The sequence below is a fragment of the Dermacentor silvarum genome, chromosome 9 (genome assembly GCF_013339745.2).
Source record: "Dermacentor silvarum isolate Dsil-2018 chromosome 9, BIME_Dsil_1.4, whole genome shotgun sequence".
Taxonomy (NCBI): domain Eukaryota; kingdom Metazoa; phylum Arthropoda; class Arachnida; order Ixodida; family Ixodidae; genus Dermacentor; species Dermacentor silvarum.
In genome coordinates this window covers 46,656,615-46,800,793 of record NC_051162.1, presented here as the reverse complement: position 1 = coordinate 46,800,793, position 144,179 = coordinate 46,656,615, and the positions used below count along the sequence as shown (strand labels likewise).

At 46.5% G+C, this 144,179-nt stretch overlaps 1 protein-coding gene across 1 annotated transcript; it reads right to left on the bottom strand.

The window, feature by feature from the left end:
- Positions 1–30,023: 30,023 nt before the first annotated feature.
- LOC125940173 (uncharacterized) lies at positions 30,024–109,966 on the bottom strand. Its single transcript, XM_049655959.1, has 7 exons — positions 109,899–109,966; positions 109,716–109,846; positions 99,799–99,842; positions 89,806–89,914; positions 47,202–47,334; positions 39,646–39,747; positions 30,024–30,208 (listed from the first exon to the last, which is right to left on the bottom strand). The coding sequence occupies exons 2-7, from the start codon at positions 109,823–109,825 to the stop codon at positions 30,035–30,037; spliced, it is 672 nt and encodes a 223-aa protein (XP_049511916.1). The 5' UTR covers positions 109,826–109,846; positions 109,899–109,966; the 3' UTR covers positions 30,024–30,034.
- Between the last annotated feature and the right edge of the window lie 34,213 nt (positions 109,967–144,179).

The following is a 144,179-nucleotide window of genomic DNA, read 5'->3' as shown; positions in this document are numbered from 1 at the left end:
ACTCGCGAGAGCACGGGCAATATCCTTCGGCTTAGGCTTTCGGCAAGTGCGGCTCGGCGGGGTACGACCTCGCGCGAGCACTAATGGCACCGCTCGTCGGCTTAGCGTCGGGAAAGGATCAGCACAAAGTACGCGCTCCCCGCACGGGCAAAGGCACCGTGCGCGAGCTCCAGTCCTAGTCACAAAGGTGTCGGCGGACGCGAGGAAAGCATGAACGTACCGTGCGCTGGTCCCGGAGAGAAGTCCCGAGGCCCGCTCCGCCGCTAGCAGCCGACAACCGGCCGCGTAGTGACGTCAGCGCCCCGCCCTCACCGCAAACCGCCTAGAGTCACTGGAAAATTTTTAGAGTATCGCATTTGTTTTCCGCGCGCCGCCGCCTGCCGCGGCCACCGGTGATTGGGGCGCTCGTGTCACGTGACCTTTTGCCGCCATATTTCTTCCAAGCCCTTCCAGTTGCCACGTCGAACCCGTCACGTACGCACCGCGCACGGAGAGCACTTCGCCGTTTCGTTCAACGCTTGCGTTGCGCTTGCGAACACAGGCGTCAGAAATAACCCATCATCATGCCTGGTTGCTGCGCCTTCGGGTGTAGCAAGCGAACGGAGTCCGGGATAGCATTTTTTCTGTATTCCGTGCGGGAAGGACGACGGTGAACGACGGTCTGCGTGGCTCCACAGAATTGGCCGCAAAAACTTCGCGCCCTCGAAGAACACCCGCTTGTGCGAGGTAAGTTTCTTGAATAACTAGTTTGCTGGACAGTTATTGCTTTCAAGTGACTGTACTTGCGTGTGACCGCTAAACTTTACCTGTCCGGTTCACGCTCATCGCTCTGGGTGCGGCTATTGAACACTATGTAGCTAGCACACGTGGTTTTGAGTGAGCTGTTCTGTTCGCGTGGCTCGCTTTGCTTCACGCTATTGAAAATCGCCCAGTACCTATCTTTCAAGTAGGGTCTCTGGTTCGGGCGACCCGCTCTGCTTTGTGCTATTGATTCCAGTAAACTGTTCGGTTTGCGCGGCTCGCTTTGTTTTGCGCTATTGAAAATCGCCCAGTACCTATGTTTCAAGTAAGCTCCTCTACTTAGTGCTGTTGAAAACATCGCAGTATGAACTTCCTAGCAAGCTCTCCACTGTTTCATTCGGTTTGCGCGCCGCGTTTGAAGAAAACGTACATACATGTCAAGCAAGCTGCAGTGCTTGATTCGCGCGGCTCGATGGAAACAACAAACATGCATTTCAAGTGAGCGTGTTGTGCTACAGAGTAAAAGGAGGCGGTTCCCATGAATAACGTGTTTTGAACAAGCACCAGGTCTATACAGAAAATGTTGCTTCAAAATGTCTTCTATAGCTTTCCTGACTCTGTTTTTTGCGACTATTTACAGTTTAGATATTTTAAGCACTGTCACAGGGTAGGGTTATTAACATTCCTATTTTTCTTTGTTTTCTCCATGGACAAACTATAGGACCATTTCATTCCTGATGATTTTGAGAAACCAAGAGTTGAATCGGAAGACCGGTATGCTGTTGTCATGCTTGACGAAATAAATTGTTGTTGTGACTATTGTGAAATAAATATGTTGCTTGCCTCCACATCTTACTTTGTGACTGCATGCTGTTCTGAAAATGCGAATTTTGCTGACAGCATGAAGCAATTCGGGGACAAATGGTATGGTGTCCCTTATACAGGGAGGCTGTAAAATAGTAAGTTTTATTGCAAACCGGCTACAGCATGATTACGAATGCTTGTCAACTGGCACAGCACCTCTATAAACACTGGCACCGCTACAGCGCGTCAGCAGTCTGGAAGGAATATGGCCGCCGCCACCCAATGTTGCCAGCATGCCGCGTACCTTTGCGGTACTCTGTTTTTCCAGTGACTCTACAACCGCCGCGTGCGCAGCGCCACCGCGGGAACCGGTTAGGCGGCGCGGACGGGGAAGGAGGCCAGCGGGGAACGATAGCGAGGGATGGCAGAGCCCGCGCAATGGCACCGGCGCCTCCCTCAATCCCCACAAAATATACGTACAGTAATTCAGACATGTCACGGCAGTGGGTGTCGGCTAAACTGGCGAAGTGCGTCTCGTCCAAAAAACACCAACGTTTGCACTCCTCGCACTGCACCAGCTCGCCATCACCCCTGTCCTTCCTAGCCTGCCGCACCATCGTCCGCGCGACCACCTAACGAGAAAGCCCACCAAAATACCTGAACAAAGCCCCACGGTAAGCCGAACGGCAATCTCGCTATCCGGCTACCTCCGCTAGCTTCCCTAACACGGTTTAAAACTGCCGCTTTACACTGCTTTCACCATGCAACCCCGTGCGCCACAACCCGCTTCCAAAAAATACACGGCGCTGTATGCGGCGCCCCCGCGTACAGCGCCCCTTGCGGCACCGGCGTGCTTTGGGGACCGGTTTCCGCGGCCGCTTTTCACACCTCTCAATTCTAGCCACCCTAACAAAGAACCCGATTTCTCCCCGACTACCAGCTTGAAAAATAGCACCCGATTTTTACCCCCCGAATTAAAAAAAAATATAAAACCTAAAAACGAACAACCCTACTGAATATTTCGCGGCGCCTGTTCGAAAAAATGTCGCAGTTTCGCCCGAAAGGCAAAGCATCAATTGCGATAGCAAATTAGTAGAGAGCTATTCGGAGTAGGGATAGTAGTTTTATGGGCTGCATAAACTTGGACACATTCGCTTACTAACTGAATTAACAAGCGTGGTGTCAGCGCGCACAAGCAAACATGAACAGATCACACTTAATGACCGCAGACAACGACTGTCAAAATGCTGGCAGCAAGCGCAGCCGCCGCAGCGAGCGAATTTTTTTTGCCTGGGAGTGAAAAAAAATTGTCGCGCATACGGCGCGCGGCGACAATTTTATCGCCCTTCGACTTTATACGGAACCTCACGGCGACGGCGACGGCAGATATCTGGTTGAAGTGTCCATATACTTGCTATCGCAATAAAACTACATCGCTCTCATCTGGACTCCAGCACATCAAGAACTACCAGGCAACGAAATGGCTCATGCCCGTGCTCGAGGATTCACGGACCGAGTGGACGGAAATGAGGACCTTACTCTAGAACCCAATGACTCCCAACAACACAATACCAGGAATTAGGGGCATTTCGTACAGTTTCCTTTTTTCGCCACCACGTGGCGTATCGACCTTAAATAATTCGAAATTCCCGCTATGACGTATGCTATGACGCACAACTAAAGAAAGCGCAATAAAAAGAAACACACCCTGAAGCTGTGGCTTCACCTCGCTGCTTGGAAACGAGCGCGCTTGTGTATCAGCGTTATCTCGAAGACGGCCAGCTACTTGCTCTACTGACAATGAATCGACGGTTTTGCTAGACACTTCGCCAGAAAGCTCGTCCGCATTCTGGAGAGATGTCTGATCGAGATAACGGCTCCCGCGAAGCTTCCGATGAATATATGTTTTTTTCCTTGAGCAGACTTTTTATTTGTACACCACTGTGACCACGGTCTTGCGTATACGTCAGGGTTCTGTTTCATGGATTTCCTATAAAACGGGCGTGATCCATTGTTTAAGAGGAAGCTTTAGCTCGGGCCTATCTTCGATGCCGGATTATCAAATACATGTAAAATGCAGGAATCCCTTTCGGAAATCACTACACTTCAACTTTTATTTTTCTAAATTCATTATAACTCATCAAATTTGGTGCATTGGTTGCTCTGAGAAACTACTTCCGATTTCCCATGTATTTCGATAGGAGCCCCCAAGCTTAATGTTACCCCTAAGTTCGAGCTTGAATAATATACTTGTTGGCAAGATACGTTTGTAAACGTGTGATCGTGAGCTAATGAGCTAGAGCACTGGCTTACTGAGCTCAACGGCAGAGGATATGTTTACAAAGCGTCTTGGGAAGGAATAGGAGAAAAGAAAGGGAGCAGGCTGGTAAGTTATTCAGAAGCGTGTCTGGTTGGCTAAAAATTACTAAATGCGTTGGTCGTCATACCACCTTCCGTTCCATCAGCATAATTTCTATTTCATTCCGCTAGTATTGTGCTATTATAGTCAGTCAATCGAGATTAGAACACCGGTGTCATGGCATTGTATTCCGTCGCAATTCTTTATCGCCGTCACTTCAGAATCCTCTCATCGTCGTCATGCAGTCGTCCTTATATGCCCTCGTCGTTCTATCGACATCATTCCTACCTCGTAATTCCATCGTCGTCACTGCATACACCGTCGGCCTGCGGTCCTTGTTCTACCATCGTGAGTTAACATTGGCGAGCGATGGTCATAACAAATCGGGTCAATCAAGGAGACAGTGTATGGCCGCATATAGCCGAATCACTTGAAAATGAGGAGAAACACTACGGATTCTAAACAAAGATGTCTTAGCTAACACGGTGTGTCGCTTCTTGTTCGCTAGATTGTGTAAATGCTAATCGCATTAACTTCGATAATCATCTTAACATGGGTTCTGCAGGAATTCTTTCGTCTTCGCGACACTAACGAACTCTTGTCCACATTGTTCCCAGCCTATTAACACCTCGAATTCCTAGAGGTGATCGTGCTCAGGCATGTGACGGACGACCCGAAGTTTGATGGAGGTAGCTGTATGATTTCGACAGCGGCGCCGCCTATCGACCAGGAGAAACACATTTGGGTGGGTGGGAATAGCGGCGAAAGGCACACTTCATGAGTTGCTAGACATCACAGATTTGAATCAACCTGACAAAGAGTTAGAAATATATATGCATAGCAGTCGCGCTAAAGAAATTGAAAATTATTGGATTGGTGCGAGACTCGCTGCAAAAACATTCATTAGACTGTGTCAGGTATCCGAGCTATCCTTAACGGGAATTAATGAGATGAGTTTCGATAGAGCTCGTTAGATTTTTCAAGAGCGGAAGACGTGCCTAGAGGCAGAGTCGACTGCAATATTTTCTTGCTGCACAAAATTATCTAGATTTTCGGCATGATCATTTTAACGGAAAAACAAAAATTAAAGAAATTTTGAAGAAGTACTTAGAGTACATTGATAAAATTGTAGCAAACAAATTCTGAAAAATTAATTTGCAACTTTTTTGTGTCCTAAGGCACAGGGCAACTTACTACTGGTTTCCATTAATTTCCTTCGTTATATTTTCAAGCGAGTTGAATATTCTGCCGTAGGTTAATTCACAATTAGCCCAACTAATTAAACTGAGACTTTCAAGTGTATATTGTTCTTGGACAAATGCTTTAAGACTACGCGGATGCTGCAAAATTTATCAACATTGCTGAGGGGAATATGAAAAACAAAATAGAAATGTAAAGCACTTTATTGCCTCGTAAATTTTTATTTTGAATGCTATTTCCACTCGTTAAGTGGCGCGACCCTCGTGTTCGCAGCCTTGTATATGTTTTTGTAGCACTAGGTGCGTTATCTGCGAATTTACGTGTATAAGCAAGCAGATCATACTTTAATCTGGCGGAGAAAAAAAAAAAAAAACAAGGGAAGCCTACGTTGTAGATGCACTGTACTGAAACACAATTAGACAGAGTCTAAATTTGCATATATTTCTAAACAAGGGTGCCTAAATTGTCGATTGAAAAATTGACATCATTATAATGAAGTCGAATAAAGCAATAAGAATGGCATGTTCCGCGTGAAAATATGATGAGTTTTAGCCTTGTGGGTCAACAATTTCTGTTTAATGAAAAAAAAAAAAAGCTTCTAGTGGCCGTGTATTATCGTATTTCTGAAAACCAGTAACCAGCGTATCTAAATTTACATTCGCGCCAAAATTAGTGGCTCGAGTTCTATCACTGTAGGTACATCCGAATGACTCTATGAGATTAAAAAGTGAGATTAAATGGCGGGCGGCGGCGTGTATGGTAGTGTTCACCTATGCCTTCGCTATAGTATGTTGCCGCACACTTTAAAGCACGAGCATGGTGATCAACCGATGTGCTTTTTTACATTGTACTTCACCCCTAAATGTAAGCCGGGGTTCTCCTACTCTCTGTGGTTGTTGCCAGCCTGATCCCTCCCTATTTTCCTAACTGTCCATTGCATGGTTTGTTTTTATACCAAATATTCACATAATAATCTGTGGGTGTTCGGCTAGTAATGAAATGTTTATTTCTCTCGCAGTTAAATTATCAAGTAACCATAAAGAAGGGATGCAGGGCAAAAACTTGCTATGATGCAGCTTGAAGACCGCCCGGCGGCCGTTGATCACATGACAGTATCTTCACAATAATCGAGAACGCGAGCTAGCTTCGTAAAGGCAAAAGGGCTAATGGGTGGAACAGAACCGCGCCGGCCAAAGAATGGTACTTTCGGGCTCGGGCCAGGCCCGGACCTAAAAAACCGGCCCATGCAGTGCTCTACTTCAGATAGACTGATCAGCAGATTCCCATACTGTCACGTAGTAGTGACGCTGAAGTAAACAGTCGTAAAACTGTGTATGACGAAACTGATTCTTTATTGGGCGAACATGTGCCCACAAAAGCAAGCTACACTCAAAGCACAACGAAAGCGGTGAACACAGTCAGCGATCGTCGAAATCTGATCAGCGGCGAAACGCGTCGGCTTTTATACATGAGTCATCGAAGGCCCCAGAATAACCCCTGGTACCTAAAGTCTTATATACGGACTTTACTGGTACCCGCATCTCTTCCAGAAAGATCTAGATAACTCGCGTCTCTCATAAAATCAGATTACATGAGCGTCGGTGACAAAAGACAACGGATAGAAGCATCGATAACGTTCGAGAAACTTCCCATACATGCAGGCGCGTCCTGTGCCTAGCGATAACGTTTAACATTTTTAGCCGGTGAAAAGAGGTTACCGGTGAAAGATAAACATGTATACGTGTCAATATGATTATGAAAGATTGAGTAAAACAATTTAAGACGTAACCTGCTTCCCTGTTCAAGCAAAAGGATCCAGTCAAGTTATTTTTTCCTCTTACACTTAGAAAGTGGTTGTATATCCCCAGGTCGAACAGTGTCGCGACGAATTGGACTTTTTCTAGAGCATTAATATGCAAAAAATTTATTGTTGGGCTTTGCGTACCAAAACCACAATCTGATTATGAGGCACGCCATGGTGGGGGACTCCGGATTACTTTAGTCCACCTGGGGTTCTTTAACGTTCACCCAATGCTGCATTGATATGCACATCAGAAACTGCATTCAACACAGGGCATGCCTACACCAACATTGGTAAAATTTGTTTTTTACGCTGCTCTTTTACGTTAATACTTATGTGTTTTAAACTTTGTTGCAAGTGAAGGGCATGCCCGGCATTTCTAACTACGGTATTGAGATGTTATGACCAAGAGCCATTCTCTGACAGCATAAGACCTAAATATTTCACAGGTGAATTATTTTTTTATTTCAACTGGCCACTTAACAAATACTTATATCTGATTTTGTAACATTTTTGTAGTGAAGCTAATGTCTACATAATCATTTATGTTTAGGGCCTTGCTATTAGTGACACACCATTTTTATACGTGCTTCAAGTCGGCCGCCAATAAAAACAATGACTTATTAGATGCCCTTGCACACAGTACACAATCATCCACAAAAATTGTATCCCGGTTCAATAATATCACACATATTGCTAATAAAAAACCTTGCACTCGGCCGCGCAACGCTTGAAACAGCGAAGCTGTGTGATCGTAGCCCAGCATTTTCCTGAAGTGCGCGCGAACTTTTCATCTTATTACTCATGTAGACGATAATTTCTTTTCGCGCGTCTCGGACTTACGGCCGACACTGCGCGTTGCACAGCGCAGATTGCAACACCGACACCGCGTTCCAGGAGACCCGCTTCGTGAATGCGTTGCTCTCTCTCTCTCTCTCGCTCTCATAGCACGCAAAACCTCTTCACCTCGCAGAGCACGAGCGTACAAACGCGCCAGCTGTGGAGGAATACGACGACGCTCGAACGCAATCATATGGTTAGCATAAATGCATGTTCTGGCAGCGTGGCTGTATATAATTGAATGTCTGCACAAGAAACCGCATCGAAAGGAACAATACTTAGGCGTTTAATGAATGCTGATCCAATATTGCAGTATGAGCGGAAAAAGAAACGTCCAGAATAGATGTTCTTAATTTAAGTAAAGACCCTTGTTTGAACTCGGCAAGAGTTACATCTCGATGTTAGTGTCCGACAGGCCGCCATGGCGGAAAGAAACTACAGAAGGGAGCGTCACGTGGCAATCTTGAAGCCTAGTCATTAAAAAAATGTCACAGTTTCGCCCTAAGGGCGAAGCAATGAATGCGATAGCAACACAGCAATGTCATACGAAGTAAGGTGAGCGGCTTTGGTAGCAACAACACGCAGAACTGTTGTCGACGCCATCGGCGTTTTGCCCGCGTTAGCTCAAAATGCGTGCGGCGTTGGTGACTGTTGCTGGAGCCTCTGATATAAATAGGCACTTAATTGGTGCCGCAGCTAAACGTCGCCTCCCTTCCCTCCCCCTCCCCCACGGCCTCTCGCGCGTCCGAAGAAGGCGCGTTTGCTCTACATATATGGTGATTGTAAAGGAGAAAAGAGACGCCTACTTCTGCAGCCCTTAAGCGAGCACGGCGCAGAACGCGCGTTTGTGCTCCGCCGTGCGTTCACTCCCCGTGAAAGACGCGCCCCTCGCGCCCTTTCACTCGCACATACAGCGTTCGGCGCGCGGCGACGATTTCATCTCCAAATGACGTCATACGGAACCTCACGGCGACGGCGACGGCGACGGCGACGGCGACGCCGACGGCGACGGCGACGCCGACGGCAGAAATCTGCTTTTGAGTGTCCATATAATTGCTATCGCAATAAAAATATAATGCAGAACTCGGGGAAAAAATGCACTATAGTCACGTGACAGACAAGCGGTAGTTCTTTGCGCCTTGCATGATGTGCTGCATACGTGCGTGCGTTCGTGCGCCTGTTTAGTGCCGTGGAACGTTTACAGAAGGAACGCCGTTCCCTCTGCCGTCCCTTTGTAAAAATAACGAGTTACCGTTACACTTCCACCGAGCCTTAAAGGAATGGTGGCATTCCTCCGTTCCTCCCAAAAGGAACTTGTTCCTGAAACGCCGTTCCGTACAAAACTGCACCAAAGGGAATATATCGCTTTCGCATAGCCACACGTAAGCAGTTTGAAATGTCTCTGCCGAATTTCTTCTTTTTTAACAGCGAAGCTGTTTAAGCCAGCCGTAATTTGTGGTGCGTATCAAGAAACTACCAAAAAAAGAAATTAATAAACATTCTTGCAGAGGTGGGTTTCGAGGCCGCGTACCTCCGGTCCCAAAGCGAGCGTCGGAACCACTAGGCTATTACCCATAGCGAGAAATGTATCCACAAATTACACCTCATTATCCCGATGTGTTTATGAGCCGCACTCTGGGCCTGTATTCCGTGTTATGACAAAAAATATAGTTTGTGCAGTGTCAGTAGCCTAAACATAAAACAGCAAATTGAAGTCATCACATCAACTATCATATATCATAAGTTGAAAGAAATAAAACTGAAACTGTACTTCATAATACTCGCACTGCAAGCTTTTATGCATGTGATTCATTTCAATTTCCTATCTGTTCCAGGGTAGAAATATGCTGTTCAGTTGGTAAACACAAATTATTTTGCAAAATTTGCTAAAACTTTTTGCCTCTAACATATGTTCCTATTGGTCATGCACATTTCTATCTATCAAATATATGGTCGAAACATCAGAAATTTGAATTGTGAATCATTTAAAAGTTAAACTGGCTTCTCCACATAGGGGAAATGCCGTAGGAATTTGAGAATGTAATAATACACAATCATTTGGTTGCATAATCTTCCTGGCTATAGGCATGTAATGAAAAGCTCAAATGTATTACACGGCTTTGTCTTTTCGCAGCAATTTCATTCACTGCATTTATGAAGCAATGTACGTTTTTTTTTTATTTTAGCGCGTGAGTCTAAAAACACATAGCAACTTATTTACCAAAGCAATATAAGTTTCAAAAGCTTGTTAATTAGGTTGTCATTTGAGCAAATAAAACGAGAGACTTTCATGCACAGACAAAATAAGCGGCTAAGAGGAACAACTGACTAGTTATTTCAGAAGAATAACTGAGTTTAGCTACGTAGTGTTAAACTATGTAACTTTAAATAATGCGCATATTTTATACATCACCGGATAGGGGTCATTGGAGATCGCTGGGCGAGGCCTTCGTCCTGCCATGGACGTAAATATAGTCTGATGATGATGATGAAACATTGCCGGAGGTGACCACCTCTCATCCAAGAAATATTTTTTACAGTTTAATAATTTATTTATTTGCGCCGTCAGCACTCGAAGGCATTACGGAAGGAAGTGGGTTGAGCAGGCTAAACAAATAATGCAATGATTAAAAAGTAAGTTTCTAATCATGTAATTTTAGCTGGTGGTACGTGGAAAAAAGTTCAGTGCGCACGACGAAGGCAGCTTTACAATTATACCATATTACCTGACCTTAAAAAGAATTTAAAAGGAACATAGTAAGTAATTAACAAATTCAGATTACACAACGTACGGTAGTTGATGTTGCATGAAACTTGCGTTTATTTGTACTCTTTATGATTTCTTTGGGGAGGCGATACCATTCAAGGGCTGTGTGAGGCCAGAAAGAGCTGAAGGAAGTTAATGTGACTAAATCTGATACGTATTTTCTACAGCTGATAAATACGATGCCATATATATGGTGACGGAGATACAGTCGTACGCGGATATATCAAGCCAACTTATAACGAATTATTCTGTATGTCGAACAGCTGTAAAATCCCCTTGAAAATTCCATGCAAATGTATCGGGCTGGTGCACGCGTATAAAGAACGTTCGTTCACCAGCACATTCGATATATCGAGCGCGGCGCCACGCAGAAAACCTCATAGTGCACTCCTTTGTACACTTTGAGGTATTCTGGCACCTGGAGGTGGAGAAGAGATAGTGCAGTCAGTTGAGCCCCGTCAGGCTGTTCAGCTAGCCCTCATGCTACCTCGGACGTCAACATTCCTTCTATCCGATTTTGGAGGCGTCGTATAGTGTGGGTTGAGTGCCTATTCACGAGTTTATTTTCCGCAAGCGATGGCCGCTACAAGTGTAAAGAAAGAATCAGCTTGGACTTTTCAATGAAGTTGAAAGTGGTCCAGCATTTTTTTTTTTTTTTTGCGGGTAAATAAAGTGTGCTTGCTTTTTTTCTCCCATGTTGCGTGCAGTAAGTTAGCGGCTCTCAGATGCACTAACCGGTAAGCCGCCGCTTACCTGAGGGCCTATTATTTTATATACCGAATTACCTATATAACGAACTTCTTGTGATCCCCTTCAGATTCGATATATCCGGGTTCGACTGTATCAGTTTACGGGTTACAAATTCAACTTTAGCTTTATTTGGGGTTAGAGTAGCTATTCGATCATAAGTTGAACATATAAAACGAGTGGAGTAAATTTGAGTTATAATTAGGTAATAAATACAATGGAATTTCACACATTGGATGTATACTCAAATTTTGTTCCTATTAGTGTTTTCTATAGTAGCATGAGAGAGGATGGTGGCATTATAAGTGTACAGGAGCCAATAACCCAACGTTCGATCCGCAGTGTTACTAATGTCGATATGCCAGGTAAGATTAGCGGTAACAGGTTGACCAGGTAAGATTAGCGGTACTATGAACACGTGAATACTTTTATGAATATACAGGCTGTAACTCCATGTTGTTAAGTAAGTAATACCCGTGTCACACGGGCGTTTGGAAGGCCTTCCAATCAATAGTCAGTTGACTCAAAGGTCAAGTTCGAGCTGCTGCACGTGCGGTTTCGAAGGCCGCCGAGTCAATAGTCTATCGAGTCAACGGAGCACCCTACAACTCTATTGAAATCTGGATGGCCTTTGACAACGGAAGCGGAAACAGCGCGAACATGCCGTCTCCTTCACAGTGTGCTCGTACTCACGGTTAGAAAGAACAAATCCAACCAAAATTCTCTAAAAATACTATACATGAGTGTTATTAATTATTCAATAAACTATTTTCGCCACTTCATATTTGCGAACTGCACATACTCTCGACAACAGCGACGTGCTTGTGTTCATTCCTTCTTCCATGTTGTCTAGTACACTCTCCCTCTACTCCATGTGTTGCCGGATTCCGTCATATCACCGCCATTTCGCAACATAAAATAAATAATAGCGTTTTTAAGTGGTTTTAATGTTCTTTACCTTTTAGTTACATGAAAACGAAAATAAAGATCCGCAGTGCCACACAATTTTGCGAGAAAAGCCTGAACCACTCAACGGCCTTTCAAAAGTGCCGTGTAGCAGCGCGACAACTCCTTCGAGTCGATAGAGTTGTGGCGTTTCGAAGGCCGTCGACTGGAAGGCCTTCCAAATGTACCTGTGTGACACAGGTATAAGTCGAAGAGTTGTTTTGAATGGGAGTTGCTCAGATGATGTTGCTGCTACGTCTGGTGTGCCGCAAGGCTCCATGTTGGGGCCGATTCCTTTCCACTTTTTTAATGCGAAAGCATTATATGCCCCATTACGCGAAAACCCGTAGTTGTAGTCGGCGGCGTGACCGAATGACGCTACCAAAAATGGCCGACGGCAAAGACTAAAAACGCGTAAAAATGGTCGAATTGATGACAAATTTTGCAGCCAGGTTCATGTAAACAAAGTAAACTAATCCCTTTGAAAAGAAAAAATAGGTAAATTTTGATGTGGGCGGGAATCGAAACCAGGCCTGCGGGGCGCGGAGGAGACCAGACTTTGTCCCCTACGACCGGATAAACTCATCCTAGCCAACTCATCCTAGCTCGACTCGCAACTCCCGCTCCACCGCTACTCCGCATTCCGTCGCTGCCGAGAAATGTATGCAGCCATCTACGCCTCAAGCTCTGGCGAGGAGCCGGCCCCGGCCGCCCCAACTCTGCCCTACGCCACCCCAAGCTACCCATCAACGATCATAAAATCATCCTCCGTCCCCGTGGCGACCTCAACCTTCGGACCGTGAACGGCGTTGCGCTTCGCGATGGGATTCTTCAAGCAGCCCGCCTCGGACACCAAGAGGCCAAGCCAGACGCCGTAATCAACACCCTCCAACACGTCGTCCTCATCAACACTCCCGACCCACAACGCCGACACCACTACCTCGAACAAGACTTTTCGAACAATACTGGGTGCCCAAGCACCTCTACTACTCCTCTGTACTATATAGGTGCTACATCTGAAACAGCCTGAAACCGTAGCCATCTCCTGAAACAGCCCTCCAACCGTACCAAGCCTATCCCACTCCTGGACCGGACTCAGGCAACCCCCACTTCCAGTCCCCCAAAAACCACCTGCACAGGAACCCGGCCGCCACACCACTGAGGTGAGCTGGGCAGACGAAGTTTGCCAGGACTCCGCCAACCCCCTCTAGAAAATGTTGCATGTCCGCGCACAGCTCGCCTCCCTCCACAACACCAACCAACGCCTTCAGTCGCAGCTGCATGCCTTCCTGCAGGTCCTCACCCCTACCCCGGCGACAATGATCTCGGCCGCTCATAAACTCCCTACCCTACTACCTTCTCCTCCTACTCGCGGTCAGCCGGCCAAGAAGAGGGCTGCAACTCCCACTACCTCCTCGGCCACACCAACATCGGCCGCGGCAACCCCGGCCCTATCCCCACAATTCGAACAACTCGTGGAGGCCAAAATTCAGGCCGTGGTGCAGACGGCCATCCAAGCCTTCACCCAACAATTCTCCAACCTCACTAGCCGTCTAGACGAATTTGCTCGCCAAATTGACGAGCGATTTAAGGAGCAAGATGCCCTCCACGCGACAGCGGCCTAAAAGAAGGCCAAGCTCCACACCCTCTCCACTTCTCCTCTGCAAACTAGACCCTTTAGCTGTGGCACCAAATGTGTACTTATATAAAAACGTTGCGAGACGAAAAGGTGGTAAAGACTTCCGACGCTGCTCGACGAGTTTCCCGTTCTGATCTCGTCGAAAACCTCCGAGCCGCCCCCAGAGGCCCTGGCAACAGTCACCAACGCCGCGCGCGTTCGGTGCGAACGCGGGCAAAACGGCGACGGCGTCGACAACAGTACTGCGCGTTGCGGGTGCTGCTGCATCTCCAAGTTTATACAGCTGATAAAACTACTATACTTACTCCGTATAGCTCTCTACTAAGTTGCTATCGCCATTGGTGCTTCGCCTTTCGGATGTCTCCTTGCCTGACCCCTTGTATTTATGTCCAATTGAACGCCGCGGAGCGCTCCTTCGAGTTACGAACTCGTGGGCAAGCGAGTGCGTTCAGACGTTTAGCGCGTTTTCATTTGGCCTCGCCGAAGCGCCGTTAGAACGCAGGGGTGAACTTGCACGGAGGCGGAACGTGCGGAAAAAACATTTCACCAAAGCAGCGTTGTACACGTTCCTCTAAAACAGGAACGAAAGCTCGTTCGTCGTTCCTTCCCAATCTTGGAACGAATTTCCGTTACAAGTTCCATTAATGCGAATGGAACGCGTTCCAGTTACATTTCTAACATTGTAACGTGTCGTTACATTAACGTTACCTTTGATTTTTTAAATTAAAATGTGGTGTCGGATAATCTTGCGACGAAATAAAGTGTGCAATTTAAATCTCACATCAAACTAAGTATATTATAAGAATTTGAACATTGCCGGCGGCACATTATCTGGAGATAAAAAGAATCCAAAGCAACGCTCCTAGCCGAATTTTTTTCAAGCAGCACCGGACATACTCCAGACATGTTTAGCTGCCACTTTGGTGCTCGTCTATTACAAGTGCAACACATACGGCGCTTTCCACTTCGGTCTTCGAATGCGCAGTCAGGATACTGCGCTTCAGATCTGCAAATAGAAAGTTACTCGCATGCACCAATATAGGAGCCCCTTTCTCGCAAATATGTCTTGGTTGAGAGCGCGTGTGCTGAAAGTAGACTGATTGTCCGCGCTTTCCGTGCAGCTACCGAAGCGACTGTGACAGCCTTTCGCTGTTTAAAGGTTTAAGCCTTTCGATGCCAAGCGCCTGAAATATACAACAACGCGCTTGTCCAGAACCAGAAAGGTAGCAAGCATCATGCGAAGGGAGGGATTACCCTTGTACGGGTTAGTTGCATCCTTGAGCAAAAAAGAAAAACCAGGGAGTGACAAGTCATTTTTAACGACGGGCTGTCGCTCTTATCGTTATCACAAATGACGACTTGCGGCAACGTACTGCGCTTTGTCGGCAAGCTGTTATGGTCCATTCTTTAGAAAGGGTGCTTATTTTTTTCCGCAACGTAACTTACGTCATCGGGGCAGATTTTAAAACATAAAGGTCTTGGGTCAGGCGGTGGTACCTAGGTGACATGCACGCCCGAGAAAAATGGACTTGTACAGTCACTTTCTTTTGGAAGCGCTGATAACGTTGTAATTTTAACCACAATAGCACTTCGTACATGTCATTTTTCCTAACAGCTTAACAGAAGGCTAATCAGTCCTCATAATAATAAACTTATAACTTTTTACCAGAGACACTCTCAGATGGCTTCAATATATTTACAATAAAGGGCTCCATAATTTCCACCATGGCTTTACGTAGGTACGTTGGCGCACTTCATGTAATAATCCCAGTCAGCCTACTCACATATAGCGCATTACTAATCACATCTACCATGGCCTCGGCTACATCCCAAGAAGCAATTTCCTACCTATTTTGATTACTTAAGACTCGGTAGGCTTAAGACAGGCCAAAATTGGAATAGGAATGCCTAGTATGGAATTAGTATGGAACCTACAGTGATCTAGAACGTATGCATTACACTCGAGTCTCCAGAATTAGACAGTAACATTCATTTACTCTGACTATTCATCTATCATCAGTGTTAAAAACTAAACGCATGCTGTGCCGATCTTTCCCCCCACCTCACCCCAAATTCAGCTGGGCGCAGGCTACCACCCTGCGTCTGCTGCAAACAAATACGTACCCTTCACTCGCCCGCCTCCACCTTATATTCCCTGAAGTCTACAGCAGACCCAACTGCCGGTGCTGTGGCACTCACCCGGCTACGCTTCCGCACGTGCTGTGGGAGAGCCCAGCACTGTACACATACATTAACACCACGACCCCCTCGTCGAGGTTGCGTGAGGCTCTGCGGAGCTCCGCCCTCGACGACCAAACCTGGGCGACCCAGCACGCCCGTGAGGCGGCGGCGAGGCAAGCCCTCGACGTCCCCTCATGGGAAGCTTAGGCCCGGCCATCATAAAGTGCTGGCTCTACAATAAATGTTTATTCCTCCTTCTGAGCTTCTATCGCTAGGTTTGCGTCGTGAAGTCGCCTGAGCTTGCACAAGTTCTACAATTCTACGCTCCAATATCCCATCACCAAGAGCTCGGCGCTTGTCATCACGAATAAGCTAAAAAGCAACCTCGCCTTCAGAACGTATAGTCAGCGTCACAAGCTTTCGTACCCCGGAAGGTGAAAAAATATTTATATTTCTACGCCTTAGTCACGCATCGTAGTATTCGGATTTACAGCGTATACTGGTCTAGAGTAAACAAAACAAAAGTTTTGCATAGTTTTACTGGCTGCGGGGTAGCTGCGTTGAAAATGAACTTATTCGCAGAACCTCGGCCGCGTAAATTTTTGGCGGCGACTGTGCGATTGAACACCTGCATCTTCTTTATTCTGCACACAATTTTTTTTAATGAATGGCCTTCCAGCCAACGTCATGCAGTGCTTACACCTGGTTAATTTTCAGGACAACAGACTCAGATATGACTTATTTAGTAGAAGAACTGAACTATTATGTAGTACGTCATTATTATCACCAATCCGGTGTAATAAATATGTAAACAAATAAAGGATAATAACATTGCCTGTGGAATTTTACTAAAATCTCAGGACTACTTCAAAACTTCGAATGTTCGTCTTGCGTACGTCCCTATACTTTTTAGGAAACTGAAAGGGAGAAATTCAAGGGTGAAATTGACATCTCTTGTGGCACCATGGCAGAAAAGGGAAGGTGTGGCTTAGTGGGCCCATATGAAAGGATCAGCTGCGATTGTGCTACTCACGCACAAGGAACGACACTTTTGTATTTTATTTACAGGCAGTAAAGTGATAAATGGTGTCAGTGGACGCTGGCGTGATCATAACAATACCATTGGGGAACATTTCTGCAAACCCTCACGGTCCTTTCTCATGTTTCTTCAATTGTTCAAACACGTTAAATTTAGGGTAGGAGAATATTCTTACAGAATTACCGAAGAATTGTACCAGTAATTATATCGTGGTGCTGCGATCTGATTCAGCAATAGAGTTAGTTAAGAACAGAACAGCAGAATGCCATAGCAACTTTGGTGATTCTAGCCGAAAAAAAAGTCTTCTTGCAACGCTTTGTGGGCATAACTCAAAAAGTGTGTGGTCTGTAATTGGAATAGTTCTCTATGTTTACACGACAAACTACATTAACACGCCTCGGTGTCTTTTCGCATTATTTCCAATACTCCTCTGCGTACGTCGTGGTAAAAGGATATGAAGACCTTTAGTATTTCGGGAATTTCGTGAAGGTATATGGGAATGGTTCAAATGATAAGACACGTGCGCTGCATATTGAGGATAGAATGTTTATGTTTCGAGGTATTGGTTTGTACTAAGCAAAAACGCTTGTGAAATAATTTGGACAGCCTTCATTTGCACCGAAGATTCGGTACGCAAAAATTCTGCTTTGATATAATGCAAATATACTCAGTCAAATAGCTTCTGCATTCCTTTGTAAGAATACTACGTCTGGGGCTGCAGCCAAGTTTTCTACTTCTGCGCCTTTTAATTGCACTCACGAGAATCTATTTATTTTTGTGGTACGTTTCAGGCTGAACAAAAGTCGCACAAACAGGCCTTTCCGTGACATAGCTGAATAGGCAAAAATATTTCTTAGTAATGTCTTCATAAATGTTTGCCTTAAGAAAGAAATCAGCTTTGAAAACACAAAGTTGGGTTTATTGTCTAAAATACATTACACCTAAAGTGCAAAAGAAGTTTGGAAGCAGGTTCGCATGTTCACGAAACCAGCCAGCTATTTTTTTAGGAAGAGTACAGTAGAAATAAACGAAACAAGAACCGCAACTAAATGACCTGCGTTTCGGAATATGCCATCTGGCGGGAAACGGCCAAATTGAGCAGCGACAAAGTGATAAAAAAAATGGCGGCGCCGCTGGCTTTGAACCTGCGAACTGCCAATCGTGGTATCAGCGATCCTAATCGGCGGTCGCGCAGAACGCTCGGCTATCGGTTTGAGTGCTGCCGGAGGCAAAAACTAGGTTTATATGCGTACCACAATAAATTCTGTGACCTTGTTATGAAAACTGCGATTTTGGAACGACTTTTTTGCCATTTCAAGAGTTGCTGCTGCAACTAGCTGAAAGCCAAGTCATTGAAGTTGATAAATCCCCAATAATACGTCGATCAATGCAATAGGCTCATCGCAAATTGCTTTTTACTGGCCAAAATAGCCTCCAAAATTTGGCCTTTTCCATAGACTCCCATACTTCGAACTTCGCCCGCGATTTGGAACGGGTTTTCTGTCGTAAGTAATGGTACCGCTTGCATGAGATGTCGGGCTAAGCTCCTAGAGCCTATTTGCACGGTAATATTTTGAAAGATGACTTCTATGATTAGTTATTTGAGAAAAACGACACTCTCCCATAGAAAATGCGCATGTTTTCAGAGGCGGCCGCTAGAGGCGCTGTTCGGCGATGTCCCAGATTCCTGGTATTGTCTCCGCACTCCCAAGTAAAGGTGACACATATGTAGCAGACAGTGACATGCTCGTTGCACCACTGCAAGTATGGTATCCTAACTGGATTCTTATGTGATATGTTTTTGCGTTTATGTATTTATTAGTCACGTGCTATTTATGCTTTTTCATTAGTCCCTCAATCTGCAAAGTCTAGATCCGCGCATGAAAAACGCGCAATGGGCTGGTCTGAGCTCCTTCGGCTGGCATTGCAGCGTTGCCCTTGAGAAATAAATTGTCGTCTAAAAAATAAGCTCTTTGAATAAGTTTGCGCGAATAAAGACGTCGTAAAAATGTATTTGCGATGACCGTCATAAGTATACAAGCACAGAGAACGACAGCGAACAAACGGAAACACTGCAGCAGGCGCCCGGACAGTGCCCGAAAGGCAGCAGACGACAGGCGCGAGTCCGTGCCCTGACGTCACGCGAGCGGCGCTCGCAGCGCCCCTGTAGGTTGTTCTCGGGGCTAATAGCTGTCAGCCCTCGTCTATTCAACACATACAGAACCAGGCCATTCGCATAATCACCAACTGTTCCTTTTACTCAGATGCTCTCCCGCTTCTTAAGGCTAACTCTATTCTACCGGTATATGGCTTGTTTAAGTATCATTTAAGTATTCTCTTCTTTAAGTGGCTTAACAAACAGTTTGCTTACGAATTTGTAGACTTCAACGTACTTTCTAATACCAATTCCACTAGGTTTGCTTATAATAACAACTTTCTCCTACCTTAATGTAGCACCAACTATGGAAAAATGACGTCCTCGTTTTCAGCGATAAAAATATGAAATGACCTACCACATTCTCTTAAAAAACATCATCATTGAATACATTCAAACATGAATTGAGCTGTTTTATTCTTTGTAAATAGTTTCATGCCCGATATTATGTTCTGTATAATTACGCCTGTTGATATAAGCATTTTCGTGTTTTTTGTATCTTACCATTGCATTGTATTTTGCGCGTTCTTTTGTCTTCCTTCAACGTTGTTAATTTTGCTGCTTTAACCCATGCCTTGTATACATTTTTTTTAAATTTGAACCGAGGGTCCCGTTGCAGTCTTTGAATTTGGTACCTTCGTCTGTATAGTATCGTTTACATAATCATTGTATTGAATGGATAATAAACTGAAACTGGAACTGAGATACTAATATTTATCCCGTAAGCCCAGTCAAATTTTCGTAGCCCATGCTTAAAAAAGGCCGGCGTAGTAGCTTAATTAGCCATTATAGTGGCTATAGCGTTGCACACGTAAACTGAAAATCGCGAGTTCAATCCAGCCCGTGGTATATGATAACGGCGAAAGGGAAACACACTCGTGTGCTGATATTTAGATGCACGTTAAACAAACCCAGCTGCTAAATACTAAAGGGAGTGTCTCGTAATCATGTCGTGGTTTTGCGGCGTAAAACCGCAGAATTTCAAAAATATAAATAACAAGGTACCTTTGTCCTTCGGCATTTTTCTAGAGGTGTAAACAAAATTAGGTTGTTCTCCAGTATGATTCCCCAGAAAGACAGGTGAACTGTTAAGAGGTCAAAATTGCCGCTTCTATCGCTATTGCCGTTCCTACCGTTCTTAAGGCACTTCATATATAAACCAATGAATATCTGCGTATGTATGTATCCTTCACCTCGTAGTCCACAGTGGTATGTGTCATTGGACTTGTACGTATTCTGCACCCTGACCAGGATCGGCCCACATTGTTGGTCTATGTCACCGGATACGATCCGCTAGATCCTAGCCAAACGGAGCTTCGCTGTAAAAAAATGTTGGCTCTCTCGTACTCGAGAGCAGATGTAAGAATGAAATGACTACGATATGGCGTCTTTTACTGCCTGTGGTACCGCCGTCTTCTACCGCCTTTCTTCTTGCGACAGTGCAGCGCGCTCAGCGTCTCTCGCTACTGTTTCTTCGTTAATAACTTTAAGTCGCTTTCACAGGAAGGCATGGATGACGGCTGCTATCTTGCTTAATTTCTATATGCATGCATGATGCCTGACACCTTTCAGTGGTAGCAATATAATGATTTCTGGGAATTAGAAGAGAATATTTTCGAAAGCATTTTTTAAAAGCTAAATATTTTTCAAGCAGCCGCTGGCAAATATTCCGATTGGAACTATGCCTCTTACTGCCTTCTTCGATTACGTCTTGTGAAACATTTCATAAAATTCATGGTCTAGAAGGGAGTGACCAGAGATGATTTCTATACAAAAACTGGCCCTGTATGACATATGAAATGCAACCTATTATTCTGTGCATCAGTACTTTCTTCTGTTGTCTTTATGATACAGTTTCGGGACCTTCTGTACGTGTGGCAGTGTGAGGTGTACGGTGCCTGTTCGCAAGCGAGCACATAAAAATGCAAGAAACATTAGGTAATAAACATGATAAGGCAACCTTCACAGTGTTTTACAGTAATTGCAAAACACTATTTCCCAGTATTACCATCCACGATGTTACCCTTTAATCATTACCTGAATGTTTAAGTGATTTACGTACATTTAGGAGCTCATGGCAAGGTTAAGCTGTAATATGCGAGTTCATTGTGGGCAGTGCGAGAAAAGTGGATACTGCAAAGCTCATGCTAATCAACAGAAATTGACATTGAGTTTTAACATCTTCCAATAAACGATGACGCTAGCCTGCGGTGTGAAAAATTTTTCCCAGGAAGTAAGTAGTAATAACAGTGCCACAGTTTGGACAGGTTCGGACGTACTTCTGCAAAAAACAGTATTTGAAAAAGGCGTGTCTGCCATATCCTCTTGTCCCGTTCAGAAACACTTTCTCAACCAAAATCAGCGGTAAGGATTCAATTATAAGAAACACCATTTCAATTGCTTTCGAAAGGAATAAATCAACCAACTGGTTTTGACAGACGCAAAAGTACGCTCGCCGCATTGCACTTAACTTTTGTCGAATGTATTAGCATGAGTCCACGACTGACTGTCATTGCAACGCACGCCTCTGCAGGTCCACCTACATTTGCGCATATTCATACTCCCACACTGGCACGCAATGCAGCGACGGATCGCCTGTTGCACTATCTCGAAAATATTTCCAACCAATGAAGACAGTCGCATTACTAATAATTTCCTATCATATTTAAACTGAGATCTTGAAGTTACAGCCCAAAGAAAATCGCGGGCTATAGAGGTGCATTAGTGAACGGTTCTAGATTAATTTCAAACAGGTGTGTTTTTACTAACCTGCTCTGAAAGCACACTACATAAGCAGTTTTTACATTCTGTCCCCATCACAATGCAGCCACTGTGGCAAGAAACCAAACCCACATCTTCGCTTTCAGCAGCAGAAGACCATAGCTATCGTGGCGAGTAAGTTACAGAAATTCTTTTGCTCGTTGGTATGTTTCATTACAGCTCTCATAGAATAAAACTGGTTAGCGTGTGCTGTGAATACTAACAAGCAGATTCAAGGTTCTGCAATATAAACAGGAAATACTTCTAGGAAATTAGGAAATCCACATAATTGAACACGAACAGTCCTTCCTTCAATCATTCATTGTCTGCTATTTTCAAAATGATTAAATGTTGTGCATATTGCATTACTTGCTTGATAACAATATTATCGAAATAAGAAAAGCGCTATGAGCAATTCCATATTGACACATGCACTTGTTTTTTTCTCAGGTGACCGCTTTTCGCCGGAAAACAAATGTTAAACGTTTTCGCTGAGGGCAGGACGCGCGTGCATGTATCCGAAGTTTGTCGAGTGTTGTCGATGGTTCTGTCCATTGCCACTAAGCTTTTTGTAATCTGATTGAATGCGCGACGCGAATTGTGTAGCACTTTGTGGAAGAAACGCAGGCACGAGCGATTACTCTGCAACGTGCGATGACTCGTGTATAAAAGCCGACAGGCTTGACCCGTAGGTCATATTTACGACGATCGCTGACTTTGTTTGCCGCTGTTGTGGTGATTGGAGTGTAGCCTGTTTTTCTAGGCACAGATTCCCCAGTAGTTAGTTTCGCATGAACAGTTTTGCTACTGTGTTCTTGACCATCACTGCCATGTGGCGTCTGGTGGAAGTTCGATGGATTCAAGGGATACAGCTTACCCTAGGGATTCTGCAACACAGCGAGACAGACCATAGGTTCACAACTGCCTACCACACGCAGACGAATGGTCTTGAGGAGCGGCTGAACTAGACTTTCACCGATATGCTAGGAACGTACGTCGACGTTGAGCACAAGACGGGGGGTGCCTTCATACTGTACGTAAGCTACGCATACAACACCGCAGTCCAAGAAACAACGCAGACCCTGCCGTAAAAGCTCGTGTATGGAAAGAACCCAATCGATGACTCTCGATGTCATGCTACCACACGTTGCCGAGAAATACAGCCTCAATATCGGTGCCTATCTCCAATGCACCGAAGAAGCCTGACATCGTCTGCGTGCGCATCAATAACCAGTGAAGAACCAGCAGCCAGCATTATAATCTTCAACGATGTTAAGTGGAATACCAGCCTGGCGACCCTGATTCGGTTTGGACCCCAATATGCCGACGAGGACTCAGTGAGGAGCTTTTATGCCGCTATTTTGAACCCTACAAAATTATTCGACGACATGACGCACTGGACCATACGCTCGTGCTAGACAGCATTTTGCAATCACAGTGGCGTAGCGACGCTGACGATCTGAAATAGCTCATGTTGTGCACCTTAAACCATCCTACCAGCACTAATGAACTTTTGTACTTTGTTGTTTTGTTACTTCTTTACTCGGTGTGATTTTGTTTTTGGCTCTGCTCTTATGTTTGTAGAATCGGGACGATCCCATTTGAAAGGTCCGCATTGACGTAGAGACGGTTTTCAACAGCGGCGCACAAGCGCAGCCTTGTTTGATCACGTGATCGCGCCGGCATGACGAACCCTGCGTAGAAGGCCAACAAAGCAGCCGTACAGCTGTATGCGCATAGGCGACGGTGCGGCAAGCTGTCCAGCGGCTGTCCACCGATGGAGTGCAAAAAGACTTGAGGAAGGAAGCAGCCGCAAAAATGTTGAAGCTTTGCGAGGCCAACCTTGTTGACCTTTTTGAAAGCATAACCATGGATAAGTGTTGGGTGCACAATTATGACCCTGAAACTAAACTTCAAAGCAAACAATGGAAGCACGAAAACTCGCCCTCGCCAAAAAAATTACACCATCTTCCCCTAGGGGAACCCTGAGTAGTATGCGAAATATCCATGGGGGCGATTCAAGTTCTCATTAGCTTTCAGATCGGCCTGTCGCCGCTGCCGTTTCATGGCAGCGGCTCGAGACCTCTTCTCCGCGGCGCTGTCCACGGCGCTGACACTGGCGTTGACGCTGGCGCTGTCCATGGCACTCATCGCGGCGTTGCGGGAGGAGAATGAGAAGACAAAGTGAATGATGATGAGTGGGCGCAACACCTGGGGATCATTCGGGCAAAACGCCGGAAGCGTTCTCCGGAAGCCGGAAGCTGGCTTCAGGAACCTGGAGCGGAACCAGAAGCGGAACCGGAAGTGGAACCGGAAGTGGACGCCGCACGGCGGAGGGAGGGAGGGAATGACATAGCCCCGAGCATAAGATGCTTCGCATCTAAAAAGGCCAAGGTTGTGCCGTCATCAAGGTCGTCGAGGTTCCTCTCGCAAAGCTTCACCATTTTTGCGGCTGCTTCCTTCCTCAAGTATTTTTGCAGTGGCTTGAGCAAGCGCGAAAACCAGCGCACGGTAACTTTCGTCATAAGCAGGTTGTTGTGAAGTATGTTGTGCACAGAGCCTGCACTCATGTTAACCTGTCGTACCAGTTCTCCAACAGTTATGCTCCGGCGAGCGAGTGCGAGAGCCTCCACTTGCGCAGCAATTTGTGGTTCACCTTCGAGCGAAGCGCAGTCACTTCGTTCTGCGTCGTCCAGGCTTGTTTGACCGCACTGAAATCGTCTGCGCCATTTGACAACAGTTTCATAGGCTGGCGCATTGTCACCGTACACCACCACCAGCTCGGCGCGAATCGTCTTGGCATCTTGTCCCTTCAAATACAAAAAGAGGATCACTGCACGTACTTGGACTTCCAAGATGGGTGCTGCGATGTTTGTTTTGGCCCCCTAGCGGTGTTGCGTGGTATTATATAGATCATTAGTTTTATACTACGCTAAAACTATACAGACGCACACGCATTTTGATGCATATTGTGCGCGCATTTTCCAAATTTGTCGCACTGATAATACGAACTTTATGAACGCCCCTCGTATACCGCACTGGGCACATACACGCACAAAAAATTTATGACTCATTCCACTATGTGAAGCTGGATGAATAGCGATGCTATTTAGCACACGACAAAGGTCTGACACAGAATTTTGAACAAATGTACCGTGATCGCCGGTAATCGTGTTGCGATAGGTACGCACACACTTTCGCATATCACCTCTGTTTTTAATTCTGCCCGTCACGTAAGACAATAAATGACTCATATACCCTTAAGCAATGGCTCATATCGCCTCTTCATTACGACGACAGAAGAGACGTGAACTTCTACGCTGGAATGATGAGCGAAAATGGAGCCAGCTGTGGAAGAAGACTACGACGACGAAGGCTTGAGCAGTGACACGAGCGCGTTCGCGCGGTTGCGCTGAGGGGCGTCAACAAGCTAGCTTTGGAAGGAGATGACGACGCTCGAGCTATTGTTGATAATGATAGCTTTCCCGCGCGGAAGCCACACACCTCTATCTCCTAGCCATAGACAGCTTCTCTGTAAAAACTAATCGACGAGCGAACAGGCGTGAACGGCGCACAAGAAGCCTTCATGAGCTTGAATCGCTCGGCGCGACGGAGGGGCGCGCATGTGAGATGATCGAATGCTAGAGCGCCACAGCGCGATCACATACGACGTTAAAATTACAAACAATGATTAACTTAAATGTTCATTGAACCATGGGCCAGAGCTTTGTGTCGTCGATCCAGCTGCTGTCCATCGGTGGACAGCAGCTGGACAGCTTGCCGGACCGTCGCCTATGCGCATACAGCTCTACGGCTGCTTCGTTGGCCTTCTACGCAGGGCCAGTCATGCCGGCGCGATCACGTGATCAAACAAGGCCGCGCTTGTGCGCCGCTGTTGAAAACCATCTCTACGTCAATGCGGACCTTTCAAATGGGATCGTCTCGATTCTACAAACATAGGAGCAGAGCCAAAAACAAAATCACACCGAGTAAAGAAGTAACAAAACAACAAAGTCCAAAAGTTCATTAGTGCTGGTAGGATGGCTTAAGGTGCACATGAGCTATATCAGATCGTCAGCTTCGCTGCGCCGCTGTGATTGCAAAATGCTGTCTAGCACGATCTTATGGTCCAGTGCGTCATGTCGTCGAATGATGTTGTAGGGGCCGAAATAGCAGCATAAAAGCTTCTCACTGAGTCCTCGTCGGCATATCGGGGTCCAAACCGAATCAGGGTCGCCAGGCTGGTATTCCACTGAACGTCGTCGAAGATTGTAATGCTGGCTGTCGGTTCTTTGCTGGTTCTTGATGCGCACGCAGGCGATGTCAGGCTTCTTCGGTGTATTGGAGATAGGCAGCGATATTGAGGTTGTCTTTCTCGGTGACATGTGGTAGCACGACGTCGAGAGTCGTCGGTTGGGTTCTTTACATACACGAGCTTTTACGGTAGGGTCTGCGTTGTTTCTTGGACTGCGATGTTGTATGCGTAGTTTACATACAGTAGGAAGGCACCCCACGTCTTGTGCTCAACGTCGACGCACTTTTCTAGCATATCGATGAAGGTCTAGTTCAGCCGCTCCGCAAGACCTTTCGTCTGCGTGTGGTAGGCAGTTGTCCACCTATGGTCTGTCTCGCTGTGTTGCAGAATCCATAGGGTAAGCGGTATCCCTTGAATCCCTCGAACTTCCGACAGGCGCCACATGGCAGTTACGGTGAAGAACACAGTAGCAAAACTGTTCATGCGAAACTGACTACTGGGGAATCTGTGTCCAGAAAAACAGGCTACACTCAAATCACAACAACAGTGGCAAACACAGTCAGCGATCGTTGAAAAAATGACCTACGGGTCAAGCATGTCGGCTTTTATACACGAGTCATCGCAAGTTGCACAGTAATCGCTCGCGCCTGCGTTTCTTCCACAAAGTACTACACAATTCGCGTCGCGCATACAATCAGATTACAAAAAGCTTAGTGGCAATGGACAGACCCATCGACAACATTCGACAAACTTCGGATACATGCAGGCGCGTCCTGCCCTCAGCGAAAACGTTTAACATTTGTTTTCCGGCGAAAAGCGGTCACCTGAGAAAAAAACAAGTGCATGTGTCAGTATGGAATTGCTCATAGCGCTTTTCTTATTTCGATAATATTGTTATCAAGCAAGTAATGCAATCTGTACAACATTTAATCATTTTGAAAATAGCAGACAATGAATGATTGAAGGAAGGACTGTTCGTGTTCAATTATGTGGATTTCCTAATTTCCTAGCAGTATTTCCTGTTTATATTGCAGAACCTTGAATCTGCTTGTTAGTATTCACAGCACACGCTAAGCAGTTTTATTCTGTGAGAGCTGTAATGAAACATACCAACGAGCAAAAGAATTTCTGTAACTTACTCGCCACGGTCTTCTGCTACGGGTAGTGTCCGCCACGGGTAGTGGCGGGTAGTGTCCACGGGTAGTGTCTACGCCACGGGTAGTGTCCTATGGTCTTCTGCTGCTGAAAGCGAATATGTGGGTTTGGTTTCTGGCCACAGTGGCTGCATTGTGATGGGGACAGAATGCAAAATATGCCAATGTACTATGCTTTCAGAGCAGGTTAGAAAAAAACACACCTGTTTGAAATTAATTCAGAACCGTTCACTAATGCACCTCTCTAGCCCGCGATTTCCTTAGGGCTGTAACTTCAAGGTCTCAGTTTAAATATGATTAGAAATAATTAGTAATGCGACTGTCTTCATTCGTAGGAAATGTTTTCGAGTTAGTGCAACAGGCGGTCGGTCGCTGCATTGCGTGCCAGTGTGGGAGTGTGAATATGCGCAAATGTAGGTGGACCTGCAGAGGCGTGCGCTTCAAGGACAGTCAGTGGTGGATTCATGCTAATACATTCGACAAAAGTTAAGTGAAATGCGGCGAGCGTAATTTTGCGTGTGTCAAACCAGTTGGTTTATTTATTCCTTTCGAAGGCAACTGAAATGATGTTTCATTTAATTTAATCCTTACCGCTAATTTTGGTTCAGAAAGTGTTTCTGAACGGGACAAGAGGAAATGGCTGACAGGAACATTCTTGTCTGCGTTTTTAAAGTGCCGTTTTTTTGCAGTAGTACGTCAGAACCTTTCCAAACTGTGGCACTGTTTTGCTAATAACTTCCTGGGAAAAGTTTTTCACACCGCAGGCTAGCGTCACCGTTTATTGAAAAATGTTAAAACTCAATGTCATTTTTTGTTGCTTAGCTTGAGTTTTGCAGTAGCCACTCTTCTCGCACTGCCCACAATGAAGTCGCATATTGCAGCTGAACCTTGCCATGAGCTCCTAAATGTATGTAAATCACTTAAACATTCAAGTAATGAATAAATGGTAACATCGTGGATGGTAATACTGGGAAATAGGGCTTTGCAATTGCTGTAAAACATTGTGAAGGATGCCTTATCATGTTTATTAGCTAATGTTTCTTGCATTTTTATGTTCTCGCTTGCGAACAGGTACCGTGCACCTCACAGTGCCACAATTACAGAAGGTGCCGAAACTTTATCATAAAGACAACAGAAGAAAGTACTGATGCAAAGATTAATAGATTGGATTTCATATGTCATACAGGGCCAGTTTTTTGTATAAAAATCATCTCTGGGTAATCCCTTCTAGACCATGAATTTGATGAAATGTTTCACAAGTCGTAATCGAAGAAGGCAGTAAGAGGCATAGTTCCAATCGGAATATTTGCCAGCGGGTGCTTCAAAAATATTTACCTTTTAAAAAATGCTTTCGAAAAAATTATCTTGTAATTCACAGAAATCATTATTTTGCTACCACTGAAGGGTGTCAGGCATGATGCATGCATATAGAAATTCAGCAAGATAGCAGCCGTCATCCATGCCTTCCTGTGAAAGCGACTTAAAGTTATTAACGAAGAAACAGTAGCGAGAGACGCTGAGCGCGCTGCACTGTCGCAAGAAGAAAAGCGGTTGAAGACGGTGGCACCACAGGCAGTAAAAGACGCCATATCGTAGTCATTTCATTCTTAGATCTGCTCTCGAGTACGTGAGAGCCAGCATTTTTTACAGCGAAGCTCCATATGGCTAGGATCTAGCGGATCGTATCCGTTGACATAGACCAACAATGTGGGCCGATCCTGGTCAGAGTGCAGAATACGTACAAGTCTAATTGCACATGCCACTGTGGACTACGGGTGATGGATATATACATACGCAGATATTCATTGGTTTATATATGAAGTGCCTTAAGAACGGTAGGAACGGCAATAGCGATAGAAGCGGCAATTTTGACCTCTTAACAGTTCACCTGTCTTTCTGGGGAATCATACTCGAGAACAACCTAATTTTGTTTACACCTCTAGAAAAATGCCGAAGGACAAAGGTACCTTGTTATTTATATTTTTGAAATTCTGCGGTTTTACGCCGCAAAACCACGACATGATTACGAGACACTCCCTTTAGTATTTAGGAGCTCGGTTTTTTTAACGTGCAGCTAAATATCAGCACACGAGTGTGTTTCCCTTTCGGCGTAATCGAATACCGCGGCCTGTTGAACTCGCGATCTTCAGTTTACGTGTGCAACGCTATAGCCACTATAATCGCTAATTAAGCTACCACGCCGGATTTTTTTAAGCATGGGCTACGAAAATTTGACAGGGCTTACGGGATAAATATTAGTATTTGGAATTGCTAAATGCTGTTGTTTTTTGGAGCCCAAGGCTGACCTCAAAAAGACCCCGTACCAGTTGTACCGCATTCTGTTAGGCGAGGAAGGTGCGAACATGAACGGAATGTTGCGGTACGTTTCTTTTCTGGTAGAACACTCCATGTTGAACTGAGAATATGGAGCCAGATCTGCCAGATATTCTTCTAAAAATTATAACTCAATAAATCCTCATTCTGAGTCAAAGGAGCGTAATATTTATTGTTGCGCTTCGTAGAAAATAAAGATGCGGTTGTGTACGTGGCATTTCGATAAACTGGTAAGCAAGGCAGCACTCAGAAATGAATGCTATAAGGCTTTTTTGTATCACTTATTAGCGCACAACTACACAGCACACGTGTGTTAGCGCTGCACAAACCCGCAAGTATCCAAAAATTTCATGCAAGATGAGAGGTTAGTCAATGGGCTGTTCGTCTGATTTTCTTCCTTCTGATCATTTCCCTTCTGGTCTTTTTCCTTGTGATTTGTTTCCGTTGGTGGCAGTTCCTCTTTCACGCAGGCCCCGTTCCGGCATTTCTGGAAAGGACAAAAAGTTGATTTGTGTAAGCGAGTATATTGCTTGAACATATTGGCCGGCTACCTCATTAAAGTGCCGAGTCATTCGACATTTAAATATTACTTATTCATGCCAAGGAAATTCTGTTGCAATGACGAATTTCGTTCTGATTGCCATTGTACTTTTATTCGAGTTTGCCAACCAATGATTGCACCATTTGTCATTCCAGCAGAATTGTTCTTTCCAAAATAAAATTGTGAGCAATATTATAAAACGGCAGCTGACTTGACTTTGTCAAGTAGCGCAGCTCGAGGCCGAATTTTCGATAACATATTATCAAAGTGAGCCTTGCGCACCTGCGTGAGGTTTGCGGTTTCCGAGCAGAAAACAAAAAGACTAAGAACCGTAAGTGTAGTCACAGTTTTCTAAATCTTAGTGGGTTTGTTGTTTTCTCACTTCTAAGCACCCAACATACTTTTTCTCCGCAAAGGCCTGAAATTCACTTGTCTAACTTTGCAATTTCTATTTTTGCATGGTTGTGCAGCTTCAACTAAGGCTTCAGCTAGGCGCGAAATAAATAAACTTTTTTGCGCAAAGGGTATTGCCGTTTGTATGCTCACAGCAACTCATCAATGCTTTATTTGCTTATGTGTGCATCCGTGGTACATTTGTCTTACAGCACTGCACTGGCTGAGCTATTTAAGAACATTTTGATGCAGGTCCCGAACACTGACTCGGGCTTTCATTGCGCTCGCAATGAGCCTGGCTGTGACCTTTGAGTCTGTTCATTAAACATTGCCGTCCTTGCAGAATTTTGGGCCTGTGCCACCTGTCGGTCTACAGCAAAGCAGGAGTAGACAAACTACTAAAGAGTGGTGGTAGTCTTAACCGATTAGTGCATGTTATACGGCACCTCTCTGTCTATGGGAACACGGTGCCTATGGCAAGCCGCCCCACATATGCGCCAGGTTTTCTGTCTTCTCGACACTGTGAAAGTCTGGTCAACATAGTTGCCAGTGTATAAGGACTTCGTTTATTAAGACACCTACCTGCGGGACAGCTAATTGCATAATCAATGGGTGGGGAGAGGTGTCAAATTAATTGCAAGGCTGGTCAGTCATCGCAATGCCAGAGAAAAAAGATAACAGGGATGGTTATTTAACAGACTAACTGATGCTACATATCTTATTGTAACGACAATGAAGTGATGGATCAAAGCAGGCTTAAAAATGTGTCATGGGTGTTCTCATATTTCTAAGCATGTCTTGTGATAGAAATCACTTGTAATAGAAACCAGCCGTAATTGGTGGCTCCCACCAAGAAAGTACCAAAGAAATAAAAGAAAATAAACTTTCTTGCCGAGGCGCGATTACAATCCGCGCACCCCCATTATCAAGGCGAACGTCGTAACCATTAGGCTATGCAGTCACGCTTTCAAAGCATGCGTTTATGCGAACCATATCATTGCGTTCGAGCGTCGTCGTTTTCATCTGCAGCTGGCGCGGCGCCCGCTCGTGCGCTTTGCGGGGAAGGGGCTTTGTGCGCTATGAGAGCGAGAGAGAGAGAAAGACGCATTCACGGAGCGGGTCTGCTGGAACGCGTTGTCAGCACTGCAACGAGGTGACGGTATTGCTAGCTGCGCTATGCAACGCGTAGTGACGGCCGTAAGTCCGACATGCGCGAAAAGAAATGATCATCATCATGAGTAATAAGATGAAAGTTCGCGCGCACTTCCGCAAAAGCTGGGCTAAGGTCGCCCAGCTACGCTGTTTCAATAGTTGTACGTCCAAGTGGAAGGTTCAGCGTTGTTTTTGTTCTTGCACAGAAACTATATAGTCTTCAGCCACATTTAGTAAAATACTACCCTGCATTGCCTTAACAGTGTACACATATAGCAAGACCAAATAACCGACACATATGAAAGGCTGCAATAACGTAATTTATTCTAGCAACACCAAATGAGCTCCAGAAAACATGTTTGCAAGAGTAAGGCGTAGGCTAAGGGAAGTAAAACTCGCCATTGCTTCCACTTATTTCCTTCATGCATTTTAAAAGCAGTATGAATAATCTGCCACAGGCTCTCGCATCATTAGTTCGGCATATCATTTCAGAAATTAAACATATTTTTTATCTATACTACCAACTAATGCGGACGCTTCCGAACGTTGCAGCGATAAATATTTTAATACGGAATATAAAAAGTCGCCGTTCACCTGAAAGGCGAAGCATCAATTGCGATGGCAAATTAGTAGAGAACTATACGTAATAAAGGTAGTATTTTTGTCGGCTGCATAAACTTGGACTCATTCGCTTACTAAGTAAATTAACAAGCATGGTGTCAGCGCGCAAGCAAACATGAATAGATCGCACTCGATGGCCGCAAGCAATCGCTGTCGAAACACTGGCGTGAACAAGCGCGGCGGCAACAGCGAGCGAAGGTTCGTGCGGTCTATCGCTTCACCGGAAACTGAGCGGCGAAAGCACATCGCATACAAAGGTAACAGCCGTCTGGAGATCACTTTCGAGATATGGCCCGGAGCCGCGCCAAGTACAATTACGCAGTTGCTGACAGAGTAGAAGCCGCAACACCTCCCTCCCGCGGTGCCTTCCCGCTTTCCCCCTTTCGCGTGGGAGATTGAGTCGCCAGTTTCCCTAGCGCCCGGTCGCAAGATACGCGTTTGATGCTGCAACTGAACATCTCCTCCTCTACCTCCCTCCCTCCCTCCCTCCCTCCCTCCCTCCCGTGCCCCCACAGCCTGTCACACGGATGAAAAAGTCGCGTTTGCTCTCCGCCGTGCATTCGCTCTCGGTGAAAGCGCACGTCCCTCTTGCGCTATACAGCATACGATGTGCGGCGACGATTTTACCTCTTGGGCTTTATATTGAACCTCGTGGCGACGGCGAGGACGACGCCGATGGCAGAAATCCGCTTGGAGTCTCCGCATAATTGCTATCGCAATAACAGGAAACGCCGAAGCAATTATTTACTCGAGACATTTTCGTTCCAGCATATAACAAAATTCAGGTGTATAAATGGCACTATCCTTGTAGTCATTGCTATGTATTTTTTTTCCTAACATCCCGCGGGCTTGATGAGAATCCTAGTGAATGAAAAACTACGACATCTTAAACTGCAAAGAATAAAAATAATAACAGTAGCTACCCTGTCTTCGCAGTACCTACACGGTTCTTAAACCCACATTTTCAATCCAGCTATACAGCGGATAAATTTCCCGAATTACGAAAGAAGAAGAATTAAATGTCGGACTAAATATTGACAATCAAAAAGTTTGTTTGAAGGATGCTACACAATTTTCTTCTTCCATGTCATGATCACCCATGTATGTGTCGCTCGACTATTACCTATTGTTATACAGTACACCTAGAAAAGCTTATAGCATTCTTGTAGTACGTCATTCTGAAACCATATAGACCAGCGCGTGTATATGGCTATCCCCGCTACATTTATTAGCATGAATATGAGCATTGTACAATTCAATGTTTCCGAGATTCAACATTAGGATGCACTGACTAGGGGTGTGTACAACATGTAGTCGTCAATGGCTTTGCCCTATTTACCTCCACAGCAATTTCTCACAGAACAGTAGCGGCGCTTGTATCAAACATTTAGGCATGATCATAAAGAACAGTTGATCTTCTCGGTCCTTCTTGATCGCTTTATATGTCCGGAACAATTCAAGTGGAATTCATGACAATTAAATCTTGCTCTGGCAAACCATCTGCGTTCGACTGCGATCTTCACAATAATGAACTACTTCACCAAGCTTCATTTGACCTGAAGCGCTAAAAGGCCAATCCAGGCCGGGCTTGTTAGAGACCCGAAAAATGGGATCCATGTCAGGTACGGCACAGTTTTAAGAACACTGTGCCAGGCGCCTGAAAGCAAGAGCAAAGCACTACTACGCTTCGGCACGCCCCGAGCCTGAAAAAATGGCCATTGTCATGCTCGAACTTGCCTCTATTCATTAGAAAATCGTTAACTGTGTGTACGAGGTGCTATTCAAAAATTCCAGGAATTCAGTCGTATTAAAATGTTCACCATAACACCTAATCAGCACTGCGTCATTCGAAGTAGTCCTCTTGAGCATGTATACACCGATCCCAGCACCGATCCACAGCAATTTCTCACAGTACAGTAGCGGCGCTTCTATCACACATTTAGGCATGATCATAAAGAACAGTTGATCTTTTCGGTTCTCCTTGATCGCTTCATATGTCGGCGACAATTCAAGTGGACTACATGACACTCAAATCTTTCTCTAGTAAACCATCTGTGTGCAGCTAGTATCTTCAGAATAAGGAAAAACTACATCCAGGCTTCATTTGACCTGAGGCGCTAAAAGGCCACACCAGGCAAGGGTCCTGAAAGCAATGGTATAGCACTACTAAGCTCCGGCACGCACCGAGCCTGAAAAAATGGCGTTTGCGTGCTATAACTTGCTTCTATTCATTAAAACATTGTTAAATGTGTGTAGCAGAACCTTGACAGAGTCAACAACCTATTCAGGATAAGTCTAAGGGAAAGAGTACAGTGACACCCACTACGTGATGCGAAGTGATGTTTACTACGCACAAATATTGCTATTACAGCAATGAGCTTTTTGCTTCTCTGGCCAAGTATTCAGATGCTGAATGTTTAATTTTGGCAGCATCACCTTGAAAATGTTCCTGGCTTTATAAATTGTTATTGTATTCTCAAACTGCCTTAGCCAGATGGTAAATAGATTATTGCATGAGATAAAAAATGCTTGGCGCTCCGTGTCTTGACATTATATTTGTTAGGACTAACAGGATTGATTCAGTACTCTGGCTTGGAATTCGTACAAGATGAACAGCCCACTGTATTGCACGTTTTATAACAAAATACATTGTATAAAAGTGGGTTCACGTGAATGCAATGCTTCTGCGAAGTCAACGGCAATGCCGTGTAAGGGCGATCTTTCTGCAGATAGCATGCTCAGCGGCTGTGTCTATCTAAGTTTTACGTGCTGCGTAGATGTCAAAAATCGCTTAGTTCAAGCTTATGGCTTTACCCAACAGACGTGTTCATGAACTCTAGCAGTGTTCTCTGAGGTGACGAAAACACATCGCATACTCTTCCATGCAACAGCTGTCGATGCGTTGCGCGCATAATCTTATCAACCAAGTGACTGAGTACTTGCCGCAATAGAGGATGCTTTCTCGTACGAAAGTGCGACAAGTGTAACACGAGTGCGAATCAAATGATGCCGACTTCCGGGCTGAATTATTCAAGAAACGCAATGCGGCATTTTACTCAAAGCTGTATTCTTCATTATTCATTAGATTGTAGCAACCGAACGTTTCTTTCTCGTTGTGCACCCAAACTTTTCTCCTTTTGGCGCCTCTTCAGCTGATTATGGGCGTCCTGAGATATCGCGTTGCTTAAAACTGAACTGCAGTATATTGACGTAACCCAAAACAGCTTACAAAATATAAAAAGTTGACGAGATCTATCTAGTCACTGCTGTGTGCACAACGAGCGCCGTTCAACACTATTGACGTTAGTTACTCTTATTTCATAAGGTACTCATTGTTAGGCCATATATGCGGGTAATGTACCAACCACTTGAGCTGTGTCTACCACGCCCGTGTCAACATATCTAACAAGGCTGCGCACCTGAGAAGTGTGCACTCCTTGAATTTACTTGCAAGGCGATGGCCTCTAGCTTTAAGAATTAATGTCCAAAATGTACCTTACAGCCGAACGCAAGGATTTCTTGGCGCCATCATTGATAAAGACCTGTCTTGGAGCCCTCACGTCCTGTACATGAAAAAGCGTTTGGATGCCGTTGTGAAGATTCTAGTGTTTCTCGGTGGGAAATCCTGGGGCGCAACAGTACCATCAATGCTGCAACTGTATAAAGCGCTATTCTGGGACTTCCTGCGGTACAGCTTACATGTATTAGGAAATACTAGCACTACAAATATCCGCAGACTTCAGAGTGTGCACGTCAGCGATTCCGACGGTGGCCATTGCTTGACACTCCCCTTTGACAGTCTAGTTGCTACAGATGTCCTGAGGGCACACATCAAACATATGACTCGGATTCCCTCACACCATCGTGCTAGCTTACCAGCGCATAGGTCACATTGAACATTTCCCAAAAGTGTTATAAGATTTCAGCACTTCTTTCCTTCACAATTCACGCCTGCTACACGATTATCAGCCCCATCGTTGTGCCTTCACCGACCGCAAGTACAGTTGATAACTCCGGCCATCAAAAAGAAAGCTGCAGTGCCGTTGCAAGAGTTGAAGCAAACAACATTGGAACACATTTACAACGTCCATAGATTGTGGCAACATGTCCACAAAGATAGTTCGGTAAAACTGAAAAGCTTTGCTGCTACAGCCATCATCCTGGCAAAATGTGAAGAAGTGAAGATAAAAAATACATTTTTACCATTTCGACGGGTGCAGAAGTTGCGGTACTCCGTGCTGCAATTCATTTCGTTATTCATAAACCACCCACAGTGATTAGTGATTCAGTGCATACAAAGCCGAATGCGCCACAGACCCAATTGAGAACTGGCCTCAGAAATACAGCCATGACAAGGACGCAACATAAGCTTTCAATGGCTTCCAGGGCATTTAAACTTCAGCTGGAATGACCACGCCGACGAAGCCGCTCGATCTGCACAGTAAAGTGGTCAATGCGTCTTCATTCCACTTTCGCGAACAGTCGCTGGGGCTGGACTGCGACTGATATCCCGTGAATGTGTTTTGCCCTTGTGAGACTCGAACTCTTTCACCATGTAACGTTTGCATTCTTTCCATTCGGATATACGGGTGCATCTACCGCCTGAATTGCCATGACGTGAACCAACCATGCTGTACCGGCTGTGGCTAGGCGTCGCATTTACAAACTCATATGCCTTCCTTATTGGAATGGCCAACAACCCAATTTGTTACATGTGCAACAGTGATGAGAAGCTCACACGGATTATTTGTGTCTGCCCGAGCTATAATGCCGAAAGACAAGTGCTCTGCAGAGTGTTGGACCATTTGGACAATCGTCCAATAACGCAACTAAAAGCTCTAGGTCAGTGCTCCGACAGAACATCCACGCTGAAGGTTTTACTCGCGTTACTAAGGTTCGTGCGGTCTACGGGCCTTCACGATAGACTTTAAAAACGCCGCCCCCTTCCGCTCTACAGAGTACGTGGTTCATTTTTGCTCGTTTCTCTTTCTGTCTCTCCCACCTTCCACACTCTCTTTTTATCCCCCTAACCATCCCCCCGTGCAGGGTAGCCAACCGGAATGACATCTGGTTAACCTCCCTGCCTTTCTATGCATCCTTTCTCTCTCTTGGGCCAATAAGTTATGCCAACTTTTCGAGTAAACAGGTAAGCTGGACGAGTTGAACTCCGAGCCGGTCACCACTGACATCGAACAAAAAAATATGTAGAGTAAGAATAACACACACACACGCACACATACACGAGCGCAGTATGTGTGTCTTATCCCTCTACGTCTCATTAAGTTCGAAGCCGTTCCATCAAAAATGTCCAATCAACGAGCCCGCCATTTCCTTATGAGCTAGAAAAAAGCAAGATTAGTTCAATACCTAAAGAAGTGGTTCCAAATTCCTGACATAGCCGATACGTGGAAGCAGATTTGATAAGTACGTACGAAATTACATACATTTCAAGGCAGGCGATCCTTTAAATTGTGAGTCTACGCTTTACTTATTTTCAGATGAAATAAAGCGCCACCATATGAGTCAGTGTACATGCCTGAAACAGTGGGGAGCTCAAACGTTTTACTGATACCTGGTTTATTGATGAACATCGTTCTATCTTTTTTCTGTACCTGGACTTCAGATACGGTGCTTTGAACGCCGGGTTATTCTCCTCCTCCACCTCATTGATAGGAGGCGCGAAAGATCTACCCGTACTATCGACCAAAAACATTTACGGACCACGGGATCTTAGAAGAGGCTAAATATCCTAGCAGCCTTTAAAAGTAGCCAGTAAAACCGTGCATCACAACTTTTTTCGAATATACCAGTAGAGATTGGGAATGATACCAGGCTGCGTTTTGAGGCTGCGGAGATAATCAGCTTTCTGTCAAATTTCTTGATCCGTAAGTTTTGGTCAGTACTACATACATGAAATTACTGCTAAAGAAAGCAGTTGCTGGCCTGAAGAGCACACGTTTTCTTGTGCGAGTGGGGCTCCAGTGACGTTCTTCTGCCACTTTTCATCACAACCATGAGGAAACTTTTTTCTGCCCACTGTTAATACACTATGACGTTTCCAGAACAAAACATATTGTTTGATGAACCCTCAATGATCTCTAGACATATTTTGGAAGAAGAATATCCTTTCAATAAATCTTCTCGCAAGAACTTCCAATGCATGCATTTTTAACTGAATTTGGTTCTTACAGCTTTGGTATGATCGTAGAGAATAGATTACGTATGGCGAAATTGTACCTAAAAATCGCAGCTTCACTTTTTTGTGCCCTTTGATAAAAACGTCCCAACTATGTCAGTACTTCGGCTTTATTATTCTCCACGCGATCCGCCTTCCCAGTGTCTTGCTGTAACTCAATTTGATACTATCGGTGTCATCTTAGGAAGCTGGATTCTGAATGTACACAGCATGGTAGTGTTAATCTCACTTTTGTTTGCTGCTCTAAAAGTGGCGCTTGCCCCTTCCGAGAACACATTGCGCACTTTCATATTTTTTCTATCAATATTTGCTATTTTGCGTGCAGGAGACGCATCATGCTGGTAGAGTTCAAATACTTCTTGTTGGATGGTCTCTGAGGTGTCTATTCAAAATGATTTCAATCGCAGCAATTATTGGATCCGTGCACCTGAAGCGCGTGACGTCGCGGTTAGCTCTTTATAATTCCATTCCTTTGTTTCCGGCTAGGTGGGTGTAGCGAACCGAGCGCCGGAGGAGGAAGGCGCCTGGATGTGGACCAGAGAATCGCCGTGAATCGCGCCCTTTCCGTGTGTGCTTCGGCGCCGCGGTGCTCTCTGTTCATGCTCGCAGAATATATAGGCTTGCCCGCAATCGGCGTTCGGGAAATGAAACATGCCTGCAACTTTTACTTTTGGCGGAATTCTAGGTACTACGCACTCCATCTTTGTACATTGCTCAACTTAATTTTTTCTCGCGTTGCCCCTTGCATACAGGTGGTATATACGCAAATAAAAATGTAACAAGAAATAAAGGCAATTACAAAGAGGCTAGGAAAACACATTTTACTGAAATGCTGGTGGTAGCAGTCAGCCGGTGCTTCAATTCGCACAAAGACTCAAAGAGTGCTATCTTTACGTGGCGTACGCTTCGTTCAGCATTATGGTGCATGGAAAAGGTAGCAATAACAGCAATTTCACTTGCTTTGTGCTTAGGCTAAAAAGTTTGCGAGGGAGATGGGACGTCAGATAAAAGCAATGATTACCATTGAGGGATCTCCTTCGTTGCAGGGGGTACCGTCCGTTTCGCCAAGGACAAAAGAGTACAATTGGTCACTGTAGCAAGAAAACGAGCACAATCCGTACGTCTGTTGGGAAAAATGTTGAAATAAGAAATCAAAATGTTTCATCATTTAAGTTAGCAACAGTTAGCTCCAGATACATTATTGCCTTAATTTATTATAAACGTAAAACAATTAAAACGATATATTAAAGGTGTAGTATACAGGATTACTCACTGCCTTCGGCACAGCTTTTTTTTTACAGAATAATTCATTCAAACAAAGTGCTTCATGTTGGGAGGAAAACCGAAAAGTCACAGGGTAGCGGCTTGAGCTGCTTGGTGTCTTGTTCTTTCTTTAATAAAAACCGTCATATCGCGCACAATCCACTAAGGAGAAAACTCGACAGACGAGAGCGCGGAATACAATTATCCAGTGTAATTGATCGCACTGAAATATATAATCTCATGCTAAAGGAGGAAAAAGTGAATTGTACAAATATGTTGCTACCACAACGACAAAGGCAAATGACAAAGTTAGCTTGATACTTGCGTTTCATTTACAATGAATCAGTCGCACTATTTTATATTACAATGGATAGAGAGATAACCAACGTAATATCCATCACCCTGTATGTCGAAGGCATTTCTAATTTAGCGCCTGGTTGCCAGTGAGCAAAGCAATCAACAGCTTAATTGGGCAACCGGTTGTGGCCCTTGGTGGTAGCAGCGCCCGTCGTGGAGTTTCGCAGGTCCTGAAGCTTGGTCCCAAGTTTTGCACGCATCCCACACTTGATATGACGCCGATGCTAAGCCTTATTAAACAGCAGCTGCCGACAAAAACTCAAGGCTATGACTTGTTACACTTAACCCGTAGTTGAGAGCCTACCCAAGAAAGTCAATCTGTGCAAGACGGTACATCTGCGGCCAGTTGTGTCAGAGCTCAAAGGGGCGAACTTTAAGCTTCCTCAGTCGGACCAGAAGGATGTGTGTCTGTTTTTTTTTGTGCCCTAGCAGCTGTACAAAAAAGAGGCCATTCCAGTGACAGAAGGACATTTTAAAGAGCTCTAGGATGTTGCACCGACGAGGCTGAAGAACAAAGCACCAAAATATGTCAAGTAGCTGGACTTACAAAGTTGGCCCCTGCATTGAGGACTTGTAAATGCGCCAATCTACCCTTATTTTTCACAGCGAAGACACACAAGGATATATGCTATTTAAGGTTATTTTAATACGCAGCAATCGGCTAAGGCTACGAGGCAGGCATTTGCAGACGCATGTGTCGGTAATGGAGGTCGACAATCTGTTGCTCGTTAAGAAACAACGGCTCATGTTGGAATTCATTAAGAGAGATGTCCTTACACGACTTTAGATAGACTACCTTTTAGGAGTCATCATCATAGCCTTCGTCACATTTTTAGACTGCACAACCATCAACATCCGCCCACAAAAGGGGCAAGAAGCAGAAACAGGTGACCAGGAAAAATAGCGGTAACTTGCCAAGGACGACGTAATCCTTCAAGAACGAGAAGGGCGCATTGAATCATGGTTTGCTACAGTTGTTAGTAACATTTCATAAGCTCGATTTGACAGGTTACCGTTACTGTGACCATTGCTGTAAAGTTCAGATACGTTCACGACTGCATGGATATTTATGACGATTACGACGAGTGGGAAAGTGTCGCTTAAATTTTTAATTTCTTCTTACCATGGATGGTGGAGCTCGAATTGAACTCGGAGGCTCCGGAGAGAAGCAAATAACTTGAGATGTATAAAAAGTTTTTATTTCATAGGCTACAATTCATAAAGCGCCATATGAACGCTAAATTATTTATTCGCAAGGTAAATTAGTGACCTTTCTTGATTGGTTGATTACGCATTTCAATTTCAGGAGCGAATATTGTCTGCTGTTGGAATAATCCAGCTAAGATACAATTACGCTAGGCGCCCAAGACGGTTTATCAAAATTATATATTGTGTAAGAAAAACACAAAATAAATTTCTTCGACAACGAAAAGCTTTGATAGAGTTTCACTTATTCTTTAAATTGAAAAAGTACGTGACAAATATATTCACGTCTCTTTTAAGTTTCACGCATGCTACTGGTGAAATTTACTGTCACGTAATTCAAGAGCAATGTGGTGACTACAGTTGGGCTGTAACGCAATAAATGTTGTTATAAAGGGATGCTGCGTCATATCCTGAAAATCGCGCGGTCGGTGATTGAGTGTTTGTTTTCCATTTTTGGTATTCCTTATCTTCTCTGTTTGCAGCACCCACAACAGCGGTTGAGATGCACTCTGCCTCACAAATATTTTCTTACAGAAGGAGCTGCTTGCGTCCGCTTCAGTAAATGGCTCAATATTTTCACTTCACTCCAGAGGATACTTAGCACAAGCTGCGGGCAGGTATTAAAACAACGCTACGATTTTGTGAATGTCTCAGTCTTTCGTGAATCGTAGGAAGGCTGCTGCTCCTCATCTTGTTAAGGGAAATAAGTAAACAGAGTTCGTGGCAGATTTCAGAGAAACGTACACTCGAGAAACGATACGTCGATAGGCGCAGTGAGTGTAAGAATATGATAAAGGTGACAAGGACCAGCAGCGAACCGTGAAAAAAAAAAACCAATGCGATTGTTTAGACTACTCAGAAGGCACTTTGCCGCGGTTTCACCTTCACACATTTTTAAAATTTTATTTTTTCAAATACTGTTGGCCATCTTGGCCGTAACAGGGTGGCTACAGCGAGCTTGTACATAATTTAAATATTGTAAACTCCTCACAAACGTAAATAGGACATAAAGCAATGAATGTTGAAAATACAATGCAATAACCACTAAAACAAATAACCAAATACAAATACAATACTTTGGCTAAGAAATACATGTTTGTAGCATTGCGACCGTGATATCGCAAGCAATATAAAATAAAGACTACAGTAAGCATTCTAGAGCAGTGTTACAACGTTTGCACGACACCACTAAGATTTCATTTCATAAAAGGTTTTTAACGCGTTCCTCAAAGTCTTCAATGCTACTCGACTGCACAACAGACGCCGGCAAACTGTTCCATTCGTTAATCGTTCGCGGAAAAAAATTAACAAGCGTACATGTCCAGATATGCTTTTGGAATTGAGAACATGCAATGATCGCTTGACCTGACGTTTCTAGACTGCCTGGAAGCAAGAAAGAGTGTGGTTTCAATATTAGAGTGGCCCTTTCATAACAAAAAAGAAATTCAAGTCTAGCCAACTTCCGTAGTTGAGCCAGTGGAGGCAAATAAAGCAACCGAAGCATTATAACAGAGTGAGTATGATGATACCGGGAAAGAATAAACCTTGCGCATTTTCTCTGTATCTTCTCAGTGCGGTTCATTATGCCTTATTGAAACGGATCCCATATGACACTGGCATACTATAACGTCGGTCTAACGTGAGGAAATACGCTAGTAGCTTGACGGGTGTTGTTGCTAGCTTTAATTGCTATGCGCAAAGCTGAATTGCTACAGTCGACGCTTCACGTTTGCTAGAAGGTTTTTAGGAAAGTTGTGTTTGTGTACGGCAAACACTCTTCCAAATATTTATGAGCGCAGCAATACGGTGCTCTTCGTGTTCCTTCCAATTTGCGAGTGCATGCTCGAAGACTCTTTTCTTTTACAAGTCGAGCACCTTCTCCGCTTTGTACTGACTGCAGATATTCTTTCAAAGCAGCGACATTTCAGAGGTTAACTTTTCGAACAAAGTGACGACAGCGGGAACGTAATGGCGAGTAGGGTGCTTCTGTAAGAGACACCATGTTGGTTTCTGTGAAAATATTGTGTGTGCGGAGTGACAAGGACCTTTGTTTTCTAGCAGCAACAATATTCTCATGCACTGCAGATTAGACAGTTTTCGCAGAACATTCTGCTTCCCTTTTATAGCTAAGATGAAGCTTGACTATAAATTCAGTGCAGGTTGTCTAGCCAGTCTGGACAAGTTTTCGATGCCTAATCCAGTGATTATCGGGAAATACTATTGTTACAACCTCAGCAAGAATTGAGACGCACAACCATACTGCTGGCGTGGCGGAGAAGCTCTGAGGGGCCCGCCTCGGCCCTACATCTCTTTATTGTGTGTACAAGGCTCGCGCTATAGGGGGCACCACCAATCGGCGTCCTATATGTAACACTTCCCCACCCCAGACAGTCTCTAGGGCGAGTAACGAGACACTGGCTTCCTCACACGTCGGAATCTGCGTAGCAACGGCGAAGAAGCAGTGGCTTGAGGAGTGTCAGGTGAAGTTCGTGCATTGGGTACCGGCGCCGCTTCAAAATTCGTTGGTGATCCTTCACTGCTCACTTGTTCAGTCTGTGTATCAGGCGATGGCTACGTTGGTAGCATACTGCTTGGTGAGCTAGAGTAACGAGGATGAGAACGGTCATCTGGTCGGAGCTGGTCACCATGCCGATCACTGCTTGATCCATTTTCGAGTTCCACCTGAACGGAAGACGAACTTGTTGGCCTAATAACAGGCTGGCAACCAAGAAGGGCCTGGTCTGAAATTCTTGACGAGGGCGTGCGAACCAGGCTGTGGCAACTGAGCGTGACGTGCTCCTTTGTCCTGGTGTAATTTCTGCTTTAGTTGCTTCAACACGACATCACCTCGATGATCTGGGCACAGGGCCTTAAGTGGTGTTCGTAGTGTCCTGCCCATAAGTAGTTCTGCTGGGGTTCTGCCAGTCAGGCTGTGAGGTGTTGTCCTGTACTGAAATAGCATTCAGTGAATCTGGGTCTGAAAGTCGCCAGATGCCGACTTTTTCAGCTTCTTCTTGACCAATTGAACAACGCGCTCGGCAGCACCGTTTGATGTAGGATGATAAGGTGGCCCTCTGATTCCTCTGATTTGGTTTCTCTGCAAAAATTTCTGGAATGTGACACTAGTGATGCTGTGCCATTGCCTGACACAATAATGTCAGGGATGCCATGAGTGGCAAAAACTGCTCGTAAACAGCTGATTGTGGCATCAGAAGGTGGTGATGTCACTGGAATTACCTCAACCCATTTTGAGTAGGCGTCTACAATGACTAAGAAGTAACGTCCCTTGAATGGGCCTCCGAAATCGACATGAAGACGTGACCATGGTCTATCAGGAAACGGCCAGGGTGTAGACTGCACTGGTCGGCGCACATGCTGATCAATCTCTAAGTCTTACTCTAAGTCTTGATATTCCTGGCACACCGCACATGATTTCACTTTGTCTGTCATGTCATCGTCGACACCAGGCCACCATACATGGCTTCGGGCAAGAGCTTTCATTTTTTCCATGCCAGGGTGACCCTCATGAAGGAGTTCAAGTACTTCTCGTCTAAGGGACGGGGGAACGACCACCCTCATTCCCCAAAGAATGGAACCGTCCTGCAGGCTGAGCTCATTTTCATGACTCTTGTAATGTCTCCATTCCGGCTCATGGGGCAGCTCGCCACCATACAGCAAATTGTCACGAATCCTTGACAAAACGGGATCTTTGCTTGATGCCTGGGCAATGGCTGTGGAAGACAAAACGCGGGGAAATTTGCCTTCCAGCATAAATACATCCGCAGTAGCTTCCACCGGAAAAATTCTTTGCTTTCCAAGGGCAACCGGCTCAGTCCGTCCGCATGACATATGGTCTCTCCTGGGTGATAAACCAGGGTGTAGTCATAGGCAGACAACATGAGGGCCCACCGTATAATTCTTGGAGAGCTGCGATCTGGAATGGCCTTGTCATGGCCGAACAGTCCGAGTAACGGCTTGTGGTCAGTGACAGCTTCAGAGTGCCTTCCCCAAAGGTACTGCCGGAACCTAGTGACACCAAAAATGAGTGCCAGTGCTTCTCTGTCCAGTTGACAATAGTTTTTTTTCGGCTCTTCTAGCAGGCGCGTCTGCATCTGCGTGTCCTTTATGCCGCATACGATACGGTCACGAAGCAGGTCCTTCAGACATGTGCCGAACTCGCAGTGTTCTGAGAGATTTTGAGGGCGGCAACGAACTCGCTCACTGATTCACCCTCTTCCCGAACGCGACTATTGAACTTGAATCGACTCACCACTATCGACAACTTTGGCGAGAAATGGTCGCTCAGCGTCTTCAGGCAGTTTTCAAGCGTAGTCTCAGTCGGCTTATTCAGTGCAAGAAGGCTTCGCAGAATCGAGTAGGTGCGTGACCCGCAGCAACTGAGGAACACCGCGCGTTTCTTGGCGTCCGGCACCTCGTTCGCCGCGAAGAATTGCTGCATGCGTTCCAGATACTCTTGCCAGGGACAACTAGCTGGATCGAATGGGTCAAGGGAACCGTACTTTGGCATCTTGTAATTATGGAGTTTTACCCTCGTCGCCAAATCTGTTACAATCTCAGCAAGAAATGAGACGCACAACCATACTGCTGGCGTGGCGGAGCTCTGAGGGGCCCGCCTCGGCCCTACATCTTTATTGTGTGTACAAGGCTCGCGCTATAGGGGGCGCCACCAATGGGCGTCCTATATGTAACATCTATTAACATGTTTTTATCGGGCAATCGACTTGCGTCGCCTATTTTGGGTAGTGGAGACAGTGTGACATACGGACAAACAAGTATCGTACCCAGAAGTGACTACCGACGTGAATTACGGGGCACTTGCCAGATTTGCTTCCCGCTAATTTTAGTCCCTCTCTTGCAATATAAACACAATAAAATGTCGTGGTTTCGACACGATTGCTGAAGTGAAGCACTTACGGCGTATGGTACTTATTTGTAAAGGAAGAAATTCCAGGATACATTCGCAAACATGTAGGAACATAGCAAGCGCTGTTTTTAGGCGCGTGACAGCGTTTGAATGTATATACAATGTTTCTTGAAAACCGAGCCACTTTCTAAAATGTTTGATACAACTTCATATCACGCGTAACTGTATCACTACAAATCGCAGGCGTGATGACCTAATGTCGTCACAAAAGTTTTTACAGTTGTTTGCTTTCATACTGCTCTAAAGGCACCAATTTATGCCACATTCTATGCAACACAGGGACTCTTTATTAAAATATTAAAACTTTGAGTCCCCCATATGCGTTCACATTGAGAATATCTTCAGAACGCGGTATTGTCAATAGCACAGGCAAATGTACAATTTTAAATTGAGCTGCAGTTGTGCTGTTTACATTAACCTGTGCGCCAGTCATTATAAAGTTTCACATGATAATAGAATAATCCCAGAGTTATAAACTTCCTTTCCTTCGAATTAGTGCTAATAATGACGCCGTTGTCATTCATGCAAACAGCTTTTACAAGCACATTATTATTTATCAGGATATCGAAAATGTACACACGCGTATTGTGCTCAAACTGCGAACAAGAGACAAAGCACAGTATGTGTAGCTAGCTCGTCCTGTTCCTTTTTCACAATCAGTAGCACTGAAACCTGATTTTGTCAAAACTGTATCGCGCATTATCGCCTGTGTATGTCATGAACTGGATATATATCTGTTCATTGTCAAAAAGCACTGTGGAACGTAAAATACTGGACATAAGGATTGATTCAACAAGTTATCTCACCTCAGTACCCAGGAGTTTCTCGCCCCCAGGCAAGAGTCTGGTACACTTTGCAGCTCTTTCTTCTTCACGTTTTGGATCGGTCGTTATGGCCGGTACGTAGTCATCTTGGAACAAGCACTTAGCCTGCGGGGTGCTGTGCAAATGTAACAAATAAGGTATGTCAAAACTTCTGAAACTACTTTTTTCTGAAAAAAAACACACACCATGTGTGATTGCAATATGTGGATTCCTCCTTCCTCAGTTTTAGGTGTTGTTATAACGTGTTGCACTTTATTATCATCGTTATATAAACCATCAGCAGGGCAGTGCAGAATTTGACCATCGCAACAACCGGAGATGGCTATAAATGAAGCAGTTCCTCAGAAATGATGAATATAGTCGTCATTCTTCAAGTCCCGCTCACCGTATCTCTCGGGAACTTCACTCCTTTGCGTGCACGCACCTATCGTTTGTTGCCATATCCAATGAAGACTACCGCATCATAGTCCCATTCTGCCTTTACTGACTGGCGCCAACAGCTCGGTATTTGCTTCTTCAAACGAACATGCTACCTGCACAGTGCCTCTGCAATTGGAATCTATTTCGGAACAATGGGCGGCTGCAAAGCTCCCTACCATAAGCGCGGAGGCATGCTCATCTACTTACCCGGCTGGACGACAAGAGCGAGCCGCCGCTAGCGACACGTTTAGCACGTGAACAATGGCATTTGCAGTAAAATCGTGCTTAAATGGTATCCATCGGGACAAGCGACGATCACCGTGAAATATCTAGCATGAACGTGAGCTATGCCAGAGAACTTACTTCGACCCTGCGCATTGCAAGACGGCATTGCCCATAGCTTAGCCTCGCCACCTAAACAAGGCGAATGTCTGTTTTTTAAAGCGAAGATTCATATGACTAGGCGAAATCGTACATGGCTAGGCGAAATCGCCTCTGTACAGAAAACTATCATCGTCAGATTGGCTCGAGCACCGTCATCTTCTTCTACAGCTGGCTCGCTGGTGCCCCTCGGGTGGCGCTCGTACTCGTGCTCGGCACGCGCTCGTCGGCGTCTTCTGGTACTACAGCTTGCGCTGCCAATCATAGTTAAAGCATAGAATTTCACTTCTCTTCTGTCGCCGTAATAGGGTGGCCGCGTTTGCAGGGTATGAGCCATTGCCTAACGGGGTATGATCCATTCATTCTCTTACGTAACGGGCATATTTAATTTTGAAGCAATTTATTTTCAAAGAATCGCAAGCGGCAATGATGGGCGAATGCTGCTAACCACGCCGCCGAGCAAACTCGAGACATCGAACGCAAGCGACAACGGTAGACTGCGGGCATACCTTCAGTGACGTCGTTCTCTCCAATTGCAGTCGTACGTGTGTGTAAGCTCATAATTGATAAATACTTTAATGAACCCTCAGGATTAACCCACTCATAAACACCATGGCCGCAAGTGTATGTTTTGCTGGTTGACCATCTTCACGGAGTGCAAGGACCGACGAATGTGTTCCTCTGTTCCTGTTTATAATACTATGACTGGAAAGTTAGTGATATCCGAAATGTTTAATTTGCGTCTGCTATATATATATATATATATATATATTGGAGTGGGGAAGAGAGTCCGCAGCCATTGAGGGAGGCGGACGAAGCCCAGCAGCCCGGAGAGCGCGAGACAGCGACCGCCGCTCTTGAGCCAAGGCTGTTGCGTAGCCCTAACTGATTTGAGAATATATATACACTACACTATATATATATATATATATATATATATATATATATATATATATATATTGTAACGGAATGAGAGACACAGAGACAGCACCCGTTCCTGGGCCAGCTGTTCTATTATCTGCCAACTTCCTCTTCTTCCACCTCGCTCTTCACCCAAGCAGCCTAGACACGGTGCCATACTTCCACATCACACTCGGCCACGCTGCGGACCTCGCAAACAAAAAAGAACCGACAGTTCAGTCCACTCGGCGTAATCTTTTCTTGAGGCACGACACGTGCACGGCGAAGTTATTTCTTTTCCGCCGGTCAAGTCCAAAGCTTCGATCCGAGGTGCTAACGCGCCATGTATTATGTCCTATGCGCTCGGTGATGGTGAAGGTCCCCTAAAACTTTGCTAGTAGCTTCTTGCCTGGACAGTTGCCACCTCTTTGCACCCACACCTCGTCTCCGATGTTGTACGCAGGGGCAGGTCGACGGCGGCGGTCATAATAGCGCTTCTGTTTTTCTTGCGCTTGTGTGGCTTTTTCTTTCGCCGCAGGTCTGAACTTCTGGCAGGCGACTGTCCGACTGTCAAGGCGTGTGACGCTAACAGGAGCATCTAGCCTGAGGACCGCTTTCAGCTGGGGAAGCTTTCCATATACGATTTCATACGGCATCAGACCAGTAGAGGTCTGCAGCGCTGTATTGACCGCATAGACAGCTGCCGGAAGGTGGACGTCCCAATCGGCCTCTCCTGTCCGTTCTACTTTTGTATATGGTACAAGCCTTGCCTGAATGCTCTGGTTTGTTCGCTCAGTGAGGTCGTTTGCCTGGGGATGAAACGCGGATGTATAATGATGCTGCACTCCCGTCGTGGAAAGGTACTTTCGTAGTTCCCGACTGCGAAATGTTGTGGCACGATCTGATACCAATTTTTTTGGCAAGCCATGTCTCCATTCAAACCTGTGTTGCAGAAAATCGACTAAATGAGTGGATGCCAGGGATGGTGCGGCAGTCACTTCCAAGTATTTGGACAGATAGTCCACAGCTAAAATGATGTAGCAGTTGCCAGCACTGGAGGTGGGTAGCGGCCCTATGTAGTCGATGCCAACCGTATTGAAGATGTCTTCGGGTATCTCCACAGGTGTTAACAGCCCAGGCTGGCGCCCCGGCAGTCGCTTAAACTGTTGACACGCTTCGCAGCTAGCAACGTAGGAGCGCACATTGCTTTGCATCTTCGGCCACCAGAAGCGTTCTTGTAGCTTGCGGAGCGTGGCTCGTTCACCAATGTGCCCTCCTTCGGGGGTGTCATGAATGGCTCGCAGTATCTCTGTGCGAAAACATTTCGGAACGGCCAGCAGGTAACATTCTTCCAAGCGGTCCTTTTCGCCACCAACGACGGTACAATACACCATTGCGTATTGCAAACATCGAGTTTGTTTTTGTGCCAGTTACGGAAGCAATAATTGTCGCGAAGCCTTTGTCCTCTTGTTGCGCTTTGGGCAAGTCTACTTGGGCAAAAAAGATGTGATTTTGCCTGTTTCGTTCCAAACGTTCGAGGGGATTGCGGGATAAGGCATCGGCGATGTTATTCAAAACCCCGGCACGATGACGCACGTCGAAATCATATTCTTGAAGCGTGATAATCCACCGGGCGAATTTGTGCTTTAGTTGTTGCTTAGAAAACATCCACTTTAACGCAGAATTATCAGTTACCACGGTAAATCTGCGCCCGAACAGATAGTGTCGGAATTTGTCATCCACGCTCCACACCACTGCCAGACATTCCAGATCATTCGAGTGATAGTGGCGCTCGGTGTCGGAGAGTTTTCGGCTGGCATAAGCAACGATGTGTTCCACGCCATCAGGATCGCGTTGCACAAGCACTGCCCCTAGACCGATTTGGCTAGCATCGGTGTGCACTTCAGTGGTCCAGTCATCATTGAGGTGGCTTAATACTGGACAGTGAGATTTTGCTTTATCGTCCGGAAAGCATTTTCTTGCGCGGCGCCCGACTTAAACTGTGCGTCCTTTTTAAGAAGATCACTCAAGCGAGCTGCGATCAAAGCGAAGTGTGGAATAAACCTCCGCAAATACGAGGCCATACCCATAAATGACTGAACCTGTTTCAAGCAGGTTGGTGTGGGATATTCCGACACTGCCGCTATGCGCTCCGGGAGTGGCTGAATACCGTCAGGGGAAATATTATGTCCAAGGTACGCTATCTTAGACAGACCAAACTGGCACTTCTCGCAGTTTGAGCGACACCCCGCCTCGTAATGTCTGTACAGCACTTCATCTAAATTGTGAAGGTGTTCATTCTCGGTGGTTACAACAACCAGGATGTCATCTAAGTAGACCACGCAGGCTCGGTTCTTCAGAGACCCTAGAACTGAATTCATCGCGCGCTGAAATGTACTAGGGGCCGTTTGCAGCCCAAACGGCATGCGATTGAATTCATACAAGCCCGATGGAGTGCGAAAGGCTGTCTTGCACTTATCTTCTTCAGCGAAGTTGATCTGCCAATACCCTGCACATAAGTCGAGCGACGAAAAGAACCTGCAGTGGCGGACTGTGTCAATAGCGTCGTCAATGCGGGATAAGGGATACGAGTCGGGTGTCTTACACTTGTTTAGTGGCCGGTAATTCACGCAGAAACGCAAGGAAGCGTTTTCCTTCCGCACGAGCACGACGGGCACTGCCCAGGGACTTGATGAAGGCCTAATTATGCCTGCGGCGAGCATTTCGCGTACTTGATCTTCGATCACGGAGCGCTCCCTCTCAGTCTATCTTCTCAATGGTACGCATATCGGAGAATGGTTCCCTGTCGGTATTCGATGCAGGAACATCTTTGTGCCTGGGAGATCGGCGGTAGTGTCAGCGAACACCGCTTCATGGCGAGCCAGTATCGAATTTAATGTAAGCGAACGAAGCGGCTCACCTCTCGGCGTTGGCTGGGACATTGCAGTAGTCTCAGTTAACGCAGGCCGGAGCTGGACATGGCCGCGATCGATGGCGAGTTGAATGTCGTCGGACAGTAGGAAATCTGAACCGAGAGTCATGTCGGTAGGCAGTTCCTCGAAGACGGGAATTGCAGGGAGAAACTTCGTCCCTGCTGTTGTCCGGACATAAAACGTCGAGCATGCCAACTGGCATCACACTACCTCGTAGCCCGTGGATTGGAGGCTGCGTCCACGGGGAAATGGTGTCGGGAGCATGACGCTGGTGCAGTGCCGTCCGCTCGGCGCCGGAATGAATGAGTACGGACAAGTCGCCTATTCCTTCGACATGTACTGGGAACAGTGGAGTTGGGTAGGCCTGGTACTGAATTAGGGACGGCGGCGATTGGCGGAATTCCTTGGCGTGGTGTCGAAGACGTTCGCAAGCAGCCCCGGTGCGCTGAGAGGGGTGCTGACTGTCCGGCCTGCGGCACGCCGAGAGTGAGAAGGCGTCGAGTACACTGCTGCAGTTCCGCTGCCTTGTGAGCGAAAACCAGGGATGTTATCTCAGGAGACTGACAAGACAGGATGGCAGCATGAGTAGGGTCGCACAGTTCGTCAATCACGTACTGGCGCGCAGCTGGAGACGGCCATGTGAGGCCACAGTCGTTGCGGAGTCGGATCTTATCGTAGACGTAATTGCTGACGTCTTCAGTGTGAGCTTGTCGGCGCGACCGCATACGCATGAACTGGTCATCGTATGTGGATGAGAGCGGGCTTAAGGCAAGTACTAAAGCTGCACTCCATTCGGCCCAAGTTTGGTGATTCCAGCTATCGTATTGATGCCAGGCTTTGGCGGAATCGCGAAGTCGACTCTCAGCAATAGACATTTTGACGTCGTCAGGCGAAGAGTGCCGACTGGCCAGAGAATTGATGTTTTGCAGCCAGAGAGTCGGGTTATCGGGAAACCCACGAAATTCCGGAATTTCTGCGAGAGATGGCGGAGGCAGCGCGGTACGTGCCAACGCTGCGACGACGGAGATGTTGGCGTCGTCGATGTACCTGGTAATAGCAGCGATTGCCTGTGTGAATACGGCGGGGTCGCTGGAAACCACATTCGAGGTAGGAGTTATGAACTCTGGCGTCGATGCTGAGGTCGCTTTCGGCGCGGTACGGGAAGCAAAGCCCAAGGGAGCGTGTACGGCGTCCCTTGGCACCGAGGTAGTTTCCATATCCACGGCAGTTGAGTCGCTGACCTGAGCTATGTTGACGGTTGCAGACAGCGTGCTGGCTTGGACAGGAGCGGTAATGAGCTCGGTTGCAGAAGCCAGAGTAGGAGAAGCAGCGGCACGCCGTAGTGTGCGTCCGCTCAGCAACACGCTGTCCGACTGCAGGTCGTCCAGCAGAGGATCGTTGGTCGACTGCGCCATTCTAACGGAATGAGAGACACAGAGACAGCACCCGTTCCTGGGCCAGCTGTTGTTGTTGTTGTTGTTGACCTGAGAGGTTGTGGCGCATACCCACAGTGGGAGATTGGCCATGAATCGGGTGGTTATATTTGGTGCATAAATACAAGGGAATTACCGAATGGAATACTGGAGTTTATAAAGGAAGATTTTGTGAGACGAGAAGAAGAAAAAACAAACTAAATAATTATAGGTTTCAAAAATGAATAAAAGAAAACTATGGTGGGAAAGGTGACAATAAGTTTAGCATGGTAATCGATTTGATTCTATGAGATAATTTTGGATTGCCAAGCAAGCATTTCTGTGGCTGAACCCAATAATGGAGGCTCCAAAAGATAGAATTACAGGTTCCGATAAATCTAGGCCAATATTGCGAAGCGGGATTTCCAGTAGTCTTTTCCTTATGGCAGAAAAACGCCGACAAGACAACAAGAAATGGTCTATTGTCTCCGCTTCGCCACAGAGACAGAGGGGCCAGACAAGACTGTAAGTAAATTAACGTGGATACACGCACCTCGTGAGGCACTTCAATTTCCGGCTTTGCAAATCTGCCAAGGACGAAGTCTATCCCACTTGGTTTCACTGCCGGCTCCTTCTAGCCAGTGCAAGCAGTCTACAGAATGGCCGTATCGATGCCTTGCTAGTGAATCGCTATTTCATTTATAAAAGTCCTATTATCTGCCAACTTCCTCTTCTTCCACCTCGCTCTTCGCCCAAGCAGCCTAGACACGGTGCCGTACTTCCACATCACAATATATATATATATATATATATATATATATATATATATATGAAGCGTGCCGCATTTAGGCCACGAAAGCAGGGGAAGAACAAGGGGGACGAAGGAAGAGGAGGACGAGGAGAGCAGCTTAGGTTGCAGGGCTGGTCCGGCGATATCGCCGCTGTGTGAATTCTGACTAACAATAGAAACAGTACAACAGAATTTTTTATTATTTCGTCGGTATAAATTACAAAATAAAGGATTTCTTGAAACACCGCTTGCTAAATTAGGGTAAATTTAACATCAGAATCAGTACTCACTTTCGGTGCCTCGGTATTTGGCTTTAGCCACAGCGACGTATTGGATGCCGTTTGTGGTTTCACTCAGTCAACAAAACGAATCAAATTTTAAATCCCTAGTTTTACACTTCTCTGAGAGATAATTCAGTTTTAATGCATGACATTAATATTATAAATTATGCAGTTTAGTAAAATTATTCAGTCTGTTCTGATTACTAAATTGCACAGTAACTGTAATTTCAGAATCCATATCTAAAAGGTAAGGTGTGCAATTCTTGGCCAATCCCCCGAAGTGGGTACGAGCCATGTGCTCATGGACATCATCATCATCATTATCCAGGTAGAATAAAATGGCAGACACCATCTGTCAGTATTACGCTATGAGTTTCCTTTAGTTGCGTTTACTAGGAACGCTACACAGGACGTGGACTACATTCTTCGTCGACCAGACCTCGGCGCAGCGCATTATCTTCACTGACTACCAAATGCGAGATGAGCCGTCAACAAGTCTTCCGCGCCACGTCAGCTCCCCTGGCCTCGTCGACGCAGTGCTCAAAGAAGCGTCCATATGCCGTGAGGAACTTTTGCAAACAGGATCGGTCAAGGTGAACCTGCAGCTGGAGACAATAGAAGAGCTTGTTTTGGCACCCATGCGCCGTGGTTCTCCGATAGAGGATATTTCAACGGAGAAGGTGAGCCACGTGTTGCAGGTTTTTTGAAGTGCAACAGCGACAGATGATGCAACAAAGTCAGCTTATGGCAGCACTAGCCGAGTCTCTGAGGAATGGAAAACGAGCGCCGGATATGGTTGAACCTGATGTTTTATTTCGATAGCAATTATATGGACACTCAAAAGCAGATTTCTGCCGTCGGCGTCGCCGTCGCCGTCGCCGTGAGGTTCCGCATGACGTCAATGGAGATGAAATCGTAGCCGCGCGCCGAACGCTGTATGTGCGAGTGAAAGGGCTTTCACGGGGAGTGAACGCACGGCGGAGAACAAACGCGCGTTCTGCGCCGTGCTCGCTTAAGGGTTGCAGAAGTAGGCGTCTCTTTCCTCCTTTACAATCCCCATATATGTAGAGCAAACGCGCCTTCTTCCGACCCGTGAGAGGCTGTGGGGGAGGGGGGAGGGAAGGGAGGCGACCTTTAGCTGCAGCACCAAGTGCCTATTTAAATCAGAGGCTCCGGCAACAGTCACCAATGCCACACGCATTTTGAGCGAACGGGGGCAAAACGCCGACGGCGTCGACAACAGTTCTGCGTGCTGCCGGTGCTGCTGCATGTCCAAGTTTATACAGCTGATAAAGCTAATATCATTACTCCGTATAGCTCTCTACAAATTTGCTATCGCAATTGATGCTTCGCCTTTCAGGTGAAACTGCGACAACTTTTTAAGGTGGCTCCGAAGAGCCGCAACATTGGTTATGGTATTATGAGTATGCTTCTGACAATAACGGGTGGCTATCCGACGATGAGAAAGCACAGAACATGCGACGTTACCTTGGTGTCACTGCCAGAAAGTGGTACTATCTGCAGATCCTGGATCAAAAGCCAGCATATTGGGAGAAGTGGAAACACAGCTTCCTGGTGGCGTTCCAATGCAATCCATTGGAGAGATGGGAGTTGGCGCTACGCTTCAGAGACACGCGTGGCTCCCTACTACAGTACTGCCTTGAGAAGCATCGTCTATTGCGTATGGCAGAAGTTGAACTCTCATCACTCGCAGTTATAGCTTTGGTAACGCTGGGTCTCTCTCTCAGTATTCCAAAGCAGGTCCAGCTGAAAGGCCCCGATACAATAGACGACCTCATGTGGTGTCTGAAAAATTTGTCCGTGGAGCCAGCACAGGACAGTGCTTGCGGAGAATCACTCCTGGACAGCAATGAGCTCGCAGAACCTTAGTCGCATATACGATCCTTCAAATTCGCAGGAAGCCTTCAGAACAACGTATTGAAGTCCTCGAATTGCTGCTAAAATATTCCTGGTAGCACTGTACGCATTCCGACTGTCGGCGAACCCCACACAGAACTGGGTAAAGACGATCAGCCTCTCTTGAAAGACTGCCACGAAACTCTGTACTTGGCATCTTCTAACCTACTTCATGTCCCTGTCAAGATTGACGGTATTGAAATGAACGCACTCGTGGACAGTGGATCGTCTGTGTCCACCATCAATCAGAAAAGAATAGACAGCAGCCGTCTCCAGAGTGGGAGGACCCTACGTGTCCAGGGCTACGATGGGGCACTAAGCTCCTGCAATGATTGGGCGTCTGTGGTGATTGAATTTCAAGGACATTGCGCATAGAGCGACGTGCTGGCAATACCTGACGTCACCTGTGACTTCCTTTTATCTCGTCCTGACATGAAAAAGCTCAAGATAAACCTGTATTGGGATGACAGGGTTTTGGTTGAAGAAAATGATAAACTGACGAAATTCGGAGAGACACCAAGCCCTCTAAGGCTGGTTGACTGTGAAAAATACATCAGAGCAAAGTATCCAGAGCTCGTATGCATAGAAAACTATCCTCCGCCGATGATGTCACATGCAGTTACATTTGAGCTCGCAGACAAAACAGTGGTTCGGAAAGCCCCATATAATATGTCAAGAGAGAAAAAGGCTTGGTTGAAAAATGAGCTGTAAGCAATGTTAGACGCCGACATCATCCGACCATCAGTTTCACCGTTTGCTTCGCCTATAACAGTCGCTCCTATAGACGATGGCACTATCGTATTTGTATCGATTATAGGAATGTAAACCGCCAGAAAGACTTAATACCTTCGCCGATGCCAAAAATTGATGCTATTACCGATAAAACTGGTGGTTGCCACTGGTTTTCACGGATCGACCTCTGCAAAGGCTTTTGGCAGATTCCCTTGACGGAGGAGACCAAAAAGTGCACCGCATTTGTTATGCCGTTCGACTTGTTCGAATACAATCGATTGCCTTTCAGATGGAATAATTCCCCATTATAGTTTCAAAAGATCGATTATGACATTCTGAAACCATACTTGGGCACCTTTTGCAATGCTTATATAGACGACATAATCGTTTTCTTGAGTACAAAAGAGGATCACAAAAGTCACATTTCCCTAGTTCTCGATGCCCTCAGCCTCGCACATCTGAAAGTAAACTTTAAGAAAAGTGCATTCTTCCAAGAAAAAGTGCTATTTCTAGGCAGGGAATTTCACGGCTGTACCAAAAGCACAAAGCACGAGTCCGTTGAAAGCATCTTTAAGTTGGTGAAGCCTTACGACGTACATTCCCTTCGTGTCTTCCTGGGCCTCTCTGGACACTTTAGGGCCTTTATGAGAGACTATGCAATCGAGACACGATGCCTCACACGACTGATGAAAAAACACGTACCATTCCTATGGAATAGCGAGTGTGAACAGCTCTCGTAGGCACGAAGTCAGCGAGATGGGACGTAGGGCGTCGATCGCGGGCGTCTTGCCTGGTTTGGGAATGGTCACGACTTCCGCGTGTTTCCACTCTTTCTGTACGTGGCCCTTGCTCCAGAGTAGCTCGTTTAGGTATTCGGTCAAGTCCAGGATGTGCTTCGGGCTCAGGTTTCTAATCATGGCATAGCTGATTTTGTCAGACCCGGGAGCAGTGTTGCGCTGTGAGGCTCGTGCCGCGGCATACACCTCATCCTCCGTGATCGGAGCGTCCAGTTCTGGTCTTGGTGCCCCTTCGTATTTTAGGAGGCAGGGTCGTATGGGGTCGCTACCCAGGTATCTGGTTTTTAGGGTGTCAATCAGATCCTGGTCATTCCCGGGAGATTTGTGAGCAATTCCTTGAAGCGCCCGACTGGTTGTCGATTTGGCCTTGTCGGGCTCGATCAGGCAACGCAGGATGGCCCACGTCTTCGCCGTACTCAGGGTACCCTTGATCGAGGTGCAAAACTGGACCCAATTTTGCCACGTCAGCTCGGTCGCGAAATTCTGGCTTCTTCTGTTATATGCGCGCTTCGTAGACGGACTTTCCGGTTTAACCGCTGTCGCTTTCACCCTTTGAGGAGGCCCTCACGGGCTTCCCACAGGTGTAAGAGCCGGCGGTCGACTTCGGGCGTCGCGACCGTGCGCTGGATGGTTTTGGTGGTTTGGATGTGGGCGTCTCGGAGGTGCTGCATCCATTCCGCTATATCCGTTATACCGCTTTCGGGTGGGGAGTACTGCCTGTGCGCCTCCCAGTCCGTGAGCCTAATTACTCCAATTGTTCTCTTGAGTTTCGGGGTGGACACCGAGATGCTGAGGATGTAGGGATCGCTGCCCAATGTTTCGCCCAGGTGCGTCTATGAGTATTCCCTTACGTTTATGACAAATGACAGGTCCGGAAACGTGTCCCGACTAACACTGTTGCCTAGTCGGGTTGGTTGGAGGAGGTTGGTTATCAATTCGAGGCCCGTTTGTTCAACCGCATCGATAAGCGACCTCCCCTTCTGCGTGTCTTGTTGATAGCCCCAAGCCGTGTGTCTAGCGTTCATATCTCCCACTCCGGTATACATTTGCGCCGCTTCCCTTCAGGTGCCGGTTAGGCCGCGCTCTCTCGCGCGCGAAACGTCTCTTGTTGGCGATTGCGCCCCCCTATTGCAAAAACCAGCGTCTTCCAGTGCATTCCAGTGTGAAACCGGCGCATTTTTTGACACTGGGGACGCTGGCACACGCTGGGAGTCACTGGGAGTCACTGCGACACTGGTGAGATCGCTGGATAAGTGCTGGGTCCCACTGGACGAGACGCTGGTTTCACTGCTATGACGCTGGGGCGCACTGGTGTGCGCTGTACACACGCTGGAGTTCGCTGGCTCGTACTGGAGACTGCGCTGGTTTCGTTTGTGCCACACTGCCGGAGTGTAGGCGCTGTTGATTATTAAATGCTTGATACCACTTTATGGGTATCTCCTGTCCAAAAAAACAGACTCCTGTCCTAAATATAGCGCGAATGGTTGGGATCATAAATGCCTATTTCGTGTCGGCGGTGTTGCAGCTTGGAATAAAGGTCCGTGATGCTAGCCCATGCATATGCGACACTTGAGATCACTTTCGCTTTGTACATTTCCCTTTTGACTTTTCGGATAGCTGTATTCGTGAACGAAATTACGCAAACGTAGATAGCGCCGCGTTTTCTAGTAGTTTGTACGCAATCGATGACTGCGAGTTGTCGCAGTGTTGTACAGTCGACAGGAAACCGAGCAGCCGTTCAGACGCGTTCGAACGGACCTCAGAAAGCCTGCCGCTGATTGATATTATCGCGCTGACAACAAAGCTGCGGTGATTCGTGCGCTTCCCCTTTCCCTGCTGTACTAAAAATAATAGTTAAAAGGTTCTGAAGCTCAAATACAAATATTTTCGCATCCGCCCGGTACCCACACCGAGATCGTTCGCTTCAACCGAAGGTTAAGCCCACCGTACGTACCCGCCGAGTTCGTCTACACTCTATCGGCCCGTCTGGGCTGAGGAATCAACAAGTCTAACGAGGATAAATCAGTGTGTAGTTCACCTTTCCCATCGGTGTTTTTAAACAGACCATTCTTTCGTGTGTACAGTGTCAGCATAACAAGCGATGAGCGCCGATGTGACGTTATAAACATACCTATATGTGCTGTCGCCGAAGGCTGTCCGCCGCATTAACCGACCGCTTCTCTTACGGAGATATGTGCCTAAAGTGTCGATTGAAAAGCATTGTCGAACTATGGAAACGTTGCATTGCCGTTGCGCGAAGAATAAGAAACGGGTGTCAAAATCGGCAGTAACGGCCTGTACAACATTCCGGGTCGGCGGTTCATTTAAGGCTTTTTTCGTTGTTAATATGCGAATCGCAAAAGAAAATCAGTGTTGCAGCACTTCCAGGCATACTATGCAATACGGACAACAACTTTTCGTTCTGATAGAGGCGTAAGGGCCCATTCACACTTGCGACTAGGCGAGGTCGCGCGACCAAGTTGGTCGCAAAGCGACCAGTCGCAAGTAGTCGCAAATGGTCGCTTTTCTCGAAATGCGACCGTTTAGGGCCAGTCACTCACTGCTCCATTTTTTAGTCGCGCGACCGCAGTCGCAGAACAGCTGAACCAATCAGATGCGAAGGAACAGGACGTCCGTATACGCAGACGCTTATTTTAAGCGGCGATGACATTTCAAGCAGACGTGAACGGCATATCGTGATACATTTCGGTTTAGCGACTAGTCGGTCGCATTTGTAAGTGTGAACATCGTTCGTCTTGAGTAGTTTTCTGGTCGCCAGTCGCAATTGGTCGTGCGACCTCGCCTAGTCGCAAGTGTGAATTGGCCCTGAGTCTTAGTTGAAGGCGATATCGCATCTACCATGTCTGAGCGTGGCGTCTGTGCAAAGCTATAACTGTGTCTGCGCGTTGGCATGGCAAAATATGAACTGCGAATCATGTATCGGCGTGGCGTAGGTCGGGATTTTTCTAATTCTAGCGCTCGTTTAGATGGCGCTTCACCTGCAGCTGTGTCATGTGCCCTTGCGCTCACTAGCGGTCCCCGATAACGTTGTTCATCAATGTGCTCAATCTTTTGTTTAACTTTTCTAATGTCTTCCATCCATTTTCCCGGGGCTCGGCTTTCCTGCTTGAGCAGCTCATGAAGTAGTGCTTCTAAGTCAGTCTTTCTTTGTTTTTTCTCGTAGCGAATACACGTAGCCCTGTCTATTGCTTTTATTTTTGAAGTTTCTTTAGATAGTTTCCACTGTTGCCATACCTGGAGGTTTTTACTAGGGTCTATTTTGCTTATTTCTTCTTTTACTGCTCGATTGTAAAATTCGTCCTGAAGAAGCATGTTATTTAATTTCCACGTTTCCCATGAGAAAGCATTGCCTCTCTTAAAATTCCTATGCAGCATTGAACTAAACAATGGTCTGAAAACGACACTGGAAATACCTCATAGCTGTTACATTTTGGAAGGACGTCAACTGAAGCATAAATGCGGTCAAGGCGCGCGTGACTTGAGCCTTCTAACCGTGAATACTTCACCGCACGCGCTCCTTCGAGACTCTCTGCCACATCTTCAAGGTCCCAGTTCTCAAGCATTCGTGACAACACTTCAGTGCTTTTATCTCTAAACCCCAGAACGCTTGTTTTATCTCTCGCACTCAGGACACAGTAGAAATCGCCCATTAATATGGGCTGTCTTCCCGTGCAAAGGCGCTCTTGGATGTCATGGAAAAAAGGGCCCTGTCATGCACCTTATTGGGCGCGTACAAATACACAATACGCCGCTCAATGTTGTTGAATGAAAAGTCAAGTACAGCACACCGGCCCGACGCACACGAATAATGTGCATCCACCTCAAGCCCCGGCAACTTCTTTACAAAAAGTACGCATCCAGCCGATGTGCACACAGCATGACTGACCATGGCAAAAAACCTAGACGTGAAACGCCGCACCATGCTGCCAGTCTCGTCTTCACCGTCGACTTTGGTCTCCTGCACGGCCAGCACATCTATGTCGCGCTCCGTTATAAGCCGGTACAACTGGCCTTGTTTTCTCTTCCCTGCCAGTCCTCTAACATTTAAGGTAGCGACTTTCAACGGACTACCAAGAGCCATTTTTACACAATGAGAAGAGACCGACAGCACGGTGCTTACCTCCCTCGTCTAGCGCGTGGCTAGACGCCGCCGTCATCGTCCGGCGCAAGCACCAGAACGTGATCTAGGTGCTCCTTAGTGCCGGAACGTTTGTCCGCCGAAACGTGAAGGCGCGGCAGAAGAGACGACCGCCGGACTTGAGCCGTCTTTGCTGGGGGTTCCTCGACGCCAGACGTCATTGCCTAGACACCATCAGTGCTGGTCTGGGCGCGGGGACGCTGTTCGGCGTGTGAGCGCCGCTCTTGTCCTGATGCGGCTTGGTCGGGTCCTTAGGCTCGTCAATCTTAGGCACTGGTGCACTCTCCTCCTCGTTTCTCGTCATTTCGCTTGTCCCAGGGGAGTCTCCGGATGGCTGTTGGCTCACTGGACCATCACCAGTACGGGCGTTGCTGCCAGAGGATGCTGACGCGTCCAGCGTCCCGGCCTGCTTGCCCGCCACGTCGGTTCCCCTCGCCGCATCCTCCGCTTCAGCGACGTCCATTAGTTCAGCCATAGCCTCCTCTATACTTTATGTTGGTCCTCAGGGTCAAAAAAAAACACCGCATATCCACGGAGTGAATGATGATGAGTGGGCGAAGCCCCGGAGGGAATCATCGGTAAACCGTGAATCTTCCGTGTAATTCGCCCAGTCTCGCCGCACTAAATCGAACGATTGACTTCCACCAATGACACGCGCCATATGTGACGTCATTTCTATTTTATAGCAGCGCCCTTCATTATAATTGCACCATTCCCCGCTTAAGGGGACGCTAGCACAAACGCGTTAGAAACGTGCAGTACTCTCTAGTAAGGGGGAGAGGCCACAGCGTCTTACGCAGCCGTTTACACATGCCGGAACGTGCACCGCGTTTGCCGTCGCCATCACATGACTGCTGAGAGATTATAACCCCCGTATTCATAAACGCTCCTCGTCTTGAACTTGACTTGCCCCCGCCTTCAACGCGTTTCGAACGCGCTGCCCAAGGCGGTGGCAAGTCAAGTTCAAGTCGAGGAGCGTTTATGAATACGGGGGTAAGGCGGAGAGGCCACAGCGTCTTACACCAGCTTCTTACACGGGCCGTAACACGCTAGCAGAAACGCGTTAGAAACGCGCAGTCTTTCGTTAATGCTGGGTATTTATTGTCATCGTGGTTGGTGCGTGTGTCCATGTGCGCTTCGTGCTGTAGTGGTTAGCGCCGCGCGTTCGGTAGCGAGGGGTCCCTGGTTCGATTCCGCGCTACGGACACAACTTTCGGAATTTCTTTTTTCTCATAAAAGTAGACGTGGCTACCTACTACGACTACTACTACTACTACTACTACAACATACTAGAGAGGAGGGACAGACCCACACCCTAAGGAGCTTCGCCCCTAAAACAATGCAACGGCGACCTTTCACTTGCAGTTCCTTGAAGTCGGCCAGTTTCCTTGCAGCTTCCACACTGTTGAAGATCACCGCCCACACATGGTTAATCTGGTATGCCCCCAACGCCACAACGTCGGGGAGCACATCAGCGTCCGCGAGGGCGTCCCTGAAATCTTCGACCGTATAGGGCCTCACCCTCACAACGCCGTGCAAAAACAACGTGTTTAGAACAACACGACCGGTGGGCAGAGCAGGCAGCACAATCTCGTAATCCTTGTCTTCTTCAGACGTGAACCTGTTTCCGCGGCCAGCAAGGGCCGCTATCGTCGCTCCGTTGGAGCACATGATTCTGCGTACGTTCGCTCGCGCGTCAGGAAGTAGCCCTGGGGAAATGTATAGAAGACATTATAAAAGTTAAACAAAAGATGGAGAAAACTGATGAACAACGTTATCGAGGAGCGCTGATGAGGGCAAGGGTAGAGGACACAGCTACATGTGAAGCGCCATCAAAACCAGCGCTAGGTTTAGAAAAATCGCCAGCTCAAAGGAACCACGTTGAAGGAATAGAATGGCGCGGGACCTTATCGACAGACATAGACGACATCAAAGCCGCTTTTAATGAGCACTATCAGGCGCTGTTCGCGTTTCATACAGTAGATGTGACTGCATTTAAGAATCAGTTTCTGAAGGTTCTACCTCGACTGGAGGATGAAAGAAAAGAGAGACTGGAACTGGTGATAACGGAAACCGAAGTTGAGCACGCAATAGATAACTTAAACCCCGGAAAATCGCCTGGACCAGATGGCTTTAGCGCCTCATTTTACACAGAGTTCAAGAACAAAATTAGGCCTGTTTTGACTGTAATCTTTAACGAGGCCTACAAATTAAACACGTTGCCTCCATCCTATGGGTTGTCCCACACGGTCCAGATTCCCAAAACTGATGATAACGAGAAATTAGGACAGGTTACAGCATACCGTCCCATAGCACTCACCAATGTCGAGTATAAAATCTTTATGAAGATATTGGCCCGAAGATTGCAGACGGTGATACATGACATAGGCGGGCCTCACCAGACATGTGGGATAAAGGGGCGCTCCATCGTTACAAATATTCACAAAGCACGTAGTATACTTGAATGCTGTGATGATACCAGTGGTCGGGTCGCCATTCTACAGATCGACCTCGAAAAGGCTTTCGATTGCGTGGCTCATGAAATTCTGTTTGCCGTCTTAGACCACGCTAATGTCGGTTATGTTATCTGCGAGGGAGTGGCCCTGGCGTACCGAAACTGCACGACGAGATTGATCGTAAAAAAGAGCCTGGGGGCCCCCATAAGCGTGCACCGTTCGGTGCGCCAGGGCTGCCCCCTCAGCCCGCTATTATTTGGTATATACATTGAAACCCTGTGCATGAAAATATTGGAAAGCAACAGCATTAGAGGATTTAAGTTACAAGGAGCCGAAGTGAAACTGCTGGCATATGCTGATGATGTTGCAGTTATCACGGATGATCAGGGCAGTTGAATCGAGGCTGTCAAATGTGTCCGTAAATTCAGCCATGTCACCGGTAGTGGAGTTAACTGGTCCAAGTGTCTTGGGCTCTGGCACGGAGCGTGGCCGGAGAAACCAGACCTCTTCGCCAACATGCCTTGGGTGACGACCCCGGGCAAGTACTTGGGCGTACCGCTCAACGCTTATAGCGATAGTGAGCAGGATTGGAAAGAGCAGACTAAAATGATTCGGGAGAGAGCGGAGAAGTGGAAAGGAGCCAACCTATCGCCAGAGCCACCGTTTGCAACATTTTCTTCATTAGCAAGCTGTGGTATGTAATGCAGGTATTGCATTGTTCACGGTTAAACGTTCAGAAGCTACACAGGGTCTTCGCTGTCTTTGTCTGGGCGTCTGAATGGGAGCGCTGCAGCCATACCAACTTGTTCCGGCGGGTAAAAGATGGTGGTCTGGGACTGGGTCACCTCTTTTTGCGGCAGTTGGTCAACCGTTTCTTGTTTTTTCGGGACGCAACAGATCCATTTCTGCGTACTGTATGCCAAATGAAGCTAAGCCGACGGCTTCCTGAGTATGTTGTTTCAATCGAAGAGCTTTCGGGAGGGATTCGTTGTTTCTACAAAGAAATCGTATCGAGTGTAAGATTTCTAACAGCGCGATTTTCGAATGATTACATATTCAGTGTGAAACGGAAAAACTGTATTGTGCTTTGTGTGACATTGTTTTCCCAGTGCCCTTGTACAGGTCCGTGTACAGTGGAGGCCCAGGTAGTGATGTATTAAAGAGTATAAAAAAATGCAGGTGCCACCAGGAACGAAAACTTCCTTTTTTAAATTACACACCGGAACATTACCAGTTAAAAAGTTTTTGGAGGGAAAGGAATTGTTTTTACCGTGGGGAACAAACACACTGTTTAATTTGCAAACAGCCGGAGACAATCGATCATGTTTGTTTACACTGTTGGGAAGGCGTATATTTTTGGGATGTCTTACAGAGAACAGTACGGAAAGAATTTCCACTTGACCCGTATGGCATTCGGTACTTAAGCGTAGATAACGAGGATGGGGTGCCTTTTGATTTAATTATGCTTATGGGCCTCCACTGTATCTGGCGGTCCAGAATGGCAGGATATTACGTTGATAAGGGTGCACGGCCTGCACGAATTTATTTTCGTGAGAGCATGCACTGGTTTGTTGAAATTAATAAGGCATTAGCGGAACCCCCCGAGTGGCTCTCAAGAGTAGAGCCGCTTGTGGATCTGCGCGAATTCTAAATAGACTCCGCCAGCACGATGGTGGTTGAATACGCCTTCCCCTACTTTGTATTGTAATTGTATATTGTACAGTTCCTTGTGTGAAATTTTGTGTGTCAAAGCCAGGCAATAAAGAAAAAGAATCGGCGTGGCGTAGTGGTAAGATACTGGAATTGGGATCGGGAGGGCGGAGGTTCGAATCCTCGCGGATTTTTTTGTTTTACTTTTTTTCATTTTTTATTACTTTACAACGTTCTCTGTTTCTTTCTGTATTCGAAAAAATATATAAGGTAGCCAGGCACCACGTATTTCTCGCTCTAGAGCTGCATTTCGCACCAGTACCCGGCGCCCAGCGCCTCCCAGTATGCCGCGCCTTGCCAGCGCTCCAGTATCCAGCGCGCGACACTGGGCCCATAATCAGGCATGGCACTGGGCACTGGATACTGGGTTTTGCAACAGGGGCACTACCAGCTGGTTGCAGCCAGCGGCTCTCGCGCTGTCGTGAATGATGTTGCGGAAGTCGTCCTTTTGAGCCCTCGGCGGACTATACAAATTCAAAATGAATGTGCTACGTCTACCCCTCTTCTGCGGGAGGACTTCCACTAGCACGTGATTAATGTCATGATGTTGATAATGTTGTCCCAGGGCCGTCACCGTTTTGTGAACTAAAACAGCAACCTTTGGTGATCCCACGTGTTTAATTACGTAGTAGCCCCGTAGCTTGATGGGCTGGTTCCCGCCGTCTTGAAGGCAGATGACGTCGGGGGGGGGGGGGGGGTGATTTTGGATGAAGAGCTGGAGCGAACTGGCCTTCTTGTTAAAAGCGCGACAATTCCACTGCCAGATCGCGAGGTGTTTGTGGGCGCTGCGTGTGGTGTTAGCCATTGCTGACCTTCATGCCGCCGCCGTCGCAGTTGTCGGCGTCGCTGACGTCACCCGTATTGTTTATGCGCCTGTACGCCTTGATGCGTGTGTTGTGGTTCTCGTCGTCAACCCGCTTGCGCGAGCCAAACTCAACCTTGCGTATTCTTCTTTCAAGGTCTTCACTGCTTAGTGTGTTCTCCTTGACCTTATTGTTTACTTCGCCCATCTGCTAAAGCATCTGTTGCATCGTAGCATAAATGCTTTCAAGGGTCCCAAGTTACCTTTACCAATACGGCATGCCTTATATTTACATCGTCGTTTTGGTACCTAAAACCCTATAATCTATTCTTGCAATTCGAAGGAAAGAATGCGCCCGACTAAAGAAACAAAGAGCAACCGGGAAACGCTTTTGACAGCGCAAGCAGCTAAGTAGTTATAGCGGAACTAAAGACAAAATTGTGTCTGGCAGTATTGGCAAATTACTCCTTTACAATACCAAATTCGCAACTTATACTGAGAGAATTGGCCCGCTATCACCGAAAAGGCCCAAAAGACAAACAGGGTTGTCGCTTCCACCTTGAATTTCCCGCAGATGCCCGCCAGGACGTGATTGGGTTTTACGGCGTCTGCTGGGACATAGATAATTGCGTATCAGTTAAGACAGACTGTATAGTGTCTTAATTGAGGTACATATTGCACACATCAACTCCGAAAAAAAACAAACTGACGCACCACACGGAGCTGAAGTACAAAGAAATACGTTTAAATCCTTGATTTCCCACTGGTGTGGCACTACTTCGGTTTAAAGGCAAATTTAAAACATTGCAAGAATTTTCACCGCTATTTTCTTTGTTCATATACGGTCTATAATTATCTGCCAATATTCAATGTAGTTCTGAAAAATTAACGAAGTTAGAGTTTTCGAGGAATTCTTTACCAATATAAACACTCAATGCGACGTGTAGGGATGGTTGCTGGATCTCGCATTCATGTTTGGAGCGTGCATTTGAAAAGCACTTACACGTGTAAGGTTTCTTTTTCCAAATCCACGCTGTAGACTTTAATGCGGCCTTGTAAGCAGATTTATTTTTTCTCTTGAGTGTCTCTTTGAGCTCAAGCAGTACGGAAAGACCACAAACATGGATATGTGTACAGTCGCACAGAATCATAACAGGCCCCTATGATGCATTTTGCGAAAGACATTGTTGAGAAAGTGGGTCGAAGAAGTAGCTCTCAAAAACTGATGACCTGCAGCTTGTGTCATCTAAGAAAAATAACAACATAGCAACATCGCTGTCCAGTTGTTTTCTAATTCATATTTCAGAATTACTGCAACGCAAGAAAGCAAACAGCCTGACAAAAAAAAATAAATGTGTGTGTTGTTTTGTTTAGTACTCACATCCAGAATAAAGGAATATAACTGCTTTATACATACTGCAAGGCTCTGCTAGGTGTCATAGTTGCGAAGATTAAACAAGAAAAACATAATTTCTGTGTTTTACAACAAAGTTGTAGGTAAAAAGCAGAAAGCTCTAGAGTTCTGTACAGTGCCATATAAGCATATTCGGTAAACATGTGTCGGCACCCAGGATTTCAAGTTTTATAAACGGATGCCACATTATCATAGATATCGTACTGGCTACCATTGAGGTCGATCCTAATGCAAATAGGCCAAGCTTGTTGCTGTGCGAAGCCGAATGGGTAATTAAGCCTGCAACACACTTCAGGCACGGAAATCAGCTCTCTGTTTTTAGTATTCTCTCACAACGCTTTCCGAAAATTGGCCTAAAGAAAAGTTTTCAAATACTTCAATTTATAGGTCTGTTTCCCTTTGCGATGTATCCATTTCTATGAAGGGGAGCGGGGGCATTGCATTTTATGCTTGCGGAAGCCAGTTATACTTAGCTACACTGATTACTCAACGAAACAGTGGTGAATGGTAATGCAGTTTATTCAACCGGTCTAAAAATATGCCTCTCCCATTGATTGAGAACAATAAAGTTATTTGTTAGTTTAATTCTTGGTGCCTTTGTCCGCTTGCTGGCATGAGCAAAGCCCAAAAGCCAAAGTAAAGGGTAAGTGAATCATGACAACAATTAATTTAAATTTGGTACCTGCTTCCACGTAGCCGTCGTGTCGTGTGAGTACAACCTGTCATTTATAGATTGTTTATCGTATTTCAACTTGAATTTTGATGACTCTGGCTAAGATTTCGAGACATCTGTTAGCTTTTGTGCGGGATCCGTGAGCAACTGAGAAGTCTTCTTTTAGTGTGATGTGCTTTGATTTCTGCTCACTGTGAAATGAAAGCACTTTATCTCTCATTTTAAAATTAGTAAACTTCGCTACAACGGGACATCTGTTAGGCGCAAAATTGTCCAAGCAATAGACTCGTTGACAGGAATCAACGGGAAAAGATTCAGAACCAGCCTTGGTCTCATTTGTTAGTTTTTCTTCTCTTTGGAGCCAAGTTTCGTGAGAATAGGGAATACCATAAAAATTTTGGTTATCCAGACTAAGTCTGCCTTCCAGCTCGCTCCGGCGCTAAGCGGTGTTTAAAGCTTTCAATTCGTCTAATGACTCCTTAGTTGATGTTAATTCTTCTGAGATGTGTTCGAAAAAAATGTTTCTGGATCGCCTAGCCTGTCGCGAATATTGGTGATGTCACACTGGTTCTCTTTTGGCCGGATTTTATGGCCAATTCAGCGGGGAATTCTGCCTGAAATTTCGCGCTTTGTGGCGAATGGCTGTGCTAATCTTTCAGTAGCTGGAACAAACTCGTCATTTGTTTGGCAGAGTCATCAGGTAAGTTAATAAGTTCAGACAGAGCGGGTGGGCACTTAGGGGGGCCAGGGTTAGTTTGAGGGTCTCCACAGCATAATGAAAGAAATAACATTGAGAAGCACTCATACAACGCTTGCGCACAACGTTCCGGGGATCGGGAACACTATAAATCATCTGTAATCAGATTTCTTTGCATAGAGTGCAAATTTTGTACACAGCTTCATGACGAAAGAACGCTGCATAAAGACGATGTCTCTAGCAGTGTCCCCGTACCCAATGAATGTTCGATAGACGGGGTGGATGTTTAAATAGCACGCGTGTAACAATGTTGTTGCCGATGACGCCGGATGAAAATCAGCGAGCTGCGCCGAAGTTATGAGGTCAAGGTAGGAAGGGAGCAAGAGAGCAATCGTAGTCATCAGGCGGTGGAGTAGATACCGGGAACGGCGCCAGGGGCACTGGCTGGTTGAACAGCTGCAGCTGATAGCGGCGATACGAGTAAAGCGAGAGAGGACTGCATGTCTAAAGAGCACTGCTTTAAGATATAAGAAAAGTAACTTTTATAATAATTGAGAACTATGTTTTGAAAGGTACGTTGTTGGAAGGGCAACACAGGGGCGCTGCCGGAGGTTTTTAGCATTTCCCACCAAACACGCCGTCACGCACCGACCTTCTCCAACGTGTCATCGGCGGTTTGTGGCACTTCAAAATTATTGCTGCATTTCTGTATTAGTGTGATTTGACCGACTTGCGGACACTCGGTGCCAGATCAATGTGAAGCTTGCTGCAAGAGTGCTTGGACACAAACCTTACCGGACAGAATTGGCCAAATACCGACAGCATTATGCACATGTGCAGCGGCAGCTGTGGTTGCCGGTAAGGCAGCCCAAACATATATATTCAAAGTTGCTAAGCGTTATGTCGAATATAATGCGCTCATAGCCGCGCAAACAGACCAGAGAAAATATATATTGTCTATTAGTAGAGATTTGCCTGCAGCTGTTCTAATCAATTGAATACGGACTGTTGATAGAAGATTTCAGCTCGCACAACCAAACTTGGAATTTCTAAGAATTCAGCCCTTTTACATAGCAATATAAAAAATGTGATTTAGAGACTCGTAGTACTACGGGACTCAGGAATGGTTTCAAGAACTCTTTACCATGCGCGTAAACCTAAGTAGAGTAAAGTTTTTGCATTTCGCCCTCACGGAGTCGCAGCCGCCGCAGCCGGGGTCGAAGCCGCAGCCTCGAGATCAGCAGCAAAATGCCAAAGCCACAAAGCTACCATGGCGGGAGCAAAGCAAAAATAGGTTAGGCATTTGATGTGATGCCAGAGACATGTCCGTTTCTATTAAGAACATTTTTTTGTTTAAAATCATTGCGTGGTCTCCTAAAACGTTCACACGCCCTAAAATAAGTTATTCTACACTCTAAAAACTAGGGAGAGTATCGCAGGAGCGAAGGGGCTGATTTACTCTTCAAGGCATTGTTTTACTCTCGCAAAATGACGGGGAGCGTGAAATGCATTGTTCACTTTATCCGCGGCGAGATAGTGAAATGTTATTTATACTCCGCCCATCTGAGAGAGAGCGGAATGCCCGTTCCACTCTTGCGGCGACAGAGAGCAAAACGTAGCATATACTGCTGCTCAAACAGCATGAGGCTGGTCGGGGAACATGGCGATGTGTCGCTCGCGCAGGCAGAGCAAAGAGCGCATAGTTTTTCTTGTAAGAGAACTAGCATCCAGAGCGCAAACTGGTGCGGAGATGAGCGCACTACTTTTTGTTTCGGAATCGCCCCACCGCGCGCCCGCACAATATCGCGGAACAGCGCAGAGCCGCAGGCGATCCGCTGGCGCCCCGCTGCGCCGCTCGCGCGTACCGCGTTTCTAGATGGTTGCTTTCGCCGAGGGCGCTCGAACGCAATCATATGGTTCGCATGAATACGAATCCTGGAAGCGTGGCTGAGTGGTACGGCGCTCGCCTAAGGATTATTCGTATGCGGGTTCGATTCCCGCTATGGCTGGAATTTTTCTTTTTTAATAGTCACGCTTTTTCTTTTTTTTCCTCTCTGTTTGCCAGCACGGTCAGTTGAGCCCCGGTGCCACGGCGGAAGCCGTGGTGCCGGGCGCCGACGCGAAGCGGCGGTCGTTGGGGTGTTGCGGAGCGCAGTGTAGCAACACCCCAAATAAAAAAATACTGCTCCAGTCAGGTAGACTGCTCCCTCCCTGATAGTGAGATTATATTTGGATTATCAAAACAGTGATGCGTTTATTTAGGAATACCACCGATCCCCTAACAGCAGGCTAGTCACCACCAGCCCAGCGTGTTCTCCGTCAACGCCTCCTCCGTTCCAACGGCGGCGGCTAGAAACATGGTACGCGCGAGTGGCGCAGTGGGGCGCCAGCGGTCGAGCGCTGTACGAAGGCGCAAATAGAAATATGGCCCGGGCAGGCGGCGGGCGCCAAGGCCATCCAAGAAAACTCTTGTGTCAGCCACGTTTCACCGCCGCGAAAAGATGACAGTAGTTCATCGTTCGTTCGATTCAACAGCAAATACTCCACGGTAAGTGATTTCTAACTTACGTGGCACATTCTTGCTATATGACATGCTATCGCCAGGCAGTGAACGCGAAGTTAAGCCTGTTAAACCGCCGCGATTGCCAACGGACTAGGTATGCGTACTGCGTCATTCATGTCAATAGAAAAAGCCGGTCGTCGCGATGACTGCATTTGATTTTCTCACTTGCCGCTATCCGTAAGAGCTTTCAAAATCGCAGACGCTGAGTGAAGCACGGTGTGTTCAATACTAAGTGAGGCGCGGCGTCGTATAAAAAGGTTTCCTCACCAGCCCATGATTCCGTGCCAATGCGGAGTGTGCTTACCGTGTGTTTTGTGTGTTTGAATTTATTCAGTTTCTTAGTCTACGGTGTGCGGAGCGCTGTTTAACTAAGGAGTTACATAACAAAAGGCGTGAGCTTGTTGGCGGCGTGCTTTCGGTATATTGAGGCACACGCTTGACAGTGTGTATCCCATGGGTTATATATATGTCTGCAGCAAGTTAGAAACTTGCCGCAGGCATATAGCTGCACGCTGCGTGAGGTCAGTTTGGCGCGTAATGTTAAACTGCCCGAACACGCATTGGGAATTCTTGTTTTGGGCTGAATAAAGACCCACCTTTTTTGCCAATGTAATAAATTGGTGTGAATTTATGTCTGATTTTGTGTCTCGTGTTGCGGTTTCCGAGCAAGATACGAACGTGAACAGGCGCTTTGTGTATGGACTCGGTGACTGGCCGAACGGCTAGTTATGCACTGGAATCGAATATAATGGCTGTTGTTGTAGGATTACAGTGGCAGGGAAGTTCTACATTGTTGCTATTGACTCCGCCTCCACGTTTACTGTTGTCGATTTGGCTGTGCATTTGCAAGTATGAGTTGGCACTTAAAAGTTATGTCGCATGAACGGCTAAATCAACCTTCCTCTGTAGGTTTCAAGCGTAAGTTGTGCTCGTTGCTATTGCAGGGCAGATTGAAATCTATTTACCATCTTGATATTTTTCCTGGAGAAATAAAGTATCAAAGTAAAATGTTGCCTTGTAGTTTACCAATCGTTTGTCATGCACAAACTATGAATTGTTCTAATAAACTAATAACGTTGGTCTAACTCAAGCTTTTACGTGCCTTCAAGAATGGAAAATGCTAGATTTCAAACTGCAGCAAGAGTCGAGTCCGTCAAACATGAACCCCACTGCGTACCCCATAAATGAATATAAGTTCATGCATTTAGAAAGCTTAAATGCAGGCCGCAGTGAACTGTTTCTTGTCATTCTTAAAATTATTCATTGAACTGGATGACCATATTGTCATGCCTACTGCAAATATGAACCTCAAGTTATGCCTTGAGCAGTGTCATAACCAGAGGGGGGGAGGGGGCACAGTGGGCACGTGCCTAGGATGTGTCACGAGCGGTGTTTGTGACACATCTGAATTCGTCATGCAGCTTTGCGCTCGTTGCTTTTTGGTAGGTTACATAAAAACTATATGCTTCACTGTTTGGTTAAATGACTGCAGATTTGAGCACTTCATATTGTAATCAGCTTCAAGGGCAGCATAAGCAGAGCGTACAGAATTCGGTGTCATAAGTTTGATGGGTTTCTTTGAAGGTGCTTTAACTCCTTTTTATGTCATGTGCCCTCATTCTTCTAGCACCACATTTGCGTTATTGTTGGCCACTTGTGTACGCCGAGTGTAGTCTTTATACCTTTCTTAACTCCGCTAGCTATGTTCACTTTACATTGGCGGCTGATTTCTTGTGTTTTAGGTAAGCCAAAGAGGCCGAATTATCTTCAGGAATTATATTTGTTGATAATGTCAGAAATTAGATGCAGACAATACCACCACTGCTCTCTCCCCTAGAGGAGGGGATGCGTTTACGAAGTGCCAAGAGTGACTAATATTTTATTTTTCAGAAGTTTTGTAACACTGGTGCTGGACTGAGGCCTAACGGCCAGTTTTCTTTTTTTTCCTTAAGTCTAGAAATTGAAATTGCTTTGGAAGCTGACTAATACAGTCATTTACATGTTTTCACATGCATTACAGTAGAAATACTTAGTGCTAAGGCTTCTTAGTGTCACGACCTTTTTCCTTGACTGTCTTTACATGGTTTCACTATATTTCCTCGTGTTCATTTCCACGCACAATATTTTTCAGGCACCCGTTTTACAAAACTCAACAGCTGAAAGGACAAAATGGTGTCAAGGAGCCAGCTCAGCACGACTCCACGTGGTGCAGAGGAGCGCACTCCAAGGCATCAAAATGCGTTGCCATGCAATTTGGACAAGAAAACTAAAATGTGGGTATACTGGGCGTACCATATACCTAAATGGCATGAAAACTTTCAAAAGACAGTATGTTACATGCTCTTGGCAATAACCTTCACATAGCAATTTCTGTAACATCTCTGATGGGCAAGTCAAGATAATGTAGGCTCTCTGGAGACAGGCACATAGGAGTAAGTGTCATTGAAAAGTTAGAAATATGTTTTGAAAAACAGCTGATTAGTTTTGTGACAAGTGACTTCTTTTTGTCTGGCCTCTTAACAGATTTATGCACGTGACAAGAAAGAGTGGTACAATGAGATTGCAGATGCGCTTAGTGAAATTATACTTTCACTAAACAGGGTACCTGTGTTGGTTATACAAGCAAAAGCTCATGCTTTGTTTGCTGCTAGCATAATTTAACGCCACGTAAATATAAGGGAGTAAAAACAAATTACAGTCATTCTGAATTTTAAGAGATGTCATGAACCAGGCACATTTTCATGTCTTACCTTTTATCTATTTTGTATGCCAAATTTTATATGTATGGCTTCCCTAATAGGGTTGAAGAAAGCGGGAGCATTAGGACAGAGCACTTTAGGTTTGAGGCGTTGTTGTTTACACACGTGCTCAAGGGACCAGTTCATTAATACCGCTTGGACCTCTGGAAGCAGGAGCGAGGCCTTTGACGGTTGCATACACCGTGTTGCGCACGTTAACTCTTAATTATAAGGCACATAGTCACTTTCAAATGAAAAATTGACACAATGTAAAATTGGTGTATCGCCTTCTATGACACTCAACCGTGTGGTGTTAGCGGATATTTGATATTTTGATGATGGTGACTAAATCTACTTGCCAGCCAAGTTTGCAAGTGGAAGCAGGGATGTGTTCAATGGAAAAAACTGTGACAGCACCAGCAGGGAACACTTCTTGAGCGATTGGCCGATGTGAACATATAATCGAGCAAAAAGAAACCTCCTTAGATTGATGGCTTTTGCAGGCAAAAGTTTTGTATGAGATTAGTGCATTTTTGTACATAGTAAATTTCTGTACTTAGGATTGAGTGCGCAGTCACGTGAGAAATAATGCAAGGGGTGTTCTCAGTGGGTTAGAGAGCAGTGGCGCCTATGTTTTTATCCAATTCATTGCGAAGAATTAGGCACTCCAACTAGCATGGCTGTCAACACCAGTCATGCGCTCGTGACTTCTTAAGCTTACATTTCCATTATCCAACCAAACACACACTTGATGAGCATTTTAGAAATCTTTAGTGACCACTGGAAGAACTGATTATGCCATTACAGAGTAGCTATTTGCCCACTGAACACTTCCTGTGTTGCCTTGAAGCTGTGCAAGGCTTACAACTTGTGCTCGTAGTATCCCACGAAAGCGAAATATATGAGCTGAAGGAATAAACTGGAATACCTGCTTGATGCTCTTGTTCAAAAAAAAAATAAAGAGGTGTCTAATACACAAGTTGAAAGTCGGTGCTGTCCCCATTCTGACCTTAGTTATAGTTGAAATAGCCCAGAGATGAATGTTATTAACATGTGTAAAATCTCAGTGGATACGGAATGAAGCTCCAATTTCTCTGTACCTGAATAATTAAATTTCATAGTGTGACAAAGTAAAATTCGTTCATATTGACGCGTGACACACCACAGGCGTCGACTTCGCTGGTCCAGTGTTTGTGAAGAGAAACGCCTCTGTGAAAACATTCATTGTAGTATTTTCCGGTGCTGTAGGCGAGCTGTTCACTGAGAACTTTCCAGTGACATGACTGTTAATTCCTTTTTATTGGCCCTTCGTCAATTTATTTCGTGCCATGGTTTGCCATGTGTAATTTATTTTGACAATGCTTTAACGTTTAAGGCAGCCAGTCGCGAACTTAAGCTGACATATGGACTTCTACGTGATGTCCAGGTACACAACTTCTGCGTCACGCGTGACAATATCTGCACACATGGTGACACGGTTTCGAATGGGACGGTGTTATTTGCACCACCAAAATTCTTTGTGATTGTCATACAGGTTTGTCATACAATAGTAATGTCATAAACCAACACCATGAACCAGAAATATGGAAATTGGTCAGCGCAGTTCTGTGGACACATTTATTTTTCATTTATTCATGTTACCGATAAATGCCCTCACGGGGAGTGCATTTATGGGGGGCGGTCACTTACCGACCATGGTAGCATAGTCACTTAAAGGATGAAGTGACCATGCTACCTAAACTGCATTGAGCATTTAAGACAATACATAGAGAATGCGAGAAAGGCTTTCTTTGTTACGCGATAAATGCCACAGGGGGTCTGGTTTCTTGCTTGTAAAAGGAAGTAAATTGCACATTGTACAACGAAGAACTGATTTGCCAGTGCACACCCATCTTTTGACAACAGTTATAAGTGGCTTCAGGCACTGTATAAGTATGCCCAATCACAAATATACCTCTTTTAAGGGAACGACAAGATTCCGCCGCCATAATTTTTTTGCATTAGTGTGCTTTTACCAGTTCAGTAGGAAAAACAAAACTGTGGTTTCAGGTAGTTGGTTCATTTCGCAAGCACAGGCATAGCCGCATGCAAAACCATGGGCACAGAACCTATTTCTAAAACATGATGGTGCGCTTCCCGATTGATGATTCACCTATTTGTCTTTGTGCACTCTCCTGCCTGTGCTTATGCTTCATTAGTCTTTGATGATGAATTCATCACATCCAATTTTTGTTTCACGTCTGAAGCCATGCCACACTTCAGTTACAATGCATTTTTAACTGCTCACAATAAATGGTCATCTAATTATGCTAGCTGCTCTTGAGAAGCACAGCTGTCATATATACGAAATAAGGCAGGAAATGTGATGGGCAAGATTTTAATGCTAGTGCTCCTTGAAATTTTATATTCCTTTTGCGATGCACAAGTTAATATTGTAAGCATAATTTTAGTTATTTGTACGGTCAAGGTATAACATTAAAGAGGAGAGTGGGTCAACAATCCAAAGACTTGTATGACTGATGACATCTGAATACGAAAAATAGGTTCCGAAGAATAGTAAACTTGGATAGTTAGTACTGGTTTATAGTTAACAACAGGGCAATAAAGGGGAATGTGAAAGGCACAACAACAGGAACATGGCACTGACTATCAACTGACGAATTAATTTGTGTTGCTGTCCACTTTTATAGTTGACATGCTACTTCATGGTGAACGTTTGTTGTCAAAAAGAAGGAACTCTCAAGATAATCTGTAAAAAAATACATTCAAACAAGCAAGAAACCACTTCTTCAGACAGCTGTCTTCATCTCAGCAGAACCATACTTAAATCAATTAGAACAAGGTTTAGCTGTATGTTTCAGCTTGATTCTTCTTTATTAAGAATGCTCCCATAATTTCTCCTGGCACCCGGTCACGATGCTAGTACAGGACCTGCATCTTCTTAATCTGTGGCTGGAATTTACAGGCCCAGCAGTGCACTGCCAACTACGAGCACATTACTGCCTTGATATTATGTTGTTGTTTGCTAAGGCACTTTTTAAAATGCCTCACAGTCTGCCTGATGTAGATATAGCTGCTGGAGAAATGAATATCAGAGATAGCGGAGCATATGCATGTAACAAACATGGTGGCAATCCTTGTGCGATGTCTTGTGAAATACCTTTACTCTGAATGTCCCTCTCAATACCTGCAAAGTGCGAGCCTAGTCATTCCATGCTGAGCACATCAAGGCTTTCCTGTACCTTGCACGCACGACATTCTTAGAAAAATTAGGAGAAGCCATGGACAATGCACCACTGTCTTCCTAGTAACATAGTGTTGGACTGAGTCTCACATGTCACACTTTCAACCTTTCTACTTCAATTTCTACTTTAACAGTATCTCCAAACTTTCACCTGTAAATAACAAGACTTGCATGAACGCCATGACAACAAATGATAAACTGTATGAGTCGGAAGGAGAAATGCACAGAAAAAACTCCTGAAGTACTGCTCAACATGCACTAAACTAGGGAAAAGTGAAACTGCCAAGCCATGAGTAGCAGCAACCTTGATTAGATATCATGGCCAGCTGATCGAATTCAGTGCCGTGGCGCAGAACAGGAAACCTAAGAAATCAACATATCCAGAGTAGCTAATAAGTACAAGTTTGGAGATTCTGGTAAACATTTGAAAGTGGTATGTGCCAGTACTCATCCCAACATTATGGTTTCCATATTAAAAGAAGGAAATGGTGTAAAAAGAAGAAAATGGTGTTCTACATTCACGGCCTATCTAATTATTTGAAGATAGTTGTGACAAGGTACCGAAGGAATTTGATGTTCTTAGCTAGAACAAATATCGTTCTTAGCAAGCACGAAAACATTGCCCAACGAGGCAGGGCACCATGTTTTTTTACATGCGCATGTAAATTTGTCAGTGAGATTCCTTTCTCATCTGCATTGGGCAGACCAGAAGATGTTTTAACAAGAGCCGCAATGAACACCAATGAGTTATTAGGGTAGCAATGTACTCGCATTTGACAGTGCACTAATGTAGCAGGAGATGGTGCATACGCTTTAGCCTGCATCACGACCAAGTAGCACACAGAATTATGGAAGCATTCAGCAGACAAAAAAAAAATGTTGTCGCAGTTTCACCTGAAAGGCGAAGCATCAATTGCGATAGCAAATTTGTAGAGAGCTATACGGAGTAATGATATTAGCTTTATCAGCTGCATAAACTTGGACATGCAGCAGCACCGGCAACACGCAGAACTGTTGTCGACGCCGTCGGCGTTTTGCCCGCGTTCGCTCAAAATGCGTGCGGCGTTGGTGACTGTTGCCGGAGCCTCTGATATAAATAGGCACTTGGTGCCGCAGCTAAACGTCGCCTCCCTTCCCTCCCCCTCCCCCCTCCCCCACGGCCTCTCGCACGTCGGAAGAAGGCGCGTTTGCCCTACATATATGGTGATTGTAAAGGAGGAAAGAGACGCCTACTTCTGCAGTTCTTAAGGGAGCACGGCGCAGAAACCGCGTTTGTTCTCCGCCGTGCGTTCACTCCCCGTGAAAGCGCGCGCCCCTCGCGCCCTTTCACTCGCACATACAGCGTTCGGCGCGCGGCGACGATTTCATCTCCATTGACGTCATACGGAACCTCACGACGACGGCGACGACGACGGCGACGCCGACGGCAGAAACCTGCTTTTGAGTGTCCATATAATTGCTATCGCAATAAAAATCGCAAAGCAAGATGTACCAGCCAGCCTCCATTGTCATCATTGATACCAAAATGGCGCTGCTAGAATGAAGATAAATGTGTGAAGTGGTGTTCTTTGCTGGTGTGGCCTTTTCCTTTTCTTTGCTTCCTTGCGTTGCTCCTTTGTGTTTGGCTACGAACATGTGCCATTAAACGGAAAAGATTCTTTTACAAGCAAAAATCCCCACTTCCGAGATCTGATCATTACAATATGCATCTGTACGAAATGAACAAACTATCATGTGATGTCTTATGAGAAAGATAATTATACAATAGAGAACAAGGAATACCACAACAGTTGTGAAATGCGTCAGTGCGCTGTGGCAATAGCTGTCTACGAAATACAGTGCCTGAGAAAGCGCGATGGCACGATCCCGACAGCACCAGGAAATTACTTGCATGAGGACGCCAACAGTGAAGCCAAGCTTTCTGCCAAGATACTATCAGCTTTGGATCCAACCGAATGGGAGCTATGATACGCCGCTGTTCTGCATTGACACCGAGCGGAGATAGTGTTGGACAACCACGGCAAGATGTGCGTTTAGGTAAAAGGGGGTGCAGCCCATGCATGAATAATTGTGTGAAATATTATAAGCAAAACTAGATGGTGTGACTTTACACAAAATATACAACATATTTCTAAATATACCCTATACTCTCATTCAGGAGCATCCATACGCTTCATAGGATGTTATCAAACGAGCTGCTGTCTTACAATATGGCATGAAAAAACTTTTCCTGTGCAAATTACTTTACCAGCCTCATGCTTAGCAGCTCATCTGGTAACCTAAGATATATAAGTACACAAGTTTAGTGCTTGAAATTCGTTTTCTGACCAGTAATGTGGTGCGTCTTTCTCTTCAAGCGGAGTGCCAATACTTCGCGAGTTTGCGCGTTTGTTATTTGTTTGATTTTACATTGTATACTTTCATTTTTTTAATGTTGCCAATTGAACATAAAGCATAATTATCACTGCATTAGCGATGAAATGTTAAAAAAATGTTCATGTATTATTGCAAGATGTGTTGTAAAGTAGATGAAAATCCTTGTAATCGGATTTTATGTGTATCTCTATGTTTTTCGAAATTTTACTCAGTTTGCCTTATGACTGTTTGATCAATAAAAATGTTGACCTTTTAAGAAAAATATGTTTCATTCGAGTGACTCGGCGACTAAACATCAAATCTAATTCACCAAGCATAAGTGCAGGAGCTCTCTATGAAGGAATCAAATATCCCCGACATGCTAGTGTTGTGAATCGCCTCTGATGTGACTATGGCACTGCATAGCGGCTGCTTTCATACAACTCGGAGGAGTACCAGCACTCTGTCTGAAGGAGTACAAACTCTCTGTTAGGTGGAGTACAAGCACTCTATTTGGGGGAGTACAAGCACTCTGTTTGGGGAGTAGAAGCACTCGGTTCGAGGGAGTACTAATACTCTTGTGGGGTGGAGTATTTGTACTCTGGAAGGAGTTCTAGCACTGTTTAGGAGGAGTACTAATACTCTGTCCGGGGGAGTTGCTGTACTCTCTCCGATATGGAGGCGTTTTACTCCTGAAACGGAGTGAAATATGGGACAGCCCGATACTCCCTCAAAAGGAGTTCCCGGAACTCTTTGTTTTTAGAGTGTACAGTGGTAAGAACGGAAGCGCTAAAGTTCCTTTTAAGCGACTTCCGGCGCACGCACTAACGAACACACGCGCGACGACCTTTGCACGACCATCGGTCAATATGCACCACGCGACCCCGTTCTCGGTGAACTTGCACATGAGAAAACATTGCATTCTCCCAGGATGGCGGCAGAATTTCCGCGAGATTTGTAAAGCATTTCAAATGCTCTGTAAGTCCCGCGCCAACAGTTTTCGTACAATATCTCTAAATATCCACACTAATACTTTTCTCGCAGATCGCACATACTATGCGTCGCTTTTCCGCAATTTACGTGGCCGTTGACATATTCTTCAAGCATCCGAGAACACCAGGAAAGTTCTGTATGAGCTAGGTATAATAGCTCGAACGACGGGAAAACGAGTATGCAAATCCTGATATTACGCACTAGTTTCACGGTTCGCTCAGCTTTGCAGCAGCAATGGCACCGACGTTACGCAAATAGAAACTCGGTGCTCCATTCACTTCTTTCATTAAGCTTGGAAACGCTGCCTAGAGAAACAGTATAAAGCTCTCGGACGCTTCTATATGCAACTTTCTAGAAGTACTGTCGTGAGTCTACACTGCCTTAATTTTGATCGTACATTACCCACACATAAATTTTATTTCGGTTCTTCATTTAGACCTCTACCACGCTTTATAACATAATTATACAGGAGAAGCAAGCGATTACTTTGAAGTTCTTTTCCCAGGTGCCAATTATTCTACAAGTTTTAAAAAATATAAGTCTATCACTTATAATACTATCGTCATCCTCTAAAACAATCTGGCTGCCACAATTAGTTCCCCATGACAAAAGAAAATCTGCTACAAGTTTTACGTATACCGCTTCTAATGAGACACAAAATACATGTTTATCAATTTTCATTTTGCCCCCCAATTACTGCGTATGCTTTAATTTCTGCTCGCACATCGCTGCTGCGACCTTACCCAGGCAATTAAATTCCGAAATCCTGACATTATTTGCTTCTTCCTGGAAGCCAAGAATACCTCCATATAATTTATTTCAAGTTTATCTATAGCTGCAATAACAGCGTTACTGTAATACGTGTGATGTGAAAGGCGACTGCACCATCATTTTCCCCACTGGTGCTTGTTGTGGCTCAGATGAGTAACGCCATCATACTGGCACGAGTACGTCTGTGTAATGTTGCATCACAAAAAATATGAACAGAGAAATTAGAAAACTTACCGCAAAAATTCATTAATAGCAACCTCGGAACAGTAAGAGTATAAAGGCACCGCGTATGTAAAATCGGTGCCCATTACATAAGCATTCCACTGGCAGCCCTCTGATGGTTTTACACCGTCATGTTGTGATCCGAGTCTAAAAAAAATGGCGATGCATTCGCGAGTCTGCTCAACATAGAACACGCTTAGTGTCGCGCACAAACTCTAACTTCCGATGCCGAGAGCAATGGCGCCTGTAAATCTAGTAACTTACATAATGCTGCCCTCAGAAAAGCCCGAAAACAATGCCTTAGTGATGGGGCAGCTTCTACGTCATGTGCTGCTAAAGACCAACCTTCCTAAAGGTTTCGTGAAGCAGAGCAAGCAACAATATTTCGCTCAAAAGATCTGGTAAGTTTCCTTGAACAAACATGATTCTAGATCAAACTAACTTCTCGCATTCTTTCTTTATAAAATAATTATGTATCTTCAGCATGGATGGTTTTCGTGTGGTGCAATGTTATGAGCTGAAAACGGACTATTTTTCTAATGTCACGCTCGAAAAAAATTAGCAATAGCAATCAAATAAAAATGTCATCAATTGATTAGTTTGACCGAAGAACACTTTCGAGTGTTGTACAGATATACTTACACTACTCTAGAAACGCACTTCATTGTACGCAATATTGACGCGTGCACTTATCTTTTTCTCGGCGACTGCGTTTCACCCACTAACAACTTAACGTGAACGCTCAGCGCAAGACGCGCCTGCATCATAGGAACTATCTCGAATATTATGCATGGTTCGATCCGTTGTCTGTTGTTACCGGAGCTTGTTTATTATGAATGTATCCAGTGATTCTATTATTATAATGTAACAATTACTCTGCGACCCCCTATGATTCATGCTAAAAACCAGACACGCTTGACCGGCAGTTCAAATATTGCTGATCGGTGCTGTTGTTGCGTTTCGAGTGTGACTTTTTTTGCGGGCACAAGTTCTTCCAATAAAAGTTAGTTTGGTCATTCACAGTTGTGGTACTGCGTTCTTGATGGTTCTTACAACCTGACACCTGGTGCAGGTGCTTTTGCGTTTATGTAGCGGACGCCGCCGAAAAGCCATGATCCAAGCCCGACTTGACGAAGGTCCTCCTCTGCCGACGAAGACGTTGAAAAGACTATCTTGATCACATATCAACGAAACGCCAACGTCCCGACAAAGCCTGGAAGCAAATAATAGGCCTACAAAATAAGAGTTCACGCTGCGACCCTCCAGCCACCAGTCAACACGGCGGAGTCGTGATCTGACTTCCAGACCAAACTGCAACACAAAAGAAAGAATAACTGACCCGGTCGTCCTTCTCGACGGCCACGCAGTCACCGCTTCAGTCGCTACTCCGTCATGAGTGTACCCATTGCCGCTTAGTGGAAAAAATGAAGACTGCATGGGAAGGCCCTCAAATTCGGACCGCTGGAGGACGCCTGATAACCCCGAGTGGTATCTAAACGGCAAGAATTACCGGCCATGGCCGCATATACCCTGCCACCTTCGATATCCTCAAACAGTGTCCACACGACGTCATTCTCAACACGGACGTCCTGAACTGACACGGTGCAATCATTCACCCGCAGTCGAAGTCAATAACGCTAGCTGAAGATAAATCAATACCGCCGGTAAGCAATCAACCTCAAGCCACCATGCCTTGAGGTTGCTCGAAGATCAGGTAAGGATTTCCACTTTTCCTGCTCATGTCATCCAGATGAAGCTTTCCGTCCCTCGAGAAACCTCTACTGAACTCCTGTCTTACTCCTGTGCGAACTCGAGGATAGACGGGGCGGCGAATGTAGTGGTAACGCAGAACGCCACAAGTAAACGAAAAGGAAGAGAATGGCAAGCAGAAGTATAGAGTAGCAGTGGGTCAGGGGAATAGTTGTTGGTTGGGGCGGCAAATATTGGGATGTGTCGTGCAACACTTGGAACCCGTGCCAGGCACCGGGCTCCTGTTACAATATATATATATATATATATATATATATATATATTGACACGTCAATTCAGTACATTTCCGTGTGCTGTGCAGTTGTAGTTCTTAGCCGATAGAGCCAATTCATCTCTTGAGAATCTCGAATCCATTGGCTCAGTCAGAGTGCATATGCGCGTCACTGACTTCCAACGCTGGATTGAGAGTTCGAGTAGACCAACGGTAGTTAAAAGCGAAACTCAAGCTGCCGGCCATCTCATACAACACCTTTTGAAAAATCAGGAACAGCAAGCACAGCGACAGCGGGAGCTTCTGACCTTATTGTCATCAACACTACTATCAATAAAGCAGGCGGTGAAAGCACTTATCAAGCCAGAACCTTTTGATGGTACATCGTTAAGCCCGTCAACATGGCTTCACTTTTATGAATATGCATGTTCGCAGAACAATTGGACCACGGACTGTGACCGCATCTATAATATGCGCCATTTCCTTTTAGGAAATGCGAAGAAGTGGTTCGAATTGCGCGTACCCATCAACACAGATGTACCATGGGTTGAATGGCGAGCTAGCTTTCTGCGAGACTTCGCTTTGAACCCAGTAGAATGCTGGGAAAAGGCCATTGCATACAAGCAGCGAGAAGGATCGGTTATCGACTACTTTTACGAGAAACGTTTGCTTCTGCAACGCGCCGACCCCGAGCTGCTGGAATCATCAATCGTGCCACTGGTTATTCTGGGCATGACAAAGGATTATCAGCGTCTAATCATGATGAGACGACCTGCCACATTGGATGAACTCCTACAGACACTGAAAGACGTCCCCAGCGACCAAGAGAGCAACATCAGTAGCCGAAGCTCCACCATCGGATCCCCGGAAGACCAGGCGTCCTATGGCCAAAGCACTGAAGTGAATTGTGCTGAAATTGACTCAGCCAAAGAGAGGACTCCATACCCGAAACGAGTAAAAGAACTGGTAAGCCCGGATTTTTCCTTCTCTTTGGAGACACCGAAAGAAAGCGTCTACTTGGCGAAATCTGCGGCAGGCCTACTGTACGCACAAATGAGCGTCAATGGAAACATGATTGAAGTATTAATTGACACTGGAGCATCAGTTAGTATAGTTAATTCGCTACTGATTCCACAAGATCAAATATTCAGTGGAAAGGTTGTCAAAGTGCACAGTTACGATGGTAGTTCTCGAGTGCTAGACAAGTGGGCACGCATGTGTGTGGAGTTTAAAACAAACAAATCAACTGTAGAAGCACTGCTTGTTCATGACGCCGCATTTAGTTTTATACTGGCACGCCCTGACATGAAGAAATTAAAGATAAACATCTCATGGCGCGATGAAGTCGTTGTTGATATTGCGGTTGAGACATCCCAGCTCAATGTGCGTGCAGACACTGAAACACGTCTCAAATTGGTCAGAGAAGGTCCGGATGTACCGACACAGTTCCCGGAGCTGATATGCATCGGAGTTTACCCTCCTGCAGCAAAAATAACTGAAGTTCCATTCAAGCTCAGCGACACGACACCTGTTAAAATAAAGCCCTATGGGATGTCCTATGAAAAAAAGAAATGGCTAAAAGAAGAGTTGCAAGGCTTGCTAGATGCTGAAATTATTCGACCATCAACATCTACCTTTGCATCTCCGATTACAATTGTGCCCAAAGATGATGGCAGTTTCAGGATGTGCACTGATTACAGACTTGTAAACCGTCAGACTGATTTATTCCCATACCCGATGCCAGGGATCGACGATATTATTGACGAGACAGGCGGATGTACATGGTTTTCCCGCATCGACCTTTTTAAAGGATATTGGCAGATTCGGCTGCAAGAAGACCACAAACCATTCACGGAATTTGTTACTCATTTCAACATTTTTGAATACAACCGACTGCCTTTCCGTTGGAAAAATTCTGGTGCATGGTTTCAGAAGATCATGAACAGCGTGCTTAGCCAATTCACTGGAATTGTCTGCAACATGTATGTGGATGACATCATCATTTATTCGAAGACCCGTGATGACCACTGCTCGCATCTATCCCGGGTACTAGGAGCACTTAGCAAAGCTGGGCTAAAGATTAACTTGAAGAAGAGCGAATGCTTTAAGAACACCGTTGTCTTCCTAGGGAGAATATTTGACGGACAAACAAAACGTACGAAAGAAGAGTCCGTCAAGCGCATCTCCCAGCTGACAAAACCGTACGATTTGCACTCTCTTCGAGTGTTCCTGGGTCTCGCTGGACATTTCAGGGCTTTTATAAAAGACTACGCCCTAAAGACCAAATGCCTAACGTTGCTGACTCAAAAAGATACGCCATTTGTGTGGACTAATGAATGCGAAGAGAAATATCAGCAGCTTGTAAAAATTATATCATCGGACCCCGTGCTGACAATATCGTATTTCTCGAAGCCGTTCGAGCTAAACACCGACGCTTCCCATTATGGTAGTGGCGCTGTACTATACCAGAGGGATGAGAGTGAGCATCCGAAGCGACAGCTCAAAGTGATCGGCTATTATTCATACACATTCACCAAGGCAGAAGTTAACTACCCAAAGACGGAAAAAGAAGCATTGGCAGTGGTAATGGCCTTTCGTTATTTCAGGATGTACCTGGAAGGCAAACACTTCAGCCTATTCACCGAAAACCAAGCACTGACATACATTCTTAATCTCTCACAACCTAAAGGAAGATTGGCGAGATGGGTGAGCGAAATACAACAGTTTTCCTTTGATGTCGCTCACAGGCCAGGAGAAAAATTACCAGATGCAGACGCCTTGTCAAGACTGCTAATTAGGAACCAAGATGACGACAAGTATGTCACCCTTATGTTGTGGGACGGCACGGAAGAGATGACTCTCAAAAATGGTAGGCTACACGTGCCTGCAACGAGTGTAGGAAAAATATTAGGCCTGTATCATGATTCTCCGGAATCCGGTGGCCACGACGGTTTTTGGAGGACCTACTGGAAGATTAAACAAAGATTTTACTGGAAGACGATGAAACAAGATATTTCGGAATATGTGAAGACGTGCCATTCAATGCCAGCTCTACAAAGCGAAGTTCAGGCCCCGTGGAAGCGCAATGGTTATCCAAAAACATTCAGAAAAGCCATTCGAGACTATACACCTTGACTTCGCGTAGCTCAGAAAAAAGGGGGAGGGAGTACGAATACGCAAGCTTTTCTACTGGCCACACGCATGGTGGCATGCAAGCCCGGAAAAGAAGATTCCAAGAGCGTTATCTCACTGCTTAATCGAGATATGTTCAAACACACCAAAGTAATCATCACTGACAATGGTCCAGCTTTTAGAAGTGATCGCTTGAAACGTTGGGCTGACGAGAGGAACATAGAGCTTCGTTTCGCTGCACCATACCATCCAGAAGCAAATGGACTCGCCGAGAGAGCGATACGGGACGTCAAACAGTTCATCGCGCTCTACCCAGGATTTCCAGGCAGTTGGAAATGTGCCCTTGAAGCTGCTGTGAACCACCACAACCACACACACGGCTGGCTTGGGGTGTACACCGTACTTCGCGTACCATGGTAAATCGGAATGGCTTTCCGCAGACAACCTGTTGGGGATCACGAATCTTTTGGTGCTGCAAGAACGAAAGAAGTCAGAAGATCAACGTGCTCTATACAAGACCGCAATGAAAAGAAATTACGACCGCCGACATTCAGTCCAATCTCCGGACATACAAGTGGGAGATTACGTGCTTGTTGCAAGGATCAAAGACTCCTTTTACAGGACCCTACAAGGTTGTGAAGACCGCCCATCAGCAAGGAATTTTAAAGACTCTGTGCTACAGTGGACCACAAGGTGTTATTGAAACATCATCTGTGAACAACGTGGTACCATATCAACCCAGGAGGGTTGACGACAGAGGGGAGGCCCGTGTAACGCTCGTGAAAGATAAGGAAGAAGCGCACAGGGGAGATCAAGAGAAGAGAAGAGGTAGAAGTGGCGGCCAGAATAATGATGTTTGATGAAACGGAATGTTACAACTTTCAGTTACATTCTTTATTAGCCATCCGCTCACAATGTAAACTCCACCTCATCAAGCTAAGCGGAAGTCAGCGATGGTGTTTTTCTCTTTGGGACTTCGCGATTAAGTCACATGGATTTAAAGAAGAAAAAGTAGCTCATTCCCGATTGTAGAGGACGGTAGATGGAGGCAGAGTGGGACGGGTCATTCATCATCCCTATCGAGTGGAATCATAAAATTGAGATGGCACGCAACGATCTTGGGAATACATGTGCTAATATGTTTCAACCATGAGCAGGTGACAAAGCCTTCAGCACGAGGGAATTCTACTGTCTTCTTGCCCTACTTCTCTTTTCTAATAAACACCAGTTTCGATCTACCGACTGCTGTATGAGTTTCCTCGTTAGGAAAAGATATCGTTACTTTCAGCGAATATAAATACTTTTGCAATTTTTACCGGAGTTAAGAAAACAGTAACTGTGCACTGTAGCAGCTGTTTGAAGGCACTAATGTAAATTTAGTTTGCTGATATCATATTCCAATGTGTCGAACCATAGTGTACGTAATCGCTTGCGTAGGGCGGTCCCTAAGATTGTGTAATCAAACGCAGCCATAAACCCAACAGTGCGTGATAGTCATGTCGACTGTTTGGCATGTAAAACTTCAGAATCTAATGAAAAACCCAAACAGCGCTAGGATACTACCGTGTGGCAGTACTAGTGGCATCAGCGGTAAGACAAACGCCACCCATAGTTATATTCCCACATATTGCGACAAATTCCTGCGCCCAAATCAAGTACACTAAGTGCATTCTGGATTGCATCAGGCGTTGCTCGTTCATAGCCTAAACTAAAACAGTGAAAAGGCCATGCGTATCAAATGATAAAGTTGCGTTCCAGACCTCTTCTTTAACAGCACGTACATTGTTACGTAGGTGTAACATAACATAGGTGTTACCTATGTGTAACATTGGTGCTTGTAACATACATTGTTATTGTAGAGCATGATGAAAAGCCGTCTGTGATGTTATCTTTATTAACGCATATAGTATAAGCGAAATTATTCAAGTGTTATCTGTGAACTTAGAGAATGTTAATGAATCTCACGGTTGCCAGTGTAGAGGTGCAGTACATGCTGCTATGTGAAATGTGCTACCTCGTTATGTGCCCTTGTTGTTCTGGAAGGATATGCAATACGAAGAAAAAAAGCAAAAAAACAACAACCAGATGAATGAGTTTTTCTTGTATAACTTACAAGTGTCCAATTTCGTGGGCTGCGACGAGATAAGTAGTATGTAGACCTTTTACATCCGTAACAACCATCATTTTTTTAACGCTGCAGGCTCCGGCCACCCAAGCGAGCCCTATATGAGAGAATAAATGCGTATTATGGCTACCTATTCGTGTATAGGCATATCTTTATAACTACGGAAATTGTGCGCACATCATCACGTGTACCGGATATTTGTGTGAAGAAATGCGTTTCCTACCTCTCTCGAATCTGGTAGGGACAGAAAAATATAGAAGTATGCAAGGCAACAAGTTTAAGAACATTGATTGTAATAGTTCATCGTAGTCATTAGAATTATTGCGCGAAATGTTGCTTTGATGTTCGAAATCGGGCTCGTTCTCATTTTATAACGTAACTTCGTAGCTGGGCAACAAAGGGTGAAGTGTGAAGTTTATGGATGTTTCGTAATTTTACGATACATTTGTACAGGATGAATGTGCAGTCGGCAGGTCCCAAAGCGGAAACTGCCAGGAGAACATCCTAGATATCGGCTATAGATTATGAAATGAATGAATTTTAAGACATCGGAACGATGATTACAGTGTGCATGATTTTTAACTGAGAAGGTAACATGTTCTAAAGGTATATACATGAAAAACAGGCTGTCATTCAGCCGTAATTAGTTCATACTTCAGGTAAACGAAGAATTTGGTTTGCGGAAAATCCGGTGTTGTTGGTATTCATGAGACAAAAGTGTGTAACACATGAAATACATATTTTATGATTTATAATACGAGGCATGATGATCAGTAATCAATGACTGACAAGTTTGCGTAGAGGTGAAATATTGAGGTTACGAAAAATGGGGGCTCATGGAGATGATAATGGGTTGAAGGCGATGAGTCTTAGAGCTTGTTTTTGCAAGCGTTAAATGTTTCCAAATGCGACCAGTACGTATTGGCCCACGAGGATAGGCGGAACGACAGATGACTATGAGTAAATGCATAATATAAGAAAAGAGGATTTCTGTTTCAAAGTAAAACCGAGTTTTGATAAAAACATGAACGCCGAAAGAAACATTTACAGCGGAGCTGTTATGCACTAGGTTCTGGCGGTTGGTGTGCGTAGGCAAAAAAATGGCAGCCACCCCACAGCTCACGACCGGTCGATCCCGGTGATAAACACGGCGATAAAAGCGTATCGCCCGGTATGCCCCAGCAGCTTTTATTCGCGATAAACGTAAAAACGTAATGGGATAAAAAATATCGTCATAAAAAGGTAAAACCGGAATAGACACTGTTTAATATAGATTACGGTTAGACGTCATGGGCTCTATAGCCAAACAACATAACATTATCCACGGTGGAAGAATATTTAGGTGTTGACACCTAAATACCTAAAAACACCTAAAAGTGTTGACACTGCGCGCGAACGAGCGTCCAGATTATGTTCGGCTGCACGCGGGCGCACCGAGTAGCTCTGCTGCCAGCAGACAGAGGGCGCCGCGGCCAGCGGTCCCAGCTTAGCGGCGCCGGCGGCTTGGCATTCCTCTGCCTCCGCTAAATTTTCGTTCGTAGTGGAGTGAGTAAATCTAAAAGCGCGAAAAAAAATCGTTATTTCACATTAAAGTGACAAGTGTACCAGGCTTCGCTAACATGAAGGTTCCTTGTGCAGGGCATGGATGACGTGAACAAGGATCAATCGGGCAGCACTGAAAGCCCACTGAAGTTACCCTCTCGCGCGCAATTTGTTTCGTCTGGTCTAGCCGTTCATCCAAGCATAAAAAATGAAAGTGTTAGCCCACGTGCTACCTCTTGATCAGAAGATGATAGTGACTGCACCAGAAAATGTATTTTATGCTTATTGCTGCTTCCATTCACACCCAGAAAACCGTTCAATCATCGTTGCGCGACTTCAATGTTGCCGCGATATAAATTAAGAAATGAAACGGCGCAAGCTTCCGATATGCAATGCACTAGAGCAAAGTGACTGTTCATGGCTAGAACTTAAGATGAGAATGCACATCAGCTATGTAACAACTCTTCCAAATGGGAATTTATTAGGCGGGACGAAGGCAGGCGTCTATCTTGAATTAGAGCATCACTACCACAGTTTACTGATGAAAACCTGAGCAAATGCCTTTTAATTCCAATTCCACTTAACATAGACCGTGTATATTATTCATTGGGCTTTCGTTCATTGATCACTGAGTGACTCTTGCAGGATCTAAAAAAGAAGAGGTAACTTTCTTTTGTCTTAAGTTGCATATGAGAATGTGCCAATGTAAGCGTGTTTGACAATGCATGCTACAGCCTGTCCACAAATACACCTTACACCCACCACACAATAATCCCGTAGACCTTTTTTTTTTTTCATAGACACAATACGAAAAAACTTGTGCATGAAGCAGCTCGATAATTTTAATAGGTGATAACCATCCCAGAAGCTTGCGGTCTCATACACTCCCACAATAGAAAAATGTATAAAAACATGCAAGCGTGTAATATACACCGCACGCGCATTGTAAAAAAAAAAAATTCAGTAGCCAGGATGGAACAAATTTGAAAATCAGGCACACATCCGCACAGAAAACAGCAGTATTTTACAGGGTGCACAAATATTTCAAAATATGCAACTGTCACGTAGCTGGACACAACCATAGTAATGTTGTTGCCGTCCCTTGGAGATACTCAGTTATTTTTTACAATTCGCCTAATTAGATAATTAGTGGTATTTATTGATCAACTTCTCAATTATTATAATTAGATTAAAAGTGTCAATGAGAAAATTGTAGAGCAACATCAAACACTCCCGATACAGCTTTCTATTGCTCAATAAGCGCTACGTAGAAGTGTTTTTCCGAGCACGAAAGAAGCTCACGAATACACCCAAAGTGCCTCGAGCGGCCAGTCGCGCGGCAATATTGCTGTATTCGCGGGTTTCGCTCACGCTCGGAAAACACTTTTATGTATCACGTATTGAGCAACAGAAAGTTATATTGGGAGTTTTCCACGCTGCTGTACAATTCTCTTGTTCATACTTTTTATCCAATTATAGCATTAAAAGAGTTAATTATTTTCATAATTGATTAATCATGTAATTAAGCGGAATAAAAAAATAATCTGAGTATCTCCAAGCGACGGCAGACAACATTACCTTGGTTCTGTCCAGCTACGTGACACTTACATATTTTCCAATCTTGGTGCATGATAGTAAACCACCCAGTATATATATTTTACATGCAGCAAAATTTGCACAATCTACTGCGGCACACAGGAGGTTCTCTCTTCCGCAGCGGCTTTCGAGGTTTATTTGACCGTGTGAGGTTCTGTGCACAGTTTGGAAATAAGGTGGGAATCCTTTTATCGAGCGCTCCGCGTAATATTGCCACGTGTCTATCGCGGCGATGACGACGGCATAAGACACATCGGCACTTATGAAAAACATAGCAAGAAGAAGAAGAAGCAGTGACTAGCGCGCGCTATTTTAAAACCGTCCGTTCTTGTTACTGCCTCTGCCGACAAGTGCGTTTCGGTTGTCCCTCGAGCTTTCGACGTCGTGGCAATATGCCATCGATATCGTATCCTCTGAAAAATGGCTGGTGCAGACATGGTCGGTAGGCGTTAGAGTTCGGTCTGCTCTCAGATTTGCCCGGCGCCACTGCTCTAGACGACCGCTGTCGGACGACGCTTTGAATAAAGGCACACGCTCCGCACAAGTCAGGTATCCAGAATTGCAGTTCGGAACGAAGCACTTTCTAGCCATTTCAAACGCGCCTCAGAAGGCCGCTGCCGCCTTCGTCGAGGGCCCGTGGCGACAATACCCAAGCACAAGCTCATGAAACGAACGCGAACAAAAATCGTGCCTTCAAAACAGCGCAACCGCACATGCAAGCAGGAAGACGAAGCAGCGGCAGCACGCGCCTTGCCGCCGAGGCTGGGACCGCATACTGCAGCTACGACGGCGCTGAACCAGCTGCAACCAAGCCGAACATAATCTGGACGCGAGCGAGCGGCGCTTTCGCGCGCGTTGGGGGGAGAGTGTCAGCACCTCTCCTTATTCTTACACCGTGCATTATCTCAGTTCCCTTCCACCCGTGCAATGGGTAGAGTACGTGCGGTGACGACTGCGGAAGAACAGCGCGTCTACGAAGAACAGCGTCGTGAATAGAAGCGGGAATTGAGGCGGCATTGGTGGGCGCCACGTAATACGGTCGATGATTCTGCCGCAAACGCCAAGCGTGTGCAGCTACGGTTGAATCACCCCCTACCGACTCCAATCCCATCGCAATTGTGGGTGATTTCAAGATAGACGTGGGTCTGCCGGACGGAAAGTGGTTGGTGGCGTTTCTCATGGAAAGGTTCGGCATTCGATGATAAACATCAGTGTGCGCACGGCGCGTCATAGGTTGTGTATAGACTTTCCATAAAGCTCCGCTGGTCATCCACCATCACCGAGTGGAACGGTTCTGATTTTTTTATCAGGGCCGCAGTATGGTGATGTAATTTTGCATGTTTGTGAAACTCAAATGTATGAAATGAGGTGTCCATAAAGTGTACCCGCAAACAAAGAAGTATTTGGCGATAACTGAGGGAAATGAAACACCGTGAATTTTGTATTCGTTTGACTCATACATGAGGGCTTCTTTACGACACCATGGAGTGAACGTTGTTTAAATGATCTTTATTTCGATGTTGTAGCAAACACCTAAATGCAAGAACTGCGACGCCTATAAAGCGGACTTGACACATATAATGAGCGACTGCCCCGTGCTGAAACCTAGGGCGGAACCCGAGCTTAATAACACTTCAGACTGGGAGGTAGCGGTGTCCAGCTCGGATCCCGCGGTCCAGCTGCGGACCGTCAACTGGGCTTTGGAGGTCGCCGAAAGTCAAGGGCTTACGGCCACCTCACGCCGCCTAGCAGAAGAAACCCAGTAATTTAAATAACTCTGCACCTGACGAAAATAAAGTTTTCCCTCCTCCTCCTCGATGTTGTAGCATAAATGTATGCGTATATGTGGTAAAAACTATGGTATCATCAGCATAAAGGCGAGAGTTAGTGTGCTTTATTCGAAGCCTTAAATCGTCAATGTATAGCAAGAACATAAGGGGACCGAAAATTGATCTCTGGGGAGCGCCTATGTTAAGGATTTTTGGTTTTGATACACAAGCATTTACCTGAACAACCTGCGTCCTATTATTAATATAGCTTTATGGTCCAGATATGCCGTAAAATTAGGTTTATGAAAGACGACGTGGTGAATAATTGTATAAAATGCCTTAGTGAAATCAATAAACACAGCTCCAATGAGTAGTCCCTCATCGATTACTGGTTTACTCTGTCAGCTAAAGTGATTAATGCGACTGCAGTAGAGAGGCCTTAGAGCCAAGGAAATTGATTATGAGATAATAAGTTAATTTTAGGTATTCCATTAAACGGTTGTAGATTATTTTTCAATTACTTTACTAAAGAATGGTAAAATTGACTTGCGCGATAGTTGTTGAGGCATTTATGGTCACCTTTCTTAAATATGGGAATTATTTTCCTGCCTCCAGGCTTTGTGGAAAGAGATCCACTGAAAAAGGTTTGTCGATTAAGTCGGCCAAGATTGGCGAGAGTTCTTTCGATAAAAGTTCAGTTTTGAATGGAAAATCGGGTCAAGCCCTAGGAAAGCAGTCTTTAGTGATGAGATAATTTAGTTAAGTTCCTCGGGTATTGTTCGGTACAGAAATAAACAATGGGGACTGGGCGAAATAATGGGCAGTGTGAGTTCTGACTGAGTATTTTTATCTGTATCTACTGAGGTGCTTAAATAAGAACTGAAAGCGTTAGCTACGTCATTACGATACGGGTATCTATTGGTATTGAAAGTAATATTGGTTGGGTGTGATTAAGGCTCATTAGCCCGTGACAGCCGGAAAACGATATACACCAGCGCTAACTTCCAATTAAAGATTGCAGTATGGCTCTTGCAATTTGGATTTTAATCTGTACTTGGCATTGTATCTGAAATAAAGGTTTAGTTCGAAGTTAGCGCTTCTGTGCGTCATTTCTTCTATATATGTGCCTGTGTTTCCGCGCAGCAAAATTGCACCGCGGAATTAAAGGTAACCTGCGTGTTAAGTGCAGAAAACCCGGAGACCTTGCATTTGCATGTTTTTTTTTTTCTACGGCAATAATGCTCCTGTAAATTTATTCATTGAAGAAAAATGTTAGCATTTTCTGCGCCATCTTCAACAAAACAAAATGTACCAAGAAGCATTCAAGGTGGCTGTGAAAGTCACAAAGAGGCCTTTTTTTGCAATTAGCTGGCATATCCGCATTGAAGCCCGAAAATTTATTCGCACATCAGCAGAAAGATTCAATCTCTCTGACAACCATATATTCACAACGGATGTCATGACATTGTATTTTGTAATCACATCACCCCAGTTGGAATTTCGAATAAGGCCGCAGCAATTCTGTTTATCTCGGTGCAACTTCGCGGCAAGCGCTATTCGTAAGGCAGCCCTGCTCGACGCAGACGTGTGTGGCGATAATAGGGCACTTTTGATTCAATGTATTTGGGGCTACAAATCCACACGGTGCTCTTGGAATATATGACAGGGGACTCAACATAGCACTTAGCAAATTTACATCATCATCATCAACAGCGGCTTATATTTATGTCCACTACAGAACGAAGGCCTCTCCCTGCGATATATCTGCAATTACCCCTGTCTTGCGCAAGCTGATTGCAACTTGCGCCTGCAAATTTCCGAAGTTTATCACCCCACCTAGTTTTCTGCTACCCTCGACTGCGCTTCCCTTATCTTGGTATCCATTCTGTAACTCTAATGGTCTACCTGTTATCCATCCTACGCATTACGTGGTCTGCCCAGCTCCATTTTTCCTCCTAATGTCAGCTAGAATATCGGCTATGCTGTTTGCTCTCTGATCCACGCTGCTCACTCCCTGTATCTTCAGGTTAGGCCTAACATTTTTTTGTTCCATCGCTCTGTGCAGTCCTTAACTTGTTCTCGAGCTTCTTTGTTAACCTCCAAGTTTCTGCCCCATATGGTAGCGCCGGTAGAATGCAATGATTGTACACTTTTCCTTTCAATGACAGTGGTAAGCTCCCAGTCAGGATTTGGCAATGTCTGCCGTATGCACTCCAGCCCAATTTTATTCTTCTGTAAATTTCTTTCTCGTGATCAGGGTCCCCTGTGAGTAACTCACCTAGATAAACGTACTCTGTTACCGACTCTAGAGGCTGACTGGCGATCCTGAATTCTTGTCCCCTTGCCAGGCTATTGAACATTATCTTTATCTTCTGCATGTTAATCTTGAACTCCACTCTAACACTTGATCGGTTAAGGTCCTCAATCATTTGTTGTCATTCGTCTCCATTGTTACTGAATAGGACAATGTCATCTGCAATCTGGAGGTTGCTGAGATATTCACCGTTGATCCTCACTCCTAAGTGTTCCCACTCCAAGAGCTTGAAATATTCTTCTAAGGATGCAGTGAATAGCATCGGAGAAATTTTGTCTCCTTGCCTGACCCCTTTCTTGATAGGTAACTTTCTACTTTTCTTGTGGAGAACCAAGGTAGCTGGGGAATCCTTGTAGATGACTGTTGGAATCTCAACTTCATCAGATGCATTTTCATAATGGATGAAAGCCATTTATTGTACTCCGCAGATTTCTCGATTGCCTGATTGATGACATGGATATGATCCATCGTAGAATATCCCTTCCTGAAGCCACCCTGTTCTCTTGGTTGACTGAAGCCAAGTGCTGCCCTGATTCTATTGAAAATTATCTTGGTGAATATTTTATACGAAACTGAAAGCAAGCTTTTGGGTCTATAATTCCTCAATTGTTTAACGTCTCCCGTCTTAAGGATTAGTATAATGTTGGCGTTCTTCCAGCTCTCCGTTACACTTAAAGTCGTGAGGCATTGCCAACATAGGGCCGCAAGCTTTTCATGCATGACATCTCCTCCATCTTTGAATAAATCGATACGACGCAAAGTACTCACCTTGCTGCCCTTAACTATGCCAAAAATACCGAGCACTTTAGCGAACGCTTGGTGAATGATCAGCTAAGCAGCCTGAGCAATACAGCCGCTGGGCGCCCGACATGTCGCCGTTTTCATCTCTGAGCACGAAAATTTTGTAGAGGAGTGCGTCCGACTTGCTTAGAAGCATGACAGTTTTCGTTTTCCTTTCTTTTCGATCCCATCATTCGTTTTACCTCGTGGTTTCGGAATCAGGTGAATTCTTTCTCATCCGTGGCAGCTCGAGTGATGTCTCGTGAGGCAGTACTGCTAATTGCCGATTTATTTCGTTGATTGCCTCGTGGCATAGTTCTTTGCGTTCATCAGTCACTTCTCGTAGTAATACGGGCTATCTGCTCCACAGAAATATGGCTTAGACTCGGCGAATGCTGATCTATGTTTCCAATGAATTTGATTGAAGGAAGAGGACAGTTCCGTTTACCCATATAAGACCTCGAGTGCAATACCGTAAAGAATAATTCATGTCATACCTGACTCATTCGTGTTCAGATGATTAAAATAAAAAAAGTCGCAGGCCTGCGCGGCACATGTAGCACAGTCACAGAGCAAGCTGGTCGATCGGCTCAAGAGTAGCTCTAATTTGGGCACCAGGCACAACTGGGTATTCGTGGCAGTCAGTTTGCCTCGTTTTGACGAGAACGATCTGAACTTTCCGCCCGGCGTCGACGGCGAGTTGTGGCTTGTAATGCTCTCTACACAGCAGTCTGCTGAGCCCGATCAAGCCTTGCAACTGCAACTTACATGTCGGGCGCGCCGCCTTTGCAGGCACAATAACTGGATGGCGCCAGCATACTGGCGGATGCTCGGCAGCTCGGGATCGCATTGATTGCGCACCTCGTCTAAGTCGCAACTCGTCGTCTGCGCCTGCGGACGCTGCGTTTGCAGGCATCTCACCTAGATGGCGCCATCATACTGGCGGAGGCTCGAGTCGTCTCCTCCTGCGTTTTGCCTTATACCGTATTTTCCCGGCCCAAAAGTAAGCGCTTCCGTGGCTTCAGTGGTATAGTATCCGGCCCCCACACAGCGGGCGCAGGTTCGATCCCGGCGGGAATCGGTTACTTTGTTCGCGTTTCCGCCGATAGCGGTTACGCTGCGGATGCCGGCGGCGGCCTCATCGCGGCCTCACCGAAACGGCTATTGGAATGAGCCCATAACAGCTTACGCTGTAAAAAAATCAGAGTACACCTAAGCACTTCGAATGAGTTGTGAATGCGGAAGCATTACTGTCCAATTGAAAACCGCTGAGAGGTCGTTTTAATTTTGCGATGCAATTAATGTACTATATCGGTACGTAATGCCCGAGCCAGAAAGCAGCAGCAGCCTCCGGTGCCAACGCTGCAGGCCACCGACTTCTTGCGCGACGAGAGACTGAGCAAGCAGCAGCGGACACCAATGCCGGTAGGCGCTTGCAGGAGCTAAGCCTAATGGTAGGGAGAAAAGGAGATACGGACTGCGAGCCTGCAATCGAGAGCGAGGGAGATGTGGCGTCGCGTCGATGCCCTCTACCTTCAGGCAACGCCTGGCACGATAGAGCTGCATTTTTAAGCAGGTGTCCGCTTTCACCCGATCTGCTTCGTCGCGGCGCGCACTTCACAGCCGGTGGTAATTGGGGTTTAGGTGCCGTTCCGCTGCTAAAGATGACAGACGCCGGATTTTTTCGCCCAATGGGCCCCTTGACGCCCTCGCATAAAAATTCTGACGCGTTTATGCGACGAGCTTCGTATTAATGCATGTTGCCTCAGAGGATGAGAAACAAAATTTCGCAACTCTTCTACGAACAACCATCTTTCATTGAGCGCAAAATGTGACAACGCAATTACCCGAGACAGATTTCTAGGCAAAAATATGCATTCCGCGTTGAGGTACACAAGCGTTAAACACTGGAATTGGCACAAACACCAACAACTCAAGAATGAGTACGTGAATGGTTTTAGAAGTGAAAGCAAAACATACCATATATAGAAGTCGCCTTTTCTTGTGAAAGAACCATTTCTCGTCTGCAATGTAAAAGTGTTCGAAGCGTAAAACAAACTAAATAGAAGAATGAAATCAAAGAAGGACTGAGTGATTGCGAATGCCCACAAAATATGGCTTGTGACAATTGTAACATAAAATATAGAAATATAAATTTGAACTTTATAAACTAGTTAGTGATAGAGTTTACACATTGCTTATAAATGATTAGGCCGGAATAAGGGAAATCCTATATATTTTACTCTGTACTAGTGTAATTGATAAAATATGTGCGCAAGTAGCCTTCTGCTCCATTTAGTTATATTTCATCATCATCATCATCATTATCAGCCTATATTTTATGTCCACTGCAGGACGAAGGCCTCTCCCTGCGATCTCCAATTACCCCTGTCTTGCGCTAGCGTATTCCAACTTGCGCCTGCAAATTTTCTAACTTCATCTTCCCATCTGGTTTTCTGCCGACCTCGACTGCGCTTCCATTCTCTTGGTATCCATTCTGTAATCCTAATGGTCCACCGGTTATCCATCCTACGCATTACATGGCCTACCCAGCTCCATTTCTTCCGCTTAATGTCAACTAGAATATCGGTACAATAAATATAACTAGAACTAGTTATATTTATTGCTGCTGAACTAAGTAAAGCAGTACTCAGTTCGGAGCCTGTGCACGAGTACTAATATTATACACACACACACACACACACACACACACACACACACACACATATATATATATATATATATATATATATATATAGAGAGAGAGAGAGAGAGAGAGAGAGAAGTGTCAAGAGGAGCTACTGGTTGCATGCGCGGTGGAAAGCGAGAAGCAGCATGAGGCGGGCGGTCGGATGGCAGATAGGGCCAAGGGGTCTAATTCCACGAAGAGCGGCAGTGACGTGAAATATGACCGATACGGCCACAAGTGAAGCATATTGGCCTGTCGTCGGGAGTGCGCCATTCAGCCGTGTTACGATACCGCGGAGGGGCATTCATGTTGCGAGGGCGCATGGCAGAGGTGGACGAAGCGTAGTCAGGCCGATTAATGGAGCAGACGTTGGTCAAGCCATCGTTGGCCAATTCCTGGCGTACGACGGTCTGGATCAGGGAAACGGCGGACTGGCAATTGTCGGAGCCAAGGGTTGGGGTTTGGATAGGAGATGCGGCCTCGATTTCACGCCGGATGATGTGGACGACGTCTTCAGAGCGATTTGGCGTGGGCAGACTGCGGAGGTCTTCGCAGGTGGACGTAGCAGCCGTGTTGGGGAGGCGGGGAAAGGGGTGGGCAATGCTGCGGCTCTTGGCTTCTTCAAACCGCCGGCATTCGGTAATGATGGCTTGTACAGTAGAAGAATTCTTAAACACAAGGAGGTGAAAGGCATCATCTGCTATGCCCTTAATGACGTGTGCGACCTTATCAGCTTCGGACATTCTCGGATCCAATTTGCGGCACAGAGCGAGCACGTCCTGGATGTATGTGAGGATGGACTCGGTGCACGTCTGGACACGCGAAGCGAGGTCTTTTTGAACAGCGCGCTGACGTCCAACAGGCTTGCCAAACAAATCCCTGAGCTTCTGTTTACAAATGTCCCAGGTGGTAAGTTCCTCTTCGTGGGTCTGAAACCAGACGCGTGCCGTTCCCGCGAGATAGAAAATCATATTAGCCAGCATGGCGGTATGGTTCCAATGGTTGCTCTTGCTCACCCGCTCATAAAGTAAAGCAATCTTCAACATCCGTGTTGTCAGTGCCGGAAAAGGTGCCGGGGTTGCGCGGTTGTGCCAGAAGGACGGTTGGCGTGGGGGCCGACGAGCCCGAAGCATCCTCGCCTTGAGCTGGCATGGTAGATGCAGCCAAGGAGCGCCCGCTGCGTAAATTGTAAAAAGTTGGTCCGGCGGTAGGTTTTCAACCCGCTCTCTTTGCATCACAAACCATTGACCCAAACTGGCAAGAAAACATTTATAGTCATCGAAACCAGAAACTCCGTCAAATACTTTAAGAATGTTAGTCGGTTTAACACAGGGTCTTATAGCACAATAGGGCGCCTACCTTCGCCTGCATTGAGCGTGAGTCACTGCCATATAGATTGCGTTTACGAAACCATCATGTGTTCTGTTTCAGTACTGTTCTTTGAAATTGCTTGAAAGTGAGACATTTTTATAACGCTTTCATAACACATGCACAATTTCAGTTTCAGCACTTATTAGAAAAATGAAATTATAAGCAAGACTAATGAGCCTTCGTCTCATTAGCCCCACAACAAAAACTGTAAAGTCACGCGTGTTCATAGAGGGAATCTATGCTGCCATCCATGTCACATTTACGGCATATCGATAATAACTGAAACTTGTGTAGTCACTGATGAAGTTTACGCACACAGACGCAAACACACACACACACACACACACACACACACGCACACATATATATATATATATATATATATATATATATATATATATAACCTCGACAGACCAAACCCTTACTTATATGCTGACCATGTATGTCTCAGCTGACCATCGCGAGTGGGACGTTGCTGTACCGTTCGTTACATTTTCCTAGCATTCGTCACGCCACGATTCCGCAGGCTTCTCACCATTTCTCCTCTTGTTTGGCCGCGACCCTATGCTACCTTTCGACATCCTTCTGCCTGATAGTCTGAACTTCACATCGGAGTACGCCCGGGAACCCACACTCAAGGCACAAGACGCGAGCCATATCGCCCGACGTCGACTCGTGGGCGTGCAGGAAAAATGAGCGGCGCTTATATAACACCCACCATCATGACGCCACTACACACCGGGTGCCCTGGTCATCCTTTGGTCACCGTCGCGACGCGTTGGCCTCTCGGAGACGTTACTTTCACGCTACTCTGGCCCTTACCGTGTCTTGCGTCAAGTAACTGACGTCACCTATGAAATCGCCCCGCCTGACCCCACCGTGGCTCAGCCTCGCTCCAACGTATTCCACGTCGCACGTCTTAAGCCATACGACCATATCGTATCATTCGACCGCCTCCTAACCAGCAGCCGGCTGGTGCTTCAGTCACCCGGGTCATGTGACAGACCGATGAAGAAGACATTTCCAGATGACTTGAAAGAAGACGATGCTCTGAACTTCGCGATCTATGATCTTGTCAGCCGTTGTAGTTCTTGTAAATACACTGTAAATATATTTCTTACTTCTTTTTCCCCATAACATTTGATTCGAGTTACCTTGTCGGCCCGAAAAATAGCCATTTGGTTTGGTAAAACGAGTTTCAAATTTTTACATGATATATCGAATCAATGTAAAAATCATAAGAACGCTTAGTTAATATTTATTCATTCAAGAATAAAGCTTACACAAAATCGAAAATCCTCTGAGGAAAAAAATTCAAGTGCAGAAAACAAGCAAGGAAGGTAAGAAACTAATTAAAAAACAAATGTTTGTTTTTGTGGTGACGGAATTTTTCATTGTTAGCTTCAGCTACCAAGATATCGGGAAGGTCGTTCCGAAAGCGGACTACACGTAGAAGGGCAGACTGAATTAAAAACAAAAATGTCACAGTTTCGTCCGAAAGGCGAATCATCGATAGCTAGAGCAACCTAGTGGACAGCCATACAAAGTAAGTATAGTAGTTTTCCCGGCCGTATAAACTTGTGAACATAGGCATTGTTACGCGCTATGCCGAGCATAGAACAATGCGCCAGAAAGACGGTGAAGACGACGATCTGGGCAGCGCTCGCGTTTTTCTGCCATCTTGGCTGCATCCGTCTCTCTCTGTATATATCTTGTAAATATACCTTTTTCTATCCCTTTTTGCTACTCTCATCCCCGTGGCATTTTGGTGGAGGTGCGGGGTACTACATTAGCAAGAATGGTGTCATGCGCGCACAATGGAACATGAACGAATCTGAATCGATGAAACCGGAAACTCCCTGTCAAAACACTGTAGTGTGTAAGCGCGGCAACAGCAGAGAGCGGATTGACCTTCGTCCCGCCGCTCGCATTAACTCGAACAATGCTCGAAAACACAGCGCAGGGAGGAAGGACTCTGCCCCCGTCGCAGATGGCTTGCCCCTGCCGCGGATTATGTTAGCGCGTCGTCTGGACCGTTTAATTTGCGAACACTTTCCATTATCATCACGAGTGTCAGCGCGGCAATGTATATTTCGATTGTAGTTCGACCGATGTTTTCGGTTTTACAGGAAAATAAACGCCGTGCCGCTGATCGACCCACTCTTCCATATTCTAGTACGCTTAGCTACAAAGCATGCTTCTACTACGTGCTTTGTGTTGCTTGATTCTCTCTTTCATCGTGGTTTCGAAGTGTGCTGCCATATTCCATTATTCCACCGAAATTGAAATTGGCCTCATCCAAACTGCTCCAAAATGAAATTTACTCTTCTCCAAGTTGCTCCAAAATGCAATTTTGTCGGCACCAAACTGCTCCAGCACGCTATTTTAATTGCTCCAAAAATTGCCCGGAAATTACTTTTGGCAGTCCCACCGCTGAACTCAGTCGTCGTCTGGTCCCCCCAAAAAATCGTCTCTTTTCTCTGTGGCGCTCAGCGCACGGTCGTGAGGCCTCACCACGGAGGTCTCACGTCCGGCCGTCTCGCCGTGCGAGGCCCGATACTACAGCGTGCACCACCGTTAACCGGTTCCGGTAGGGCTAGACGATGCTGCCGTTTGGCCTCAACAACTCGCTCCAGCAGCTCGGAGTCCGCGGCTCTTCGTTGACGTTTCGCCTGGGCTTCGGAAGCCCTGATGCTCGAATTGGCACGTCGACGACGAGCCCTTTCTCGAGCGCGTTCATTCTGGATGGATTTCGATTAAATTTCTTTAAATTTAATCTGTCCGTTACGTAAGACATTGAATGGCTCATACCCCAGCAATTGACCATACCCCCGTAAAAGTCGCCTTGCCATTACGACGACAAACGAGAAGTGAAATTCTACACCGGAATGATTGGCGGCAACGCAGCCAGCTGTGGAAGCTGACGACGACGACGAACGCGGGAGGAGTGGCACAAGCGCGTGCCGAGCACGAGTGCGTGCAGACCACATGTGCAGCTCTGAGAGTAGCTGGTTCTTTAGCGTTACATCGCTGGCGCAGGCTTGCGTATCCAAGCTTTGCTTGAAAAACACCTAATGAAACATTCGTAAATTATAAACCTGAAACATTGTGCGAAACACGAGAAACCATAGCAGGTGTTTAGTTCAGGTATGAATGGCGTTCTCGTCGCGTCACCATTAAAATGAACGCATGTTGTTCGTGGCAGTGAATATGGTGCAGTGACATCATCGTGGCCACAGTGTTTGGGTACTAGTGTGATCAGGAAGAAATGTGAATCAAATTAAGAATCGGGGATTTCACGCGAAATCTATTATATGAATAATTTTTTCTAATAGCATTATTCGATCTGCCGCACCAATTTATTTCCGTCTATGTATCCCCAAGCAACGATGTGGGCCTATCAAGAAGATTGTGCAGTCGTAAATTATGGAACGATGCCGCAGGTAGTGCATTTGAAAACAGTGACCCGTTCCCGTTTATGTGTGTCACTGGGCATTGACCATTCTAGATGTGCCACTCTTCAATAAAACTTTCTGACACTAACTTGGGTATGCGCTCCATGGTATGAGTAATGTTTAAGGTTATTCTTGTAACATTCTCCACTTGGGTCCGATACGCACTGCCAGACACGGTCTACACGAGTGAAGAATACTGATGCTAATACGGCCGAAAGTTTCGCTCGAGGCTTCCGATGGAACAAAGTGGACACAGATGACGATTGAAAAACACTTTCTATTTAGAAATTTTTTGAAGAATTTACACATAGAAATACAAGGCGGCGCTGGAACATATAGGGTGACCCGCCATTGGCAGAGCCGATGGTGCACAGCACCTGAAGTTTAATCCAGAACGCTTGGTCGGGGAAACGGGACCCCGTTTTCTATCCCTCGGTGCCTCGCCTCAAACATTTACAGCACAATCGCCACCTAGTAGCTATGAGAGTGGTCCAACGGCCCACCAATCGCCGATCCGGTACGAGGATCGTCGTGTGAGTGGGCTGGCAGCTATCCCAGCATTGCGCATCGTCGACGCGCCCTTTCCTTTGCCACATTTAATGATGTTTTTCTCCTCTTCCTAAAAGCAACATTAAAAGCGCGCTGAGCGGGTAGGGTTACAAATTCATAGCAATCGTGCTCACTCGCATAGTCACAGTGTCAAACACAAAGGGCACGATAAAACGCTAATAAATAGGCAGCACATGCAACTGTGACCCCTTCCCTGCTCGTACCTCAGTACTCCTTTTGGAAAAACCGATCGCTTAGTACTTGCTGGCAATAATTCAATGAAAGCTGTCAACGCAACCCTTTAGGCTCGCGTACCCCTATTGAGTAAATGCTTGCTCAGAGAGGGTTTTCACGACGGTCATATTGGCAACGGTCCCCGAAACGGGTTTCCAAAACGGTTACAATGGGTAAGGTGCGCGAGGTGAATAACGAGTACGGCGTTCACGCGTTCTGTGCCCATGACACGCCTTGCACGCGTACACCAGGAGCCAGTGACTGTCAGGGACCTCTTAGATTTTGCTGTCAGAACGCCCGCACGAGATGTACGTGACGAAGCACCGATATTAACTCTTCCTGAGGTCAGCTTCCTGCACTATTGGGCACTAATCGCGTGGTCATGCGCCCCCTTCCCCCCCCCCCCCCCCTTGCTGATTTGCTCACTGCCAGCCGGCTTTAATCACCCCTCCGCGTGACGGGTATCATCGGCAGTGTCAAAAGATGCGCACTTTCCTCATCTTGGCGCCGTCAGGCATCCGCCGCTGACCATCAATTATCCCATTGTGTTTCGCTCGCCAAGCAAGGACCGGTAGCCAAATACCGTCAGCCGTTTAATCATCCCCTCCTTGCAGCCGTTCCATTAGTCGAGGCCAGGATGAAGGGAAAAGCCGATACCAAGCATTTCTAGCAACAAAATAAACAAATGACTCGCGCTTTGCAGCAGCAGCAGCCTTACAGTATGTATCACTGGTTATGTGCCACTTGCAATGTGTCACTTGGCCACAGGGTGTGTGCCACTACTTATGTGCCGCTCTTTAAAGGAACCTCTTTGATGCCAACGTGGTTCACTGGGTATGTACCACTGGGTATGCTTAGGCTTCGAGGCGGCGCCGCTAGATAGAGCAACGTGTTCTGAGGGAAGTGAGAAAAAGGAACGCCGTTGCACTACACGCCAGAAAGATGACGCGTTACATCTATTCGTAGGACTTGAGAGTCATCTTAGAAGAGAGGCCACCCAAATGTTTTTAATTGTCCTTGAAACATTCGTCTAAATAATCACAGAATAGCCTTACTGTTCGAGTGCGTCGTCTCAGGAGTCTACTGTTAGAAAAATGTCTCAAATTCTTAAAACCTTGGAGGACGCTCAAGCTTCGCCTTTAAGAGTGGAACGCAATATCATTCAAAGGTTTCTTTTTCTTGCACAAGATGTGTAGACGCCGATGAAACAAAAAATAATGTTTTTGCTGGAGCCACGCTTTATCCGGTATTGTTTGCGTGTGAAGTTTTGGACAAAAAGTCTTACAAAATGTGCGATGTGCATTTTTTAACCCCTTTAATTACAAACACCTCGGGGCCTGCAGAATGTCTTAGGTGGTAAAGAGGTGCAGGGACCGTAACATCAAGAATTTACTTGTAATGTCATTTTATCCTACAGACTGCAGAAATATTCCGTAGGCAATCTCACTTTCAACATACGACAAGCAATCCGCCACTCGCGCGTATAGCTTGTAATAGCACCACACCTATCTGCGCAAGCGGAGAATAATACACAAGGAAATATTCTACGTACGCCTTTTAGCATTAAATTACTTAAACACACCTTTTTTTTCGAAACGAAAAAAGAAACGCGAGACAATTTACCTCATAGATGAGTGAAGCAGACGCACCTCGCCTTTTTTTTTACTAGGAGTAGCGAAATTTGTCTAAGCTGTCCTCTCTGACGTAGAAAGAGTTAAGAACAATTATTTGAACACTAGTGCGCGATGCGTGCCGTACATTCATGACACACCATATCTTAATCATAACAAACACTTTGCAGATCGATGTGCGTGTGAACCTTGGCACGCATCTTTCATTTCCTTTACCCTTTACGTTTAATCTGCCTAGTGATTATTAGTGTTGCTTTACTTGTCTAAAGAAACACCAAAGTTGGCAGAAACGCCAGTTGCCAGAGCTCACTAACGCAAATGAGAAAAGTGCTCACGCTTTGTAACGCATTTGTCATGCCTGAAACCTGATTATTTGCTACCTCAATCAATGCTTCGCCGTTTGGGGTAAATTGAGACTTATTTTGTCAACATCAGTAACTACGCGGAAGGATTTCATACATGTGCAAAAGCAACACAGGCATGCGTGGTACACGCAGCAATCACAGCGAAAGCTGGTGGAGCGGCTCAAGAGTAGCTCCTATTTGGGCACTACGCACAACAGGGTCTTCACGCCCGTCTGTTCACCTCGTTTTGACGAGAACGATCTGAACTGTCCACCCGGCGTCGACAGCGAGCTGTGACCTGTAATGCTCTCTTCACAGCAGTCTGCTGAGCGCGATCAAGCCTTACAACTGCAACTTATACTTCGGGCACGCTGCGTTTGCAGGCACCTTAAATAGATGGCGCCACCATACTGGCGGAGGCTCGGGTCGTCTGCCCATGCGCGCTTGCCTTATAGGGCATTTTTCCGCTACCCGATAGCAAGTTCTTGCGTGGCTCATTCGTAGAGTATCTGGCTCCCACGAAGCGGGTGCGGGTTCGATCACCGTGGAAATCGGGTACCTTTTTTTCGCATTTCCAGCAATAGCGGTTACGGCGGCGTACACCGTCGGCCGCGACATCATCGCGAACCAAAACGGCTATTGAAATGAGCCCATAACAGCTTGCACTGTAAAAAGCAAAATACCCGTAATCAGCATCGGGCAGGATCTGCACCTGTACAGACTGGTATTTAAAGCCTATTATGTTTTTGTTATTGGCAATGGTTAAAAGAAGGTACATTCCTTTCTTACAGAGAATACTAGGGAACGACTGCACGCATGCCGTTCTCGTGCCAAAGACGACTCTCACTTTGAGAGGTGTGTCAGGTGATTGCGTGATGTGCCACTTTCTCCTGTGTTTTCATTGTGACAGCTCGTGCTTTGAGACTTTGCGTCAGATTGCAAAATCTCCAGGATTGGACCGCTGTTCCTTGTACTTTCCTTCTAGCACCTAACATTACCTAAACTCTGTTTTAAGCAGTAGCGCTTTCAAGATCAGACCAGATCGAGTATGTTTTAACGCTTCATCACCGCAGTGCAAATGCAATCGCTGTTGTGCGATATACCACGTGACATAGCCATAGGTACGTACGATTTTATAACACCTAATCACGTATGGCATCAAAATCCGTGTTTCTCTCGCTTACGCTCGTCTATTACCTATTTTGTACCCAACAATAGGCATGTCCTTTGCTCGCGTCGGACTGCCTGAGTAGAAAACATACCGTCTGCGTCACAAGATGGTCGTAAGCGTCTTCTTCATGCTGTCATCACAACCACGCTCAGACTGATAGCTGTTCTGCTAACACAAACATGTCGGTCCACGTGGTAACGGTTTTGCGTAACTGCAAAGGGTGCAGGGTGTCCACCTACCAGCAACGTGCTTCGCATACCATCGATCCCCACAGTGCGAGCGATCTGCTGCATTCTTTTTTTCCCAAGATGCAGAAGATATCAAGAACGTTTTTGGTAGTTGGCTGCCATCGCGATGTCGATCGCAACAATGAGACGTATATTGATTATAATATGTGTGCTTAATTAAGCAGTTAATTCATTAAATACAAACCACACTGTCATAACTACTCACCTTGTCAAAAGCATAAACAAATCCGACGTCCAAATTATCGTACGTGGTCTTGCATACAACAGAAGCTTCTCCAAGGTTTCTTCTCCCAAAACGGTCCCTTCATTTGTCATAGCAAAATATTCTTCTTCTCCCTGTAAGACGTGTTTAGTTATACAAAGCAATACTGTCGCTCAGGCTACTGACCCTGTGATAAGTCTTAATTCCTGTTAAACTGATAGAGCCAGGAGGATCAAGATACCCCAGGATCTTGTTTACCTGTAAGCGCACAAAGCAAGAAAGTCAACTTTGTGCGTATATAAAACCTAAATTATTGTATGATGCGAAGAATTTGAGTAATTTTAGGTACTAAAACACAGTCGTGGTACTTCACGTGGTGAAAATTATGAGTTGATATCTGTGTGGTATATTTGTCTGAAGGCGTTAAAAAAGAAAGAAATTGCACTAACGAATGTCGTTCTTAAATCTCTGTGGGTGTAACCCTCGAGGGCTATCTGAGTTGGTAGAAATACTAGTACGCAAGGCTAGAGCAAAATACGACTTGAAAGTGGTGTCGGCGACTAGCTGGAATCTCAACAGCGAGGGAAACGTTAGCCACGCGAAATACAAACTATTCCCAGTGTGCATTTATTTTTTGAGGAACACTTGGTGCCAAGGACTTTCGGGACCATATTCTGAAATAATTTAGGTTAAGTTTAATGGCGCAAATACCACTCACTACTATGATGACCCAGTGCGTTGAATTATCATCAGTAAAAGCACTCATAGCAGCATTTCCTCAATACCTGATCTCATATCGTCTACATCGTTGAGCACGTCAGACGGAAAGGGGGGGGGGGGGCATTAGAATTACGTGCGATGTAAAGGTATGTGCATTTCTATAGTTCGCAACAGTATTGCCGTCTTCGAATGGTAACCTCTGGATATACCCGTAAAATGTGCGCTGCTGTTAATGGTTCGTGGTATTTTTTTGCATGATGCTTGTTCCTAATTTGTCAAAAAGAAAAGATCTACGACTTGTGTATGCTCTATTAGAAATTGGCGTACTAAAACTTTCTTGCGATTCCAGCAACGGGTGGTCGCGTGCACCAGTGGCAGTCAGTACGACCACGAGGGTAAGAATATGAAATCAAATGCTATAAAAGTACCCGCGTTATATACACGCGTCAGGCTACAGAGGATCCAAGTTATTTTTTTACCGCAGGAATCTCTTATTTGCTCTTCAGTGCTTGAGTGCTTGATTTAAGTAGTCATCGAACCTCGTGTTATGCCAAAGACGTGTACGTTTTGTATAACTGTGAAGCAGTCTTTTTTTTTTGCCGCTGCTCCTTGTCACAATAAGTGGAAACCATCTGACGAACATTTTAAAATAACTCCGCCTAGCTGGCAGGTAGAGGCAGAACAGTAAGCGCGTTTGATAACACTACACCTTAGCCATAAGAAGGTGAATAACCTTCATAAATAATGACATGCCCCCGTAGCAGCCTTACTAGCCCTATTAGAAAAGAACTCGAAGAAAAGTAAACTTATTTGCAATTTTATAATCAAAGCGTGTGCTCGTCTCAAGGAGACAATGAAATATCCTAGTTCAGACTTTTATATGCTTCACGAAACCTTATGCGTCACATAGTTCTATGTACTCGCCACAATTGTCGTTAGGTATGCAATGAGGCTAAGCAGAAACTTAGCGAAAAAAATCAATATGTGTCTTATTGGGGACATGCTCAATCCGAGTGAGAGCTGAGTGTATCAAGCAGATATACAGCATTTTACAATCTTCCTTGAGGTACACATAAATAGATACGTTCACTATTTGAATTGAAATTTGAAATATGTGTGCTTAGGGAAAAGCCCATGTACTTGCCCTTGTTATAATCCTTTTTACATAATTTTCGACTGCTGTGTGGTCATTGCTGAGGTGGTTGGTGAGCGCTTTGTCAACAATGACGTACAGGTCAATCTTGAAATTAGGCAACGCGGCCTGCCCTGTTAATAAGGTTAAGAACAAGAAAACGATGGCAGATGAATTGGCCTTTTGTTTACAAAGATGAGACTTAGCTTGCACAGGGTTGATCTGGCATTAATAAAAGCGTAATTTTTCATGACCGGAAACGCAGTCAGTCTGATTACTTATGTGTCCTCACTTTTCATATGGTATAGGAAAGCAGAACAGTACATCAGATCGGTGACAAAAATCTTTCCTTTTGCAAAGACGTTTTCTCTAAATATTTGCAAAGCATCAAACGTTGTCATAGGTTTCAGCAGGTCGGTGTAATTCATGAAAAAGAAATTGGTAGCAGAAAAGTTTAGCTAAGTACGCGATGAAACGTAAGGTTCATTTATGAGCGACAACGCGGAAATGAGGAAATTCAACATAGTTACTCGTGATTGTCTCTGCACTCCGGTGATACTGTGGTGATCTAATGGTGACAACATGTTTTATAGGCATCCGTATATATGTGCTCAAATTATTGGATGACCTTGACTAAATAAGCCTACAGAAGGCGCCGCGTAACGGCATCTCAGCCATGTAGTAGCGCAGTCAGGTGTAGTCACATACACGACTTTCACATGACTTAAAGCACTCACGAAGTGAAATGCACGTGTGTAGCCAAACGGCTGTTAGCGTTCAATGGATAGGTGCGGCTGTGAAGCAATTGTCATTTCGCCACCGAGAATGTCAAGCCACTTTCTTGCGTCTCACGTTTATTTCTCTCTTTGCTTACCATTCCTCCTTAGTATCGACTGTATCGGGGCGAGCTCTACCATTGGAAACGCTGCGCCTCCATCGGCGTGACGTCGCATCAGGCATAACGCGGACACCGCGGCTGCGTCGGCTGCTTCGAAATCGCCGAAGCGAGCTGCAAACGGAAGTTTAAGTTCTGCCTCCGCTGCGGCTCTGTTTAAACGCGGTGGCTTTGAGGCTTCGGGTGCCTGCTTGACAAAATTTCAAACCATTATCATAGGTATAGCGAGTGCATTTCAAGGCTTCCAACGTGGTAGGCTACGTACTGCTCGGTGCCGCAATGTCGGACATGCGCAACAGAGACCGGTGTCAACCTTAACACGTACCCGCTGGACAAGAAGCTGCGTGAAGCTTAGATCGCGAAACTTATAACCGGCAAACAACCATGTGTTATAACGCGGGTGTGCAGCAAGCACTTCCACGAGGAAGATTTTTACTACGGCTTTGGGGCTGCGATGTTCGGTGAGTAGCAGAAAGCGTGCGCTGCCCGGCTATTGTCATGAAGCTTTGGTCTGTGAACTTGTTAATGCTAGATACTGGCAAGTTTACCAGAATGGAAAGGAAACGGTAAGAAGCACATTAAAAAGGCATAATAAGAGATCATTATTAGCGTAAGAAGACAGGGATTAAAGAAAGAACGCAGGAGCACGCTAAACTTCGAATGAATCAATTACTTGCACAAGCAACCATATATGCATACATAAAGGTTCCGCTCAACGCACGCACACTCGAAACACGTTATCACTGTGAACATTAATCAAGACCATGTACCGTTATACCCTCACGCCGACAATCAAGTTCCGTTTTTCAAAGTGCCAATGAAGAATTGCTAACAAAGGCGTCTGCTTCTTTTATAACTGTTAAGACATCAAAGATTCTCCCTCCTTCTTGTATTACGATACTGAGATTCACACTGGTCTTATCGTAGTAAGGGCAACAATGGCATACCCTCGAATGATTCGCGAGGTGCCCACTCCTCGCTATCGCCTGCACTGCCGTGCGATGACGATGCTCACGCAGTCTTATATTTACACACAAGCCAGTTTGGCTGACGCAACACCGCCCACATGACAGCGGAATACAGTTCTTCTTTCTGGGGTTTTCCGTGCCAAAACCAGTTCTGATTACGAGGCACGCCGTAGTGGAAGGCTCCGGCATAATTTTGACCACCTGGGTTTCTTTAAAGGGCACTACAACGAAAGCACACGGGCGTTTTTGCATTTCGCCTCCCTCTAAATGCACCTGCCGCCCCGGGATTCGATCCCGCTGTCTCGGGCTCAGCTGCGTAGCGCGTTAGCTGAAAGAGCCACAGCGGCGAGCAGCGGAATCCTGTATAGCACTAGAGTTTTGCACTCAACAAAATGCTTGGCGTGGTTCACACTGCATGCCATGCCTTGGCCTGTAAACTATTACGTGCTTTCTGTTTGCCCAATGTTATTATTCTGACAGTAAAAAAAAACTTCCTTTGTTTCGAGAGTAATTACATAAATGTACAGGAGGGCTCCCGCATGGTGTTCTTATTGAGCACCGACAACCAAAGCTATAAGAAGCGCGACGCGTCCTCCCTCATACTACGGAGGCGAGGCTCTTCCGACCGATGGACACTCCGTGAGTCCTCGCCCCCAATAGATGAAAAGGTAAAGGAGCTTTCTAGCGCGAATGTCCACTCCATCGTAGCGACCTGTTGAGGCATTTCTATAATGCGAAATGGTACTCGTTATATAGAAACATGCCGTTATACCTAGGCACGCTGTTCACGTGGTCTCGACGCGTGAACAACCATGCACAACGCTATGAATATTTACTAAAGCGCATTCTATGACAGTATAAATTCTCTAACTCTACGCTGCTGGTGTCGCTTTGTAGGAAGAACTGCAAGTAGCAGCGTGTGTAATGATGAGTAAGAAACGCATAGTTTTGGTTTAACGGCGTTTACACCTTTTCATGAGAATACACAAACGCCACTACTGAAGCCCTTCCTCTGCAAACAATAGCAGGGCAAGTAATAGCTGTTTTTGTGCAAACGCTTCACGACGCCGCTTTTTCCACAGAAGTTGTTAACGGGTGTAGTCGTTGCTAACCAGTGTAGCCTTTTCACGGGAATTAATGCAAGTTTAGGCTTTCACTGGGCTTTATTTAGCACAGGAAACAACGTTACAACGTTGTCTTGGTGGCTTTCTTCGGGGTGGTTTCAGGAAATATTGCACGAGTATTTTATTTATTCTACTTTATTATTTTTTTTTCACAAAGCCTCACAGGCTCCAGCACGAATATTGTGTGAGGGGGGATTATACAATATAAAGCTTTTCAAATGGACGCATTAAAAAGAATTGAAAGCGACAACAAGTATATAAGTCGTATGCTAAGATTCATAAAACGAAATGATGCTGCCTGATGGTTAGCGGAACGCGATATACATTATCGGAATAGATGGTTATATACCCAATGTAAGGCTATATACTGTAACACTGCCAATTGACACAAATAAAACGCAAGGGTACATCTCTTGTCACTACTAAATGCAGAAGTTTGCGAGAAGCGTGTGCATAATTAAGAGAGGATTAACAATGAAAGCAAATGGTCATGAAAAAAGTCACAGGCCTGCGCGGCACACGCAGCGCAGTCACAGCGTAAGCTGGTAGGCCGGCTCAAGAGTAGCTCCAATTTCGGCACCACGCACACCAGGGCCTTCGCGACAAAGGCTCTTCGCCTCGTTTTGACGAGAACGATCTGAACTGTCCGCCCGGCGTCGACGGCGAGCTGCGACTTTAATGCTCTCTGCACAGCAGTCTGCTGAGCCCGATGGTGCATGTTTGTAGCCGCGCACGTAGCTCTACGACTCGCTTCTTCAGCAGCGGTTCGTACCTTGCGAGCGGACACCAAACGTGTACCGAAGAGCCACGGCCGCTGGAAGAGGTAAGCCGAATACGTGGAGCACATCTCACATCGGAAGCGCGTTAATGATATAAGGTGATTATGAAGGAGGAAAGAGACGCCTAGATTCTGCAGCCCATCAGGGAACACGGCGCAGCTTCGTAGGCGGGAGGGGGAGTAGCAGGCAGAGTGACCTAGAATATAGCGAAGTGTCGAAAGCGCCGGCTCCGGCGACGGCCTTTTTCTGTGAACTGGCGCGCCGCGCCGCTTCTGCTCCGGACCCGTGGGCATTTCGCGCTCGCGAAGTGCGCGGGAAGTGAGGGTCGTCTGCTACGCGCTGTGGTTTTGTAGCGTTCAGTTTCCGCGCGAAGCACTTAAAATATATTTAGCTTCAACAGTGTGGTGCTGCATGGAGCCTACTCATCTTATAGCGTTGTCTTTGTGCTTGGGCAGAAAGAGAATGCAAAAACTAACGCGTCAAACTCATCAGTAAGGACTAGCTCCGGTGCTAGAGTTCGGGCACGAGAATGCGGTAACTGTGCGTGCGTAGAAACGCGCTAAATGAGCCCGCGAAAGGAAAGAACGTAAAAAACGGTATTTGCATAGGTACGCGGGCAGTAGCACCATGCTTGCAGGAATAAGAGTAACAAAAAAGTCAATTACTCGCGAAGTGAAATACTTACGTGCGTGCAGTGACCGCTTCGCTCACTACTACGCGCTTTTCACTCACCGTCAGTAGTGGTTTAGAGCCATATGCATTTGTATTTATGCATATGCATATGTATTTATTCATGACTTTTTTAGTCTCGACAATACTTTATTATGAACAGAACGCAGTGAGAAGGTGTAAGGAAAAGAAGAGAATGAGCAGAGACGGCCCTAACGCCGCAATATTGTTGGCCTATATTTCGCTTCAAAGATAGCGTAGACGAATAATTCTTGTTGTACGCTATATCTTCAATACGAACTTCACGCACAATCTACCTTAAGGTTCACCGTGAGCGAAGCTTGTTTCAAATTCAGACATTCGAAAGAAAAGCAATTCCAGCCAATAGGTAAACAAACATAAAAAGGTGAACAAATATGTAATTTTCTACCTTGAAATGAATGGATAGGTACACGTACTACTGGCCTAGTTATTTACTCATTTCTTATGCAAAAGTTATTGCTGCAATAGCCTTGTGTGATAAATCCGTAAATCCTCTCTGAAATTACCAACACGTAAGTTCTGATGATATCATATTTATTGCTTAACGTGTGCTTTTTTACGTAAACTAACAAGCATTCATGGTGCGTGATGATGTTTGTCATGGCATAATATTATTGAGCAGAAAATCGTCTTGAAAATTACAATCTTTGATGCACTACAAATATCGCCATTGATTCTACATATGCCTAAAATAGTTACCTTTCAATCAGTGAAACAGAATAGTTTATGTTCTGGTGATTAGTTGCCTCTTTCATAACGTTAATACAAGTAGGTAATTATTTATCAGTAAGTATATTTACTGTGTGCGAACCAGGGAGCATACGCAATAAATATTCCTAAAGTTGCTTTCATACTAAAATTCGCGTAGTGTTTGCGCTCTTGCAATTTGAAATTATGAAATGAGGCGTACGGACACAATATTGCACTGTTAGCGTTTCATTTATTTTGGTTTATGTTGTTTTTTGGCGCCGTACCTACACGCCGTGGTTGCTTAGTGGCTTTGGTAGGTTGGACTGCTAAGCTCGAGGACGCGGGTTCGATTCCTGGCCATGACGGCTTACATTTAAATGGAGGCGAAATGCATAAAACACCCGTGTACATATATATAGGTACACGTTAAATAACACAAGGCAGTCGAAATTACGGGAGCCCTCCAATACGGCGTGTCTCGTAGCCATATTGTGATTTTGGGATGTAAAACCTCAGAAATTATCATTACTATTCTTACCCTTTACCTGTGCTATTAGTTCTTCATGATGTATGGGCAAGTTCGACACGTTGAGATCTAGAGTGGCATTCAACATCGTTCTTATCGTCACACGCACACCATCAGAGGGATTCCTGGCCGAAAAATGCGGGTTTGCACCACACGTGATATTGTTGTCGTTAATCGCGACGTGAATGCAAGTATGTCAAGTTGCTATAATGCCATGACCCATCACTCATCTTAGTCATACACTTGTGCCTTTCGAAGCTATACTTTGGTACATATACCAAGTGAACGAGACGCGAGAGTTAAGCGGTTTGTATTTATTTTTGGAACCGCGGCTCCACCGACGGACACATTCCGCTTCCCAAGAGCCTGTAGCTTGTCAAAAATTTCGCCCTGATACAGAAACAGCAGAGTGCGGAAGGCAGTCTCGTAAAACAAATCGAATGCATGAAATAAACGAAAGGAAATGATAGGGTGTAAAGGCGTTAGCATGAGCTAGCCATATCTGCCACGTTCTCTTGATTATCATCGCGATCGCCAGCTTATTTTCTTCTGCAGCACGTTCACGTTGCTCATTGCACGCATAACTAAATGAAGTAAGCACGCGGAATGCGTTACTCAAAACAGCCGCGTAAGCGCGGACCAAGCGAGCTATAAGGATATAGACAAAATACCCGTATTCACAGCCGGCAAGCGCGTTCTCTGTGCGGTGACTCACTGCGGTATTGCCTTGCGGTTACGTGGTACTAATATATCCCAAATTATCGCGATGGTGTCTAATAGCAACCCAAAAAAAATCACCGCATATCGACGAAGTGAGTGATTACGAGTGGGCGAAGCACCGGGTGATCATTCGGTTAACCGTGAATCCCCCAACACCGGCAAACGGAACGGAGTGCGGGAAGCGGCGGCGAAACGCAGGAATCGTTCTCTACCTGACGTTGGTGGCGCCGATGTTCGGTTCAAGCGCGAGCTTCGCGAGCCCTCAGCTCCGGGTCCGCTTGCCGGCGTTGCTGTACTGCTGCAGCTTTGTGAGCCCTCAGCTCCGGGTCCGCATTCCGGCGTTGCCGTGCTGCTGCAGCTTCGCGAGCCCTCAGCTCCGGGTCCGCTTGCCGGCCATTTTTGCTGCAGCTTCCCGCGCCCTTTTCTCCGGGTCCGCTTGTATGCGTCGCCGTGCTGCAGCAGCTTTGCAAGCCCTCGACTCCGCTTGCAGTTGAGCCGCCACTCTCGCCTTTTCATCCATAGCGGGCGCGCCATTATCAGAAGCGACCGTTATCATCCATGGCTGAAGAGTGAAAAAGAACGCGCGTCGGGAACGAACGCCCTTGTGCACCGCAGCGCCCCTAGAGGACTCCATGCAAACCAGAGCTATGGACGACGGGCGACGACAACGTTACTAGACTAGCTTGAGTTGTAAAATTAGGCGGCGGTACGCCCGCGCCTTCATGGTGCTGCTGTCGCACCCTGCATCACTTCCACACTAGCCGGCTACGCGAACTGGCCGGATGAAACACGCAGTGCAGCGTTAGTGTATTCTGTGGTTGGTTTTTGATGGCGGATTTCAGGAAGCATGTCATCCGCGAAACTGTAGCCTTCGCCGCATTTGTTAAGGATATTAGCAGACGATGCCGACGTGCTGCGTTCCTGACTGGAACAAGCGGCTATCGAACGATGTTGACAGTTCGTCGCGCCACTTCTTTGGTGCGAAACTTCGCTCTGCGTTGAACAGAGCGATTCCTCGTGCCGACCGGGAACTCTCTGCGAAATCCATGGTGTGTGATACACTTTCATGAGCAGGACATCTTAAAGTGTCTCTGCATATTGTCAATGAATAGACGGTTGAGGTGCCACGAGACAACTGGACCCTTGCCGAGGGTGCGGTGCCGAAAGTGTTCCCGAACCTTCCCTCGTATCTGTCGAACCAACCGGGAAACAAACGCAAACGAAAAGAGATGTTTGGTGACCTGTTCTGGGCAATCTTAGAAGAGCTGTCAGACAATACGCTAATTCGTGTTGTGTGCCCCTTGCGCTTTCAGAAAGTGAGTGCACGCATCATTAAATTTTTTAACAGTGGAGCTGTTTAAGCTTTTTGCTTCCCCGCGTAGTGTTCGCAAAAACGCCCCTAGCGATGACGTCACTGCCCACAGCTGCGCCTCGCATCACCTTGCGATACCCAATCAATAGCTGATCGATAATCGATTAATAAACAATAAATTACGGAAAATGTTAGGGATGACTTGGTAGTGCTTATTCTAGACCAAATACGTAGCCAATGCCTTGCGATAGCCACTCAATAGCTAATCAATAATAGATCAATAATCAATAAATTCCGGGAAACGCTGGAGATGACTTGGTAGTGCTTAGCCTAGCCCAAATACGTGGCCAATACCTTGCAATAGCCAATCAATAGGTAATTGATCAATAATCAATAAATTACGGAAAAGCATAACCCGTATAAGGCAAGGACCAGCTAGGTGCCGATCAGGTCGACTGTTTCTTTAGCTTTGCGCCACCTGTGCAAGCTACGCTAATTTATATTTAGTCACGCGCATGCATACACGCATACCTTGCATAAAAATGCATTCTTAGGCAAGGTTACTGGAGCAGCGGCGGGGATCCAGTCTTGAAGTAAATACAGCGAGCAAACGTGCCAAGCTGCTTTAGGGAGAGTTGCTTTCCACATAGGCCCAAATAATTTGCCTAGATTATGTCCATTGTGACAGTTTAAGACTTAGCTATATATAGGGGCATACAGTTGTTTCTTACTTCGTGTTCTTTAATAAAGCATTCGATGGTTTACTAGAAAGTTGTGCGGTTATTTTTGTATATAACAAATTGTGTCTTGCTAGCTGGCGTATAACTGCCCAGACCAAAGCGTTAAGCAAGTAAACGCAGCTAGAAAACGGGCCAAGCTGCTGTATTGGTAAAGTAAACTGCGTGAAAGGTTTAGGCGGCAGGAAGAAACACACGGCACTTAAAAACGCAGCTTCTGCGCTTCGTCGTATGCGCTTCTTGCTATCGTGCAGTTTGCCGTTCTTTCAGTATGAACCAACTACCCAGATATACGTTATCGCTGTAAGTGGATACCAATTTCGCATGGTATCACCAATTCGGATTATAGGGAGAACGCCAGCGAGCGTGAAACACGCGGAAGCTGCCCGTCCGCGCGAGCTCAAGCTTGCGGCGAGGCGTCTGCAGTGGAGCGCGATGGAACGGCGCCGCCATCTGGCGGCTGCCCAAGGAGTGGCGACAGCGACGGTAAGCGACAGCGGCAGTGTGTGCAGCGCGATATTAAATAAAATAAAAAAAGGAACCGTTCGAAACACAACGCTGTCAAAGCTTGGTCTTCCTCGCATTAGTACCGAGAGATTTGGCATTAGCTCCGTCTTTTAGCGCATGAGGAATTTCTTTTTACTTCTAGACTGTTCATTATACGATGTTTGAGGCAGAACCTCTAAGCTGTGGTGAATAAGTCACTGAAATAATTACATTTTTCTGAGGAATGGGCTGAACATGCGACTAAGAAACAGTGTGGCAGAACTATGTAAGTGAATGTACAGTACGAAACGTGGGGTGACATTTTGCTACGCTAAGCAACAATGAGCAGCCCACGAAGCCATTCGATGGGAGGTTGGTCATCTCAACAGAAACTGAGCCGAACAGAGATGCATAATTGTATGAACTCGATAGTAATATTGTAAGTATGTTGACCTGCGTAACCTTGAAGGCCATGGTATAGCTGCAATGAATCCCGGAAGGGAGGTCTTCTGTTGATGAAGGTTCGTTCACGAATACATAAATGAATAGGTAAATATATATATATATATATATATATATATATATATATATACTGCGTCGTGCGGAGAGGAAGGGCTGAGGTCCTTCTAAAATTTTGAATGCAGCTACTTAACGAAAAAGTCGCCATTTTCACGAAAGAGATGGCCGTCTCTTCCGCCATGCCTACCCTAATATGTCCCAGCAGATGCAAGTTCGCTTCCTCACGCAGGTAGCGAGAGCTGTTCGCCGGTCTAATTCGCAATTCACTGAAGACCAACACGGAATTTTCTTCAGAGACCAATGCCATCGAGGAGACGCTGGAAATGCGCACCACACATTATCGTCGTCAAATCTTCGAAACGAGATAGTCATCAAAGTCATCATCGTCAGCCTTAGTGCGCGGTGAAGGGTGATGGGATAGGTATTCAGCATCCATGTGACATCGGTTGCTGTTGTAGGCGACGGAAAAGCAGTACTCTTGAAGGCGCTAGGTCCAGCGGGCCAACCGACCAGACGGATCGCGCAGCTCAACGCGCCAACATAGAGCAGACGCACCTAGCTGGTCCTGGCCGTATAAGGCCAGCACCAGCTAGGTGGCGATCAGGTCCACTGTTTCTTTAGCTTTGCGCCGCTTGTGCAAGCTACGCTAATTTATATTTAGTCACGCGCATGCATACACGCATACCTTGCATAAAAATGCGTTCTTAGGCAAGGTTCCTGGAGCAGCGGCGGGGATTCAGTCTTGAAGTAAAGACAGCGAGGAAACGTGCGAAGCTGCTGTAGGGGGAGTTGCTTTCCACATAGGCCCAAATCATTTGCTTAGATTATGTCCATTGTGACAGTTTAAGACTTAGCTATATATAGGAGCATACAGTTGTTTCTTACTTCATGTTCTTTAATAAAGCATTCAATGGTTTAAAAGAAAGTTGTGCTGTTATTTTTGTATATAACAAATTGTGTCTCGCTAGCTGGCGTATAACTGCGCAGACCAAAGGGTTAAGCAAGTAAACGCAGCTAGAAAACGGGCCAAGCTGCTGTATTGGAAAAGTGAACTGCGTGAAAGGTTTAGGCGGCAGGAAGAAACACACGGCACTTAAAAACGCAGCTTCTGCGCTTCGTCGTATGCGCTTCTTGCTATCGTGCAGTTTGCCGTTCTTTCAGTATTAACCAACTAGCCAGATATATGTTATCGCTGTAGGTGGATACCAATTTCGCATGGTATCACTAATTCGGATTATAGGGAGAACGCCAGCGAGCGTGAAACACGCGGAAGCTGCCCGTCCGCACGAGCTCAAGCCTGCGGCGAGGCGTCTGCAGTGGAGCGCGATGGAACGGCGCCGCCATCTGGCGGCTGCCCAAGGAGTGGCGACAGCGACGGTAAGCGACAGCGGCAGTGTGTGCTGCGCGCGAAAAATCGTGCGGTCTATCGCTTCAACGGAAACTGAGCGGCGAATGGACAGCAGATAAAGGTCAGAGCCGTGTGGAGACACGGCCGGGCTCGACTGGCACGCGCGTTCGCTCGCTTCTTAAGAAGCGAGTGCGCGCGCCAGTCGAGCCCGGCCATGGTGGAGATAAAAGAGACGGTGCGGGCGACGGCACCACAGCCAGTGCAAGCGTATTTGTTGGCAGAGTAGAAGCTGCTCCCCCCGTCCCTCCCGCGCTGCCTCCCCGCTTTTTTTTTGCTTTCGCGTGGGAGATTGCGTTGCCAGTTCTCCTTGCGCTGGGTTGCAAGATAATCATTTGGTGCCGTAGCACAGCGTCGCCCCGCCCCCCTGCCCCCCCATACCCCAACGGCCTTTTGGGCGACAATCGCGTTTGCTTTCCGCTGTGCGTTGGCTCTCCGTGATAGCGCTCGTCCCCCGCGCGCTTTTACTCGTACGGCGCGCGGCGACGATTTTATCGCCCTTTGAATCTATACGGAACCTGACGGCGGCGACGACGGCGACGCCGACGGCAAGAATCCCGTTGAAGTGTCCATATAATTGCTATCGCAATAATAAATAAAATAAAAAAGGAACCGTTCGAAACACAACGCTGTGAAAGCTTGGTCTTCCTCGCATTAGTACCGAGAGATTTGGCATTAGCTCCGTCTTTTAGCACATGAGGAATTTCTTTTTACTTCTAGACTGTTCATTATACGATGTTTGAGCCAGAACCTCTAAGCTGTGGTGAATAAATCACTGAAATAATCACATTTCTCTGAGGAATGGGCTGAACATGCGACTAAGAAACATTGTGGCAGAACTATCTACGTGAATCTACAGTACGAAACGTGGGATGACATTTTGCTACGCTAAGCAACAATGAGCAGCCCAGGAAGCCAGTCGATGGGAGGTTGGTCATCTCAACAGAAACTGAGCCGAACAGAGGTGCATAATTGTATGAACTCGATAGTAATATTGTAAATATGTTGACCTGCGTAACCTCGAAGGCCATGGTATAGCTGCAGTGAATCCCGGAAGGGAGGTCTTCTATTGATGAAGGTTCGTTCACGAATACATAAATGAATAGGTAAAGATATATATATATATATATATATATATATATATATATATATATATATATATATATATATTGTAAGCACTATTAACGTACTTCGTCCTTTTCATTTGTACATATCCATCATCACCTTCCCTGTTCTTCTACTTCTTCGCGCATGAGCTGGGGCGTTTGCTGTTTGGAATAAAAAGCGCTTGGGGACAGCTCGGTCGGTCTCGGTCTTATAATCTATATATATATATATATATATATACCTGTAAATATAGCGGTTCGTTAATTGTGTTTACTCATGCAACGCTTTGGATTTGCGTTGCACATATTTTTCTATGCTAAGTTGCATTTTATTGTGTCCGGGGGCAAATCAATCTATTCTACAGCTGCTTGGTAGCACTTCCTGTGACAGTTACTTTCGCTTAGACAACGCAAGTGCGCTGGGGTTTCATATTCGGCTTCAGACTTTTGTTGCACAAATTAACAATGGAGGTACGCCTTGGCTATGCTACTTTGTGTTGCCGTGAACTGAGCCTATGACACGTTATTGAATGTACTCACCATTTCGTCCGCTTGATTTTAAACTGGCTGCGCAAACCACTGGAAAAGGTTATAAAACCACATAGCAGCACAGGAATATGGAATTAGCGAGCGTGCGCATAAAACCGATAAATATTGCATACTTCTTTGCACAGCATTTCTAATTACTCATACCGAGTACTTATACCGAGTAGCTCAAATACCGTGAATCAGCAAAACGTGGTGAGCTTTTAAAGTTTTGTCTTCCTGAACTGTTTGCCTACACAACATAACAAATATTCATCTGAAGTGTGTTATGGTTATAAGAGAATATTAAAAAGCAAATATGCGGTTTTTTGAACAAGAAGCACCTACATTATTTGAAGATTGCTCGAAGGTTATCGTTGATCCTGATTGTTGTGTATGTTGTCATCGAAACTAGCGTGATCTGATTATATGCGAGGTAAGAATTATGTAGTATTTTCTCGGAGGCACGCGGACACTAACGATTACGCTACTAATGTCTGAACCATCTAATAACACACCTGAGTGATAAGAACTATGCTACCTACCACAGGCGATTTCTAAAAATTCCCTGAAACTTAAAAATGAACACCCTGTACAGTTCGTTACGTGTTTCACAGTTTTCACTATCGTGTTCTGCACCGTCACTACAACGTGAAATCTGGTTGAGGTGCTTCATTGTTTATGTTCTGGACATCCCCGCAGATCCGTGAAGTAAACCGCAACCGGGAAGACACCAATGTCACCGTGGACCATAGAGATAGCCGCAGGCTACAAAACCAGCCCACCAGAGCACTCACTTCTATCCGAACAGACTAGACAGACCAAAACCAATTCAATTGTCATGATGACAGCTCCAGTGTCGCTTGTCCTACTCCTACAACCTCGGGAGCGACCAACCGTCCGCGGCCACCCAGCCACAGCCACCGGGCCACCGACCCAGAAACCTGGCTGGGTACTATCGAAAAAGTCGCAACCTTCAAAAACTGGCACTTCGAGGACAAGCTGCCCATGTCTATTTCTCTTTGGATGACTCTGCTAGGGCATGTGTTCAGAATCGACAATGAACATTGACAGTGATGGGACCTGTTTCGCAACAGCTTCCTTCAGGGATTTTTGAGCGTCGGGCGGAGAGGAAGGGCTAAGGTCCTTCTAAAATTTTGAATGCAGCTACTTAACGAAAAAGTCGCCATTTTCACGAAAGAGATGGCCGTCTCTTCCACTATGCCTACCCTAATATGTCCCAGCAGAAGCAAGTTCGCTTCCTCACGCAGGTAGCGAAAGCTGTTTGCCGGTACAATTCGCAATTCACTGAAGACCAACACGGAATTTTCTTCAGAGACCAATGCCATCGAGGTGACGCTGGAAATGCGCACCACACAATATCATCGTCAAATCTTCGAAACGAGATAGTCATCAATGTCATCATCGTCAGCCTTAGTGCGCGGTGAAGGGTGACGGGATAGGTATTGAGCATCCATGTGTCATCGGCCGCTGTGTAGGCGACGGAAAAGCAGTACTCTTGAAGGCATTACGTCCAGCGGGTCAACCGATCAGACGGATCGCGCAGCTCAACGCGCCAACATAGAGCATGATGATCAGTCACTATCGTGAACGCGCGGCCGTGAAAATACGGATGGAACTTCTGAATGGCGAAGACGACTGCTAGACACTCGAGTTCAGTAACGGTATAGTTTCTCTCTGCTTTTGTAAGTGTCCGACTAGTATTGGCAATGACATGCTGACCACACCCACAGAACACCGACACAACACCCACACCGCTGGCATCACTGTGAACCTCAGTTAAAGCCTCCGGTTCGAAATGCTGCCAGAGCAGGACCTGAAGTCAACATAAATTTCAGCTGTTGAAACGGAGATTCGCAATCAGCCGTGCACAAGTAGGGGGTGTTTTTGGGAAGGAGAGACGTCAGGAGAGAGGCAAGATGTGCGATATTCTTGATAGACCGTCGAGAATTTGAGCAAAGGCCTAAAAAAACTTCGCGGGCTTCTCATGGTCTGTGGCTGTTGGAAGTTTCAAACCGTTGCCATCTTTTCAGGGTCTGGTCTTATGCCGTCTTTGTCCACCAGAAAGCCTAGTACAAGGGCTTGACGCTCACCCAAAATGACACTTTTTATAGAGTTCAAATTAAGCCCAGCTTGCCGGATACAGTCAAGAACGACCGACAGGCTCTGATTGTGCTCGTGAATGGTCCTGTCGTATATATTGACATCTAAGTAGCACATGCAAATTTCCCATTTCAGTACACGGAGCACCGTATCCATAAATCGATCGAATGTCGCTGGAGCATTGTACATGACAAAGGGCATAGCCTTGAACTCGAAGAGGCTGTCAGGTGTTACAAATGCTGTCTTCACCTTGGCTGAGGGGTGCATTGGAATTGCTCAATGACTTGACTGTAAATCAACAGAAGAGAAATACGACGCGGAATGGAAGGCACTCGACAGCGTCGTCTATTCATGGTAAGGGGTACACGTCTTTTTTTGTGACGGTGTTTAGGTGGCGATAGTCCACACAGAATCTCCATGAATTGCCTTTTTCTTGACTAGGATCGCAGGAGCAGCCCAGTGGCTATATGATTTCTGAATCACTCCCTTGCGTAACATTTCCTTTAACTGCTCGGCGATATACTTTTCTATCAGAAGGTGAAACGCGAAAAGTCGCCTGGCGAATTGGCGTTGCTTTCCCTGTATGGATGCGGTGTTACATACGAGAAGCCGGTGGTGTATTGGACGCTCGTTGGTCTTGAGCAAAATCAAACACTGTGGCCTGGCGAGCCAGCACTCCTTCAAGTAGACACTGCTCACAAGAAGACAGTGACTTATTAATCATGTGTTTAAAGTCGTATTGTATTGTATTGTAAGTATTGTATTGTATTGTATAATCATTGCTGGAATCAGGGTTGTAGTTGTTTCCAGTAGTTCTCATTCCGACCGTTCCCACGCTGACAATGGCTTGTTTGTCAAAGCTCGCAAATTGCGCCGAAACGTTCACTGTCCACAAAGGAGTACAACCATCAGTGGTGACCACGAGGGAGAGAGGGACTATCACGTTTTTCTTCAGCGTGTTATTATAGTTGTGCTGGCCAAAATCACGGCACGAACCCGTACGAGCGCGAGAAGAGTTAACGGGTACAAACAATACCATCTGAGGGGGCAAGCACACAACTTGTGACACAGAGATAACATCGGCGACATCACTGGTGCCGTCTGTCATGGTGGGTTCGCGCGTTGAGGCGAAGAGAAATCGCGCGCATGCCACAATTCAAAATTGCCCCCCACTCACGTAAGTAATCAATTCCTCAAACAATGTCATGCGTTTCGCGAACAAGCAAAGTAAATTCCCTCCGTAATGTCTGGTCCCCTACCGTAATTGAAGCAGAACCAACACCAAGAGGGTGTAACATTTCCCCGTCAGCTTCGCGAAAGGTAGCGTTCCGATCCCAAGAAAACATAACTTTTTGTCCGAGATGATTTTTGAAGGTCAAACTCACAATAGAAACTGCAGCCCTGGTGTCAATTACCCGGTGTCAGAAGTACTCACATTGTCCGCTGGAATACACACTTTGTTTTTAAACATCGCACAAGGGGGCCTTCACGAAGATGAATGTATTGCGGCCACACACCCACACCCACAGATCACCCACACCGTCGGTCGCAGCAGGTAGTTTCCCAGCGGTGGCGGTGACAACGAGCGGAACAAATCGTTGTGATGTATCTTCTTGGCGTCCCAGACTTGTCGGTTGCGGTCGCCAGTTGCTGCTTTCCGCATGATCACCATAGGCCCCGCAAAGCTCTCAGTAACCCTGACGTGCCCAGGTGGCCGGTGGCACATGCGAGCGGTCGCCAAATGCACACTGATGGCAGACTTGAGCATCGTCAACAACTTTAAGGTGTGCGAGCTCTTCTTTTATCTACTATAGGTCGTTATGTCTAACTACTACATGTCGTCCCAGATATGTCGTCATGGGCTGAGACTGACACACTTGCAATAGTGGTGAGATTGTCTAAGCGTCCGAGCCTTGGTACGATACTTCTCATTTTGAGCACTTCAAATGCCCGGCAATGTTTCCTGAAATCAACTGGAGTATTAAGGTCTTTTTTCGTTATAAGAAAACTGTACAGGGTGTTTTTTTAGCTGCACCAAATTTTTAAAATTCGAAAAATATAAGTCTTGGCCACGTTATGTTTACCATTCGAGTGTACGGATTGGCGGCCTCTAAATACAGAGCAATTTACGCACTTACGTGCCTAATTAGCGGAGTTACGATAATTAACTTTCTAATTATCAACGATAGGTGGCTACAGCAAATGAGTACTTTGGGGGCCCGTCCTCGACACTACCTATCCCAACGATCAAATTTTCAATAGCGGAATTCATGTGGGAGCTACACGAACAATTATTTCAACTTGGCAGGCTCCTTGAAACCGAAACTGGCCACAAAAAGAGCGTCTGTGTCGTCGATGTCGCCGCCCCCCAGCCTTTCGTAACGTCCCCGAAGTCATCGCCGGTGTGACCGTGTGAGCAGCTTGCGTTATCTCTTTGCTGTCTGCGGCGTTGGCCTACCGCTTCAATGCCGGCGGGCCGCCAAATTTACTTCGTCATTCCGTCGGGCGCCACGTTGCGCTGTAGCGCCAACCCCGCTCCTTCGGCTTTCAGATACTGAAGGCACGGCGTCATATCAGTCTGTAGCGTCGACTGCGAACGCCACAGACAGCTCGGAGATAACGCAAGGCGCTCGTGGGGCCGGACTAGCGGTGACTTCGGAGACGTGACGAAAGGCTGGGGGGAGGCGACATCGACGACACAGACGCTCTTTTCGCGGCCACTTTCGGTTTCCAGGAGCCTGCCAAGGGGAAATAATTGTTCGTGTAGCTCCCACATGAACTCCGCTATTAAAAATTTGATAGTTGGGATATTTAGTGTCGAGAACGGGCCCCAAAGTACCCATTTGCTGTAGCCACCTATTGTTGATCATTAGAAAGTTAATTATCGTAACTTCGCTAATTACGCACGTAAGTGCGGAAATTGCTCTGTATCTAGAGGCCGCCAATCCGTATACTCAAATGGTAAACATAACCTGACCAAGATTTACATTTTTATAATTAAAAAAATTGGTGCAGCTAAAAAAAAACACCCTACATACATCTTCAGCGATTCCCTTAAGGAGATGCTCTACTTAGTCTTCGTTGAAAATGGTGGCGCTGACCATTCCGTATAGTTTCAAGACAGCCTCTATGTAGGTTGTACAATTTTCTGCAGGGAGCGGACCTCGACGGGAACGCGTCTTCTCAGCATTCTTCTTCTTGGAGATCGGATCCCCAAAGCACTTTGTAAATTCTTCTAGAAAATCGTCCCAGCTTGTTTGCACCTTTTTGTGGTTTTCAAACCAGAGGAGCGCAGTTACGGCGAGAAAAAAAACTAGTTATTGAGCTGCAGGCGTCACGCGTGCGTGATCTTTTTGGCTGAAGGCAACTACCCAAGACCCCACACATGTTATCTGAAGGCATCAAAGCTGCTGAATCCGAGACCCTCGCTACGTAATCGACGAGAAGCAATAAAACACAGGGGCCAAATTTTCATTTTAGTTTTGGAAATAAAGAAACAGACTTCGCTTGGTCACTATTTGAAGAAATATCTAGAAACTGGTGTCAACCTGGAAATTCATTTCAAGTGTATGCATCTTACAAACTCACCGGCTACAATTCCTATTTTGCAACACGTATTGTAAGTGAATAACTAGGAACTTATTGAGTAATTTTTTAAAGTATTAGAATATCTGTTGTGATTAATTGATTTCTTTATTTATTTGAAGATTCTGCAGGCCAAGTTGGCCTAAGGAGGAGTGGCAAATACATGATAATAAAGACAATGATAGGTTAGTACATACAATGGTGCCATAGTCAAGTAATCGACAGCAATACGCTATAAATACAACACATTAGGAATAAACAGAACCTACAGTGAATTCATAATAAGCAATAATGCACCATCATACAGGTAATCGAACCCAACAACAGCCGGAAAGGACACCTTTATCGTGCCAGTAATGTCTGCCTCTTCCCATTTTGTGCTTCAAGGTCAACTATTTTTGCGACCTGCCACTGGCGAACGTCACGACACAATTGTGAAACCTAGAAAGAATAACCGCGTCTATGTATATATATATATATATATATATATACAGGTTTTCAATGCCTTGCTTATATATATATATATATATATATATATATATATATATATATATATATTGTACTGTGAAATAAGGAGCAGTGGGGATGTGTCTGTGAGAGAGAGAACGACGAGAGAGAGAAGCCTTGTGTCGGTGCTAGATCGGTTGTGCTACCTCTCGCTGCTTTATCGTTCTAGTCGCGAACGCTGACTTCCCTAAGTGCTTCGTAACATTTGGTGGAAGGTGATGGACCTGTTGCAAACCTGGATCTCCACAGCCGGACAATCCCTGTCACATCTCCCATGCCTGAGGAAACTAGTCCTACCGATCCACCCCCGGGACCGCCTTCGGTCGTCTGTCCTGTCGAAACCCACCGCCGGAGACCCAACCGGTTATAAAACGGGTACAGACGTGACCCTGGCCTGCGGCCCGGCTTTCTTTCTGAGGTGTGCGTCTGGGGGAGGCCTCGCAAACCCCGCCCTTGGGCTATTCGTAGCTCAATAGTTTCGAACTGTTCTAGCCTGAAAAGGTGGTCCTCGATACGTCGTGATACTGTCACGTGGTTCACAGGTTTTTCACAGGTGGCTTCTGTGGTCCCGCAGATTATTCTGTGGTGGTCCCACCTTCGGGTGGTTGTACGTTCGTGCCCTCGCCTCGTCGAGCGCCTTGAGTCTCAGGATTTCAAGAAATCCTGACCTTATCGTTGCTGTCCCGGCATAGTCCAATGCAGTTCCTCTGCTGCGGCTGTCTCACAGGTAAAACATGGCTGTCTGAAACGGCCAACGGGATCCTCCCGTATTCAACGGCACTGACGATCATGACGTAGAGGACTGGCTGTCATCGGACGACCGAGTAAGTACCCACAACAAATGGAATGATGCTGACAAGCTTGGTTACGTACCATTCTACCTTTCCGGGGTCGCCCATCTTTGGTTCCGCAACCATGAGGCTGACTTTTCTACCTGGACAGCGTTCCGAACGAAACTTCAAGAAGTATTTGGGCGCCCTGCTGTGCGCAAACTTCGGGCTGAACAACATCTTCGCTGTAGTGCCCAACAAAACGGCGAGAACTTTACTTCCTACATTGAAGATGTAGTTGACATTTGCCGGCGTATGAACCCAGATATGTCCGACGATGACAAAATCAAGAACATATTGAAAGGCATAGACGATGTCGCCTTCCATATGCTCTTGGCAAAGAATCCTCAGACGGTCAACGACCTCACCTCGCTTTGCCAGAGCTATGAAGAGCTACACAAACAACGGCTTTCTCCGCGCCGAGCTTCCGCTCCGGACGTCGCGCTTTCAGCTCTGACTGACGGTGTCAGTGCTACTCCTTCCAGTTCAGCAATCTTCGACCAAATCAAGCAATTTGTACGAGAAGTGGCACGCCAACTCTCTCTTCCGCCAGCCAGTCAAGCGTCGGAGTCACCCTTGTCTCCCGATCTCCGTCAGGTGATACAAGACCAAGTCGCTAGCGCCGTACCCCTTGCTCATCAACCGCCTCCTACGCCTGTTCCACTTACGTACGCCGCCGTTGTCGCAAATCCAAGGCCACCGTCTGCAGTTGTTCAATCCAGACCTACCAGTGCTTTTCCCGTCACCTCCGCAAAGAGCTGCAACATAGGCATTTCCGAGCAGCTACTGGCCGCCACAGCAGCCCGTGCGCCCACCTGGCCAATATCTCCATGAGTCTCAGCCCGCTGTTGTCAATCCATGGCGCACCCATGACAACCGCCCTATCTGTTATTCTTGCGGCCTGCCTGGGCATGGAGCACGGTTTTGCCGCCGGCGCGGGTGGTATCCTTGGGATTCTCCGAGGGCACCAAGCAACGGTTTCGACTCTCCGTTCCGTTCCGCTTCTGCCGCTCAGCACTTCGAAGCCTCACCTCCTGCTTCCCGAACCTTCAATACCCGTCGGTCTCCGTCACCCCGTCGGCGTTCCCTGTCGCCGCTTGTCCGCCACCCTGAAGCTCTCCGAGAGGGGGGGGGGGGTGTTTATTATACATAAGGAAGAGACGCTTAATTCTGCAGCCCATCAGGGAGCACGGTACAGCGTCGTAGGGAATAGGGGGAGTAGGAGGTAAAGAAAAAGAGAAGATAGTTCAGGGGGCTCGTCCGCACATGGGTAGGCAGCAGAGGCGGCAGGGACCGGCAAGGGCATGTACGCTCAGCGGTATGCTGCTATCCCACTCGCCTCCACGAACTCCACGAGGCTGTGTAGTGCGGGGACATGGTAGCGGGATGGGAACAGCAGGTTGGTCAGTGAGTCAGCAGGAAGTCCCTGCAGTCTATAGGCTCGGATGACCTTCGAACGTTCCTGTGCTAGGGCTGGACAGGCGCAGAGGAGGAAACCTAAGGAACGCAGTTCCGGAGGCAAGAACTGCGATCTCAATGAACTCCTCAAGACCTAATTTATTTCCTGCGAACGTCCTTGAAGTTTATGCAGAAGACATTGCCTTCCATTCGCTTGTAGACACGGGAGCAGCAATATCAGTGATTTCGAATCAGCTTCGTGTTCAACTAAGAAACGTCGCGACACCATATTCTGCTGTTTCATTACGCACAGCAAGCGCTGCGCCGATTGAACCCTTAGGGAAGTGTACCTGTGCGTGTTGTTATAAGCGGCACTTTATACCGTGTTGAGTTCGCTATTCTGCCCCGCTGCTCCCATGCCATGATTTTAGGATGGGACTTTCTGTCATCTCATCATGCCGTTATAGATTGTGTCCGTGCTGAACTCGCTCTGTCGCCATTCCGCCCCAACGTTTTTGAAGATACTGATCACGCTTCCGGTCGTGTGTTCGTCACCGCCGACACCGAGATTCCTCCATACTCTGCCGCACATGTAACCGTTTCCTGCGTTGGGTTTTCCGACTACACAGTTCTTTTCACGCCGTCTAAACTTGTTGCTCGCCGTCATCCCTTCATGCTTCATTTTGCTCTTCCTACCATTCGACAAGGTTACAGCGCACTTTATCTCTCGAACCTGTTTCCTTGCCCTCCTAGCCTGCTCCACGATGAGTGTCTTGGTTATGCTGATGCAATCGAGCCAAGCTTCCTTTATGATGTGCCTGATGACCCGGATTCTCCTCAAGTTGACGCTATAGCCATTCAAGTTTCTCCTCCGACGCCGCCATGTGACCCAACATTTTTCCGATGTATTTATCCCAACCTCACTCCAAGGCAGCACGCCCTAATCGTCGATCTCCTTGACCGCTTTCGCAAGTCGTTCGACCTCCAACCATCTCGCTTAGGTCGCACTTCCACTGTTGTCCATCACATCGACACCGGCAACCACGCGCCTTTACGCCAGAAGCCGTATCATGTGTCCGCCACGGAGCGTGGCGTCATCGCTGCGCACGTTGGAGACACGCTCCAACGCGGTGTCATACAACCTTCGCACGGTCCCTGGGCTTCTCCTGTAGTGCTTGTCAAAAAGAAAGATGACACAATTCGCTTTGGCGTGGACTACAGGCGCCTCAGTAAGATCACCCGCAAGGACATCTATCCGCTACCTCGCATTGACGACGCGCTAGACTGCCTCCACGGCGCCGAATTCTTCTCATCTTTAGACTTGCGATCCGGGTACTGGAAAGTCCCTGTGGCTGAGTCAGACCGTCCAAAAACGGCCTGCATCACACCCGATGGTTTATTTAAATTCACCGTGATGCCATTTGGCCTGTGTAATGTGCCTGCCACATTTGCAAGAATGATGCACAACATCTTGCGCGGCCTCAAATGGCAGATATTCCTGTGTTATCTGGACGACATCGTTATCTTTTCACCGGACTTTCCTTCCCACTTACTTCGACTTGAACGCGTCCTCAAAGGCGTCGCCGATGCTTGCCTCCAGCTTAACTTGAAGAAGTGTCGCTTCGCCGCCCGGCAGCTGGTCATCCTCGGCCATGTCGTGTCGAAAGAAGGTGTACTCCCTTATCTGGCGAAACTACAAGCTGTTGCCCAGTTTCCACGACCAAAGACCTTAAAATACCTGCTTAGCTTCAGTGGGTTAGCGTCATACTTCCGCCGTTTCATCCGCAATTTCGCCACCATAGTAGCACCTTTAACGCAGCTTCTTGCTGGTGACCACAACCATTCGACCTGGTCACCAGATTGCGATGCGGCATTCACGAAGCTGCGTCGTTTCTTGACGTCTCCCCCAATCCTGCGCCATTTCGACCCAAGCGCTCAAACAGAAATCCACACGGATGCCAGTGGCGTCGGCCTTGGTGCTGTTCTTGCTCAGAGAAAGGTTGGATTCGATCAGTACGTCGTCGCCTTTGCCAGTCGTGCACTCACTCAACCTGAATCGAACTATTCAGTAATTGAAAAGAGTGCTTGGCTGTAATTTGGGCCATAACCAAATTCCGCCCGTATATCTATGGCCGCCCATTTGACGTGATTACTGATCACCATTCGCTGTGCTGGCTGTCGTCCTTAAAAGAACCATCCGGTCGTCGTGCTCGATGGGCGCTTCGACTGCAGGAGTACGACATTCGAGTTCTATACCGTTCTGGCCGAAAACACTCGGATGCGGATGCCTTGTCTCGTTCGCCACTAACGGACGAGGTTACCTCCCCACAGGCCCCATTGTCCGAGTCTTCCCTTGCTGCCACGGATATCCTTCTGGAGCAGAAGAAAGACCCTTGGAATGTGTCAATGCTCAGTTTCTTGTCCACCGCATCGACAACCACTACCAATCGCGCCTTTCGCCGCCAAGCACATCACTTCTCCATTCGCGACGGGCTCTTGTACCGTCGTAACTATTTCCCGGACGGCCGCAAATGGTTGCTTGTCATCCCTCGACATCTACGTTCGGATATTTGTGCAGCGTTCCACGACGATCCCCAGTGTGCACATGTAGGTGTACTAAAGACATACGCGCGTCTACGCCTTCGTTACCACTGGCGAGGAATGTATCGATTAATCCGTCATTATGTCCGCTCCTGTCTCGTTTGCCAACGCCGCAAAGGTCCCGCTCGTGGTTCAACCGCTCCATTGCAGCCTTTGCCTTACACTGGTTTGGTTTGTGGCACAGGAGAAACCAGGCATCGCCTGGTTTCTCCTGTGCCACATCATCCTTCGCCGCGGAGCGCCAAGGGAATTACTCAGTGACAGAGGCCGCGTCTTCCTCTCCGACGTCATCGAGGCTCTCCTCAAAGAATGCTGCATCATACATCGCACCACTACCGCATACCATCCGCTGACTAATGGCATGACCGAGCGCTTTAATCGAACTCTTGGTGACATGCTGGCCAAGTACTTTGCATCCTACCAAACCAAATTGGACCATGTTCTAATATTTCTGACCTACGCTTATAATACCGCCACGCAGACGACCACAGGATTTTCGCCCTTCTTTCTCCTGTACGGACGCGAACCTTTTACTACAATGGACACTATCCTTCCGTACCGCCCTGACAACACAAAAACCCCACTACCTTGTCTGAAGCTGCTGCACACATAGAAGAGTGTCGCAAGCTATGCCGTATACTTACGTCAGAAGACCAGCAACGCCAGAAGCATCATCGAGAAACTGCTCATGCTCCTGCATCCTATGCTCCTGGCTCGCTAGTGTGGCTTTGGGTTCCGGCCCCTACCCCTGGACTGTCACCGAAACTCACGTCGAAGTACCAGGGCCTCTACCGCGTGATCAAGCAAAAGTCTCCAGTCAACTATATCGTGGAACCGCTAGAGCTATCTTTGGATCATCGCCGTCGAGGACGCGACATTGTGCATGTCCAGCGTCTCAAGCCATACTATGATCCGCCTGTCTTGGCCTACCCCTAGGTCGCCGGGACGGCTTCTTTTTCCACGGGGGATATAACGGTACTGTGAAATAAGGAGCAGTGGGTATGTGTCTGTGAGAGAGAGAACGACGAGAGAGAGAAGCCTTGTGTTGGTGCTCGATCGGCTGTGCTACCTTTCGCGGCTTTATCGTTCTAGTCGCGAACGCTGACTTCCCCAAGTGCTTCGTTACAATATATATATTGTAATGGAAGAGAGCCACAAAGACAGCATGCGTTCCTGGGCCAGCTCTTCTATTCCATTTCGTCGCCCCCTCTCTCTCTGCCCGCCCTCGCAGTACTAGTGCTGGAGCCGCAGTGCGTCATTGTCATCATTGCACACGGCCACGCTGCCGATGATAGCTCAGGTGATTGTGAGAGCGTGCGGGCGATGTACATCTATATTCGACATGACTTGGGAATGGGAGTCGTCATCGTTAGGGTCGTCCTTTGCGCAACCAGCTTCTGTGGGGGTCGGCACTGAATGTTGCACTCGGGTCGCACTTTACACAGCACGGCACACTGCACAGCGGCTGGCCGCACTGATGCGCCATGCATACAGTGAAATCCTGTGCTCAACCATCGTGTGCATCTTCGCAACGTTGCCGGTGACAGATCAAGGTGCACTCGGTGACGGATCAGCGCACTCGAATCGGCGAAGCTGGACAATAAGCCGACTGCTGGCGCGTCGTCTATGTCCGATGGCGGAGTCAAAAACGATGCCTGGTCATAGGCCGGGATATTTCTCGCGCTTGAACCAGGGAACAGCCGTTTCTGCAGTTGAGTCTGTACTAGCCTGTCGACTGCGCCATTGTAATGGAACAGACACAAAGACAGCACCCGTTCCTGTTCTATTCCCCTTCGTCGTCCTCGCTCTGCCCGCGCCCGCAGTACGAGAGCGGGAGCCGCAGTGCGTCATTCTCTTCATTAAAATATATATATATATATATATATATTGTGAGGTAGCGTTCACACCGATCACACCCGAGGCACAGATCTGTCTGAAGATGAGTCCCCACAAGCTATGAAGACGACGAAGTCGATGGGATGATGAACATGTGCAGCCAAGGAAGAAGTCACTAAGAAATGCCCACACTAATTTCCCCCACGTGCGAGCGGCCAGCCTGGCCGCAACTTAGAGTGACGGCGAACGCCTTGTGAAAGGCTTCATGCGATAGACGTGGACAATGTCGGCAGCACGACAGCGGTGGTAAATTGGAACCACAATAGGTTGGACGCAATATTTAACGGCAGAAGTCTGTATTAAGACTCTGCATGGGCCTATGAACCGAAACTGAAACTTTTCGCATAAGCCAGGAGTGCGAACTGATGTCTGGAGTAGCACTTCATCGCCCGGGCGGAAAAACACTGCGCGGTGGGATGCGTCATAGAGGTTCTTGCGGTCATGTTGCCTTGCTTCAGTGTTGATGCGGGCGAGCTTCCGACAGTGGAGGAGGCGTGATATATATTGTTCACAAGAGGATGCAGCTAGATTGACCGGGGCGGAGAAGAAAGAGACGTCAAGAAAAGTAGGGGACAAACGGCCATATACGAGGTAGAATGGCGAGTAACCAGTTGTGCGTTGTAGGGCGGTATTGTACGCAAAAGTCACGAATGGCAAAATTGCGCCCCAGTTTGTGTGGTCTGGTTGAATGTACATGACTATCATGTCGGAGAACGTGCGATAAAAGCGCTCAGTCAAGCCGTTGGTTTGAGGGTGGTAACTGGAGGTTATCTTGTGGGTAGGGCCGGAGGCTCGGAGCAATTCGTCTACGATTTGTGAAAGGAAAGCCTTTCCATGGTCGATAAGGATGACACGAAGAGCACAGTGACGCAGGATTAATGCTTGAAGGATAAACGCAGCCACTTCAGAAGCCGACGCCGAAGTCACGCAAGCTGTTTCGGCGTAACGTGTCAAGTGGTCGACGGCTATTACTATCCATCGATTGCCGGTGAGAGTCGTGGAAAGGGGACCATAAAGGTCAATGCGAACGACTTCGAATGGTGCCGATGGACATGGGACTGGTTGGGCTCTCCGCTTTGACCTGATGTTCGTAGCTTTCGAAGCTGGAAAATGCCGCAGGAAGCGACGTACCACGCTACACTTGTGGACAAACCAGGCCAGTAGAAGCGACCTTTGATGCGGTCGTACGTTTTCTGGAAACCAAGATGACCAGCAGTCATGTCGTCGTGATAGGCATTGAGCACATGCGCGCGAAGAGAGCGAGGTAGAACAGGCACCCAGCGTTGACCGTGAGGGTGATAGATATGGCGGTACAGGGCACAGTTGTCGAGCTTGAATTGCGTCAGCTGTCGACGAAGGCGGGCGTTGGGCGGGCGCGAAGTTTCCTGAAGGCGGTCTATGGTGCGTCGACAGTAGGAGTCAGCAAATTGGTGAGATATGAGCGATCCATGGTCATCAGAAGGAGTCTGGTCAATAGTGGTTGAAGACAGCAGATGCGGGGAAGGACGGTCCGAAAGCCTGTCGCGGAAGGTAGGAGCGGAACCATGGCATGGCGTCGTAGGCAGTGGACAGTTAGAAAGCACATCTGCGTCCTGATGCTTTTTACCACACTTGTAGCTAATAGTGAAGTCGTATTCTTGAAGACGGATAATCCAGCGACCAAGGCGTCCAGAGAAGTTTGTGAGTGTGGAAAGCCAACATAGGCATGGCTCCGTAACAATGGTAAAATGGCGGACGTGAAGATAAGGTCGAAACTTCTGTACCGATCAAACGACAGCGAGGCACTCTTTCTCAGTGATCGTACAATTCTTCTGGGTGTGCGTCAGTACGCGGCTTGCGTAGGCGACGATCCTGCCATGTAAAGACTCATCTCGCTGTAGGAGAATACCACCGATACCATGACCACTAGCGCCCCTATGCAGGAGTGTGGGTGCGGTTTCATCGAAATGGCGAAATATTGGTTCAGACGTGTGGGAGTTTTTCAAATGGGTAAACGCTGATACGCATTCGGAAGACCACTCAAAGAGAACACCAGAGCCGAGTAATTTGTGCAACGGGGCAGCTATTGAGGCGAAGTCACGTATGAAGCGGCGAAAATAAGAAACGAGGCCAAGAAAACTCGCAAATCTTTGGTCCGTTCGGGGCGAGGGAAGTGAAGAACCGCTGAAACTATATCGTGATCAGGGCAAATGCAATCCTTGCTCACATTGTGACCCAAGACCTTAAATGTCTTGCTGCAAAACGGCACTTTTTCGTGTTCAGCTGTAGGCCAGCGTTGGCAAGGCACGTGAGAACTTCGTCCAGTCGTTGCAGGTGTTGAGAGAAGGTGGAAGAGAAAACAACAATATCGTCGAGATAACACAAGCAAATCTTCTACTTTAGACCACGCAGAACGGTGTCAATCATTGCGCTCGAATGTTGCGGGTGCGTTGCAGATACCGAATGGCGTTACATTAAACTTGTAGAGCGCATCTGGTGTCCTCATGCATAGGTATCTGCCAGTAGCCTGAACGCACATAAAGACTCGAGAAGCACTCGGCTTCCGCAGTGAATCCAAGGCATCGTCTATGCGCAGCATAGGGTACACATCCTTGCGCGTGATCGTGTTGAGTGCCCGGTAATCTACGCAAAACCGGACAGAGCCGTCTTTTTTTCCGAACTAGAACGACGGGGGATGACCAAGTACTAGTGGAAGGGCGTATAATCCTCCACTGCAGCATGTCATCGACGTTTTCTTCAATGACTTTCCGCTCGGCGAGAGAGACACGATATGGTCGACGGCGAACAATGGACCCGCCATTTTTTTCTATCCGATGCGTGATGACGGAAGTCTGTCCCAATGAAGTGGCGTGCGCGTCAAACGAAGTTTCATAATTTTTCAACTAAGCCAGCAACTGTTGTGACTGTGAAGAGGTCAGGTCGGAACTGATGGCAGCTTCAAGGGCAGAGAGAAATGCGGAACGTCCAAAAGAAGGAGCTTCAGGGGAAGCCACTTCAACAGAAACAACAGAGATATGATCGGATTTAGTGACGCAAGCCAACGTAGTGACCTTAGGAATCAGAAGTTTTTCGGATGTCGTGTTGGTAGCGCAGACGAATGCAGCCATTCTCAAACCGGACAAGCCCTGATGCAAATACTATCCCTCTTATGAGACAGGGCGCAGGTGGTTGTACAAACACGTCAGCATGATCAATGTCATCCGACGCGATTGCAACAATTCGCTCATGGCAAGGAAGTGGCTCGGTGTCTTCTGCAGCAAACGAACGAAGTGGTGCGTCATCTGTATGAAGCGAATAGGTGGTGTCGGTCATGTGCAGAACACGCTTCCGACAGCAGATGGAAGCGGACGGCGTAGAATAAAAATCCCATCCTAATATCAGCTGCTGGGTGCGCGAACTTAGCACTGCGAATTGTACATAATGCAGAATTTCATCATGGTAGACACGAACAGTGCACATGGCGGCAGGTCGAATCGCGTTCCCTTGAGCAGAGAGTAGCGTAGGTCCATAATAGGGAGTGGTAACTTTCTTCAGGCGCGAACACAAATCACGGTGAATAATTGACAAACTAGCACCAGTGTCTATTAAGGATTGCACGTGTACTCCTACGAAAACAGATAGCATATTATGCGGACGCGCTGAAGGAATGTTTACCCTGTCGAGCAATGCATGTTTTCCTCCAAAAGCTGCATAATTTAGTTTTCCGGGCGATGGTCCGCAAATTGAGAGGCTGGTCGAAGTGGCGAAGTAGAGCGACGAATGGGTGATGACGAGCGGCGTCTGGCAGGACGGTAGCTAAGAGCCGTCGCGGAGGTTGCAGGTGGCGATGGAGAGCGGTCGGAAAGGGGAGCATAAGGATGGCGTTGGAAAGAGGCCCCTGCAGAAAAGTCGTCCCGTTCGTAGGAGTCAAATCCGCGCCGCTCGTCTTGCTGCCGCTTGAGACGGAAACGTGCGATGTGGGCACGTTATCCACAGTAGTAACATATAGGTCGGGTTGGACGCCATGTCGGAAAGTAAGGTTGGTTAGGTGTGCTGGTAGACATCAAAGCCAAGTGCGTCTGCGTTCTTTTCGGAGGCATTGATGCCACGAGGGCTCGGGTAACTGCGGCTACCTGCAAGTACGTTGATGGGGGCGTAGGGACTAGAGGGTCCGTATACGCAGTACCCGCCATAGACGCCAACTCCTCCTGGACAACGCCACGCAAGGTGGTCATGGGGGCGTGGGCAGGAATGGGACCTGCCGAGAAGCCAAGAGACTGCAGCTCTTCTCGTATGATTGCGCGGACCATTGCGCACAACGAGGGATCGGTAGTCGGGTTGTTGTCAGGGGTGTCCGGTGGTGGCAATCGGACAGATTCGAGTTCGTCGAAGCGCTGGCACGTAGCTATAATATCAGCGACGGTAGCCGGGTCCTTGATGGTCAACGCATTGAAGACGAGAGGCCCAATGCCTTTGAGTATTTGGCGTATACTCTGTCTGATTCGGCCACGGAAGTGTTTGAAGCATGGACAGAGAGCGAGGACATCCTCTATATACGACGCATACGACTCGCCGAGTTGTTGTTTGCGAGTGTCGAGTGCCTTCTTCGCGATGACGGAACGAACAGCCGGAGTAGAGCACTGCACGGGCCGATTTTTGCGGCCCGGGCCCAGCCCGGGCCCGTTTTTACAGTAGACGTGCAGCGCAAGACGTGGGACGAGATACTCCGATTAGAGCACTGCACGGGCCCGCCCGAGCCCGATCAAAACTTTTATGGCTAGACCCGGGCCCGGCCCGGGCCCGGAAATAATCTACGTTACCCGCCCGGCCTGGCCCGCCACCCCTTTACCTTAAGCCGGAGCCCGGCCCGAGCCCGACTCGAACCCGGCCCGAGACCGAAAAATACATGTTTTTCAGAGTTGAGAAGCCCGAGAATAACTCGCAGAAAGCCCGAGCCCGGCCCGGGCCCGCGTCAAAAAACCCGAGCCCGGCCCGGGCCCGGGTCAAAAAGCACACGCCGTGCCCGAGCCCGAGCCCGGCCCGAGCCCGTGAAAAAATTCCTCTACCCGGCCCGGCCCGGCCCACGGGCCGGGACGAGCCCGGGCTTTCGGGTAAGCCCGAGCGCGTGCAGTGCTCTAAGCCGGAGTACCAAAAACTTGTCGGAGCTGCTGTTTGAAACTACTCCAGTCGGTGAGGTCGATCTCGTGGTCGAAACAACAAGTCTTCGCTACGCCCGTGAGATAAAAGGAGACGTGGCGTAGGTTCATCGCCTCGTCCCAGTGGTTAGCAGAACTCACTCAGTCGTAGTTGTCAAGCCAATCCTCCACATCTTCACCACGAAAGCCAGCGACAGATGGGGGTCGCGCTAGGACCCACTGACGATCTAGGATGGAGAGACTGCGGTAGGCGGAGCCGAGGTTGTAGACGTAGAAGTACTAGATGGCTCGTCCTGCGGCATGTTGGCGGACAGCTGGCACAAACGGCGACCTGAGCGAAGCACCAGCAGGTAGAGCGGACAAGCAGAGGACGGGGGACCGAGGACCAACCTCCACCACTTGTGACGCAGCGTTAACACGACCTTTAATATGCCCCGAAGATGCATCGCACCGATCACACTAGAGGCACGGATCAGACTCAAGACGAGTCCCCACAAGTGATGAAGACGATGAAGCCGGTGAGATGATGAACATGTGCAGCCAACCAAGAAGTCATTAAGAAATGCCCACTATATATATATATATATATATATATATATATATATATATATATATATATATATATATTGTCACGATGGGGTGCGTTTATTTAAAGATGAATCGATGATCAAACGGCAAAGGGTTGCCGCGCCGACACCGAGCCGCTCCAAAGACAAGCGCACTTCGTTCTCCTCTTCTGTCCTTCCGTAGCTTTTGCGTAACATTCCTCTCTTAACAGACAAAGCCCGCTGGGCGAGTAACTGTTACGTCCACTATGAGTCACGTGGATGACAGCGTTTCAGGCGAGCGACGTGAGCAAGCTGCGTCTTTTTAGACCGGTAGCCATTGGACACGAGGCGAACAATCAAGTAGGTTACATCACTCAGGCGATCGGTGATGACGAAAGGCCCGGTGTAACGAGCCAGAAACTTCTGGCACAGGCCGCGCTTGCGAAGTGGTGTCCAAAGCCATACAATGTCCCCTTTGTCGTATGACACATTCTTATGTCGTGCATCATAGCGGATCTTGGAGTGGTCCTGGGATGCCAACGTACGGAGCTGAGCTATGCGGCGTGCTTCCTCAGCGCGTCAGAGTCTGGGCAAGAGAAGAGTCCGCATGAGGAGTAAAAGGTAGAATGGTGTCAAGGAAGTAGCGGGGTGGTCTAACATAAAGAAGATAGAAAGGGCGGTAGCCTGTAGTTTCATGCCTTGCGGTGTTGTACGCGTATGTGATAAAAGGCAAGATGTCATCCCAATTTTTGTGCTTGGAATCCACGTACATCGAAAGCATGTTGGTCAAAGTTCTGTTAGTGCGCTCCACGAGATCATTTGTCTGCGGATGATACGGGGTCGCGTGGCGAAACTGGCAAGCACAGAGACGCAACAGCTCTTCGAGTACGTCGGCCACGAACTGGCGACCGCGATCGCTCACAATAACACGAGGGGGTCCACGACGCAGTTTAACGGAGGACAGGAGAAAGCTCGAAACATCAAGAGCCGTGGCCGTTGGCATCGCTGCGGTTTCCGCATAACGCGTCAGGTGGTCGACGCAGACTATAATCCAGCGGTTGTCATTGGGTGAGCGCGGGAATGGGCCGAGAAGATCAACTCCAACCATTTCGAAAGGAGATGATGGTGGCGCCACAGGGTGAAGGAGTCCGACCGGCGCAGTATTAGGGCGCTTGAATTGCTGGCACTTGTTACAACTGGCCACATACTTTTCTATATCGCAACGCATACCAATCCAATAGAATCGACCTTGAATGCGCTGGTATGTTCTGGTGAAACCCAGGTGTCCAGCGGTGGAGTCGTCGTGCATAGCACGGAGTACGCGGTTTCTCAAGTTCTTAGGGACCACTAAGAGGATGCGGGCACCCTCAGCCGCGTAGTTCTTCTTGTAGAGCAGGTCATCTTGGATGACGAAGCCATTGTTACCTGTTGGCTGAGCAGCTGAGGCAAAGAGGCCATCCAGGCTGCGGTCGTTACGCTGCTTTTCCC

Bases quoted from the DNA above. Each gene is read 5' to 3' on its own strand.
- LOC125940173 (XM_049655959.1), bottom strand. From the start codon at position 109,825: ATGACAAATGAAGGGACCGTTTTGGGAGAAGAAACCTTGGAGAAGCTT. The intron at 89,915-99,798 runs GTATGTTTTGCT...TCTCTCATATAG, and splicing joins AAAGGCGACTTCTATATATG to GGCTCGCTTGGGTGGCCGGA. The intron at 39,748-47,201 runs GTGAGATAACTT...TTTTCCCAACAG, and splicing joins AGAAACTCCTGGGTACTGAG to ACGTACGGATTGTGCTCGTT.